At 41.3% G+C, this 103,597-nt stretch overlaps 7 protein-coding genes across 8 annotated transcripts; all 7 read left to right on the forward strand.

Moving 5' to 3' along the window:
• Positions 1–5,919: 5,919 nt before the first annotated feature.
• Positions 5,920–7,730, forward strand: LOC139659991 (small ribosomal subunit protein bS21m-like). Its single transcript, XM_071538029.1, has 2 exons — positions 5,920–6,026; positions 7,096–7,730. Exons 1-2 carry the CDS (start codon positions 5,944–5,946, stop codon positions 7,274–7,276), a joined length of 264 nt encoding a protein of 87 aa, XP_071394130.1. The 5' UTR covers positions 5,920–5,943; the 3' UTR covers positions 7,277–7,730.
• Positions 7,731–11,094: 3,364 nt separating this feature from the next.
• LOC139659990 (circadian-associated transcriptional repressor-like) lies at positions 11,095–16,899 on the forward strand. The gene is made up of 6 exons (XM_071538028.1): positions 11,095–11,268; positions 13,205–13,557; positions 13,713–13,788; positions 13,924–14,002; positions 14,134–14,287; positions 14,699–16,899. Exons 2-6 carry the CDS (start codon positions 13,207–13,209, stop codon positions 14,993–14,995), a joined length of 957 nt encoding a protein of 318 aa, XP_071394129.1. The 5' UTR covers positions 11,095–11,268; positions 13,205–13,206; the 3' UTR covers positions 14,996–16,899.
• Positions 16,900–18,450: 1,551 nt separating this feature from the next.
• On the forward strand, positions 18,451–32,455 carry LOC139659986 (regulation of nuclear pre-mRNA domain-containing protein 2-like). Of its 2 annotated transcripts, none has more exons than XM_071538023.1 (10): positions 18,451–18,574; positions 22,988–23,117; positions 23,373–23,524; positions 23,798–23,850; positions 24,391–24,517; positions 24,706–24,881; positions 25,754–26,102; positions 27,832–28,038; positions 29,203–29,388; positions 29,644–32,455. In XM_071538023.1, the coding sequence occupies exons 1-10, from the start codon at positions 18,481–18,483 to the stop codon at positions 31,416–31,418; spliced, it is 3,249 nt and encodes a 1,082-aa protein (XP_071394124.1). In that variant the 5' UTR covers positions 18,451–18,480; the 3' UTR covers positions 31,419–32,455. The 2 variants fall into 2 exon arrangements, with proteins under 2 accessions (XP_071394124.1, XP_071394125.1); XM_071538024.1 differs by having other exon boundaries at positions 18,506–18,574; positions 23,004–23,117.
• Positions 32,456–37,710: 5,255 nt separating this feature from the next.
• LOC139659987 (CUGBP Elav-like family member 3) lies at positions 37,711–59,077 on the forward strand. The gene is made up of 14 exons (XM_071538025.1): positions 37,711–38,135; positions 38,944–39,096; positions 40,631–40,713; positions 49,062–49,110; positions 50,157–50,285; positions 51,043–51,122; positions 51,859–52,002; positions 52,726–52,870; positions 53,295–53,444; positions 53,704–53,763; positions 54,789–54,893; positions 55,714–55,857; positions 56,209–56,341; positions 58,299–59,077. The coding sequence occupies exons 2-13, from the start codon at positions 38,952–38,954 to the stop codon at positions 56,334–56,336; spliced, it is 1,362 nt and encodes a 453-aa protein (XP_071394126.1). The 5' UTR covers positions 37,711–38,135; positions 38,944–38,951; the 3' UTR covers positions 56,337–56,341; positions 58,299–59,077.
• Positions 59,078–61,810: 2,733 nt separating this feature from the next.
• On the forward strand, positions 61,811–75,390 carry LOC139659985 (ceramide synthase 2-like). Its single transcript, XM_071538021.1, has 11 exons — positions 61,811–62,205; positions 67,696–67,869; positions 68,066–68,183; positions 68,452–68,570; positions 69,877–69,934; positions 70,394–70,444; positions 70,704–70,796; positions 71,679–71,807; positions 72,549–72,655; positions 72,925–73,078; positions 73,246–75,390. The coding sequence occupies exons 2-11, from the start codon at positions 67,697–67,699 to the stop codon at positions 73,390–73,392; spliced, it is 1,149 nt and encodes a 382-aa protein (XP_071394122.1). The 5' UTR covers positions 61,811–62,205; position 67,696; the 3' UTR covers positions 73,393–75,390.
• A 4,320-nt stretch (positions 75,391–79,710) lies between these two features.
• On the forward strand, positions 79,711–98,151 carry LOC139659989 (histone-lysine N-methyltransferase SETDB1-B-like). The gene is made up of 19 exons (XM_071538027.1): positions 79,711–79,992; positions 80,443–80,626; positions 81,719–81,876; positions 82,027–82,590; positions 82,942–83,109; positions 84,689–84,893; positions 85,053–85,126; positions 87,853–88,043; positions 88,192–88,315; positions 91,861–91,972; positions 92,365–92,554; positions 92,742–93,094; positions 93,270–93,386; positions 93,914–94,083; positions 94,833–94,961; positions 95,313–95,549; positions 95,912–96,087; positions 97,455–97,543; positions 98,025–98,151. Exons 2-19 carry the CDS (start codon positions 80,448–80,450, stop codon positions 98,143–98,145), a joined length of 3,357 nt encoding a protein of 1,118 aa, XP_071394128.1. The 5' UTR covers positions 79,711–79,992; positions 80,443–80,447; the 3' UTR covers positions 98,146–98,151.
• Positions 98,152–98,672: 521 nt separating this feature from the next.
• Positions 98,673–103,582, forward strand: LOC139659988 (dual specificity protein kinase CLK2-like; the record flags this gene model as incomplete). Its single annotated transcript, XM_071538026.1, has 6 exons — positions 98,673–98,824; positions 99,749–99,954; positions 100,097–100,382; positions 101,549–101,639; positions 102,534–102,600; positions 103,525–103,582. Coding segments are annotated over exons 2-6 (708 nt in total), but the record flags the coding sequence as incomplete, so codon positions are not given.
• Between the last annotated feature and the right edge of the window lie 15 nt (positions 103,583–103,597).

Raw genomic sequence — 103,597 nt, forward strand, 5'->3', positions numbered from 1 at the left:
TATATATGTATGTATGTATGTATGTATACATTTATTTATATTTTTTTTAACTGTGACCTGGATTGGGATCGGGCTGTATACAGCATTTAGACTTCTGGTTAAATGCATATTAATATCAAATTTTAAGGATTTTTCTTTTTAAAGTAAAGCATTTTCGCATTTGTTTGCTAAAGGCCGAAAATATGATGTAAATTGACATCATATTTTCGGTTAACCCTGTCTTGTTCTGGGAGACTTTGGACAGGAAAACAAAAAAAACATTTTCAAAAACAGTAAAGCAGTAGGCTAAAACATTTTCAGTAGACACCATCACTCGCTTTTCTTCCAGCAACTTAAATAGACATGCTTAGCAAATGAGAGTTAATGGGATACATAAAATGTCCCAAATGCTGCATGATAGTTACTCACCCAGTGCTTTCAAAAGTTCTTCGAAATTTTCCGAAGATTTCATTTTCCATTTGCCCGAGAAGTCTGTGATTTTATTCTCCATTTCAATACACGCAGATGCCCCAAAACGATGGTTGCAGAAAAATAGAAACTATAGTCTTAACTGCAGAGCGTGTGTCATTCGCTGGCCCGGGTCTGTCTCTCGTTTACCGTTAACCGGGTTGTAATGCGGTCCCTTCTGCCATTCATTGGCTCAAAGCTCTGCAGGATCTGCTGGTCCAGCCTGTGCTGAGTGGTGGCAGGGAGGGATCATGCATGGCGATTTCCCCCCATCCTGATCCACTGTGGGCTTAATCTCCACCTCTGTCTGCTCCACCTCTACATATCAGCATGGTGAAAGATTTGGATCAAATTGTTGCTATACTGGATTGATGGGGGTGTTGTTACTGGTAAATACGTTATGCCAAATTGGATTTATATTATGGAATTGCAGTTCTAATTAATCGTTTGATGTTGACGAACAGCCATTAGGAGATTAAGTAATGAAGTAAGCCTATTTAAGTGATCTTTCTTGGATGGTGCCAGAAGATGTGCTATAGGCCCATGTGGATCACTTAACAAGAAAAACAAATGATGGATTAACCTTTTCTTTGAAAACGTACAATTTGAAGCCATCCTGAGGGAGATTAAGATTTTGGAATGTGAAATCAGATAGTACAGGGTTAAACTACAGTTCAGCTCCTAGAGGGGGTGGGAAGTTGGTACTAATGAGATAAGGCAGCTAGTTGGAGGCATTCAGCAGCCATTAGCCTATAGGTTAAAAACATTTACACTCTACAATTAAAATCAGGAGACAAACATTATATCCATTAATCCACCAAATAAACAGCCATATGGTTTTACTTATCAGACTGCCCTCTGGTCCAGTCTCCGTCTGAAGGAGACAAGGAGACACTTTCCCCACTCTGACAGGTTTCATGTCTCTGCATGTTGTGTTTGTAAACAAACAGAGACACAAGACACTGTTTACCTTTTCAGGCAGGTGCTTTAAATAGCAGAAACTGGAGGCTATGCAGCAATTACTTTACATGTACATCCTATACACCCATCAGAGTAATCAACATAGGCTATATTACATATACATATATTCTAGTATTGTAATTACAATACTATTGAATTTCCAATTACTTCACCCACCATTAAGTTGCATACTGTGTTGTCTTGTTTCACTGTTTTGTTTTGTTTTGTGTTGTCCATGCTGCTATCGGTTTTACTCTTCTTTGAAGCTGAATTGAACTGCTGAATTGAATTACACTGATTTATTGATTGATACTGTCATATAATTAACTGATGACAAGAACAGGGGATGACGTTAAAAGATATAAAGCGGATTTGATTGGCCACATTTTCTATCACAGGAATTTAACTGCCTTTCTTGATTTGCCATCCTTTGTAGTGGGAATCCCCCGAGGTAACTGGGTTGGTTTGTATGATCTGCAGAAGAGATAAAATGCTAATGGTTATGGGACTCCTCTCTCTGTCACTGTCTCTTTTACTCACTCTCTCTTTTTGTCTCTCTCTCTCTCTCTCTCTCTCACACACACACACACACACACACACACACACACACACACACAAGGATATTTCATGGAGTCTGGATCAGAAGTGATACCTCTGGAAACATGATGAAGTGCATTCAACAAACAAAAGAGTCACGATGGTATCTGTGCAGGTTGTCTGAGCTTTTCCTCCCTTTCCTCCCACTTAAAGCGCCAGAGCAACTACAGTATAGGCCTAATTATAACACCAAGTGAATTAACCTTGGAATGGGCAAATAAAAGTACTTCTGAATGCAAATTAGTACCATCCAGGCCAGCATTCACCGTTGGCTGACCTCAGTCTGTGCTATTATCTGTCCAAGAATATGGGATTAAGAGACGCAGGGATGAGAGAAAGAAGGGGAGAATGACCCTGATGAAAGGAGAACACTGGACACCCAGTCCCTGTTGCTATGGCAACGGGTACAGTTTCATAAATCTGCCGGATTGTTGTGATTCTCCTGAATGCGGTCTCACTTTACATATAGCCTAGTCCGTGAGCCAGTAGGTTTGGTCGGTACCATCTGAGAGGAATAATGCTCATAGTGATTTTTGGCAATGTATACATCTCTAGAGTTAGAAAATATGTGATAGCATTGCACCAGTGGTAGTTTTATGTGTGCGGTCATGCATTTTATAGCGCTACCCTAAAATATACATTTCTGGAAAGTGGCCAATATAAAGTACAACATATACGTATATTCAACCTAGTGATATTTTGTCATCAGTGATCCCTCAACATTTAAATTTGTCACAATGATAGCTGAGTTCAAGCACTTTTCATCAAATACTGTTATACAATTCTACATTGAAAACTGTGTCATTGGTGGTACTCGCAGTACAGTGCCCAATTTCAGTAGTGAATCATTTAATTTTTAGAAAAATCTGTTTATTTTGGAAAAGTCAATAAAAACCCTAGGACACATATAATCACATGGATTTGTAGAGAATTTATTCAGGAATTAAAATAACTAATTACTTTTTGTATAAATTCCATATTAACATCAGTACAGCAGAAAATGTTACCCCACCCCCCAAAAGGTAAAAAACCTCATTTGGAGATATTTCTTGAGTTTTATCAATGTCATGATATTTTCCATATTGTTACTGAAGGATATACTGCTAGAATTACAAGAATACGTGTATAATAGCAGGTTTCTGAGCAAGATAATTACTTTATCCCTGCAATTTCTCAATTATACAGATTTTTATAAGGGTAGTCCACAACTTGGGCTACTTAGGCACTTGATGGTTAATTTATCTGTGCTTAGTATCAAATCAAAACAATCTTAAGATTTTGTCATTGCATATAGAATTACAGTACAATATTTCAAATGTGGGGTTCCACACGGCCATAACCTAGGCCCCATTTGGTTGTAAAATGAATATATTTAATCAAAGACTGCTTTCCATACTTTGTTTTACATCCTTTCATAACCTAATAATCCTAATAATTTTTCAAGTCTTCCACGTCTTCATCTGAACTTTCCACACTCTCTGAGGTGGATGCCTGGTTCTCACAGTCTGCCAGTCTACACGTCAGTACACCTGAGGCCATTTGCAACACATATACATCTTGGGAGTGAAAATTTCTTTGGAGGCCAGTAGATCCAGGACAGCATCGGGTGCTGGCTGGCCTTCCATCCAGTGCACCACCAACTGTTCAGCTTCCTCTTCTCTCTCCATCTTCCATCCTCTGCCAACAGGGCTTGGGGTCCTTCTCCAAACATCTTCTCCATATACCAGCCTGGTAGTTGGCTCGCTGTGCATGTTTTGTTAAGCAGTCCTTGAACGGTGGTGGGAGTTGATGACTTTCGATTTCACCTTTTTTTTTTTTTTTTTTTTTATTTTAGGCATTTTATGCTTTATTTGACAGAGATAGCATGAGAGAGAGACAGGAAGGTATGGGAGAGAGAGAGTGGAGGACATGCAGCAAATGACCACAGGCCAGATTCGAACCCGGGTCACTGCAGGAAGGACTGAGCCTTATATGGTACGCGCTCTACTCGGTGAGCGACCGGGGTGCCCCTCGATTTCACCTTTGGCACAGAAAAGGTGATACCTGAGGTCATTGACCTTGGTGGTCGATGCTTTCAGGGCATACAGGAGACATGTAAATGCCTCTAGTTTGTCCATCAGTTCTGGGGAGAGGTCCCATTCCTGACCCAACTCTAAGAATGTGTCCTGAGTTTCCCTGTTGCTGGTCAGAGGTTTTAGGGCACTTGTCTTCCCTTTGCCTGCAAAAGCACTTACAGTGTCACATCCTGTATATGCGTGCAACCCGATGAGAGCCCTACAAACCTCTATGCCAACAGTGGCAGCAACCATCCTGATGTCTACAAGCCTTGTACGGGTTCTAGTGCCACACTTCTGGAACAATGGGGCCTCAATCTTGTCACAGAATGCTAAAGACATGATAAAGACATCTGTGTCTTCTGAGCAGATAACTACAGATCGGTATCCCTCTCTTGTGGCATGGGCAGCATGGAGAAGTAGGCGGCCATTTGCTTCTTCTTGTTGACTTTGAAGAGCTGACACATCCTCACTGTCTTGAGATGTGATTCTGTAACATTTGTCATTCACAGTTGCATACAGAATCTTCTCCTGTAGCTTTGCTCTGTACTCCGCCTTCCTCCATTCATGGACTATGAAGCTAATGAGACTAGTTTTGTTACTGAATTTGGTCAGGAAGCTCCTCCACTGCCTCACCATCTGTGCGCCTGTGATACCTTGCAACTCATGACCAGTCTCTTCACCCCGTAGAGATCTTTCACTATTCTTGATAGAGTTCTCCTTGTATGTGTCGAACACAACATCTATTCTGCTACTCTGACTGCCTTCCCTCAGAGCCATACCCAGAACTGTTGTGGCTATCACTGAAAGTAACTTGATCACCTTTCACTCTTTGGACCAAGTTCATTCCATCAACCACTGTAGCAGAGTTTCCTGGGAGTTGCTCTTCTACTGCTACATTTTTCTGCTAGGTTGTGGCCTAAGTAGATGTATTTGTCTTTCTCAGCAATCCATCTGGTGTGGACAGGGCCCAGGGCAATGGTCCAAGGGGATGAGAAAGGATATCCTCCATACGTAGACTGCACCCTTGTGCCATCACTATGATGCGTCCAAACAAAGACCTGTCTGCTTTCAAGATGATTGCCCTCCCACTTGATTTCACTTCTCTCTTGTAGCTTGTTGGTTTTCATTGGGTCATGGAATTTCTTTGCTAGTGGGTCTTCCTCTATGTATATGTAAACATGGCATTCATTCTTTAGGTCATGTACAGAGGAAACTTTTGTGTTACATCTTTCACGAAAACAGAAGTACATCTCAAAAATCACTATGAGAATTATTCTCCCCAGATGGTACCGATGGCCCAAATTTGGGGTCCTGGCTCACAGGCTAATAGACCATAATAATAATTGCTGAGGAGCAGTTAGTCCAACATGTCCAACATGCCTTCCCTGCCCTTTGGTTCCCATGTAAGAGTGGATATTTATTTGTCTGTCTGTCTGTCTGTCCATTCATTCATTTTGGATTCAGTCATAACTTACTTTATTTCCATTATTTACCTAATTTGTGATGTCTGATGATCTTTCTCCATATGATTTATGGAGCCATGACTTCATCATTGAAATCCCCTGCCAACAGCAATAACTAGTTTGGATTTCTTTCCACCTGCAAGTCACACTGATAAATCAGATCACAAGGATCAAATGTAGGTGAATGCACCTCTTTGGGAATTTGGCTTTAAGCACATGTATGACAAAAAACAACCTTGAAAGCATGCAACACAATAAGTAAAATGTTCACTAAAGCATTTCTGCTGGGGACAGAGGTCAGCAAAATGGTTGAGTCAAGCGTCACCTAGCGTTGATTTTCTGCAGGGTTTCTAGTAGGTGGAACTATTTATAGTTGTTTCCACCCGGTCCACTTTTCGGCGAGCACCACCGGCCTCAACATGGCGAACCATCTTCGCTTCTTTGCGCGGACAATAATGGTTCATGAGGGCAACGTCGATGCAGCATACAAGACTTTGAACAGGTCAAACGCTTTGGTCAATACTATTATAATTTTTCGCACGTATTAGAATTAGCTAAAATGTGTTATTCTTAACCAGCGGCTAACTAGCTAGCGTTAGCTAACTCACCCTTCGGTTCAATGTCACAGTGCAGCAGCTGAGCAATAACCTTACTGTTCATTAGCGGTAACATTGATGTTATGTTTGTTTGAGGGTTTCGCTTTAGATACACACCTTTCTCTCTGTTTCTCTTTGTATGAGCGACAATACATGGAGAGAACGGCAGGTATCGGGGCTAGGTTGTAATGAAGCTAATAACAGCCAATTTAATACACAAACTACAACAGATTGCTATTATTCATGATTCTTATATATCAATTTAATGGCGATAGGGTAAAGACTCAGGGTATCCTCTATTTCAGGATGAAACCATAAACTCCCCTTTTTTTTATGTAAATAAATGTTCAGGGCAATTTATGATGAAACACACATGCATCCTTGATAATACATCGTGTTTTCTTCCTGGATTTTACGTGCAACTCTGTTTTTTGACACCAACTAGCGGTGGAAATGATGAAGTGGGTATTCCACATTGATCCGTCATCAAATTACCACCCATTCAACCTCCCCCCTCCAGCCCCGCCCCCTCTACTGTCCTGTCACGACGTTAATATAGAACCTCCTTGGTCACGACCCACAACTTTGTATTTTTCATAACTGGGGAGTGGGCGGAGTCTGTTTCATCACCCTAAACTTTAAACTTGTCAGTCCACTACAACAAGTTCTAAAACTGCTCTGCAGTAAGACCGCTGGTGTAATTGTTGATCTAGGTACACAAACAATTTCAATTAAACATTTTGTTTCCATTTATGCAGTTAGCCCATAGTCCCAGACTCAGGAAGAAGAATTTCTCCAAAATTTAAAACTGGAAATATTTTGCCCAAACACATTTCCACGTTCCAGTCTATTCAGAAAATTTAGAACGACTGCTCTTCCAGTGTTATTTGTATTGATGTGTTAATCTACATATTGAGTGACTTGGCCTCAACCCTAGTCACAGCTGTTCACACTGTATTCCTTTACATGTTCCAGGGTCCTGGCTCAGGATGGGATTATTGAAACAGTGAAGCGAAAACGCTACTACGAGAAGCCTTGCCGAGAGAGACAGCGGAGGAACTTTGAGAACTGCAAGCGCATCTACCATGCCGACATGACCAGGAAGCTCGCCTTCATCTCCAAGACACACAGACAGGATCCCTGGGTCGGCTGCTAGTGGAATGTAGTGTGATGAAATAGGACATTTTCAACAGACCAGTCAGGACAGGACCAGCAAACTGGAAGAAGGAAACAAAAAAGAAACCATCAAAATCATAATATCAAAATGAACTTCCATGTGGTCACATTGTTTCAAAATAAAAGGAAGACATCATCTGTGCATTGTGTCATTGTTCAAGTTGACTTTGGCATTTTTCCTTTGCACAAATTTGAAAGGAGAAGTGCTGTGCTTCTATTCAGAAAGGAATAAAATATGTTGTACTCATATTTTTGGTTGTAATGAGCATGTTACTGTACTCTTGGTTGATTACATTTTGTTGTGTTCTTCATCGGGTCTATCCACTATGGATGGGACGATATGTTTATCTCACAATACGATTCTATACGCGATATGGGGTTCACAATTCGATACAACCACAATACAATGTAATAAATAAAAGTTCAATGACAAAGTGTGCCTGCAGAATTATGTTTATTTCTGAGCTACAAATCTTTGTAGCAATGACATTGGCTTGCTAGAAAGTAAACAATTTAAAAATGGCATTACAAAGTGCAAAGAATATAATTTAGATGGAGAGCTTGTGAACTTGTGATGGTCAAGCCGTCTCATTTGTGATTACTACTACAGCAGAGTAAAATGTAGCAAATATCGCGATTCATTTTTCTACCCCACTACACATATTGTCACAATTATGTTTTGCGATATGTTGAATTTCGACATGTCTTCTGATCCTTACTACCCACACAATCTTACTAATGAAAAACAGTTAATACATGAGTGTCATTTTCTGACCATTGTTTTAGTTGGTGAGAAAATTCACCATTTCATTCTCGGTCACTATTTACCACAGAACACTCTATAAACACCAAGATGAAACAATCAGTATTTAAACAAAGATGTCAGTAGGATACAGATATAATTGAATGTGCATAAAATTATGTTTACCTACATTGAAGCTTCACAACTCGTTGTCAGGTACGGTTCAGAGAAAATGTAGGTGCCCTCATTGATTTCACGGGGTGGGGGAGATGCAAACATCGCCGGGGATGTTTTTGTGTGAATGGGGTCTCGGCTCAGCAGCAGCTCTCCGCATCTTATCGGGGTCACCTCTGCACAGTGTGGTGTTGATGCACATTCGCGATGTCAAAGCCGCCTCCCGCAAGCTACATTTGTAGCGTCCCTGCACAACAGAGACGCATCAACCATGCATGGGCTGTCAGACCCATCACTCCCACCACAGGGGGTTAAATGTGTGCACCCGCTCTCTCTCCCTGCACACAGGGAAAGTTAAACATTTACACTGAGCTGGATTCTCTGTAGAGGTTACCAGGTCAGGTGGATATCCTGTCCTGCGGCTTCTGTCAATGGGTGGCATGGTGGGATGGGGTGGGATGGGATGGGATGGGATGGGATGGGATGGGACGGGGATGGAGGGGGGTCAATACAGTGGTGGTTGACCTATATTTCACACTGAAAGAGAGTGAGTGCCACCTCTGACAGCTGTCAAGAATTGAATCAGAATCAGGAAATCACAGTTAAAACAACATGATAGTAGAATTTATGGGGAAAGGGAATATAGATGATAATAGTGTGTCCATCAGTTCAGTCACACTATCTCTATATGGAACATATTCTTTGACAACCAGTGGTGTAACATAATAGTGATGTTTTTGTTGTACCCTTCCCCACATGCACACACATACACTACCACCTTCTCCATCATATACACATTAGCAGACATATCTATCACAGAGCAGACAACTGCAAAGAAGTCACTCCTGAGCGGTCCACTGTGCCAACTCTCATTACACAAATAGTAACCTGGTCAGCGCCATGGACAGCAGTCCTCTGATCTCTACATCAAACACACTTCTCTCATGTAGCCTACAGCAGGGACAGACAACCATGTGCCATGGAGGACAGAGTCTGCAGGTTTTCATTCCAACCAAACACTACAGCAGCTGATTTCTCTGATGAGATCCTCCTCTCTGGCTGAAGGTGTGTTGATCAGTGAGATCAGCTGGTGTAGTGTTTGGCTGTAATGAAAATCTGCAGACTCAGTCCTCCATGGCACATGGTTGCCCACCAGCCTACAGCTTGAACACTGCAACCAAGTAATACAACACACCCAGCAGTAACACAAATCAACCTTGCTCCCACAAGTTGCCAAGGCTAAGGAGCCATGGCAGTAATCCAAACAACCATCCAGAGAACGTTACTCAAATGGCGGCCCACCACAGATTCCTTGGAAGGCTGATGGGCCATGGTGCAACTACTTTACTTTAGTTACACCACTGGTGTCAATAACACATCACTACTGGTCAGAACAGATTATTCTGGCCTGTGGAGTACAAGAGGCACATGGGGTTCTGTACATGCAGCATGATCCAGGCAGCGTGCTTTATCACTGATATAAAGCCTCTCTCCATGGACGTATTACTCTGAGACAGACTACTTATGTCCTCCTCGCCCACAGTTGTGCCCAGCACGTCATGTCACCTGTCTCATATTTCTCAGACTCTCCCGTTCCCTCTGTTACCCAGTCTGTGATTCCTCTTGAGCCGATGTAAACAAGCCAGATAGATAGTTGCATTTTCATATCAACTAGCTGAGACTAATTAGTGAATTGGCAAAAGTGGTTGGGTCCCAATCTTTTTATCTTCCGATCACAAGTCTCTCAATCTAGCAATGCCTATCTGACATTGATTAAAACACCTAATAATGTGTTTGATTACGGCTAATAGCTTGCAAATGCAATAGTTTGGGGATACACCATAATCAAAAGCACTCTCAATTGGTAGTAGCCTAATCAGTGGTCAAGTAGTCAACACAACAGGGTATTGTTTGTGCGTATGACAGATACAGATGAGGTAATTCGCTCATAGCCTATAGCAATCTTATTATCTAATTATGTAATGCTGTGTTCAAAGCTCTTTGTCTCTCTCTAATAGGCCTATGATGCCATGTGTCTTATTCTCTTAAGCCTACCCCATCTAAACCAAGAAACTAGTTTAATTCTAAAAACACAAAACCCACTTCAGAAGGAAGTGGCTCTAAAAACATGATTATAGGGTCCCTTTTGGCCAAGTTTGCTGCAAGGTAGATTATTCCTTAAAAGTGCATTCATTACACAGCTATTCAACCCCTTGATATTCTGAAATCTTCCAAAATCTCTCCATGGTCAGCTGGAGGGCTTCCTCCAACTCAATTATGAGAAATCTGTAATTTATGGCTTGCAGATCCCTGGTGGGAACCAGCGTCGTGAGAAATCACTCTCACTCACGCGCACACACACACACACACACACTCACAGAAAAAGAGACAGGAAAAAGAAGGAAAAAAACAAGAACAACATCAACATAGAGTAGAAACAGAATAGAAACAGAATAGAAATATGCCAACGCCTGGCTTCTACTTTGACTGTTTTACTTCCTCACGTGTTGCACTTCATCGCTGCAGGCAGATTAGCTCCATCTTACTTAATATGCCTGTTGCAAAATATCTACTACTGACTCCTCTGTACGTGCCAGCGCTTCAAAGTGAACGCCGCGTGCCTTGCTCGTTCGCCACACCATCAACACGTGCAGGGGGGTGCGGTGGGTGATATGCAATTACCAGCCAACCGGCGTTAAGAATGCCGCTGGTTGGTCACCCTCTAAGCCAATGAGAGCAGACCGAACTGCGTAGCAGCCAATGACAACGTTCGATGCCGCACGTGTAACTGCCGTGGAGTTCTGTGGTGCTTTTTTCACATGTTCGACCTCGCTGGAACAAGGGAGCTGACGAGTAAGGAAACAAGAAGAAGAAAAGGGAGGGAAAGAGAGGAAGCTGGACAACAGTAGACGCCAGCGCTGTGTGTGTAAACACATACGTCCCTTAGCTTTATTGGAAGAAGTTGTTTAGGCTTGAGACTGGTCAAATAACGTGCCTTCTTTTTACCGTTGCTGTTTGTTTTCCTGTCGTGAATCCACGTCTGCTCCAGACATAAGGTGAGTGCTCTCCTCTGCCATCTGTTTGTTTCTGTCTTTATAAAACGTCAGCTGTAAAGTTAAAACTTAAAAAAATACAGTTATGTTTTGCTTCAGTGATACATTGTTGTGATGTCTAAATATGTATCGTTATTCGCTTATTTGGCTTTGCTGCTCTTTTCCAGTCACCCGACTTTCATTTAGAGATAACCACGATCAAATCGTCCCAAATCCCTGCATGTACATGTGACGTTTCATATTTATTACAAAGATAACTAACTCAGTGGTGTCTTACCTCGATGTGGATAGCTATATAAATTATACAATTAGTGGCAAAATCATTGCAGATACAGCCACATTTGAGATCATTTACAAGACTGAAATATTTATAATGTCCCATCGTGGCAGGTTATCAGTTTATTATTGTTGTTGTTGTGGTTTCCAGAGTTCATCACAGTCCACAGTTGACGAAAATGTCATCTGTCCTTATATGACACACACACACACACACACACACACACACACACACACACACACACACACAGACACTCCTGATCATAATAACAGCGGTAGCTCAGTCATTGTGGCTTTGAGAGTGAATACTAATCATATGGATCATATCACTATGGGCATGGCACTGCATTAGAGTTGATCTGGGGACACATCCACCAAAACAACCCAGAGGTGGGAATATAAAGTAGGTGCAAGCCTTGTGTCTTGCAAAATAAATTCCCTCCCACATCCACGGTGGGATTTGTGTGATCTCTCCCTCTCCCTTTGTGATGAACTATGAAAACTGATAGTTTGCCTTGTACTTAGCTTGCTTCTATGTGCTGAGACCTGGTGCATTTTCAGAGATTGTGCTCAACTTCTGAGTAGGGTTGCAAAATTCCGGGAATTTTCAAAGTTGGAAACTTTCCATGGGAATTAACGGGAATTTATGGGAATTAACGGGAATTTATGGGAATAAACCGGAATAAACCAGGAATTTACTAAATTGAAGGTATGCTCTTAATAGGGAACTTAAATATAGTTGGGGAAAACATATTTTAGCATAATCCTGACTAAAACAACCAGATATCATGCAAGTACAGTTGAATATCTTTGCTATTCCTCAATCACATGCACATAGCACACTGCTTACTGCAGGGCTATTGAGACCACGCCCCCTACATGCAGCTCAACATTCATGTTTTTGTTCTTCAATGAAAGAATTGATTGTTCAATAAAATATTTAACACTTGATAAAGTTCTACTTACAAATAAATCTGTTTTAATTGTATTATTTTGGATGGATGTCTGCTTATAACAAAACAAATATTTATGCTTGGATATGATACCTTTCCATTAAATTACCCTCAATTCCCAGTTAATTCCCATAAATTCCCATTAATTCCCATAAATTCCCATAAATTCCCATAAATTCCCATAATTCCCATGGAAAGTTTCCAATTTGGAATATTTCCAAAATTCCCCAGCTTAACTTCCCATGGAAATTTACTGGAAACTTTCCGGAAATTTACCGGAAATTTTCCACCCCTTTGCAACCCTACTTCTGAGCAACAAGCACTCCTCTGATTAGGGCTGCTTGATATTGACAAACGGATCATGTTGGGATTCTTTTGCTGAATATTGAGATTGTGATATGAATTGCGCCAGATTTGGACACCTTTTTTCCATGGAATATTGTTTCTTTCAGCACTTGGGGAAAAATCAATTTGGACTGGAATTGATCTGGACATTGCAGAAGTTAATATTACTATTTTGATTGTTTTGCTAGTGGTCTTGTGGCAACTGAATGATACCTTACTTTTTTCTTGAATTCTGTTTTGAGGTTAGATGTCTACTATTCTCTCTACTATTATATTCAAATAGCTCTTTCTCTCCCACTCTTGTTCTCTCTCTCTCTCTCTCTCTCTCTCTCTCTCTCTCTCTCTCTCTCTCTCTCTCTCTCCAGAGATGAATTCATTGGTCAAATCTTCCAAATGGCCATCTTACGACTCGCTCCGCTCCACCCCCAGCTTTCTCCTCAGCGAGAGTGAGCAGACTGAGGATGAAGCAGACGTCTTCTCCTCCGAGGGAGAGGGGGAGAGCGGACTAAGCAAGCCATTCTCAGCTGGTGAAGGAACAACGCTTTCTGGGAAATACTTTCCCTTCCCAGGTCACGCAGATGAGTCGTACTGCAGGTCTCAGAACGACCAAGCAGAACGCTGCCCTGACAAAGTGAAGCATCCAGCCTCACCCATGACTGGAGCTGCCACATTAAGTCCCTCATCAGCCACAGCAGGGGACCTGGCCTTCGCTCAGAAAGTGAGCTTTTTTTTTAAAATGATTTGAAAATTCTGTGTCTTAGTTTTAGGACTGATCAATAGCTATAAATAACAATGGGCCAGACCTGTCCTGCACTGAAACTGATATTTTCTGAGTGGTATAATGTAAGCCTTTCTCTTCACTCCCTCCCCCAGTGTGCTGACTTGCGCAGATTTATCAGACCTTTGTTTGAGCTTCTAAATGGACTGAAAACTGGACGATTTGAGAAAGGTATGTAGTTGAGCAATACCAAACATTATTATTATTATTATTATCATCTGTTTTCAAATTTTACACCATCACATCCTGTAATAAAACCTCCAAGTGTGTATTTGCATTGAATCTTGTATCTTTGATCTTTGGCAGGTTTAAGTAGTTTCCAGCAGAGCGTTGCCATGGATAGATTGCAGAGAATTCTGGGAATTCTGCAGAAGCCTGACATGGGGTAAGCCAGTGAAAGTCACTAATAGCAAGTAACAGGCCAACATTTAGTGATAGTAATGGGGATTTTGTAATTGTCAGTAATAACCAGTGTTATGATTAATGCTTGTCCCTTCTCTCCCTTTTGTCCTGCAGAGAGAAGTACCTGCACACCCTGCTGCAGGTGGAGATGATGCTCAAGCTGTGGTTCCCTCAGGTGGGATTTCAGCCCTCAGTTACTCCGATCCAGAATACTACTCCCATTCTCCCATCACGCTGGCGCCAAAACCAACTCCATATCCCAGTTAAGGTGGGCCTCTTACTGGAAGTTCCCTTTGTTACCATCTGACAATGCCTTCTCAAGTATGCATCACTCGTCCCAGAGGCCTTTGTGATCTTACCTTGCTATAATGAATAATAAAATAAATGTCATTTTAATGTTTTTTCAAAACAAAGTTTACAAAATGCTTTAACAATCAAACATACTCATGAAATATATTAAAGCAAAATAAGAAGGCACCACAAGATAAAAAGACAAGAATAGAGAGTAAAACACGAAAAACATCACATAAAAGCAAGTTTATAAGAATACGTTTTGAAAAAGTGATTCTGCTAGCCTAAACTCCTCAGGCTGGTTGTTCCTGTGATAGTTATGATGATGGTGTGTAAAACCTTACATTCTCATTTTTATTATGTTTTTGGTTTTACCCTCCCATTCCAGAAGCGAAAGCTGAGCTGGTTAGATCCAGAACCTTCCAGCACACTCTCACCCCCGTGTAAACGGCATCAACAAGGGATGCTTGGGAGCTGCCAGGCCGCGACTTTTCCTGACACCGTCTCCACATGTCTACCTGGAGCACCTAAAAAACAGAGAGGTCCGGAGGAAGGAAAAGGCCGACCAGACGAGGGACATGAACTCACAGACAGTACTGTCACTTTAAGCAGGCCGTCATTTTTGTGTAGCAAGAAAGAAAATGAAAATTGGAAACGGCTTGTGATTTCTCCACCCTCCCCTTAAATAAATCTAGGGGTGGAGCCAGTCTCTGATGAGTCTGTTGCTGCTTTGCCGAGCCATGCAAAACAAGCAGGGGAGGAGGAATGCAGAGAGACATTCATTAACACCCAACTACCCAGTGTGACATTACATTACACCGGGGCCATTGCACTATATTACCATGAATTGTCTATCTTTTGTCTGTAAGGGAGTGTTATTTTTTTTATTCATAATGAATTTTACTAACTTAAAAGATGTTGGCATTGCTTTCCATGTGTGACGTGACAAAGCAGTCTGTGCTCTATTTTGTATTTTTTCATATGATGGAATAAAGACCTAACAGTATAAGATTTTATGCCACTGTTGGGAAAAACAGAAGTAATAGATTCTACTTTTTTTTTATGAAAGTAAAGAACTCAAAACTCAGTGGGTCATATGGTGCATTTACAAAATTATTTCAATCAGCAATGTGCAGAGATGACTGAAAAAAAGGGCAGTTGGAAAAATGAAAATTTATTTTGCCACCTGAATGATTGTATCCCCATGCCATGCCACAGGCACTTAGCCACTGCCAAGAAGTGCCAAACAAAACCGTAGGGTTTTATTACACACTATTTCCTCACAGTGACCGCTTCTTTATTATAGAGCAATTAACAAACATAACATATTTGATCCTGTGTGAACAGGAATAGTTGCACTTTAGATGACAACAAGGAGATATTACACAAATACCAACTTCCAAAGAGTCACGGTGTTATTTATGAAAGATCTGTTTAAAAGGATCAGTACTTGAAAACCTGGATTCTTATTGCAGCCTTTTTGAGCCAGTGATTATGTTACATCTGAGTAGATTGATTGCTTTGTGACTTCACTTATTTATTTGACTGCATTTTATTTGTAATCTTACCATATGACACTGTGAATATGAGGTGTTGAATGGTATACAACATGATTTTTAGGTTATTGCCAAATATATTGTCCACACAAGTATTTTTGCATAGCTTCAAAGTAGCAAAATGCCCTGAATAAGACTCCTGTCATTGGTAAGACAATGAACAGCCTCTGTGTCACCTTGCTATTAATTGACTTGCTATTATATCTGTCTCTCTCACTAATAGTGCTTTACTATTGATAATGAAGCATGGAATATCACAGAGACATGATGATTCAGAACAAAACCTTATTTTCATTCCTGTGCACATGGTTTCTATTCAATAGTATTTGGGTATTGAACCACCGATCAAATATCATTCATGTTGAATGGACTTTTATGCCTGGTGGCTTCTAGCCAGTCAGCTGACATAGACAGGGGTAATCATACATTTGCTATATAAAGAGTTACATTATCAAACATACAAGGAGAAGTGTATCATTTGAATAAGAATTTTAAAATTAATGTCCCAAAATGACCAGATGATCACTGATGTTTCAAGTGAGCTTATTATAGCCATTAACAGGCTGAGGTGACCTATGTCATGCCAAACTCTTTATGTCAACCAAATGTGCTGCTGTTTAGTTTTTCTTCAAGCTCCACTGTTGTTTGCTTTGTCATTTCCATTGGTATTGATTTATTTGTTTTGAAAAGAAACTCGTATTCAGGAATTCATGTGCTGGATAAAATAGTATTAGCAGTTCTTGTGCTGTTAGTTTACAAAAGGTAGTACCAGTACAGTACAGGGTTTGCTGTAAAACAAGAAATGTCCTGTAATTTGCAGCTTTCATTTTTAAGTAGGGGATAAATGGACAAGTACAGTAAAATCTACTTTGCAGTTTTATTTGACAGTCCTCTTCATATTTCTTTTTTAACTTTTTTCTTTTTCTTCTTTTCATTTCTTTTGTTCTAGACTAAGCTGCAAAAAAAATGTGTTTTATTGTACCTAAAATGGAATTGTAATATTGTTGATTGACTGACTTTGATAAAAAACAAAAATGCACACATTTTTATATATTAAATCAATGATTTGGTTCATCAAAATATGTTTGTTGATGTCTGGAATGAAAAACACTGACAGACCTATAGCCTGTTTGAAGTGGGTCAGATTATCTGCACTGCCTCCAATAACAAAACACTGTTAAGGAGCAGAAGGACATGGATAAAATGATAGAGATTAAACATTACAGTTTAAAGATTAAAACTACAGCATTTATAAAGAGGTGTTAAGAGGAAAACATATGTAGCAGCTATGTAACAGTATGTGTAGTGGGTAGGCACAGTAGGCCTACATTTGCTGAGTGAATTCAATTACTGCTGAATCACTACTATCATTTCCCAATTATAGATAGATAGATAGATAGATAGATAGATAGATAGATAGATAGATAGACAAACAGACAGACAAGAACACTCTGGAGGGTAGAAGAGGGACTGCACCGTGTGCTTAATCATCTTGCATTCATTGTTTTTCATGCCCATCCTATGCAGCCGGGTGTGGAGGGAAATGAGATAGCTGACAAAATGGCAAAAGGAGCCTCATAACTGAGTAATGATGATATTTTAGAGATCCCATTTGGAAGAGAAGAAGCTAAATCATTAATTAGACATGCAGTGATGGAATCATGGCAAAAGATGGGATGTGGATAGCAAAGGAAGGGACTATTACAAGATACAGAAATCTATTCATAAGAAGCCTTTTAAAGGAAGGTGCAGGAGAGAGGAGGTGGTTTTTAGATTTGGACATACGAGCCTAAAGTCCACTTTGTTTATTATGGACAAGAGTGCTTCAGATAAATGTGAGGAATGTAATAGTAAAGAAAACGTAATACATGTATTATTACAGTGTAGTAAATTTGCTATGGAAAGGGAGACACTTTGTGGTAAGGTAGGTGAGACTGGAAGGGAGTGGACCCTTGAAGGAATACTGGGTGATAAACAGTGAAACCTTCGTAGTGTATTAGTAAGTTTTCTTTAGGATACAGGTTTACTAAATGGAATCTAAATTATAACAGTTATGTAAGCTATGTGTTGTCATGCTACAACACACTCCGGCACAGTAGGTGGAGGTTTCCACCTAAATAAGTTGATTTGCGATCCGCCACAATTGTCAGAGAAGAAGAAGCGCTGCAGCAGAAAGCTTCCACGGCTGTGGGGGGCGCCATATTCACACCGTGTTTGCGGAAGCGTCCCTCGCTACTACACCAGCAACGAGTAAACAGACCCAGACTGTCGCAAGGAGCTAACTTTTAGCGTTGGTTATTAAATGATATGAATTATTATCGCATAAATATTCATTACGAATAAACCCTTATTCTTTCTAATTATAGACAGCATAGTCAACACATCATATGTTTTTCTACGCGGGCAGCTGAGCGACTCCTGAATGCGATAATGTGTGTGCTAGGTTAAAGCTAGCTAGCTAAACTCTCTGCTAGCCACAGTCACAGCTACAGTCAGCTTTAGGTGATGGTAGACAGCAGTGCAAGCTCCTCCAGACATGGCTACAGGAGCAGGCGCTTCTGGCGGCTCTCTAGAGTCTTCATTAGACAGGAAGTTTCATAATGTGTCCAACACTATGGATTCAATTCAAGGACTATCGACGTGGTGCATCGACAACAAGAAATACCACAGCCTGATTGTGCGAGGCTGGATGAAATGGTTGAGGAAATGTAAGTTGCTTGACTATCCGTTAACTGTCAGTTGCTACTTCAGGTAGCTAACGTTAGTGGGTGAGCTCGTTTTGTGTACAAAAATTTGACTGACTGGGCAGAGGAGACGTTTACAATCTGTTCATTATTAAAATCATTGTCGCATGGCACGGGTAATTTTCCTGATGGTTACCGTACTAACTGGTCCATTTGCCCCAGGTTCTTTACACACATATGTATGTCTATCCATGTATGTCTATCCAACGGTAAGAAATCGTGTGTACAGTCCACTCACACGGTTTGGAACGGGCAACTGTGGAGATACAAAACGTGCGCTCCCAATCATAGCAAGGCTAACTACGCTAACTACATGGTGTTCTAAACTTGTTAGCTGTTTAGCTAGCTAGCGCCCAATGCTATGTGATGGAGAAACTTAGTTAAATATAAAGATATGTCTGTTTCTTTCTAACCACCCACCCAACTGGAATCATTTCCCTAAGAGTCTTGTACCCTTTAAAATATTTCCATATGCTAACGCCAAATAATGATGCCGGATTTGGCTAGGTAAGAAAGTCCCAATGTAAACTGAAATGTTGAAATTGATTTGGCAATGTTTAAACTTGAATTAAGCAGTTGACAACTGCTCGATTCTTTGTCGATGTATTTTTCACTAAAGGCTCTGCTTCAGCTTTGACCCTTGGATGTGACTGTCATGATACACTCGGCTGGAAATACCCTTTCCATCCATTGAAACAGTATTGATGAACTGTTTTGTATTCTATTGATTGATTCTATTGATGTGTTTACTGCTCCCAGGCACAGACACCCAAATCATTATGTCAGTCAGTGTTTCCCATAGTTATTTATTGATGTTTTGTTATGTTTACAGCTCAATTTCTTTTAAACGGCAAGTGATTTTAACCTATAGTAAGCAATACATTTCTTTGTATTCCTGCTGATTCTTTGGATTATGTGACAGAGAGTGATGGATGTTGGTAGATGGGCTACATATTCATTCATATACTCACATGCAAAGACCGGGGCATGAATCTGAACTTTCTGTCCTCTTGCCGCAGTAGCTGGTGGAATTCAAAAAATCACACTTTAACTATTTTACCAGGCAAATTTGATTTTGAGAATATAAAGGAACCAGTGCCACATCACTGGTAGAGTAGCCAAAACTTTACCAGCATTTGGTTGGTGGCTGGTGTTAATTTTCCACCATGAATGAGACTCTTGTTTTACCTGCATGCACAGTGTCTCTTGAGGTGAGGTCTCTAAGCAGTGATTGTCAATGTTTCCAACCAGTTTATTTGTCTGTTTGTACATTTGGCTTTGTGTAGCTTTGGCTTTGCATGCATGTGCTTGACTGTGAGCACTGAGCAAGAGATGATCTTGACTTTGACTGTAGTGTGTGAAGCTCTTATGTGGATGTCAGTGGGCTTTTGCTGATTGAGGGAGCAAGGCCTGCTCAGTCACAGCAGTGAGTGTGTGAATTTTGTGCCACCCATTCCACAATTGCAGTATGGTGCCTTCTTTTGAAACACTGTTTTCACCCTACTGGCCTTGCTTACATGGTAATTAATTTGATTGAATGCATTTCTTTTTACTCTGAAATGTATTGCTTGAGCATTTGCTAAAAGGATTGACAATATGTTGTATGTTTGTAAACAGTGGTGTAAAAGAGACATGTGCTTGGAGTAATCATGGTCAAGGAATTCCCCCAAAGCTTATTTTCAATATATAAGTTAAGGTTTTCAGGAATATATGGATATATGGACCCAGAATTTTAATGGTTCAATAAAATCTGAATAGAATATGGTGATTAGCCTAACTCCATAGGGATGTTTGGATTATATGTTTATTGCACTGTGCTGATGATATCTGGGCCTAAAGGTGTGTAAATCAATATACAGCCATAAGGATAACCAAGTAGGGATCAGGGAACTTTTGGTGGTGGTTGAACATGGTCTAACAGACAGACCATAAAGACCTGCTTGTCTATCATCAAAAGTCCATTTTCTTTTGTCTCATATCCATCATTTGATGGGACATTTATATAGATGAGTCAGCGGAGAGAAAGACTAGCTTCAGCTCATGGTTCCAGCAGTTATCCTTTTTACTTTATCTCCAATTGCTAGCAATGGCAGATAAAATGCACAAAGAGACATTTGCATTCAGTTGTCTGGAGGAAAGTTTATTTTCATTTATTGCATAAACCGTTGTGATAATCTGAAGAGGTCTTTGTGCTGAAACAAATGGATTTCTGTCTATGTTAACTCATGACCACAGGTCTAGGTTTCCATGGTAAGAATAAGACAAACTGGGTAACTGATTAAATTACAGTAGTTGTGATTACCTTCTCTCCTAGCCAATAAGCATTGTGTGGTCCTGAACATTTGCCACATATTTAGGAATGCTGAATGGTTTTTTTTTGTCTGAGCTATAGTCTATGTTGGTCTATGTTGGTCTGTTTGGGTGATGAAAAATAGAAAAGGAAACAAAATCACCAGAATAAATTTGTCCCATGAGTGAGTTTGTTGAATTAATTGCTTTTGTTGTTTGTTACTGTTTTGATATTCCAATGCCAAGGTTTTTTATTCATATTCACTATGGCTGAAGATGATATGGGATTATTTATGAACTTCTAGATACCAAGGTTGCCTGTTAGACCTTTGGCAGCATTGTTTGACTGCCCTCCTCCTTGAAAGAGGAGTGTAGTCCCTGCAGTTGCACCAGACTCAGGGCTGTTGTCAACTCACCATCGTCTGTCTTTCTCTCAGCTTGCTGTTTGTTTGTTGTGTTGAGCTTTGAATGCGGTGAGCTCAAATGCAGTGTTTACTAAGAAGTGTTCAAGGTCTTGAGGATTTTGTACAAGAGTTTTGTACATTTATTTATGCTAGATGGATCAAACATTTAGATTCTCGCATGTCAATGTAATAAATTAATGTGTTCTACGTTCTAAATTGCTGTAATTTTGCCTTGTAAGTGTTATGATTACTTGGAAGGCATGGAAGTCGAGCAACCCACATAAGTTGTCCTAACATTAAATATGCAATGTGGACATTTTTATCCAAAGCGGCTTACAGTATGAGTGTATATATTTCTTTAATGCTTGGCCCCAGAGGGGATCAAACCCTCTTCCCTTTAAAGTGTTACAGCAGTGTTTTTGCTTTGCTGGTACAGTCACAGGAGTTTAAACCATAAAGGTTGCACTTTGGGTTTAAATTGTTGAGGCGGTTTTCTTAATGCATGGCAAATTTATGCAAGGTAATGTAGGCTTAGTTTTGAATTAGTTTGCATATCTATTTTGTACCCTTGAGTTTAAATGAGTTGGATGTGAGTTATATCCATTTGTAGTTGTTGTTGCCTCAGGTATGCTGTCTCACCTCTTGATCGCAGTTTATTTGTTTATGCACTCTGATGAAAAATAATTCATTTTAAATGAGGGAAGTCGTTTCAGATACATACTTTTTTTTTTGCTGATGTATTACGTTTCGATGCACAGGTTGCATGCATTGTGTTTATTATACTTATGCATTGATAATGCATGTACGTGTAAACTAAACACAAACTCTTTCTATTTGCCAGCTCTCTGTGAAGTTTTCAGCACAAAAACATTTAATCAGAAAATCAAAGTTACAATGAAATTGATGGCTAGATTGAAATTGACTTCAATACTGAAATCAATACCCATGTTTGATCAATTTCTTGTGTAGCACTCTGCACATAATTTACAACAACACAAATGAATTAGGGATTAAGTGTTAGTTTTAGTGTTGAAGTGATAAAGCATCATATAGTAGGGCTGGGCGATAATTCAATATTATCATTTATCGTCTTTCAGTGGAATCATATTGTGATGATATGAAGATATTTTGATATCGTGACACACATTTCTGCTGTCTAAATTGATGATTACAAGCAAATTTTACTTAAAAACTCTGATAAAATGAGGTATGGTAGGAATATTATTTGAATATTTCTGTTTTGTTTGACATCACACCTAACATCACCATTCGGTTCAATGAGATGAACATTAATTTGATTATTTAACGTGATTTTGCATACATGAACCATATCGTGATATATATTGATATCGAGAAAAATCCTTATGATTATCGTGATATTGATTTCAACCATATCGCCCAGCCCTATCATATAGCCATTGACTTATTTATTTCTCAGTTGCTTTTTCTTTGCTTTTGTGATGAACTTGACTCTCTGATGATGGTCTGTGTGACTGAAATCTCTTATCATTTTTTAATACTGTCTAAATAATGCAATAATAGAAAGACTGATGTGTCTTGTTCCATTCAGATTCACTGTTCTTTTAATATTGGGCCTCTACTCAGGCTGTTTGGGCACAAATCCTCTCTCAGCAGACACTCTGCCTCCCCAGTTCACCTGACGTTACTCTCTTTCTTCTAACAGCTGATGCCTCACACAGGCTCAACTTGTTTTACGTTGCCAACGATGTCATTCAGAACTGTAAGAGGAAAAACGCCATGGTGTACCGCACGGCATTCGCTGAGGTTCTCCCCGACGCTTTCTTGCTGGTCAAGTGAGTAGTTTGTAAAGATCTGTTTTTTTAATGGAGGGATAACCCCCACCCCAAAAATCGCTCTCTGATTAGTCATTGTCATTTATGTCAGACAGTCCCAAAATACTGAATATCTGATCTTTTGTTTGTTTAGTTTATTTCAAAGAAGTACCACACCCATAAATAAAACAGAAATGACTCATTACACCAGAAAAATGGAAGCATCATCTCTCCTGTCCTCTTATTCTCTACTCCCCTCTCCTCTCTGCCCTCCAGTACTGATGGGGACCCCAAGGTGATGAAGTCGGTGGAGAGGATACTGACCATCTGGGAGGAGAGGGGTGTGTATTCAGGGGCTCTCATCACCGAACTCAAGGGTTACTTGGTCAAAGAGGAGTCCCCTCCTGAGACACCTGTGGAGCAAAAAAGTAAGAATGTCAGCTCTTGTTCTTTTGTGTTTTTTCCCCCCGTTTCTAAAAGCACATTTCACATACAGGCTTATCGATTTTATTATCTTTGTGTTAGCCTGCTTTATTCTTATGTAGCCCTGTTTGTGGCTGACAGTTTTTATTTAATGCTATTTGCTTCTGTTTATTGGTTTACTGATGGTAAAGCACTTTTTAACACTGTTGTGAAAAATGTTATATAACTATATAAAGATGATTTATTATTTTGTCATATTTGATGTGACCCCTTTTCAGCTCCAGTTGATTCCAAGGCAGCTCTCAAGTCCAAGGTTGTTGCTGAGTTTGTGGTAAGCAAGAAACTAATTTTAAGTTGAATTTGACTCCCGTTTCCATTGTTATTTTACAGTGGCCTCATCTCATTAATAGGATGTTTTCTTTCCTTAATTTTCTTAAAATCTGCCTGCCGGACAAATTCTCCTGTATGGGATAGTAATGATTTTGAATTGATGTCCTCTTGTGGTCGATCAGTTTATTGGCTTGGCAAGTTAATCAAAGATTATTGGAGCTTTTATAAAGAATCAGCCGTGAATATGGACATCAGCTATGGATGATTAATTTGATATTATTTATTGGGCTTACTTGAGTGTGTTCAAAAATTCATTTGGTTACAAAATTCTATTTATTTTTATTCCAATTTGTTTAGATTCTTTAAAATTTCAACTTTTAAATGAGTTCAGTGCTGTTGATCTGAGCATTTGATCGTTAAAAAAGAATCACTTGGAATTGTCCCCTTTTCCTTTTCTCAAGTGTTGGTATTGGCTGTCTAAAATCCATAATTGGTTGACTTCCACTCTTGACTGTGTGACTGACTGTTCCCTGTGCTGTAGCCCCAGGCGCTGATAGACCAGCTGTCCAAGTACAAGACTTCAGTAGAAGAGGTGGACCTGAGAGAGAAACAGCTGGCAGCCATGAGGGTCGACGTCTGCAGTTCTGAAGCCCTCAAGAAACTCAAAGGTGCCTGACTTGAGTCTTACACTATTAACACATGGAACCCACTGACTCTCCCTGTAAGATATACGGTCTTAGCTTTAAGATCAGCTAAGTTTCCTTTTTTTTAATCTCTCTTTGACTTTTTCTCTCTCTCCCTCTCTGTCTTTCTCTGTCTCTCCCTCTAAAATCCATACATGCATTGATTCTTACAGACAAGGCAGGAGGAAAGAAGTTCTCCAAGGACTTTGAGGAAGGAAGTGCGAAGCTGCAGGACTTCGTTAAATTCCTCGACCGACAAAGCAAAGGGGGGCCTCCTCTCCTAGAAGCCCTCAGCAATGCAGATATCTTCTATGAGATGCAGTACCAGGAGGTCAAGATTGTCGCTAATGTGAGTGACAGATGGATTTGTGCTCGGCTTATTTTAAACAGCGGAGCACACACTAGCCACACTAGCCACCATCATAGAAATAATTGCAAATGCTTGAGGCGATCATAAGAACCTGTATTTATAAAGTGGTCTTACAGCTTCAATTTGAGTACAGGGAGGAAATGCTCTTGTTTTATCTTCATACTCATGCAACTAGAAGTTTGTTTACCAAGATAAAAACAAACTGATTGAAGGAAAATTATGGCAGCATTGTTTGTTAGGCCAGCAAATTTCTGGTTTTAATTTGTACAGACTATGATTTGTCGGTCTTGATTAAAATGGACGGAAGAGGCAGATTTCAATAAATAATGCATGTTGGCATATTTTGTCGTTCCGTTTATCCATAACATGCAGTGAACCACTTTGGATCAGAGTACACACACTCAGAACAAACATGAGAATGATCTCACCAGTACGATCAAGCTCAATTAATTACTGCCGTCTTTTGGGAGTGTGAGCGTAAATTCGAGTTAGGATCAGATTTGCATGCACACTCCTTTCATAAATCAATGTTACTGAGCAAGCCCTCATTTACAAAGCACTTAGTGTATAAAGGACATGCAAAAAAGAAAACATCAATATACAGATAGCAAATGCAAAGTTCTAAAAAAGTGGACATTATAGGACAGTACAGAGTGCAAGTACATTAGAGAAACAATAAATTTGATGCATAAAATTTGCCTGAACTGTTGATTATGAGAATGGAATGATTGAATCTAACTTGATACTTTCCCTTTTCAAGTTTGTGGACTGAACAGTAAACTGGGTAACTGTTGGTAAACCTTGTTTGTTGTCTGTCTGTTAATTGATCTTTCGTTACCTCTCTCTTCAAGGCCTACCAAACGTTTGCTAACCGGGTGTCCCACCTGAAGCGTAAGCTAGACAGCCTGAAGGCCACCTTACCAGACCTGGATGAGTCACCCATTCCCTCACCCTCTGCGGACGCACCGTCTCCAACGGGCTCCGAGTCACCCTTCCATGGTCTGGAGATGCCCAACCCTGATCCTGATCCAGATCTGGATGGCTCCGCTATGGATGACGAGGCTGAGCCACCAGCCCCGAGCCCCCTGTCCTCGCCCGGAGCATCCCCAAAACAAACCTTCACTGTCGGGGAGAATGACAACCGCGAAGTGGAGGACATGGAGCTTTCGGAGGATGAAATGGAGAGTGGTGGCATCATAGGTAAGCTGTCAGTTGATTACACAGAGCAAGGCTTTTAAGTGTTAGTTTCAAATAAAAAAAGTTCTTGTTTAATTACTTCCCTTGGTTTTCAATGGCAGAAATTTACTACATAAAATGGGGTGAATTACTGAAAATGGGCTGCAATAGAAAAATCATGCAGAAAGAATTCCTGTCATAGCCTTGAGATGTCAGTGAAGGACATCTAAGCATTTCACTCCTTGTCAGCCTTCCAACCAAGTTCTCTATAGAACGCTTTTCACTATCTTTAGAGCAGGTGTGTCAAACTCAAGGCCCGCGGGCCGAATCCGGCCCAGCACCTCATTTTATGTGGCCCGTGAGAGCTTGCAAAGAATATAATAAACTACATGTCCCAGAATGCATCCCGATTTTGTTATCCGCACACTGAAGGCGTTGATGCCACAGCTCCAACTTCAAGCTGCCCGTGTCCTGTCCATGTTTGGAAGCACCTACCTGTGCGAACAGATGTTTTCAATCATGAATCTAAATAAGACCAAGCACAGATCACGCATCAGCGATGACAACCTCCACGCTGTTTTACTACTTTGTATATTTCATTTTTTAAAATAAATTGTATAATAGTTGTACACTTGAATGTCTATTTGCCATTATTTTTCCTAGAATTCTGCTTTCAGAGCTAGTTATTAATTATTAAGTTATTACTAAAACCAATAATAATTGAATGCAGAGGCAATTATGTAATATGATAACAAGTAGATACATTTATTTAGTCTTATATTTACCACCGGCCCTTTGAGGGCAACCATAATGCTGATGTGGCCCGGGATGAAATTGAGTTTGACACCCCTGCTTTAGAGTCATCAAATCAAAATCAGGGAAATTTCTAGAACATGGAAAAGGCAGTAATATTGTTGAGATAGATCTTATTTCAGTGTTTTATGTCCAGTTTTCCTCTGTACTGGCTAAATTGCCCTTTGTGCATGCAGTTTCAAAATGTTTTCTTGTCTTTTTGGAGTTGCATTCAATCACATGACTGAAGGTTAGGTCACTGAGGTATGATGAATTCACCATGCTTGATCGATGTTAACTACCACAGTAATTCAGATTGGTTAAATTATTACCCTTTGATTGCTTGGCTATGATTTTTTAACCATAACCGGTTAAAGAAATATCACACTTCCATATTTGTAATTGTATTCCACACACTTTGTAATGTGGATGTGGAGAAGTTTCATTTACCTGAATTTGGTTTTGCACATTTGACTGCAAATGTGCAAAAACTTCACAGCCTACTCACGTTTGCTATGTGTAAAAATAGTTTATATTATTGCACATTTGTTTAAAATCTACACACCGTGGATCATTATACAGTGTGTGGATTCTCTCTGTTGTGAAACATTGGATGTATTGGATGGATTGGACTTAATGTGCCTAACCTTGTCTGCAATACTGTTCATTTCCATCTACGAGGCGGTTGTACACCCTCTCGGCAGAAATCAAAATCACTTTGCACTTCTTGGTTCGGAAAGTCTTCAAACAGTGACGTCATTCATTCATATGAGAACAGACTTGATAATAGACTTGATACCCAACTCCCATGTCCTACTCTGAGCTATGAGTATTTTCAGCTCGATTCCTATAAGTAATTCTGAGATGCTTGATAACTGCGGGCCCTGCTCTCACTGCCGCAAAACAATTCCACGGGATAACCTGTATTGACCTCCTTTTCCCATTTGTTCTTCTTCTGCAGTTGAGGAGAAGGTTGAAAGCCCCGCCCACATAGCAGCGTCCAGTCCAGTCCCTGCCAAAACTGAGCCATCGGCAGCAACGGAGCAGCCCGTCACTGTCACGCAAGCCACGCCCACCTCAGCTGCTCCGCCAGCCAGCCTGCCCAGTGTTGACCTGAGTAAAATTGGCTCCCTCCTCAACAGTTTAACCTCAGTCGTGAAGAGCACAGGTGAGTGCTGGTGGCCGTCCCGACATCATGAAAAAAACCTAACAGTGAAACTTAAATAAGTGATTTTAAGTGAGGGATATAATGTAGGTAAAAGATTCCTGTTTCTATCTTATAAAGTTGAGAACTCATTTCAACATATTTCAGATTATATTTACTTTTATTGCATGGAGAGTGCTTGGCTGGAATTGAAACTGCATGTTCTTTCATGGCACAGAACTGGACACCACTGACTTAGAGGGAACATTGATGGAGAGCATTATGGTGTTTTTAGCATTGACACAGTGCTAATTGAAATTTGCTTTTGTGACAGCATTGTAAAATTCAAATGCTTTTCAGATTATTTCCAGAAGTCCTTAAATCCTTTTCTAGCTCATTTATTTGGTATGCGATATACGTAGTTTGATTCCATATCCTTTTCTTGACAGACTTTATCATGTCTAGAGCCGTTGACGTCATTATTAAAGTTTTGTTTTTATTTTAGATCGATTTCAAACTATGACAACCACATTATGTCTCTTATAATAGTTCCAAATTCTCTTAAAGATCCAGTGATTTCAAGTCAGTCAAGAGAAGTTTGATGTTGATTTCTAGCACAATGAGCATCATTTTTTCCAGTTTTTGATGTTTAGATGGTACAAAGCTTATAGCACTGAGTGAGAGCCGAACCTTCCACTGCAAGTCAATATTTCTATCTTTGGGGAATAAATATCCAGTGTTGGAACTTGCAACCAGCAGCAATGGAGGCACAGAGATTTTGGCTAGTTTGGCAAGTAGCTGGCTGACTATTGTCTGACAGACTATGGGACACCTGATTAACTATGCATACTGTCGACCAATCAGAGCGTTCATTAAAACCTGGGTGTAGGTGACAACATTTACACCCGGAAGTAGATTGCAAAATGTGTTCGATTCTGTTGATAACCAGAGTAAGAGGTTTTTTTTAGTCAAATTTCCACTATGCTGACAGTTAGTTAGTTATAATGGTTTGGACAACTTTACATGTAAGAGGTACTTTGTTAAATTATACTATGAAATTGAAAAATGCAATTCTCATTGTGCTAGACCTTTAAGTTCCCATGTGCCATCACTGTTATAACACTTCAGATTCCAATGATAAGTTTTGGCGATTCATAATTAAACTGAGTCTCCCTCTCTGTCTCTCAGGACCTTCAGTGGAGAGCGTCTCTGCACCGGCCACCACCGGCCCCTCAGTGAAGACCACACCTCCTGCCCCAGCGGCCTCCCAAGACACCAGCTCTCTGGTCAACCTCCTGTCCCAGGTGGACATGACTCCTGCAGAGCTCCTCAATGCTCTGTCCAAAGCCCAGGGCCAAGGCAGCAGCCTTCAGGGTAAGAAGAAGTCATTTGCTTAGATTGAAGCTAAATAAGATAATGATGTAATCTGCTGTGTGGTGCTGAGCAGAATAGATGGACAATGTTTAAGTAGAGTCTGGATGCTCTTTTCTTTTATGCCATGTGTGAAAACCTTTCTTGAATGCAATTAGTGCCTTCAGTGATGCAGCAAGATTGGTTATAACGCATTTCTTATTCTCTATACTCTCCTCTCCATCTCTCTCTCTGTATCTCCCCTTCTCCCTCACTCAGGCCTCACATCTCTTCTGAGCAGCCCAGCTGGAAAAGTCTCCTCAGACTCCTCCAGTTCAGGCAAGGTTCCTCCCTCTCTCTCCTCCACACCTGCCTCAGCAGCTCCCTCCATGAGCCTGTCTCTCTCCTCTGTTACGCCTGTGCCTTCTCCACCCATCTCCACTGTAAGGCAGAGCCCCAGCTCCCAAGCAGAAACGCCCCTTCCAACTTCCAACTCAGCCTCTGCCCTGGTCCAGGCTCTCCATAGAGACATGGAGCTGACAACAGACCCAGAACCCTCTGGCAGTTTGGAGTCTAAAATCCACAGCTTCCTGCAGGGGAACCCCGGTTTCAGCGCTTTCAGCCTGGGATTCTCTGTCGACCCGGTTGTCGGGGGTGACAACCTCAGCCCGGTAACTGGGACAGATACCCAGGATGGGACCCCAGTGCGGGACGAGGGTGGGGGCACCCCCACTCAAGATGAGGTCATGGACAAACCAGTGGTGGAACCGTTCACTTCCAACACAGATCAGTTGTCCACTGTAGGAACAGCTGCAAAAATGGCTCCCACTGCCTACCAGAATAACACTTGGCAGGACACCAGCAATCCCCAACAACCCGGCCACTTGCAGCCGGGGGTGGCTCAGAATGGGCAAGGCTACCAGCCGTACCCATATGGTAATCAGGAGATGTCAAAGCATGGGATTGCGACAACTGTTGCACACTACCAACAGATTCCCACACAAAGACCAGGGCCAGTGCCCAGGGAGGGAGCCCCAGGCAACGCCATTAGTAATAAGACTGTTGAGAGCTTCCAGGGTGTGAATGAAGGGGGTTGGTATGGTGACGCTTACCCAGAGGGAAGCACCCAGCGCCCCAGAGGCTACAATGTGGCTACACCAGGAGGGGGTGGAGAAAACAAGACAGGACTGTATCCATACCAAGCAGACCAAACTCGGGAACCTCAGGGGTTGGCGTCCCAGCAGGGAGCCCTCGCTTCCTCTGGTTTCTTCAAAAGCAACCTCCCTCCTGTCCCCAGGTTACCGCCCCCTCCTGACGGCTTTGAGGCCCCTACTTCCATGACAGGTAGTAAGATGGTCCCCCCAGAGCAGCAGCCTCAGCCGAGCCCAGAGCGAAAGGAGGTGACGGGGGCCCAAGTGGACAGCGTCATTGGTGGGATGGTGATCCATGACCATCAGCACAAATCCATGTTCCATCAAGATGATCCCCTGTTTAACCCTGACGAACTTCACCGTCACCCTAACGAACTTCACCGTTACCCTGACGACTTGCGCCCTCACCTGGATGACTTGCGGTACCAGGAAGATCTCAATCGTTACCATGACGACCTCCGCCGTCGCGACGCCGTTTTCCATCAAGACGACCCTTACCGTCACCCAGAGGATCCGTACTACCGGCCAGGCAGCCCTCCACGGTACCCCAGAGGTCGAGGGCGCCTCACTCCCCCTCTCTCCCCCTCAGACGGTGGTGCTTACTACGCCCACGACTACCCGCCGAGCAGCCCCTCCTCTCCTCCCCACTACGCTCCTAGGAGACCGCTGCCACCTCATCCTGAAATGCGCCATCCTGGCCCGCGGCCTCCCTACCGGCCTCCCCACCGGCCTCCCCACCCAGCACATCACCCACACCCCAGAGGACCCCCACACGCACCGCCATTTCCTCCGTTCCACAGCCCGGATCCATGGTTACGAGGCAAACGTCCAGGTCCGAGAGGAGGGGGACCTGCCGGTCCGGTCTTCGCCCCAAAAAGACCATTCCTACCCCCACGGTACTGACTCGGCAAGTAGCTTTGAGCTCTTCAAATCACTGTGGATGTCATGGTGGCAGGGGTGTGACCTCAGACTGTTCAATATTATGTTAGTCACATAATATTGAGATCTACAGCCTGCCGTGGGAATGCACCGAAGGTCTGAAATGGAAAATGTGGGTAGAAAAGGGTGGAGGTACTGAGGTGGACTTGGTCATGGTGGGGATCAGACGACAAGGTTATATCGAAGAAGAAGAAAGAAGCAGTTGGAAGAATAGTGGAAATCGAGAAATCTTCATGAAAAACGGCAAAGAGTATAAAAGAAGGTGAGAAGACTGCTGAGCTGAAGTGTGAAGACCGAAGATGAAAGAAAATAAGAGGTGGATATATATAATTCACTTTTTTGTTATTGTTTGTTCCAGTATGAAGCATTGCATTAAATATGTAATTGAGCTTCCCTTTGACATAGCTCAGAGCGTGTGCATGGTATGCGTGTGTGCATGCTGTCAAGCGTAAATCAACTAGTCAAAGACCGTTGTTCATTTTTTCCAGTTGTATCTGAAGATAGTTATTTTTGCTAAGGAAGTAACACAGGAATGTAGTTGATGCAATGTTTTTGCTGTTTTTAGTTTTTCAGTGCGAAGCTGTGACCGCTTCTCTCCCATTTAAACAATATTCCAATAGCTTTTGGTAAAACTACACCTCTTTAAACTTCACTTTGTGTATGTAGACACAAAGAGTGTATCTTATAGAATTTCTGTTCCTTCTACAATACTCGTTTGTATAGCTGGGGAAATTATTTCTCATTGTTCCAACTCCGAATGTTATATTTGTGAAGCGATGCTTTCTCCACTAGTGCGTAAGATCCCTTCGGCGACACTTTCACGTCTCGTTCAGTTCCTTGAAGGAGGGTGGCACAAATCTAGTTGAAGGGAGAGATAGGTGTTTGGGAAGAGTTCTTTTTTTAAGCCTTCAACACTGACGAAGAAGAAAAGAAGTTCATTTTCGGAGGGGATGAAGATTCTCGTCTTCAGCTACGTTTTACTTGTACTGACTAATAAAAATTTGAGTTTGAAAACCGGTGTTGTTTATCTTCTTTCCTCTCAGGCTTGGAGTGTTGCACCACTGCCTGAAACCATCAGCCATCACAACCACACACAACATTTCAATATGCTTAACCTAAAACCTAATGTCTTTTCAATCACTAAAAGATAAATGAGCATCTAAAATAAATGAGCGTCTCTAAGAAGGCTATAAAAATGAATGAGATTTACATTAGAGGATGTGCAACTATACGCATATGCGTTTCTATTTGAGGATACTATGCTTTCCCCCAAATGTATGTTTTCTTAATCAGCAGAATAATTTAGTGAAAAGACATCTCATAGGTCAATGTTTGTTTAGTATCAGTTTCCTTTAAGCTTCAAAATAGTTAAGAAGTCAGCTTAACCATATTACATATTAATAACCATATTACATTATTACAAAATGGAAGAACTAACTTCTAAGTCAAAGAAAAAATGTTAGAAGTCACAAACTCGTCTAACTTAAGCGCAAATATTAAAATGAACTTGAAGTCTAGGCCGTACATTATGTGTTTTTGTACCAATTAAACAAGTTTCACAAAGATTCTGACAATCGTGCTAAAATCTTAAAGCTGTTCTCTTGGATTTTCTCTGAGTACAGTGATCTTGGAGACTTGACTGGGACAGCAGCTCTGGTAACTTAATTGCTAAAAGAAGTCATGTTCTGTGTCCAGCCTGAGGCTCTCTGTCAGGACAGAGCAAAGTGTTGCCTTGCTCTGCACTGTACAGTTTTCAGCTTTAAAGGAGACAGAGGTGGATGCCCATTATATTGCAATCATAAAATTCTCCAGAGTCTCAGTTTGATATCTACTAGTGCAATTTGACAGGCAGCCACAGTAGACTACTGAAGTTTTCAAACTTGACAAGAAGCTAAGGTGAATTCAAGCAAAAGCTAGTGAAATCTTGTGATGTGAGCTTGCCTCAGACTGAAATATTTCAGGTGTAGTCCATTATACTTAACTGATTCTTTATTGATTGAATGTTAAACACGTTGAAGTTATTTAAGTCTCACATGGCCCTTAGGGTTTTGAAATTATTGTCCAGTGTAGTTTAGCTTCTAAAAATTTGAAACTAACATTTCAGTCAGCTCTCTCACAACCTCAGCAGTCAGCAGGCTTACAGTGTTGTGATATTTATATGGAGCTTTGAGAATTAGAACATTTTGAGAATAACCTGATGAGCAACAATACATTGTCCATTTAGTCCAAGTTAAAAGGCTTGCTTCTTTCCACCTCCCCTTGTTTTCTATTTTGGTGGAGTAAACAACACATTGCTGCTAGAGGGTTCATTGTCTCCCACAGGGAAACAGATGTTGTCTTCCCTTGTGGCACTGTACCTGACAAGCAACAAACTTTGACACCCCCCCCCCATCTCCCTCTTCATGGGAAGGGAGTGTGAAGAGGCAAGCGTTTGATTTGTGACTAACCACCCAGGGCTTTGGCGAGATTAATTATCATTAAACTTATTTAATTAAAAATCAAATCAGAGTACTTGAAGGCTAGATTAATTCACCTGTAAACCATCAATTAATGCTAAAATGTATTTAATTAAGCTCTTTGACATTTGAAAACCATTGCAGTGAAACAAGTTGCATTGCAGGATTATCATTCTTAATGATAAACATGCTCCTTAAGGAAATACACGTGTTGAAAATATTTATTAAAATATAAAATACTGCGTTTCTTCCTATAGCACTGGTTAGCACAGTGAATTTAAAGTAGTAAAATCGACCTAACTTATACGATGTATAGCCTTCTTATACTACCAAATCTAAATTGATCAAAATTGTTTTTATATAAGTGAAGATCAGTCCTAAAGCCGAACTCATAGCTCGCAGCTAAAACCCCAAAACGCAAGTGGGAATATCTATTTTGAAAGATGATGTGGCAAATTAGGCTTTAAGTTTACATTTAAGTTTTAATTGCATTGGTAAAATGTTAATCTGAGTGGTGGTTTTAATAAATCCACATGGATGAAATAGTCCTGTTTATTGTAGCAGTTTTCAGAGATGAGAAACGAGCGTTCCTGTTTCAACCAGAGCAAAAAAAAACAAACGTTTTAATCTATTTGATCATGTAATACACTTAGTAAAGACAGAATCCACTGGCAACAGTCAGTGGAAATAAACAATCCGAAAGTTTAGACAACCCAATTCGGTTTATTCCTCATAATTATGCGTAATAGCCTAAATTAGACTGGAATTCATTATGCGGATCGACTGTGTGTGAACAGAATAAAGTGTCTGTAAATAGTAGAGTCGGTTCAGGTGAGCCCGCCGTCGCCAGATGTCAGTAGATCTTCCCGGAACATCTACTTGCATTAGACTGCTGTATTAGCAGCAGCCATAACACTCACGAAAGCCAAACATTATGTAAGATTTTTTTCTGGATTCTTGACGTTTTGCGTGGTTTCAAGGGCGAATTAAACGTCCTACTTATTACTACTTTATGTTTATTCATTTATCCTCACACTTGCATTTCTGTCTGAGAAATAATGACATTATAGCTTCTTGATTATTATGTTGTCACTGTTTTTTTTTCACCTGAATTTGCTAACTTCTTCCCTGTTTGATGCTCTTGTTCTTCCCCTCCTCTTTCCACCCCTCTACCTTTATCCTCAGGGAGTCGGGGCCTCACCTTGATGTGTCTGATGTGATGTGAACCTCTTCCCACTTGTTAACTGATGCAAGGAGCGATGCTGTGTCCTCTTTGAAACTCCCAGTGAAGTGAAGTGAAGGCCCTTTGTGGTTTGACATGAGAGCTGCGCAGTTGAGTATAAGCCCTACTGTTTATGTTTCTTCCTTCAGAAACTCTTACCAGCAGGAAATGAAAACATAATGTGATTTCAAAGTCAATACAATGTGGGGGAAAAATGTTGATATTGTCTTTGTGTGTGTGTGTGTGTGTGTGTGTGTGTGTGTGTGTGTGTGTGTGTGTGTGTGTGTGAGAGAGAGAGAGAGAGAGAGAGAGAGAGAGAGAGGAACCACAGGAGAGCAGGAAGGTTGAGAGGCAGACCAGTGGGAGTAAGTACAGCCAGGATGATTAAACAATTATCCAATATTAAGACAAATGTACAGTTGATTCTCTCTCTCTCTCTCTCTCTCTCTCTCTCTCTCTCTCTCTCTGCATACACACACTCAAACCCAAGTTATTTATATTAACCCTTCTCCCCCCAATAAGGATGAACTTTGCATTTTGCACCCAAATAATACGTAAATCTTTCGTGAAATGTGTGGTTTTGGTACAATAAAATATTACTTTGCACATTTCAAAATAAAGTTTTTGTTGTCTCTATTCATTTACAGTTTACCTATCCGACAACAGTTGCCATGACCAGCAGCTGTTTTCTAACAGAGTTTCTAACAGACCAAGCAAACACCCTTGATGACCTTCACTCCCTGCCTGACTTTAATTAGTTGTTGTTTTTTTAGGATATTTGTAGGATAATTGCCTTACAGCTTAATACGTAGGATAATTACCTAATAATTACGGGAAACTCAAATCGCCATTTTCTCCGATTATTTTACAGCAGAAATTGAAAGGACAGTCAAATCCCCAGTTGTGTCTGACAAAGTGATGCACTTAAAACATAAACAAAACCACCACTGCCATAATATGTGGTGGCTCGTCACCAGATGTCGTTGTTGGTTATGTTCAGAAGTGAAAATGTTACTAGTTATGGAAATGGCAGATGACGTTGTCGTGGCACAGATATGTCCATTTATACTTGTAAGATGATCAAAGCCAGATGAACTCTAAGTCCTTGAGCCGCGCGTGTAGATTGGGGTTGAAGGGTCGAAGGCGGATAGGATTTAGGGACTGATGGCAGATGGCAGCCTCCCCATCAAGATAACAAGTTATTCTGCTCCAGTGTTGGGAATGAAGGAGCGAAGGCTAAACATGAACTGCATATAAAGCCACAGACAGGCTCGTGCCTATAGGCTGGGTTGTTTTTAGAATAAATAAATACATGATGGTGATATTACAGTGATCGCATGAGCCCAACAGATCGTGACTCTTTGAAGTGTCGCGGTGTGCGCATGTCGGGTGTGTGCTGCTCGCTGTCATGTGGGCTCATTGTTTACATGCTCGCTCGCTGCCGAGATTTCAGTGAGGGCGTGTGTGTCCTGGAAAATTATGGCGTCTGCATTTACGAACAGACCGAAAAAATGTACATTTTCCACCCTGAAAAGAACATCGCCCCCCTGGAAGCGTGAGTCACGAATTGTGCAGAACCATTTCAGCACCGCGGCCAGCTCCGCCGGAGAACAAAAGACGGATTTGCATCCCTTGATGTCAGGGAGCGTCTGCCTTTGAACTGGCAGCATGAAAAACGAAAAACATGACTATTCCCTGAAAGAAAATGTCTCCTGCCCTGCTCCAGCACCATTATATCCTGTTTTTGATTTTGTGGAAGTGGGGCCCTTTATGTTTTCATTGCCTAATGTCTAACATAACATAACACATACCATTTGCTTAATCTAAAGTGGCTTTCAGCATTATGAATGGATGCATTTTATGGTTTTTGGCATGGGTGGCTCTAGTGGGAATCAAACCTCTTACCCTGGCAGTTGTGCCATGCTCCATTCACAGAGCTATACAGAATTAAGAAGGGATGTGGTGTAGAAACCAAATTAGCTGTTAATGTGACCACTTGAGAAAACAGATAACTGCACATTTAGATAAAATGAGATCAACTTTATTGTCCCAGCGGGGGAATTTGTCTTGGATGTTATGGCAGCAGCACTAAAGACATAGAAACAGTATATGAAAACAGCAGTAAACATCAGCATATGATTAAAAACGCATCATACACACATCATTCAACCAATCCATTTTACATCATACATACATTGTTGGATAAAAAACAGACAACCAATTTACATGAGTGAATAAACAAACAAACAAACAAATACATAGAGGAGAAAGCAAGGTACTGTGACAGTGCAGGAGACAGGGATAAGGCTAAATCCTGTATTTATGCAACAAAACTCTTTTACCTATTCAACCTGCAACAAAATATAATAATTTCTCAGCGTCACTCTTGGATGTTTTCAACCCTCGGTGTGTTTTATGTAATGGCTTTAAATCCCCCCCTCCTGTCAGCACTGTCTGTCACGTTGCTGGTAGTTTGGAGACGCTCCCTGGCGGCAGACATCACGGCTTGTACAACCCAAGGGAGGGATGGAGCTGAGATGGACAGGGAGGGAGACACCGGCTTACGACGTCAAAGGAGTAGAGACACACACAGAGAGAGAGAGGACAACCAGCCAGATTGCCAATTCCCTCCAGTCTACTGAAGGGAGCCTCAATTTCAGCACATCACACCCCTTTTATTTAACAGAGCTGTTGTGAGATTTATTTATTTTTGTAGAGGATTTAAAAAAAAGAAAAAGACATTTATAGGGGGGTCTGTCAACAAAGAGCAGAAAAAACCAACAAGCAGATCCAGAAAAACACGCTCATGCCGGATAAAGGACCGTCGCTGGATTTGTTACTTGTGTTGCCATAGGGGGGGTAGGCCTAACTTGTTATAGGATTCAAAGAGGCTCTCACAGACAAATGAATTGAATAATTTAATGTTAATAACTAAATAATAGCGGGGGAAGAAGAAAGGCATCCACTGATTACACCGATTCGTTGCCAGGAGCAGAACCACAGGTATGAATTTGACTTTTTGTCTTTTTTTATTTTGGTAAATATGTGAAATCATGTTCAGGTCATTGTTGTTGTCACCCTGTCTTGACAAAGAGACCGTAGGGGTCTGTGTTGACACTGTCACGTTACTGGATGGGCTTCAATATGGGCAGCCTCAACCCACGAAGCATAGTAGGCTACAACAAAGGATTATGTTTACTATTATTTATTGCAATGAATTGAATTTTGTTTTTAATCTAGATTTTGTTAGCCATGTCTTAGCTCTACAGCGATGAATTATGATTATTGATTGATAACATCCGTGGCACGCTAAGAATATTAAACTTCTGAGATCACAATTTTATATTACCTACTACTATTTAATCCCGTAGTGTATTTTACAATCGTATTATAAAATATAGGGTGCAAAAAAATCTGTATTTAATTGCATACTAAGCCCCCTAACAGAAAACCACAGTGTTCCTTTAGGGACTTATAGCCTAGTGTGTCTATGGTAATCAACAGTGAGTTTATAATGGCCTTATCATACTTAAAAAGCATTTTTTTTTTTTAAATCTCCTATTGCATTATTATAATATTCCTACAAGATGTTATTTATATGTATGATAGTTTTGCTGTGATATCTGTAGAGTATCTTCCTAAAATCTATCTATAGCTATATAAATATAGCTTTTCTTCGTAAGGGTCGAGAAACTAAATTATTTCAGTCTGTACCAATGCCACCCATTGTCATTGGACCATCCCATCTGAATCTCATCCGCTGCCTCCTGTCCGCTCCACCTGACCGCCTCCTCTGTCCCTCCTCCCCCAGACTTCCCAATGAAGGAGGCCGACGCAATCAAGCTGTTCATCGGGCAGATACCCCGAAACTTGGAGGAGAAGGACCTGAAGCCCATCTTTGAACAGTTCGGGAAGATCTACGAGTTGACGGTGATTAAGGACAAATACACAGGGATGCACAAAGGTAAGGGAGGCTCAAACGTTTTCTTGTACCCCCATTTGATAAGATTTCCCTGGAACCCCCATATAGGACGAGTTCTGTTGTTGATTTAGTATATATTGCATTGTACAACCTGTCTGGACTGCATATGGGGAGACAGTGGTGAAAAAGAGATCTAAAATTAGAATAGCTGCTCTTATACATTCTCTAACTGGGATATAATTTCCAGTTAAATGAAACTATATTCCTCATTTTGCTGGGGACCCTCTGGAGCCCCTTTAGGAAGCGTTTGTGGGGCCCCAGACCCCATTTTAAGCCCCACTCATCTAGAAAAGGAGAGATCTGTTATGTACAGGTGGTGGAAAGGTTGTATCCATACCTATCCAAATAATCTAATCATGGATTTTGTTTGTATAGCCTCAGTACGAAGAGGTCTGTATCAAAATGCTACATTGCACTATCCATTTTGGAAAATGATCATTATACCTGAAGGAAATTGTTTAATATCTATGAAATATAAAGGATGGTGGCTGTTCAATATATCTGAAATATAAAGGATTTGCTCTGTACAGATGTTAAGATGTTAAGTTAAGTTGCCTACTATCCTTTAAAAAGCTGCAGAATTTGTTTTCATGTTGTGATATCAATCATTTCATCTACTATTACTACTACTGCTGCTGCATTTCAAATGGTAAACAGGCCTTTCTTATTTTGGAATAAAATGTCACATATATCCTGTATTCCAGATGGAGTAAAGCCTCCCAATATGGTTGCTACAGTGATCTAAGCTAAATAATAGTCTGTCAGGCTAGAGAATGTCATTTCTAATACAAATCTGATGGTAGAAAACAAAGGATTTATAAATTCATGTAATCTATCAATCATTTGTGAGGCATATAGGCCAGGTGGTATCAGTCCTTTTAACACCTATAACACCTATTCTGCATACATTTACATATTCATGATTTGTGGGAGCCCTAAAGGTTAATGAAGGCCTTTTTCTATTATGTGGGACTGCATACATTTTGCTCGAACAGCGTGATATTAAACAGTCATTCAGACCGCTTATCTATGAATAGTCTCCAGGTATTAGGATTCAGGATCTAATAATCCCATAGATCTCCAACACTATATGGACAACTATTTAACTATATGCCATTTGTTGATTTTATTATTAGTATTATTTTTTTGTCATTTTCATTTTGTTTTCCTTTATTTCATCAGGCAGGGCAAGCAAGCATAAATTCTTATTAATAATAATGGCCCGGTAAGAGGCAAGAGGCTTTTTTTTTTAGAAAATTAAAAGCAACGTTGACCAAGGCAGCTGCTCTTAAACAAAGTCAAAGCTCCTATATCTAATTCATAATGGAACAATAAACTCCAGCAGCATGTTTCGGCCTGCTGGCCTTCAGGCTAGAGAGCCTATTGATTAAGTTACAGTAACCAGGCACCGCCAACACCGACATTACGCATTTATAAATAGTGTATGCATCTGACATTTAAAATACATACATATACTGATAGCACGCTGATCTCTGCTGCCCCTCTCTGTCTCCAGGATGCGCCTTCCTGACATATTGTGCGCGTGAGTCCGCCCTCAAAGCCCAGAATGCACTGCATGAGCAGAAGACGCTACCAGGGGTGAGTGATCATCGTCGTCTTTCCGAGTCGCCAGAGATCCTCAACTGCTCACATGCATAAAGGGAGCAGAATAACTGGCATGCTACCTGAATGCACCACACTCACACAACACACACAAATACACACACACACACACACACACACACACGCACTGTGACACAGGAAAATCAACTCACTTTGACATGTGGGCCTGACTTCCCCTTTAGCTGATATGCTCCAATAAAGGTCAGGGGCTGCTCTCCTCCTATGTTTCATATGTGATGCATCCAGACGTATCCATCCAGTTAAGGTCTGAGTCATCCCGCTACATGTCACGGGTCGAAAGAGACAGCTATGAGGCATGCTGCTGGAGTGACTTTGCCAGCTCTTATTCTCTCTGATGTTTCTCTTCCATTCGCTCTCCCTTTCTCTCTCTCTCTCTCTCTGTCCCCCTCTCTCTCTCTCTCTCTGAATTCTAATCAAAGTTAAACCCAGCTTTATTAGCATAGCCAGGCAGCAGGTGTGCTGCCAAATGACATTTACTGAGCTAAATATGACATGACAGCCGCGTCTCTATAATAACACACTATATGAGAGACAAGGCGACAAGGCAAGGAATTATTGAGACGAGCGTGCTCCCAGACTCAGTGGTGTTCAGTCCGCTTCCTCTTTTGCTAACAAGGGTTTCCTTTGGGTTATTTTTGTTGAAATCTACATCGTTTACTTCTTTTTTTTGGGCTTTTTTTCCCCTGCCAGCTCATGACCATAGCATCTGAGAGAGTGAAGGAGCAAGTGACTGGTATTTGACTGTAGCAGGCAGGGTGTTGTTGAGACAGAGACAGTTGGTGGAGGGGCAGCAGCAGTAGAAATCCCATTATTAGCATGACAGTAGTGTGACCTGGCTGACCCCGCGGAGGGGATCAGCAGGCCGGTGCCCCACAGCTAAAGCCCTCTCTCTCCTGCCCATTTCCCCAGTGACTCTCCTTCCCAGACCCTCTTACCTCTAAGCCTTGTACGAGCATCCAGGAACAAGCTAAACCCTCCTGTGTTCCCTCGATCCATCCCTACCCCCCTTGCCAAAAAACATGAAAACCATCTTATTAGCTCACCCCCTCACACACACACACACCTTCACACACACACACACCCACGCGGACGAGAACGGCTTCCCACCCCTGCTACCAGCTGCGGTGTAATTGTCATCTAATTGCACCTGCACTGCCAAAGAATAATTAACTTTGGCATCTCAGGGCCGGGGCAATACAAAAGAAATAACATGAAAGCAATTATAGGACTGAGAGGAGAGAGCACAAATGAGAGCACACCTGAATGTAGAGAAAGCTGAAGGATGTCATTAACACTCAGCACTGCTGTTTTGTTTTTTTAGCGTTTCTTCTCTCTGCAGAGGAAACTGCTTTTTGTATTTTTTTTTGTCTTTCCGCTAACAATAGATGGAAGGGTGAAATGCATTTGTAGAAGGAGTGAAAAGAATTGAGGAAGAGGTGAAGAAAGAAAGAAAGAAAAATAGAAAAGAAAGAAAGAAAGAAAGAAAGAAAGAAAGAAAGAAAGAAAAATAAATAAGAAAGAAAGAAAAATAGATAAGAAAGGAAGCGAGGGAGGGGTGAACAGATGGTCGCATCGGAGTGGCACCTGGTCTTGTGTTTAATTTCAGGTGAGAGAGTGAGTCCGTCTCTTAAGTGCGAGGGGGAGAAATGGCGTCAAAAACACATTCAGCTGAAGGGGAGGGAAGAAAGCGAGAGAATGGCGGAGTTTGGGAGGGGGGGGGAACAAGCAGGAGAAATTTGTCAGATTCACTCTGAGAGAACGTGAGGGCATGGAGATGGGAAGAGAAGAAGCCAAGAATTAAAAAAACAAAACAAAAAAAAAAACCTTGAAGTTCGCTCACGAGCTGTACTCTCATTCTGTCCTGTTTGGACATCTTGTACTCTTGTCCCCTCTGTTCTTATCGGTCTATCTCTGTACTATCTCAGGCGAACTGAGTACTGTTGCCAGGCCAATGTGTCTGGCTGGTCAGCTGTTATGGGGCCGATAGAGGCAGAAACTTCCACACTATACCAGATTGAAACACGCCATTTTTTTTACAAACCACCTCCGATACTAAACTTCTACCTTTTGAACTCTAAATAAATGATTTAGAGCTCATATCTGCTTTTGTAGAGATGCCATATGTTGGCCCTCATTAGGAAACATCAGTAGAAAACACTCACTTGAATCACATTTCCACATTTAGAGCAAAACCATAGTAATATTTTATGTTTTCCTTCTTGGGTTGACATTTGAAATGTTGTAACTGTGTAGTAGTGATATTGTGTTTAAGTGAGAATGTAGCTGTATGTGTTTGTCTGCTTGTGTGTGTGTGTGTGTGCATGTGCAGTGGGGAGTGGGGGAGGGGAGGGCAGGTGTTCACACTAACATGGTTTAATGAAGGGTGTGTGCTTGTGTGTGTGTGTGTGTGTGCACGCATGTGTATGTATGAGATATGTGTTTGCTTATGTGTTTGCGTGCCCACGTGTGTGTGTGTTTCTACGCATCCAAAGATCTGGGCTGAAGTTGATTTGGTTTATGAGATCTTTGTTTGGACAGCAAGTCCGTTCTCTCAAGTTTCTGCGTACGCTATCGACAGTGTGTGAGAGTAAAATCTGTGCTGCTAGGCCCTCTGTATAAGCTGTCCATATGAGAGGAAAGAGCCCTCTTTGAGTGGAACATCTGACTAAGCCTGACATTTACTCAGCCATAAGGACTCAGACAGAGCAGACAGAAGGGTTTTATCAATAGTCTGAAATAAATGCATAGGCTAATAATAGCACAGGCCCAGATGCTTTTTACACAGGATATAGGAGCTTGTATCTGGCGTGGTTCCTTGGTTAATGATGTTAATGATATTACAGTACTGGAATACCACATTTTGTTCTCTTAAAGTTTTAGCAAACATGCTGCTATAGATACACATGGCCCATCTGAGTTCTTCTAGGACACAATTAACTTATTAGCCGTAGCACTCTCTTTCAGCCTTAAAAATGTATTTGATCTTTGCATTTTAGTCTTTTTACACTGAAGAGAGACAAGTATGTGAAAGCTCTCATGGTTAACATCATGACAATCCTGCAAAACCACAAAATAGATGCTCAGATTCGGTTCGCTGGTGATCTAAAAATATGGCGTTAGGATGTGAACGGGAGCGTGTAACCCGCCAACGTGCGATTTCATGTATCTGAGTGGCGACAATAAGCAGATAAGCAGGGCCTCCATATGTAGCCTATATGTTCATGTCAGTGAGTTGGGGGGACGACGGCGATGATTAGTGCATCTCTGAGGGAGCCCGTTCACTTGATGGATCTATCTGGTGTTAAGTGTGCATTGGTGCGTTTATTCATTTACATATGTATGCATATGAATGTGCGACGGGGACGTTACAGGACGGGCAGCGCGGAGGGAAAGGGCCCGGCCTCCGTACGTCACTCTGGAGAAGACTGTGATGATGAATGCAGATTGGATTTATAGGAGTGGTAAATGGGTGTGAATTAGAGAGAAATTGGATGAATGAAAGGGGGGAGAGGGGTGGAGGGGGTGGAGGGGTGTGAGAAAACGAGGGTGTGGGGGGAGGGGAGGAAGAAATGAATGAAAGTTTGACATAATGAACAGTGGGGGCAGAGGGGGGGGGGGGTGGCACTGAGGCAGTGCGTTTATCAGCTTAAATACAGACATCTGTTACAGAGAAAGATTGTGTGTTTCGGCAGGGGGGGGTGGGGGCACGAGTGTGTGTGTTGAAAGGGGCTGTTGCCTTAAAACTCATTAGGCTCTTTGAACTCTGTGGCACAGGACTAGTGTGAAATCTAATGAGCATGCATGTGTCTATACATAGATTGCAGTGTGGTGGAGTTAAAGCGAGTAAACCATAGCCCAAATAAAAGAAAAAACGAAACTAGGACATGGACCCTATCTGTACACACACACACACACACACACACACACACACACACACACATACACACACACAAATCTGTCCATGATTCAGTTCTTTTCCCCCTCTGCTCCACTGAGTATAGTCAAACAACACTTGACATGAATATTTAACAGCTGGAAGAGAGGAAACAATTGAGAGTCAATGCTTGAGTGTTGTTATAAATTTACCATTTGATATTCAGTTTCTCCACTTTGAAAGATTCATTTTTTTTGTCTTCTGACAATAAAGCTGAGCATCAGGTTCAAACTCTTGGCTTAGTGTTTACAACCTCTCACTAGAGAGAGTATCGGATGCTGTGGCAGTGCATGACTAGGAGGCAGCAAGCACTGGAAGCAGAGGGGGGATTGACTAGGAAACAGCATTGACACTGAAGACTGGGTCATTGATTACAGATTATTGAACTGTACAGGCGTAACGCTGTCAGTCTCTTTGTGTTTGATTGATTTAGTGACTGGCTGAATACATGAGAAGGTGCAGTTTCTCCACACGGCTCGCTCTGTGTGTCTGCCTGTGTGTGTGTGTGTGCATCCATGTGTGCATCCGTGTGTAGAAGCATTAACAGAGCGTACTTGTGCATCTCTGCTTTTGTCCCTGCCTCTGTTGCTTTGTTCCAACTCTTTGTGCGAGCTCGCGCTCATCTGTGTCTATTAATCTCTTTCTGCTTTTTTTGTTTATGCCTGTGAATATAACAATTTCCACCTGTGATTCTTTCCCCCGGGTGAATTCACAAGTGTGTCCCAGCGTAAGAGCGTTTGTGATGAGGATGGAGAAGCGAGGGAGCAGAGCGGAGACAGGAGAGGAGCGGAGGGGGAGGGGGGGGATGGGATGGCAGGTTGATTATGGTCGCAGGTCTCGTTGCCTGGAGACGGCGGGGACGAGGGATGCCAGGTTGCTAGGCAACCGGCACGATGCAATGACCAGCGCTGTGTGGTGGAGCGGAGGGGAGGCGAAGAGGGAAAATTGTCTTTGTGCCCCCCGCCCCACCCCACCCCACTCCCCCACCCCCTCCCACCCTCTCCTACCTCCCTCCTGTAAATGTTCTTCAAAGAGCAGGAGAGATGGTCTCTGCTGATATATTTACCATTCAGAGTGGCTGCTTTTCAGGGCAGACAAGCAAAATGGAGTGAAATTGGAGAGAAAACAGGCGACAGAAATGTGTCTCCGTCACACAGCGGCCTGGTATAGACTTAACAACATGGCAGGGTTGAGTGGAGGGTATAGAGATTATCAGCTGCTCTGTGGTTCATAATAGAGAGGGGAGAAAAATGTGATTATCAAGGCTATAGACACTCCGACTGTGAACGACCCTCTATCTAAAACACATTTAGCCCGCCTTAGTAAATCAAAAGTGGGTTTTATATGCGTTTACATGGGAGCGAGTGCGACCTGTCTGTGTATATGGATTTTGATGGGATGGGGTCAGGCATTATAGGGAAGGGGTCGAACTGTGATTTGATTGGATAATCTATGGATTTAATATCTCATAATCCTAGCGAAATCCCCCGTGGCATCACAGAGCGAAAGATTAACTATGTGTGGATGTGTGCTCATGTCGCTGTGACCAAGAGAGTGTGTATACATGAAAGCCTGCCAGGAACAGACAATGTATGTGTGTGTGTCTACGTGAGAACAATTTGTGTTTATTTAGTCGGAGGATGATTGTATATAATATCACTGTGTGTATTTGCAGTGAAAAAAAAATGGCAAAAACACACTGGCAAAATGGTCTGTTGATAGGGCAGGTTTTGCCTGTGTGTTGTCTGTGCACAGTATGTGACTGTGTTTTTGTAAACAAGCCTAAGAGAGATAGAGAGAGGAAAGGGGAGGGGAGGAGCAGGAGGAGGAGGGGAGAGAGCAAATTACTGTAAAGTGTGTGTTAGTGGTTTAGGCTTAGAGGGAGATATTTTTCTCTCGGCTCCTACATCTGCTCTCGAGGCAGCGCCAACATTCAACAGGCACGAACCCTCATCCTTTTGTTTTTTTTTTGCGTTTTCAGCGTCTTTCCCTTTGTCCCCCCCCCCCCCCCCTTCACATGCACATCTAATCCCGCTATCTTTCGACCTAGAAGTACCCTTTATCCTCCTCATTTGTTTTTCACCCCTCTCCTCCGCACGTTGTTCAGGGCAACCTTGTTTACCTGCTGTGGGTTCTCATCACAGGGTTGTCATGACGATGGCAATGTGAGCGCAGACTTCGTCAGAGGAGCGGGGCTGGTTGCCGTGCCGATCTGAAGTGGCACAGCCTTGATGGCCTCCCCTTCTCACTGTTCCCCCTCTTGTATATTCTAATTCCAATCTCCTGAGCCATCTGCTCTGCTTCTCCTTATCACAACCGCCGCGGCCTCGCTGTTTGTCATTCAACAGTGCTTTACGGGAAATATGGGCCCCGGGATTTTTACAGTCATCATTCAAACATGTCATACTGAACGACCGGCTTCAGGTTGTTGCAATAATCGATTTCAGTTCCTAGGGAATGCAATACATTAAACATGGTATTACCTGATAAACTGTCTTGTTTCTTTATACTGGAGTAGGACCTTTCATAATAACATGACATGTGCCATTTGGTGAATGGTTACACCTTACAGTTCCTTGAGTGTGTAATTTATTTTATATTTTGGCATGTGGCCCCAGTGAAGATAATGACTGCAATCAAATAATTTAGCATATAATTTCATGATTGAGGAACTTTGCAGAATATTTGTGTGAGTACAAAACCCCCACCATCATTTAAGCATAAATTACTATTTACTGACTGCAGGGGCAGATGCCTGTGTTTGGCTGACTGATTGGAAGATGGTTTTGAGATGCTGCTCCTCCAGCCACTCTGTCATCCTATTAATTGGCGTAATCAATTGGACACTCTCCATGAGGGGACACAGGGGCCCTTTGCACCGGCCGCTGCTGGTGCCCCAGCCGGTGGTACGGGTGGCGGTGGTGCGGAGACGCCGGTGTTTGTGCATGCTGGTCCTGGCAACAGAGCGTGGCCGCGGCACCAATCAATACTGTCTCCTGGTGACTGATCACAGCGGATCAATCAGTGGCGGAGGATCAGTGACTGGCTGAAATGTCACCGGCTCCATAATTAAGACCTTCATTAAGCCACAGTTAACAGAGTGTCACTCTGTTGTTCTCCACCCCCCCTCCACCAACACCTCCACCCCCCCACACACACACCCACCCGCGACACACACATCCCCCCTGCCTCTCTCCTTCCCTCCATACACTCCCTCCCTCCCCTTAATCCCCCTCAATCCCACCCATCTCCTTTTTCCCTTCTCCTGTTCTTCCTTTTCTTTATTTCAGTACCCACTGTTTCTTTTCACTGCTGTGCGCTATACATTTGAAAGAGGAGGCACTGATGTGTGCACATTTTTATATAGGGATTTTGTCAAATAATGGGGGACAATTGTGGAGAAGTAAAAAAAAAAAAAAAGTCATTTCAGCAGCTTGGCTTTTGATGAATTATGGAAAGGTCGCCTAATTCCCTCTCTCTGTCAGATGTTCTCTCCTTCTCTTCCTTCGTCACTATTTCTTGTTTTTTCCTCAGATTTTATTCGTTCCTCTCCAAGCCTCTACCTCTCCTCTGCCTCTCCCTCTCTCTCTCTGTCAGGCTCAGAATCTCTCACTAGTCTAATGCCGCGTGCTCCTGTAATCCAGATTAGCCGGCGAGTGTTCTTAATCTTATCACTTCCCCAATCCCGCGTGGGTGTGTGCTTTTCCTGGTTTTGTGTGATAGGGGGAGAAGGAACGATAGAGGGCAGGATTAGAACAGAGTGATTCTGAGAGAGAGAGAGAGAGAGAGAGAGAGAGAGAGGAGGGGGGGAATAAAGAGAGAAATAGGCTGCACAAACTGTGAATGCAATATCACACATATCAGTGTCTCCCACAGACAGCAGTAGAGTTGGCAAAAAAAAAAAATAAGGAATGGAGAGCAATTAGTGGGTGAATGGAAGCGGCTGATTGGAAGACAGCACTTGAAAGAACAGGTCACCCCACATCACACCCTGTCACATGACTACAATGCACACGCCACATTCAGAAACATTCACACATGCATAACACATACGTCACTATTATGTCATGTTACTGCACTAATGCCATACACACCCACGTCTAACTGTGTACATAGGCTACATACATATGAATATAATCTTTTGTAATTTAAGTGTTAATGTAAATAAAGCAGCAGTGGCCACATTTTGATTATGTAAAATTTCACGTTTTTTTTCAAGGTTTCATAGGTTTTTCTTTTTGACGTATAAATCCCATTAATTTCTCATGTGTGAATACTGTTTTCCTGCTTTTGTTGTACTGACTGATCACTTCCTTGTTGTGTATGGAAACTGTAGAGTGACCGTGCCGTGTGGCCTCTCTTTTTCCAGATGAATCGCCCAATCCAAGTGAAGCCGGCAGACAGTGAGGGCAGAGGGGGTAAGAGACACCTGTCCCCACCCAGAACCACAGCACCTGTTCAAACAACACCTTCACAGTGTTCAAATGCCACCTTTACACACACACACTGCCAAAAATGTCCATCTTAACAAGTCATTTAGTCTAGTACTGAGGCTTAAAATTGTTGTTTTCCTCAAAACAACCGAATAAATAAAACAATTATAGTAATAATTTCTCATTTTCAAGTGACAATATCTTAGATTAAGGCAGATCGCTCCACCAGTATCAAAATAATGTTGATCTACATTCAAAACAATTTGAATTATCTCTTCCCACTGGTAGATTGTGTCACTTGTCTTAAGAAAAATACAATTCTAGGGCTCAGTATGAGATTTAACGACTTGTTTGGATCGATGTGTTGCTGCAGTCTATTTACACCTGTCCATCACACACTGTGTACGGCCTCAACACAAAACCTCTACATGCGTCATGTCTCAGCTTGAGTGCCACACCGCTTCCGCTGAATTTGAACAATGACTTTCACTTATCCTGAGGTTGAAAATCCACCTGCCCCAACGCCTACACAAATCAGTTTCTCTCTCTGCGGACGAAGCCTCCCCCTGCTACTCCAAATATTCACCGTTTGCGAGTGTTACTATGAAACAGCGACGTGGTTTATAGTTTGTACTGTTTTGTTAGGGACTTAAGGACGGGGACAGACGGAGCTGCTTCTCTGACAACACAGAGGGTGACAAACATTTGAGTCACCGCCAGATGCTGTTTGTGTATTGTAATATCCATGTTACTGCACTCTGGTGGTTCTCTGAGGCATAGCAGGATTGATGTTGAATCATCCCGGTTTGTAGCTTGTAGATAATTTGCTATCAAACCTACATTTCTGCTATTTGTGTATGTATGGTGACATAGCACTTTCCCCTTTTTTGCCCCTTTCTTCTTTCTGCTGGCATCACCTGTCCCCCAACACAACTGTTCCCACCCTTTCCCTCACCTGATCTCTCACATTATCCATACATTATCCTCTTTTCTCCCCCCCCCCCCCATCTTGGCGACCTCCTTCCCCTCAGAAGACAGGAAGCTGTTTGTGGGTATGCTTGGAAAGCAGCAGGCGGACGCTGATGTGAGGAAGATGTTCGAGCCGTTCGGCAGCATAGAAGAGTGCACGGTCCTCCGCGGGCCTGACGGCACCAGCAAAGGTAATGTCACACATGCATCAAGAACATACACACACCCACACACACTCTCCACTGAGAGAAAATTACCCTGGGTAATTGGATTACCCAAAACCTATGAAAATTGTTGGCATTAAATTCATATTTGGCCCATTGTAAGTGAATGGAATGATGATTATCTTGGCACGAAGATGATCTTGGGAAATCCAGGTTTGCACTTAAACCTCACACTCATCAATTTCCAGTACACAGACTCTGACAGAACTGTCCTGTAGCCTGTTTGAAATTACTGCAATTTGAATTTAGAACATTTCAGTAAAAGTGGAATTTACTTAATGTTTGTATTTTAGTCGACGCCTAAGAATGAAGCCTCCAGCAGCTTTACATTATCATCACGTGAATGTAAATTACCGTTGTCAGTAACAACAATGCTAATGATATTCGGCGTGTAAGTAGGTCCAGTGACAATTCAAACATAGATGCTAGATTTCTCTGTGTTTGTTGTATGAGGCATGACTAATGGTGCAATAGGTTTTATGGGTCATGGCTAATGATGCGTTTGGTGGTTTTACGGGCTGTGATTGATGAAGCAATGAACGTTTTGTGGACCATGCTTAATGATGCCACAGTAACTGATGGAGCATTGGATGTAAGATGGCTCTTAATGTATTTTTAAAGGGAAGCAGTTCCTACACGCTGTGTGTGTGTATGTGTTAAGGGCGCAGGTGCTTGTGTGTGTGTTCGTGTGAGGCCGCATTTAATGGTGTGTCATTCCATGTAGGTTGTGCATTTGTAAAGTACCAGAGCAATGCAGAAGCCCAGGCCGCCATCAACGCTCTGCATGGGAGCCGTACTTTACCAGTAAGCCCCCTCCACACACACACACACACACACAGAAACACACACAGTTACACCCACTGTTACACCCACGGTTGCACGTACACACACAGTCACACACATAGTCAAACACACTCATACATGTGCACACACACACACACACACACACACACAGACTCGCACACAATTGCTCCAAACCCAGTCATTTAGACACTTAACATGGTGACTCAGCTAATAGTCACCACTTCTCCTTTCTGTCCCCCTCCTCCACACAGGCATACACACACATTACACACACATTACACAAGCCGCACACACACACACACACACACTACATTTCAGCCACAAGAGAGGACAAAATGTTTGTGAAATGTCCTCATCTCCTCCTCCCTTTATTCTCCTGTAGGTCATTCTGCAGTGTGGGTTAGATTGTCTATATTAAAAGAAACACAGATAACAAAAAAAATAGACAATTTTAATCAGTTTTTTGTGATATTTTATGTATTTCTTTTATTTGAGCTTTATTTTTTTCTGGTCACTATCTCATATATCATGTTGGAAATAGCTGAAAACTAAAACGATGCAAACTGCTGACAAATTGTTGAGCTATTGTCTCTCCTAACTTCACCTTTAGACTGAACTGTGTCGTAATATTTCCATCCGTTTCCATCTCGCCTCGCCCTCCCGCGGCCCGCGGCAGCGTGAAAATCAACGGACGGATGGAGTAATGATTTTTTTCTCCCCCCGATTCCCTCTGCAGGGCGCCTCGTCCAGCCTGGTGGTGAAGTTCGCCGATTCGGAGAAGGAGCGAGGGATCCGGCGGATGCAGCAGGTGGCCTCTCAGCTGGGAGTCATCAGTCCCATGACCCTGCACCTCGGGGCCTACAACGCCTACACACAGGCCGTGAGCAACACACACCACACACCACATACACACACACATGTACACAGGGCCACCAAGCAGGGTTTGGGTCAATCATTAATTCCAGTTCAACTGAGGAATTGGAATTGAAATTGGAATTTTAAAAACCAACTGAAAACAGAAGTTGAAATTCTGTGAAATTCCATGTTTTTTTCTTGTTTTTTTTTCTTACCACATATCTGAGATTACATGTAGTGTTATATGTTATCAATACTGAATATCATAAAATATTAAAAGGTACCTTCCAGGTGGTATTTGATGCATAACATGTAATCATTATACATACATTATGATTAAATGGATTTGTTTAACTGTCTTTTATTTGATTTATAATGTTTGATTTATAATGTTTAGCAAGTCAAGACAAACTCTCTTTCCTGTCATTCCAATTCAATTCCAATTCTGTTTCCTTAGAGCTGGGTGCAATTCCAATTCAAATTCAAATTCCATCTCCTGGTATTCAATTGGAATTGCACTCAATCGGTCAATCAATCAATCAGTCGGACATATATACACATACACAGGTCCACCGTTTCAAATTCCTCATGCACGTAACTATCATGACATGATAAATAGAGGTGACTTTCTCTGTTTTCTGTCTCCCTTATTTCTACCCTCTCTGTCTCTCTTTCTTCTTCTCCTCTCCTTCATCTTCCACCCCCCTCCCTCCCTCCCTCCCTCCATCATGTCATCTCCCTCCTCTAGCTGGTGCAGCAGCAGGCCCTGGTGGCCCAGTCGGCCTACCTGTCTCCCGTTGCCACGGTGGCGGCCGTCCAGATGCAGCAGCTCGCCGCCCTCAACCCCAGCAGCATCATTGCCACGCCGATCGCATCCATCACCCCCTCCTCAGGTAATGAGAGGCGGAGATGTCTGCCGCGGCTCGCCTTGATTAGATTTCCAGCTTGAAATATGGGCGTAGATGTACACAGACAGGTGGACCTAAGAGGACAAAAACAAACATCTATTTTGTACTGTTTTTTTCAGCCTGTCATGATGTTAGCCATGTTAGCTTTTACAGATAAGGCAGAAAAGACAGTAAGATGGCAAGAATGAATAACTTGGTGATGCTAACAGGCATTAAGACAGACTGGTAGCGTCACTAGCGAGTTACCTATACCCTGCAAATACCTGGATATCCTATATTTATCTATGTCTTACCATGTGTGCTCCATATTCTGTATTTCTGCTTTTAATTATACTGTCGTTTCACATCAGTCTCAAGTAGAAAGAAAGTGACTTTATGATAAACAAACATGCCTTAAAAATGTGTGCAGGTACCAGCACCCCGCCCTCCATCGCAGCCACACCCGTTCCTGCTCTGCCTCCACCAATCGCGGTGAACAGCTATCCCTCTGTGCCGGCTCCACCCAATGGACAGTCAGCCACCGAGGCCCTGTACACCAACGGGGTTCATGCGTATCAAGGTACGATACTGCACAGGAGCTAGATTAGGAAGTAAACCATGTCTGTACTGTTGTCATGAAATAGTCCTCCTCAATTTCATGGGCTGCCTGCTTTGTTGTGCAGTAGCGAAGGTCTGATTAAAGAGGAAATGAAACAAATGAAAGCAGTAGGTTGAATCAAATGTTAATTGGAGCATGTTGATGTGCCCCAAATAGCATTTAGCATTTTGTTTGTTTTGGCGTATAGCAGTTGGTGACGATGTGTTTTACCGTGCCACAGCTCAGAGTCCAGTCCTGGACCCCCTGCAGCAGGCTTATACAGGCATGCAACACTACACAGGTGAGGCCACCGCACTGTGGTGGACGGGTCTTTCAATGCAATACGTGACGCAGCAAATTCTGTAATAAAATGCTATTTATTTATGGTTACACATTGCTATGTACATGTATTACTGCCACCACTACTACTACTACTACTTCTACTACTACTAATAATAATACTAATAGGAGAGGGAGATGAAGAAACTTTAGAACGATCAGGAATATATATATAATCATTATTAAATACTATATTATACTATGGTAAGCTTTCTAAATTGTATATTTGATTGTTTGTATTGTATGATCTATTTTTTCATGTTATTTTGTTATTATAGTGAGCGTATGTCAGCACTTTACTACACTGAACACTCGATATAACGCACATTTGTGAAGGGTTGGGTAGGTAAAAATGTTTTTAGTTACCTCATAAATACTGTAATAAACTGAGATTACCTAAACTCAGTAATGTGTTCTGGTTAATTTCAGATTACTTTGTCATATTTGAGGTACACATAAGAAAAAGTGAAAAATTACAATGTTCAGGGAATTGATTTCAAGTTGGCATACAAACACAAATTCTATTCTGTGCCACATTTATAAAGATGTACAACATGTGCCACCATATAAATGGCCTTCTGTGTTTCCTGCTTCCCAGAAGTAATCCTTAAATTTTTCACAAGTGTCTGTAATCGGAATACATTATTTTTCAGGTAACGTAGCAGAATACCGTTAAATTTCTTTCTGTATTTATACCCTTGCAAGCATTCCATTACTATCCAACCCTGCGTGTATAACGCAGGGAATTTACATCCATATTCATAATATGCACATTAGTGTTTGAATAAAACTCTATGTACATAACCTCCAGTGCTATAGAATGAGTCATACATCACAAAGTAAACATCATGTCCCAGTTTCCGTGTGTTAAAGCAAATGCGTAGGTGGGAATCCTATTGTGTCAGATGTTCTTTCAGCAAAGTAATAGTTTGCGGCTCGCTCTCCCTCACCTTTCCTCTCCGCTCACCTGTTCCTCCTCCCCATCAGCCACCTACCCAGCTGCCTATGGCCTGGTGGGACAGCCGTTCCCCCACCAGCCCACACTAGTGGCTCAGCAGCCGCAGCAGCCACAGCAGCTGCAGCAGAGAGAAGGTACGCTTATCGTAACATGTATGTGTGATCTGTGTCCTGCTTTTTCCTCTTTTTTGTTCTCCATCGAGGCCCATGTTGGAAACAAGTGTTTAAGTACGCTTTTATGTGTTATCCTCTGGGATGTACTATACCAATAAAGTCAATCAATCAATCAATCAATCAATCAATCAATCAATCAATCAATCAATCAAGAGCTGTGAACCGAAACACTGTGGATCAGTTTTAGAGAAGAATCATTACCTTATTATAACCTCACATGCTTCAAAAAGTATCTAATTGTTTTCAATTGTTGTTTTTCACCTTTTTCAAACTGTAGATGTCTCACTCTTGAATTCAACTTTATGATTTCTTTTTTGAATGATACTTTATACTCTTGCCCTCAAATTGTCCTCACCAAGTGAAGGATGTTATTTTGGATTTTTGATGACAATATACTCATTTTTTTTTTCAAGATTTTAGTTTTTTTTTAACATGCAGCTGTCATTCATTTCTAATAGGAAATGACTGTTTACTGACTTTTCCTACTTTTTTGCGCTCTTGATCACATCCTCACAAATCCATGTAGGCTAAACAGAATGAAGAGGTGTTACATTCGTGTTTGTAGATGATCGTTTTGAGTAGTATCTCATGCTGTAGCGTACGTCAGTAATTATAATTTCAACTGAATTTAAATTCTACGTGCAGTACGTCAGCATTACTATTCTACAAGTGCTTCCTCCACATTGCAGTTCCCACTTTCCCACTGTGCGGCTGAGTCAGCCCCCTAACCTCTTGTCTCGTCTTGTCTGATCGTATCCGTCTCTCCTCCGTGTCTCTGCAGGTCCGGAGGGCTGCAACATCTTCATCTACCACCTGCCGCAGGAGTTCACTGACTCAGAGATGCTGCAGATGTTCCTGCCCTTCGGGAACGTCATCTCCGCAAAGGTCTTCGTCGACCGGGCCACCAACCAGAGCAAATGCTTCGGTGAGTCACAGAGACGGTAATGGAAAATGGTAAAGTTAATGTCCAATTATTGCTGCCTTATGGCTTTTATGGACTTCATACTTTCATTCTGATGTGGGAAAAGCTCTATTTTAATTTTATATATGTCATTTTGATGAGCTTTTATCTAAAGCACCTTATTGTTCCATGAGTGCATACATTTTTGGCATTTGTTGTTCCCACTGAGCTATACAGGACCACATGCTTTAATAAAGTATTTTCAAAAAACTCACCAGGCTTTACTGTGTTTATTTTGTTCTGTTTTTCCAGAGGGAATGTCCCCATATCATGAAGAATTTGATTTGATTCTTTCCTCTGTTGTCTCCTCTTCAGGTTTTGTGAGCTTTGACAACCCCTCCAGCGCCCAGACTGCCATCCAGGCCATGAACGGCTTCCAGATCGGCATGAAGAGACTGAAGGTGCAGCTGAAGAGGCCCAAGGACGCCAACAGACCTTACTAAAGGAGGTGAGTGGAGAGACAGGAAGGGGGGTGGGGAGGGATTGATAGACAAGACAGACAGAGGGAAATGTGGGGGGAAGTTAGTGAAACAGAGTGGATGTAATTAGGAACTCAGTCTTTAAATGATTGTCTGTCTTTCAGCTGGAACTGAACATGTCAATAACCCTAGATTAACTTGAATGAGGTGACAGCTTTCTAAAAGTAGCACCAGTTTGAAATACATTACAAATTACAGTACAAGGATCAGAGGATACCTGTCTTGTTTACATGTGGCTCCTCGTTTATCTTGCTCAATACTGTGCTTGAGTGACAGGCGTGTTTATTATTCAAAAGTAGATTTTACACGATTCAATGTACTATGTAACCAGTGTTCTGTGATAGGGCTGAACGCAACTACTGTTCGTCATTAATTTTTATTTTACTTTTCATTTATTGTTTTTGTGCTGTGTCATATGCCATTTTTCCTGAAAAAAACATCACACCACTCTCAAGACTGTCCTGTCCATACATATATCGTGGAGACTGCGTCGCTATGGCTACGGTTGCCTAGCAACCACTAAAACCTCCCCCTTCCTCTCACTGCGTTGTAAGTTAATTGGCCTGTGTTGGTTGCTGTGGCGATATTGCCTGTGATGGTTGCCATTAGCAATTTTTATTTTGGGCCGTTGCCTTGATTCACCATGCTCAACTGCATGGCGAGTTACTGTGGCGACCATGAACTGTGTTTGGTGCGTTGTGAGTTTCCTCTTATTATTTTGTCCTGGTTTTAATCCTTGCAAACACTGATCAATAACTGTCACTTTACCTCAGAATTTGTAAGCAACTGATTATCATGACATGCTGTTTTTTGTAGTCCTATAAAAGTTGCATTGCTAAGAGCAAAATTAGCCTGTTGGTATTTTCTAGTCCATCAAATATGGATACAGTAGAATTTTTTGCTTTTGGACTTTTTGCTTTTGCTTAGTTTCCTTTTTGTTGTCTGTCATGATTATCATTCTTACATATCCCCTATGTTTAGTTGGTTGGTGTAGTAGTTTCGGTGAGTGCGGGGTTTTTGTTTGGTTGTAACTCAACTCCAAGTGATTTTGTGCCTGAACTTTGTTTGGTTTTTGTGAGACTGAAAATGTACCGAACGTATCCCTGTAAGTGGTTGACAAGATAGTATAATTGTGTGTGCGCGTGTCTGTCGGTCTGTGGGGGTGCAAGAAAAAGAGAGAAGTCGTGTGCATTTATTCTTGTGCGAGTGTTTTGTGTTGAGTAGATTTGAAAAAAAAAAAGAAAAAACACTTGTGTGTATGTAAATGTGTGTGTGGTGTACCAAGTGAGACACTAACCTTTTTCTAGAAGGTTTTGGGTAAAACTGTATGGTTAATGTGACACGTGCTGCTGGCTGAGGAACTGCATTCCTCTGTAGGAATTCTGGGTTACCAAGAAAGTGAAAAAAAAATAAAATACACAAAAGTACATCATGTCTCTTATGCAGCCACCTGCATTCCATAAGTATAATTCACTCCAAAAACAGTGAATCTCAAATCTTACTTTCCTCAGATACTACAGTTTGGTGAATGAAATGGTCTTGAATGCCATTAGAATAAATTAAACAAATTCTCATTCAAGGAATTGTGTTCCTTGAATGGCATTTAAATAAATGGTGAGTTATGTACAGACTCAAATACTTACCAGAATTCCTACTGTGCATGTTCTGAATTAATTTGCCTGCCAAAAGAGATGAGAAACTATTCCATAAGAACGTGCATACACTTGCAGCAGTATGGTTGTCACTGTTTGAGTTGCATGGACACTAGTTGATTATCAAGATTTTCCTGAGGGATCAGTGCAAGCAGTGTGTATTGCAGATACCACTCCACTTCCAAAGACTTAACTCAGTATGTGTGTTTTATCTGTGTTGTCCGGTTTAAAATATTCTGTTTTTTATTTTTCTCTTCTTCTTCTTCACCTCCAGGGAAACGTAAAGAGTTCAATCAAGAAACCACTTGGGATGTCCCAGCCTTTTGGTTGTTTGATCAACCGTATAGCACAGGAGCAACACTTCACAAAAACAATATCACGTGTATGTGCTTAAAAACAGCAACAGCAACAACAACGTCAACAACAGTAATATCAACGACAACAAATACAGAAACAACCGAAACGGCATCCGCAATATTGGAGGTGTCAAGTGCTCCAGAGTTCATACCATTCCACAGCTGGATTCATTTATATTATGTACATACTCTATTGTCAGCAACAAGATCTACATGTTAAGAAAAAGCATATCACTGATGTTATTCTACTGAACAGGGTTCTACTGTATAGTGTGATTTGTCGTCTATGGCGTAACAGAGAAGGCCAGTCTACGCGGAGGGAGGGGAGACAACATTGAGAAAAGAAAATACTATTCTGTATGATTACCATTGGTAATATTGTTATGTAGAGTTAGTTTTATTATTTAAAAGTAAATTAAAAAACATGGGGTAATTAAACTGGAAGAGAAATGGATTTCCTCTCACTGTATATACATTGGTTGAAAATGGAGTTAAAGGACTAAAAACTTCATAAGTTAAGATTCTCTGCTGCCACTACTTTTAGCATTGACATAGTGGGAGGAAGGGCTGGGAATTTTTCTATCTTGATTTTTTACGTTTAATTTATTTGGTAATCCAATTGATGAGGGGGAGACGTGACAATTTTTTTTTTTTTTAATTTCAGAAAATAGAGGGTTCCTGCGGTCTTCAAGACAATGAACACACTTATTGTAGAGTTTTTAATTACATAAATGTACTTATGGAAGTTAAAAAAAAAAACATTATAATGTTTCTTTATTTATTCTCTACAATCGCTGTTTTAAAACATATGTCTTTAAAGAAAATAAAGTACAATTTAGAAAAAAGATGTTTGTGTGTGCATGCACTGTCTGTTTAACATAATCATATCTAGTGATTCACCCCAAAATGGCCTCTTTCCTCAGAGTGATTTATCAAATGGAAATCTAAAATGACATTTCTTTAGTTCCATCTCTTTAGACAGAAAACACAAAGGCTGGTCAGTCAGGCTGTCTGACTCAAAACAAGTCATCCAGGGGGTTTGCTGCTCTCTGTAGGGCCTAAGGAGTACTGTGGAAAGTGGAAAATCTCTGTGCTTCAACAGAGCATGATCCGGTTGGATTTGACCCTATGGACCAAGGTTGATACTGATAACATGACTATTAAATCCTATCTGAGCTACACACATATCTTTCCCTCATAAAATATCATAACAAAACTATAAACCATATATTAATGACTTATAGGAATATCATTATCATAGTGATAGCAGAGGAGATTAAAAAAAATACTGCAATAGTGCAACAAGGTCACTATAAACTCACTATCTGAGTTTATAGTATATAGTATATAGTATGAGTATCTGAGTACCACAGATACACATACAAGTCCCTATGGGTATATTGTAGAATTATTATAGTTATTTTTCATCGGGGCTGCTTGAATAGACTGGTAAGCGGAGTATAATTACAAAAGACTGTAGATAATAATGTCCATTGTAGCCCGCTATAATGAGGTCTATTAGCCCATTACAGAGGCCTAAAATGGACATTATTATCCAGTCTTTTGTAATGCCACTGATAAACCACAGCTTCAGTGAAATAAGGTTCCACCACAAATTATCTGTGGCTTTACAGACATGCAAACACACCTCAGAGACTAAGAAGATGCAAAAGGCTTATAGGAGTGTGTGCTCAGCCACTGGCAGGGTGTGCTGTGCGTCTGCCTGCCACAGCCTCATGGGCTTGGTTCAGATGAGTCCAAACACGCCTCGGCCTTCTTTGGCATGCTTTGGTGTATGAGGGGTGATTAATGCCACAGAGACGTAGCCACAGGAGGAAAAGGAAATGATTGTGGAAACTATGCTACTTGCTTGCTAACACCATCGCCACTGTGAAAGGGGGGGAATATATTTTTTTAAAGACTAGCAAATACAGTCTACATTAGATGATTACAGCAATTGTCATTTTGGAAAATATTGGCCAATGCACATAGCCACGATTGGATTTGGAAAGCATACAATATGGAAAAATAAAATTACAATTATTGATGATTTATGATTGTAGTTAGGCCAGATTAATTTGTATATGAAACAGGTTAAACAAAATCTACGTCCTGGTGAGTAATGAGAAGACAAATCAAAGAGGGTAAATAGGCCACAATTGTATACGATGGTAGAAAATATTATTATAGTGACACTAGAGAGGGACTTTAAGGTCTTTGGATCACAGTGATAATAGGTAAACACACTGCATCACAGAAAACAAGATTACATTGCAACTCAGCTTTCACAGCATCATAAAGAGGTCAAAGCCATCAGATGCACAGGTAAGAAAAACAAAAGAACAAGAGGAGAAGTGAGCTAAGACAGGGGTATGTGTCTAAAATGATATATCAATACATCATGATTTTATTTTTTCCCATTCAGAATCGTTTCTGCAAATCCCGACACTGATAACTGCAACTGCTGTTGTTTTACAGAAGAGCAGGTTTTGTTTTTCAAACCTAGCAATTATTTCACTGCCAGTTGAACAGTAATTACGGAGGCCCCTCTTCAACAAATTACTTATTTTCAATAATTACGGTGGGTGCCATTAAGTCAGTGTCAGAAAATCACAAGACAGATGTTTGGGTACATTATGGATTAACCCCATCGTTAGGGTTAGCTGCCGCTAACATGAGACATGGTGCTACACTGCTGCAAATCAAAATAATGCTGCCTTTACATCATATGAAATTTACTGTTGGAATGAGTTGACAGCACAAGGCAACAACTTAACACACGTTTTAGTATATTTAATGGAATGGGCTTATTCTGCATTCATATCATATGCGAAAGATTGTACGCATACTGAAAATACTGTTCCCCTCTGCTTTCAGGAGTTTTCTGTAAATTTTGGTTGCTTTGTGTTCAACTTTTTTTCACACTGAACATAGCCTATATGCACTCAGTAAGTGATACATTCGAGTTTGTTTGACAGTAAAATAAACATTGTGATGTGAGCCACAAAATAAAAGTGAGTTAGAGTGAGAGTTGCGATTGAAAAATGACTTGCAATGTGATGAAAATCACTAATTTTGTTTGTTTTATTTGGAGTGAATTATGTCACTCCCTACAGTTGAATACAAGTATTTCTGCAGTGACGTTCGGGGAAATCGGGGTCGCCATCACCAAACCCTGACTAATCCCCACTAGTATTTACAGTTTATTTAGATAAGCGGTATTTTCACGCAGGAAGCTCGTATCTACCATCTTTCCCGTGACATGAATACAGAATAGACGATTCCCATGAAATTCATTCATATGATTGCTTCCCTGCTTCTCCTCCTCCTTCTATGGCATTAATTACCCCTCATACCTCGGTTGGGGCCCACGTCACTTTAAATAGCCTCCTCTCCGCCCCCTCTGCTCTACCCTACAACCATAATATCCACTATCCAACCAATTGAACAACCCGGCTAAACGGTAACAAGCCTAGGCCCATTTAGATTACTTTGATCAAACGGAAAAGTGAAAAACTTCACGTGATTCACCCTCTTCGGGCCAGACTTGAATTACGACCGGAGGGGAGAGATTTCGGAGAAAGTGACACAGAGTTTTACTGATAATGTCGCGAGCCTTCGGTTAGAGGAAAGAAAAAAAAAAGGCGGATTGCAGCTCATTTCAGCGATCAACAGGTTGGAGTCTCTTTGATGTCGACATCTGCATGAAATCCTGCCGATCACAACAGGAACAGACGCAGAGAAAGGAGAGGAAGAGCAGCAGCAGCCTCGCCGTGCAATATCTCAAAATCAGATAACCTAAACCTACCTGCATAAAGTGGAGAGGTAAGTTGACTGCACCGTTACATGACGGACCAACTGACGATCCATTTGCGACCGTTTGTGACTGCAAAAGCCACCTCTGTGCTAGCTGGCTCCTTCAAGCACAAACCGTAGACCTCTCCTCATGCACACACACCTTATGGCTGCTATTTTTAGACAGAAATGGGAGAGTCAACCTCTCCTGGGGGTTTATGTGAAGTTTTAACCGGGGACACCCACCAAACTTTTGCTGACACGAACTGAAGTGTACTCGGATTTAGCTCTTCAAAGACTAACGTGGCTCACATCAAAGTTTGCGTAGCCCATAGGCCGTGGTTTGTCCTGATGTGGGGGGATGTTTGTTCAGGAACACCGCGATAAGAGAAGGTCGTGAAAACAGTATTAAGCCTAACCGCCACAGCGGTCGACCCAGAGGAAAAGGAGAAGTTGTTAGCAAAAAGAAAAATGGCCCTCTGTCGCCTACGCTGTAAATGATGGATGCGTAAAAAAAAGTTTCTTAACCGGAAATGTGTGTAAAGTTGCCCCTGTTTTATCTTGTTCGGTTGAGTGATTCAGAGATCCTGTGTGGCCCCGTGCAGTACGTGTGCAACGTGAATTAGGTGTGTTGGGAAACTTGTTAGAGAGTGTCTCCATCCCGCTGAGCCCAGCCTGTCTGTTCCGCTATGTCCGGGAGACTCCCCACTTACGCCATGCCTGCGCACTCTACCACTCCCTGCACGGGTTTACGCAAACAGCGTAGGTAGCTGTGTCGGGGGGTGGGGGTGGGAGGTGGGGGTTCCCCAAACTTTTCATGACAGGAACCCCCCAAATGAACAGGCTTGACACCACTGAACCTAGTTTTATAATTAGGTTGAAAGGAACCCCATCTGAGAGGATTTTAGTTGTTAGATATGTTTTACAAAATAATTTCTCTCTATACTGTTGGTGGGGAGAGTGAAGCATGGAGTGAAGCCTATCAACAAAACAGTCTTCCTGATACAGTGTTCCACTCTGATAACTTCTGATGAGTGAAATAATTAGGGCTGTGCAAAAAAATCGATATAGCTGAGTATTGCAATATTTTTTTTCCATGATACTGTATCGATTTTCCAGCCCCTCATATCAATACATTAAAAAAAACGATTCATGTTTTAAATGGATTTAAAATGTCCTTAAATTTCCCTCAAATCCCTTTGAATTAAATAGTTTTGACTCAATTTTTCCACTGAGTTATCAATATAATGTGATGTACATATTAGACTACCCAGGTGGTACACAGCAAGTTGTATTTTCAGCTCTATTTTTACATTTTCAGTAAATTATGTAGAGTATTGCAATGTATCGCAATATGTATCGTATCGCAATGTATTGTGATACAATCGTATCGTGACCCATGTATTATGATACGTATCATATCGTGAGGTCATAGCCAATACCCAGCCTTAGAAATAATAGTGAAATTAGTCCCTTCCTTGGCTTTCCTGGGAACCCGCTCATGTATGAAGCCTCTAGTGTGACAGCAAGGCCTAAAGCAGGAGATAAATGAATTGTGAGATGGAAAATTAATAGGAAAACGCATTAGTAAATGGAATAACAAAAAGTAAAAATCATTTTACATATCCATTTATAAATTCAGTAATTTATTCATCATTTAAAGACAGAATAATGAAATGGAATTATTGACTCATTTAATGAACAATTACTTTTTTGTAGTAACAGTTTTTTTTTAATTGCATCATTTTAATGTGAATTTAATCACTTTCTAAAATGTTTTTAAATGTTTATATTAATTAATCAATAATGATTCATCACTGAACTAGTCTATAACGATTAGGTTGGCACACTACAGACTCCATACTCATGGGTACGGACCCCATTTTAGAAACCACTAGTGTATTTGATCAAAGCTACTTTGACTCACAAATTGCGACAAGTGGCTCAGCACCCATAGGAAAGTCTCTCCAATTACTATATCAACGATATCCTATCATTAAATACAAAATATACAGGCTACAGGAGTGGGCAGGTGATATTTCTGCATCAGATGTCAACAAATACGTAATAAATAATGATAGGGAAGCACACAATGTAAAGCCAGAGTACTGTTCAAATGAGTTAATTCAATTCAAAAGTTTTAGCCAGCACAAGAACATAGCCTATTAAGGATAATACAACAAAACATGAAATACATGTAGAGCATCTTCATTGATAGATTTACAGGTTAGCAGATGCTTGCAGTTTTCTGTTCCATATAGCAGTCGTATAGCATTAGAAAAGGAATAAGTTCAAGTTTGTTTATTTCTATAGCCCTTTATCACAAGCATGTCTCAAAGGACCGTACAGAGATTGAGCTAGCTGTTCAGCAAGCAACTGTAGAACAGAAAGATATAGGACAAACCTCAGGAAGAGCAAGACACACGAAAACAGATTATAGCAAGACATAACAGCCTACCTAATCTACATAGCCTAACCTACCCAGCACCACCAGCCTTAGACCAAGGAAAAACTCCCATGAAAAAATGTTGCTAGGGAAAAAAATTTAAGAAACCTTGAGCAGGCCAAGTCACAGAGGGATCCCCCACCGGGACAGTGTGCTATAGGTGCTGGGAAAACAGTGACAAAAACATGGGCAATAACAATGACAAGAGAAAAACAGAAAAATATATACAGTATATACAATACATCAGAACATAGTAAGTATCCAGAATTATTATTATTTTTTTGTGTGCCTAAAATGCGTTTAATTTGTCTTGAATGTGCTTGAGCTTGAAGCTGAAGCAGGCTTGCCCCCGGTAACGGTCCAAGTTCTTCATTGTTCCGGTCTCACTTGCTTATGTCACTTGCCGCTTGGTAATCTGTTAATACAGCTTGGCTACAAAACAAAATCCGAGTTTACTTTCACTTGCAGCAGTCGGACCTCCTAAGCTGCTGGTGCTGGGTCTGATCTTCTCCAGTCAGTCAACCTGAAGAAATCATACAACAGCACCAGCAGACAACAAGCAGTGTTACATTCTTTTCCACTCCAAAAACATCTTATCTATCATATGTGAACATCTAGGGACACAGGAATATTTATTACATTTGACCGTTGCACTCTGATTTTGGTTCCTTGTAATGTTGGCAAGCTGGGAATTTACCTTCAGCTACTGTCCCATTCATTGTAAGTCACTCAGTGTTAACTAAATGGGTTAAATTGGCATATAAATGCATGCTGTAAACTAGAGATAGCTGTGATTTCCTCTAAGCTGTGGGCAGAATGTCTACTTTCCAGTGTAGAAGTGGGATGCACACCTGAGAGCTGCTGCAGCCCCAGGGTGGTTTCCAGTTCCCCCTGTTAGACAGAAGAACCCCCTGTCTGCTCACCTAAAGCCCATAATTCACTCGCGGACTGTCTTTGACGCGTTTTGGACACAAACCTGCACTCATTAACACATTTTAACACAATTCCTCTGAGAGCCCATTCTCCTCTATTTGCTCACACATATATTAAACTAGGGCTGTTTAGCATTCAAAAGACTTGTTAACATGATACCTTCTAGCAGGCCGATTGTAGTCAGCTTAGTATTGCAATGAACATTTTGTGAGGAAGCTAGATTTCTCTCCCAAATATCTGACTGATACGGTCAGCGAATGATGATTTAAGTGACATTAGACAGTTTTATGGAATGAACACAAGGTTATGATACATTTCTGAAACAAAAGATGTAACAAGTAGGATGTGGCGGGGTCGGTGAAATCCCTGATTGATTAACTTCGGCTTAGTTGATATTTCACCTCCAGTGTTTCCAAATAATACGATTTCTCTGTAAAACTGCAACAGTCCTCTTGAGGTGAAACTCCTGTGCTAACGAAGGCAGACTGCGTGAGTTATTGCGCATTCATAGTAAGCTTATAAACGGTCAAAGTCCACACACACAGTCCTTGTTAACGGCTCTATCAGGAGGTGAGACGCTAGTCCCTGTCAGTATAGCGGCCCGTGTGTCAGCTTATAGACTACTTTGTTGTTTCATGGACATTCATTTACTCATCGAAATGACTTTTCCCTTTTTTAAAAACAAAGATTTTCCCTCCTAAATGATCCTCTCCAGTAAGACCTAGGTCCCTCCACACTGGCCTCTCTTGCCTTGCGACTGCAGAAACAAAGGTGCCATAGTAACATGAGAATCGCACTGTAGTCTATAACAAAATCCATGGGTCCGCCAGTGTAAATAAAGTCTACTGGTGACTTGAACTCCCATTGAGGAGTTGCCAGTAATGACAGCAGCACTGATGTCATCCCTGTGTGCTGAGTCTTTCACAGCAGATCCTGTTGCTGTTCTTGCACTCTCACAACAAAGCATCGGTAACAAAGTCACCTGCACTCTCACAACAAAGCATCGGTAACAAAGTCATCTGCATTCACATATCAGATGTTGGTCATTTTCTAAACAGATTTTCTAAGTTAACATAAAAATGTATGTATATGTAGTGTGCAGACACTTAATATCTATGAAGTACAACGTAATACTGCTGAGTTGTATGGTTTCTGTTTGTCAGAGAGGCTGTTTATATCCCTTTTTGTTTGAGATTATATCATTATTATTGTACAGGTTGTAGTGGAAAGTGACTGACATGCAACAAATTGTATATCATGAGTCACCTTGCTCACAAGGTTGCGAGTAGGTGCTGTGAACCTCATGCTCCGCCCCCTCTCAATTTCGATTATATGTAACAAAAGTTTAAGAAATCTTATAATAGACTAATTATGTTATTATATAATAACAGATCAGTACAGCTCAGAGGTGTTCTTGGGCCGACAACATGTCGGTCTTAAGTTCTATTAAAGTTAAGATGAGGCCAAACTATCAACTTTTTATACTGTGTGAAATGTCACTCTTTTTTTTTTTTAACCATGTGACTGAGTGATTATGTAAATATGGAGCCAACTGAAGAACTACACATGAAAAATCACCTGTCAGAAATGGAAATTAGTACCAAAGTGAAATTCAAGATGGTGTGCTCTATGAATGAACATCAGTTATCTGATCGCATGTTTGAATGAAAATGTTACGCATAGGAAAGTTTTCACCCTTACTGTATCATTCCCCTGAACTGGAACAATTAGTGTCCAGATACGGTGCCTGCTGCAGATGCCCAGTGAGATTAATCACTCTCAATCAATAGTCGTCCCACTCAACCTCTCCCTCCTCCTCAGAAATCACAATGTCGTCACAGCTGAGTGTGTTGCCATAATTGTCTAATGGAAGATCTGAATGAAGATCATTGAGAAGACAAACATTTCTTTCCTGTTTAATATTTTTGTAAATTTCCTACAGCAGGATCAATAAGAGCATGTCAGAGATTTCGATCTAGATTAATCCTTTGCGCTCTGTCTGTCTGTCTGTCTGTCTGTCTGTCTGTGTCTCTCTCTCTCTCTCTCTCTCTCTCTCTCTCTCTCTCTCTCTCTCTCTCTCTCTCTCTCTCTCTCTCTCTCTCTCTCTCTCTCTCTCTCTCTCACCCCACCCTCCCTCTCAGGATGTTGTCTCGGCTGAACGAGTTGATATGGACCGACTGGATTTGGTTTCCTGAGGGCCTGGGCTGGGCCGACCTGAAGGACCACGATGGCAAAGTCTTCCCTAAAATGGGGGACCTCTGGGCCACCATCCCCATTGCTTTCTGCTTCCTGGTCATCAGACAGATATTCGAGAGGTCAGTCATGGAAGTCATCGCCCTACTTGGTGTTGATTTTTGCAGTTTACTGTTTTGTCCTGTCATTTGCCTGTTAATCTCGCTCTCTGACCATCTGCTTTGCATGTTTTTTTTCTGACAAGTATAACCAAACATCCCATTGGATCAAAGGCCATCTGTAAACAGTAATCTCCACCCAGTATGTTCTTCCTTCCAGGACAGTGGCCATTCCTCTGGCCTCTCTACTTGGGGTGAGCGACAAACCGCGTGTCCGAGTCGCTCCAAATCCCATTCTGGAGTCCTATTTCTGTAGCACATCAAAGCATCCCACACAGGTAATCATGTGGCATACTTCACTGCCTCATGGCAAACTAACACTGCTTGATAGAGGTCCTTTGGCAGTAATAAAACTTGAGCCTCCTAACTTCAGAGTTAGTTGACGTATCAATCAAAGAGAATGACGTCATGGCAAAAATGTCCCATCTTTCCGCCCAAATCCTCATGCGACCTATCTTTCCTAAAAGTTGACTACCATAATTTCATGATTCCAAATATAACAGACAGCACTGACTTCTCCTTCCATTTCTCCTGCTCTTGTGTTAGAGCTCCGTGGAGAGTTTAAGTAAACAGACCGGCTGTTCAGTACGGCAGGTCCAGCGGTGGTTCCGGCGGCGGCGAAACCAGGACCGGCCCAGCAAGCTCAAGAAGTTCCGGGAAGCCAGGTAAACATCATCAGCAGCAGAAGGCCAATCCACCCCAAACTGTTGTCTGTCCTTCACAATAATCATAGACCCCCTTATCACACCTGACATTAACAAGCGTCTCATATCCAGATTGTGTCCAGATATCTTTTAGCTGGATTACAATCCTACATGTTAACTTCCATTACAAAAAGACGTTTACTTCCATTTTTCTGTAGTTCCTATGTGTGGATTGAAGATGCATTTACACTACTTTGTTAATGTGTTCAAATGCATTTCTGGATGATCTTCAATGTGTCTTGAGTGCATTTAAACCTGGATTTTATGCCTTTTTGGCACTATCCAATCACAGTCCGATCACCCAGGCCAGAACACATGTTAATGTCAGGTGTAAAGGGGGCGGCAGTTGTACTGCCTTTTTCAGGATTTCAGTGGGGGTTTTTTTAACATGCATTTCCCATTCATTTCTATGGCAAATAACTTTTCAGTGTGTTTCTAATTACTTTATTTGTTGAAAAAGGTCCTAGGCAAAGAGCTTGAGTAATTCCATCAGTATTAGGATACTACTAAAGTCACAAGGAAACAGCATTTCGATGGTATCTTGCTTCCATAATTTATTGCATTTCCAGTTGAAACAGGATGTTGCGGTGGGACTATTCAAAAATGGGCAGGTTGGACTGTAACAAACATGGAAAGTAGCTTGGTGCTTTGTGCATAATCTTGAGCTGGCACAAAGATTTTCCAAAATGAATAAATCCCAGCAACAAGGGGGAGATTATTCAAAAATCTGTTAAAAAAGGTGTTATTGGTTGGATTTTTATATAATGTGAATCTGGTATAAAAATGAGAGAATGGACACTTTGTACATTTTTGGCATTTACTGTTAAATACTGTCGTGTTTGTTACGATATTGGGAATTGGCTAACAAGGTGAAAGTCATTTTCCATTTCATTGTGACTTTTAAGTGGCTGGAGGTGAAGCAGAGCATGTAGAAACAATGTACACGGTTCAATGGCGCATTTCCTCTCCCACATGGGATTTGGTGATGCCTAAAAAAGACATTCATTTCAGATAGGGGCACACAGCAAAAACATGACGGCGTCTGTTTGAGCGGTGTGTTAATGGAAGCCTCATCTCGTTTTGTGCCTTCATTATTATTTGATCTGTGTCTCTTAAACCATGCTGTAGTGTTTATTTCCCAGGAGTATGGGTTTACTTTGTATCATTGTCTGCACATTTGTTTGTGTATAGGTTCGACATTGTTTGATGTGTGAAATCATGCTTTATTAATATGGGATTTCTGAGATTGCTGTGCATTCTCTTACAGTTGGAGATTTACCTTTTACCTTCTTGCTTTCTTTGCTGGCCTGGCAGTCCTCGTTGATGTGAGTACAGAATGCAGTATATGTGTCATTTTGTGAAATGTAACCATTAAATAGAGAGACTTGTCACATCTGGAAACATCTTCATCGTTCCACCGGCAACTTTGTAACTGTCACTTGTAGAAAAATAATGTCTGTCATCATCACAAAAAAAGAAATGATGTTTTCTCTGCTACCGCTGCCTTTTAAAAATACGGAAATGTAGGAAATTAGATTTTAATGATTCAACCATACTGGACGCACCCATCTCCAATAATGGCGGGTGTCTCCAAAATGTGTTTAGAAATATGTGGATGACATGCTGACCTCCATATTGCTTTTTGGTGCCACCCACAAACATTATTTCTCTCCATGATCTTGTTAGATGTTTGTCTTCCGATTGGCTTGTAAGTGCCAAAGAGGGCTGGTGTGTGTATAAGAGACTCAGACCATTACTAATATTGAATATCCATTTCCCCTCAGAAACCATGGTTCTATGATATGAAGCAGATGTGGGATGGCTTCCCCACAATGGTACGCCAATGCTCTGTAACATGAATTAACCATCATCAAATTTCATATTTCATTTCATGTTTTTGTCGTTTGTTTAAATCGATACAAATTTCTGGAGGCTTTCGGTATGCTGATGTGAAAGGATGCGAAGTAACCTGCACAAACTGGTTTCTCTTCTTGTAATTTGTTTACCAAATGAATGAACTGGTATAAAGTGGAAAATTACTGCCAACTTGTTTTTCTAAGAGCTCTTTCTTTCTCTTTTTCTCTTTCCTCCCAGTCACTGTTGCCTTCTCAGTACTGGTACTACATGATCGAACTAGGCTTCTACGTCTCGCTGCTTTTTAGTGTGGCATCGGATGTCAAACGCAAGGTAAGTGCTGCACAACTGTCTCCCAAACATTGTTATCCCACTGTTACAGACTATTAAAAAACCCAACAACCTTCCATCAAGAGCGATCTGAGCAGATGCCAGTCAGTGAGTAAACCAAACAATGAGGATCCTTGGTGTTTGCAGTGTATTTGAGGTTTGGATAAATGATTTCCCGTCAAGCCTGCATGAGTTAATGCACAGTAGAGCTGTCAGCCATAAAATTCCATTAAAAATAATGCCCATGCTCAATTCCACTTCTCCCTCCACTTTGTCAATTGAAACTACGATAAAATCATAGTAAATCTACTACAATGGCCACCTTTTCTGTTGCAACAGACAAAACTGCCTCTCCAGTCAGGTACATCTGTCAGGTGCCCTGTGAGTTAATGTGTGACAGGAGCTCAGTGGGAGACCTCACTGTGGAGGGACAGATTGACCATTTCCCCCACTAGTCTGAGCACTATTGTGAAAGGTGGCAGACCTTCGACTCTGTCAACAAATTGCTTGGCCTCAATGCCAGTTCTTGTTTTATAACTCGATTTGATAAATGCAAGGACTTAATTCTTTGGGCCAAAAACAATGGTTTTGTAGACTGTTCAGGAGACCCACTGTGTTGTAATCGGTTGCTGATTTAAGGATTGGTTTTGTAACCTTTTGTTACATTGGTTTTTTTCCTTAATACTTGGATTTAGTCTCTTTTTATAAGCTGTTCAATCTGGAGAGTTAATCATTTATAAAACCTGCATCAATGCCATGGAGACACGCTGTCGATTAGTGACCGATTCTTACAGCTGGATCAATAAGTGACAAAACACTTTCTGTTAGAGTGTCTTAGATTTGTGTTTTTACACTGTCATTCTCTGTGTCCCTATGTTTTATCAGGATTTCAGAGAGCAGATAGTTCACCATGTAGCCACCATTCTCCTGATCAGTTTCTCCTGGCTGGTCAACTACATCCGGGCAGGGACTTTGATCATGCTGGTGCATGATACCTCAGACTACCTAATGGAGGTATGAGTCCACAGTATCATGGCATCAATAGCGGTCACATGGTGGCACAGCAAGAGAGTTATGTAGCTCCTCAGGGGAGCTCTCACTGGATTAATGTTAAAGAGGCATTTCACTGAAAAAAAAAGATTCAGTATATATCTCATCTGACACATATCCCATATCATTTGGGTTTGGACTTGTTAAGAGTCAATGAGTTTGAATTTGTTCCCTCATATCATTGGATGACACTGAATCTTTGTGTTATTAACTCTCAGTGTAATTATGTTGATTAAAGAATACCCTACCTACCTTTCCTCATGGAAAAATATATACTTTCCAAGCTAATAGTTGGTTTCATATATCTAACAGTAAATGTGACTTTTTAGGAATTCAAAGCAAAGCATTACAACAAAATCTGTAATAAAGTAAAGACAATAATGAAAATCGATGTGGAACAATCAATTACACACAAGAAGAAGAGTTCAGCTGTATTATGGGTGAATGTCACCACTGTACATAGTACCACACAGCAGTATACATCATTAAAAGGCATCAAGAGTGGCCTCCATTCCAGTTAGCTGTTGAAACCAGGAAGAGTTGAGCCCAGTGTTCTGTGACGATGTTTTACCACTCCAAGTCTTTCAGACTGATAAAGGCCTGGCACTACAAAGCCTTCTGCACTCCTCTTACGGTTCATTGTCTGCCCTCTAGAGGGGAAGAAATGAAAAGGTTACACTCTGTTTTCTCTGCTGTTGCTTCCAGTCAGCCAAGATGTTCAACTACGCAGGCTGGAGGAGAACCTGCAACCTCATCTTCACTGTATTTGCTGCAGTTTTCATCATCACCCGCCTTGTAATTCTCCCCTTCTGGTAGGAATAATTTAATATCAGAGTTGCTTGTGCAATATTGCTGTAATTACTATATGAAGATTAGTGGAATCAGTTCAGCTGTGACACATTTTTGGTCTACTTTGCACATCCTTGGTAAAAACACAGTAACATTTTCTGGTAGCTGTTCACAACCCTGTGCACTGTCACAGAGACATTGTCTACAACCCTGGCCTCTCTCAATAGGCTTTTGATTGTGAACGTAGGTGGCTCTGACTGGAGTCTCTGTTCTGCCTTTGTCCCCTGTCCAGGATCATACACACGACGTGGGTGTACCCCCTGACCCTCTACCCCCCCTTCTTCGGCTTCTACTTCTTCAACGGCCTGCTGTTAGTGCTGCAGTGTCTGCACATCTTCTGGGCCGCTCTAATCGTGCGCATGGTCATCAAGTTCCTGCCAGGAAATGTATGAAAAACTGCTTTCGGCCTGTCTGAATTTATCCAGCAAAGCCTCTGCTCTGGATCATCGCTTACCGCTATCACATCAAATCACCAGACTGTGTAAATTCTGTCATATGTACAGAATATACTGTATATACATGATGAGGTAAATGTCTTTGTTGTGCTCGACAGGACATCGTTGAGGACGAGAGGAGCGACAAAGAGGAGACCGAGTCGGAAGATGAAGACGACGAGCACGAGCGGAGGGAAAAGTCTAAAAATGGCCACGTGCAGAACGGCCACACTCTTCTCAACAACAACCACAGTAAGACGGACTGATCCGACCGGGAGAGGTGGAGGAGGAGGAGGAGGAGGAGGAGGAGGATGGGTCAGGAGTGAAGAAAGGCCCTCGCATGCGGCTTTTACCTGAAGGCCAAAGATTGGGAGTGTGGCGTGTTGAAAGGGGCGGCAGCACACGCACAAAACACACACACATACACACACACACATACATACACAGCTGCGTTTATTGCTAAATAGTAACAAAACTAAACACTTTTTTTCAAAGCCCTGTAGTCCAATGCGGATGATTTCTGTGGATTACACTAAATTAAATGAGAGGAGGAGGAGAGGAAGAGCATGAAAGACTGTGATGGAGCCAAGCACAGACTTTAACTTGGCATAATGTATTACGGCCTGTCTAGTGCCTTAGCAGCAGAGTGGTGTTCTCCTCATACACACCCTCTCCTCCCTCCTCTCCAGTTTTTCTCACCATGCTCTAAGATGATGTGCTGTTGACCAAGTTGCCAAGTGACAAGTGTGCCTGCTCGTAGGTTTCTTTTCTGTTATTGAGACTGTCTAAAGAGCTGCTGTGGTTAGGACGGTTCACTCTCCTCCTGCACAGCTGGTTAACACTCTTCTAAATCTTGCGGTCCTTAAACCTGACTGTTGACGTACTGCCTTTCTCAGTCCACCAGCTCCCGTCTGGAGTAATGACAAAGCTAAGTGCTAATAGTTTTCGCTCAACTGAACCACACGGAGCTCGGTGACATTGCGAGGAGCTCTAACACTGCCGTGAATGATGAGGCACTGTCTTTTTCTATGGACCATAACCTGGTGTAGGTCAGTGTAGGTGATCCTATTTATCGAAGTCCAGAGTAGCTATAATATCTGCGCAAATCTTCACATGCAGTTAGTTCTTGCAGCTGCCGTTTTGTTGTGAGTTTGTCACTTTTGCTTGTTGCCAATGGTTTTCTGCCCCGAATGAGCCAGCGTTGCTAAAATAGATCTGTTCCAGTAATGTTTAAAACAAAATATTTGATGATGAATTGATTATTATGATGATGATGATGATGATGATGATGATGATGATGATGATGATGATGATGATGATGATATTGTTTTAACTGTTTGAAAAAGTGAGAGAAAGAGAGAGTGCTACATTTGCAGCGTGTGTTGAAATTTGCCTTTGTGGATGTTTGTCTTAAAGACTATGCCTTTTGGGAAGCAGAAAGCACACAGTTTGAGATAATTTTAAATGTTTGTTTTGTTTTTGCTTAATGTCTTTTAGTTGTATGATTTTATTTTCCTTTATGTTTTACTTGCTTTCAATTCAGTCGACCATTTAGACAGATTTGGGAGAAAATTGTTCAGCTTAACCCAAACCAATCAGTTCTGTATTCAAATGGACTGGAAAAGTCTGTCATTCAGTGTTGTTTTGCCCATCCATCCAAAGATGCACTTTATGGTTTCTTTTATGGATCAGCATTGACTAAATATCCAGTAGCCAAGCTTAATAATAGTGTGTGATTCAAGTCCAAACCCCATTTCTCTTTGTTTAGAGTGGTTTGGATTATGATTTGAGTTTACAATTTTGTTCTATATTTATTCTCTTCTCTACAGAAAAACCCAAATTCTTCCTCTTTGTCATTCGTTTGGTTAATTTTGTTTAAAAAGATTAATTACATCTTAAGTAAAGAGTAAAATGGGACACCAAAGCATGTTTTACATTTCATATTAGCTTGTTGTTTTCAAGTGCCTTCAGCATCATTTCAAGTGTTATGTGTAAAAAAAAAAATTAATTTCTCCCTCCCTTCAAGTTGATTTTTTTTGGTTTTGCTGTCTTGTGCCCCAACATGTCAGACACTCCATGCACTGTAAATGCTATGGCCCTCTAGTTACCTCTAACGTTCCTATGGCTCGGCACACAAAGACCAATCACCTGCAGTGACGCGAAGCGTGTTACCTGCAGCTCCCTCTAAAGAGCTTTGCTTCTACAACAGTGTTTTTATTTTGTATTTTGTCGTGTTGCAGAGATATAAGATAAAGAACATTGTGGATAACAATTCTGAGTCCTTGTCGATTTCCTCTTAATTTGAATCTGAAAAGAGAATTTGACTAACCTTGGGGGAAAAAAGGTTCAGTTGTTTCAACTGTTGTTCCAACGTTTCAAAGTGTTTCAACGTTCACGATTTTTCAAATTAGATGCAAAATGATAAAGGTGAGAAAAAATTACAATGAACTGTTAGATACTTAATTGGCTTTGTGAGGTTTGCCCTTTGTAACTGTACTGTATTAATGTAGGTTGTGGAGTTTATTTCCCTAGTTATAGAATTTGAACCATCTTATTGTTAACAATGTTTGCATGCTGCCTATAATCCTTTTTAACCAGACAAGACTTACTTGTCCCAACCTGGTTGAAACTCAAATGTAAACGGGATTTTCTTGTGTATAAGAGCATTTGCAGCACTTCTGGACTGCTTCAGTGGCGATGATGGGTAAAGATAATGTGCCTGCAGCCTGCATGTTAAAATAGTCTGTCCCCAGCTACAGTATCATACAACTGCAACAAGAGATCTATGCAACTATCATCATCATTCAACACTGTCACCAACTGATCATCTCTGAAGTGTGAAAATTATAAGCACCTTGTCTAATTCTTGTCCCTGTTTTTCCACTTCCCCATATTGTATTAGAAAGACCTTGTGTATGGCACTTGACTGTACTGGTGCCCATTGATATTTTGAACACTTTAGTGAGTCAGAGATTCTACTTCTGGTGTGAATTGTCCTACCTTTGGACTTACAACAAAATAACCAAATGATATGACCCATATTTCAAGCAGTGAGCCTCCAATATAAAAGCATTGGGAGGTGTAGAGTAAGCCTAGTGGCAGCATAAAGCTATTAAAATATCAGATGGCACGGTCTGGTAGTGACACACTGAGCAGCACTTGGCTGGCACACCTTGGGATGCAGAGCTGTCTGTGCCAATAGTGTCAAATGATCTCAAACATTTTCATAATTATATGTTATAAACAATTTGAGTTTCTGTAAAGAGAGAATATAAAGTCGATCTCCACAGAATCTAAAGCCATAATTGAGAACGGTGATCAGGATCGACTTTTTGGACTCTCTTCATATCCATACTAAAATGACACCTGTTCTTCTTTCTTGTCTCCCTCCTCTGTCCCTTTCCCCTATTTTGGCTGCAGCCTAAAAGGCCTCCTTGGCTAATTGCACATGGAGCAGGATCACTTTACCCCCGTGCCCAGCGCCTCAGCCTCCACACTGTTCTTCTCACTGGCAGCCTCACTGTAACAATCTCCATTTTAAATTGGTAGGGTCAATTTCCTCCCGGCTCTTGCGTCTGGCTCCACAATTTAATTGCTAATGCGTCTCCTGTTTCTCCTGTCCCACGTCTGGGCTTTCCTTTCCACGCCCCCCTTCTATGTTCGGTCTTACTCCTCCTCCTAAATCTTTGCCCCCATTCACATTAAAGTTTCCCTCCCTCTTTAGCTGCCCTTTCAGCCTTGCGTGAAGAATAAGCCCTATGTCGCCTAAGGTGCCTGAGATATGATGGTGTGGAGTCTAATAGGTGACAAGGCCGAAGCTCCTTTTGACAGGAGAACAAAGGCTATGGGGTGTTTGATTCACTTGTGAACTGTGTAGACCGTTATTCAATTCCTGCTTAAGTATTAATAAAGGCTTTACACGCCAGGGGGAGGTCGCAAGGTGCAAGTATATGCTTGTGTATCTTGCATGTGTATGTGTGTGTGTGTGCAGGGGGGATTTTGTGGGCTGCTCATTTTTCCTCTGATGATGATGAGAAGAGGGGGAGAGTGAAGAGTTCGGTAACAGATGACTGTCTGTCTTATGTAACCCGAGTAATAAGGAACTCGGTGGGAACCCAGGCAGAGATGCTATGAAAGCTTTTCATGGCCTGGACAGGCAGTGGAAAGGTTCTGCAGCGGTGAACACTTGTGCCATTTACCACCATGCAAGAAGAGTGGTGAGTTTGAGCCGATATCTTTGAAATTAATTGTGTAGTGTTGTATTATTCAAGGATTTATTATAATATAGGGTTAATTCATTTATTTATATTGCTAAGTTGGTTCTCCTTGAAGTTATATGATATAGTAGTAATGCTAAATAGGACTTTAAAGATGTAAAAGTTTCACACCTTTAAGAATAAAAATACTAAGGAATAACTCTGTAACTTCCATAAGTTTTGGTCACAGTTTTGGTGACAGCTAATCAACATTGATCTGTTTTGTTAAGATATTCAAGGCTTTGCTCTGCTGTGTTCCTCAAAATAACAACCAGGCAGAGAAATGATGGAGACAGACCTGTAAATAATCCTAGAGCAATATATTAAGGATGTATGTGGCATAATGTTTTCTTGTCCTATGTGAAAATAGTAATATTGAATCTGAAACAGCGTGACCAAAGCTCATGAACAACAATGTTTCCACTGTCACAGGAGACTGTCTGAGCTGGACCCGTGTGGCATTCATGCAATAAGACCTTCTATGTGTTTACCATCGATGAACACCAAGACCCTGCTACAATAAGAAGTGTTATGTCTGTCTGTTCAGCGGCCCGGTGTAAGCTCCTTCATCTTTGTTTGTGATATGCTGGTCGTGCCTCAGCCATCACCATCAACTGAATAGTGTTATGTACTATTCTAACAAGACTGCTGCTGCTGAACTGACAAAAAAAACCCCAAACAAACCTGTGAATTAAAAAAGGCTCAGTGATCATCATCACCCACATGGACCAGGCTGCTCGGCCCGTCCTGCCCCAGCTGGAGGTGGATGTGGACCTGGGCTTCGCTCTCTTCTTCCTCTTCCTGCTGTGTTTCTTCCTGCTGGTGACGGTGGTGCGCTGCGCCCAGACGGTGGTGGACCCTTACGGCTCCATCTCCACCTCCACCTACCAGGAGGAGCAGATCACCTGAGAGGCAGGAGAGACCACACACACACTGCTATGTATATGTATATTTCTGGTTCATGCCAACTGCCAAATGGGATATGGCTCAGGAGTCTGTACATCACACATAGGGACACTGTTCAACTGTGGTAATGCACACATCCTGTGAAACCAACCAAAACTGTTAAGCTCTCATGGAAGTCACAAGAGATGTAGTAGGTTGATTTTGGGTGTATTTGACTTAAATGTCTCTTTAGGATAGCCTGTTAGTGGAGTGAGTTACCAACAGGCTATATCCATCCAGGGCTTTTAGCATTATTTAGTGCTGACTGAGAATATTTGTGATGGGGTCACAGTGTAACCACCCCATCACTGGATGAGAGCTCACAGATCCTGTTCCTGAAAGGAAACACTGGGACTGCAATCCTCAGACAGAAGGACAACATTCGGTAGCTTTGACTGAACTCTAGCTATTGCGTGTCACAGAGAAGACACAGCTTTAGTAGCTTATTGGAAAAACTCTGAATCAAAAAGTACTACTTTATAAAAGACAGAGAATGGAATGACTAACTAATGAATGGAGTTGATTGATATTTTGTACAATAAACGATTTGCATGCATTATGTGTGATGTAGCCTCCTCTATATTTGTGTGATGTGCTTTTTTGTGAATCTGTGTGAGTCCGCACCAGCTGAATGGACTAAAAATCAAAAAGTGATTGTATTGAGGCTCACTACTGACATTTGGGCTTCGAGCAATATATAAATACCGATGATATAGGCTACAACGGTTGGGTTCCACACAGGTGGAAATTTTTTTTTAGTAGTATATTCTTTTTCCATGCCAGAATGGCCTACCAGGGTAAGAGTGCATAATTTGTGCTCTGTCTACCTAAGAATAAATAGTTAGTTAAAGGTTGGTTTCTTCTTTCTGTTTAGAGTTGCAATCAACCGCAACACGCCCCCAATAACGGCTTTTATTTTGAACATTTCGAGCGAAAACTCCTTTGTCAAGCTGCCCAGAGACAGCGAGAAAAAGACAGGAAGTTAGGATTTTGCCTTCAAAATAAAAGTGTAAAATCTGTCACGTTTGGAAAAAAGTAAGTTTTGGCGCGTAAAAAGCAACAAAATTCCTACCAGAACCCTAGTGGAATCAATAGATTAATTATGGAGCGAAAATGTAGCTGTAAAATATTTATTGTGCGTGGTATTTCCTGATGAAAAAGGATAATGGTTAAATGTAAGCCTGTTTGTTTGTTTTTGTTTTTTTACTTAAACATCGAAAGTCTGCCTCCTAATAATATCACATACGTATTTTCACTTTCATTTCGTTAACTTTATAATACTCAAAAACGCTTTTTTTTGCGGATATTTTTTTTTAAACAGGAAATGCCTACTTTTATTTTCGTGGTGGCTTCATACTGGTAGTCGCACACCAATTTGACTACAGTACAACTGCTCAGGTCCCATCAAATACCCGTTTTAGATTATCAGAATAACTTGATTTAAACACAAACGGTTGTCCTTCTACTGTTGATAAGCAGTCATATGTGTTAACTGAAAGCAAGGAACTGAGCATCGACGGGTGCTAGCTAACATTACTCACCACAAATGTAACATTAACGTTAGCTAACTTCGGCTAATGTCTGAGATAACGTTAACTAACGTTAACTGATATCGGTGGGAAGTGAATCTGTCTTTTTGAAGCGGGAAGCCACACAAAACAATCGGTAAGCTATGTGCGATGATGCAAATGTAAAAATGTGTTGATGTTAGTATTAAATTAGACCTCTGGTGAAATTCACACATCCGTGTCTAGATGGGCAAGTAACAGCTAACGCTAACATGGCGACTGACTGCTGTAAACTAGTAAAAGCAGTTGATTTGTTAACATACATAATAGTCAAAGACACACTGCCTTGCCAAAGGTCAAACAGCTGTTAAGATACCTTCAGTGAGTCAAAAATATCACGTGAATTTCTTATATCTCATGTCAAAACATCCCCTGAATGCTTGTCTTAGTAGCCAAAACAGTCCAAACTTGACATCTTCCTTTCCATGCCAGTTAACACATCCTGTTTTTGTATTGCTGTGTCCTACTAACTACTATAACCATAGCTCATCCACTGTCACAGAGTGGAGCCTCAAAGCTCAAGCTATCCATTTAAAATGTGTTGCAGTGGTTATGGAGGGTGATGAAGGGGAGGAGATTGAGATGACTGAGAAGGAGCTAAAGAAGTGGATCAGGGAGAAGGTGGAGAACAGCGAGCTGGTGGACCTAGATGTGATGAAGAGGTGCCATCTGCTGCAGTCTCTGGTTGAACGGAGGGAGAAACAGGCTGCCACTTTCCTCAGGCTCTGCGAGTGAGTGTTCTGTTCTTTCAGCCTCTCATAAAAGCCAGATGGAGGTTAACAGCATCTTAATGCAGAGGAGTCTAATGAAGAAGCATAGCAAGCACGGTGTATTCAGGGACCCTTGGATTCTTCCTTAATTTTCGCCCCATTTCAGCTCCGTCACAGTGAAAGAGTTAACCTGCTTGAGCTGAAAGTTCAGAGCTTCACCTGTGTCACTCCTTGTGTGGAGCCCCATGTTTTCCACCATGTTGCACACAGAATGTAGTACTACCTGTGTTAATTTAAAGTGTGTGGACTAATGATGATGAGTGCTGGAACACATTTGTCTGTTGCTACTGCTTTGTTTTATATTCATTATCCATTGGACCTTGCACTCAGTCTAGGATATATTCTTGGACATTTGACCTTTTTTCTGAGTTGTGTGTTATTTCCTGAGCTCCGTGTGAATTGCCTTCTTCATGGGATGGACCCAGATCTAGGGCTGGGCGATAATTCAATATTATCATTTATCGTCTTTCAGTGGAATCATATCGTGATGATATGAAGATATTTTGATATCGTGACACACATTTCTGCTGTCTAAATTGATGATGACAAGCAAATTTTACTTAAAAACTCAGATAAAATGAGGTATGGTAGGAATATTATTTGAATATTTCTGTTTTGTTTGACATCACACCTAACATCACCATTCGGTTCAATGAGATGAACATTAATTTGATTATAAAACGTGATTTTGCATACATGAACCATATCGTGGTATATATTGACATCGAGAAAAATCCTTATAATTATCGTGAAATTGATTTCAACCATACACCAGCCCTACCCAGATTATCGTAATATTCCCAGGTCATGTGTGTAAAAGGGGCATTAGTTTCCATAGAAAGAAGGAAAGAAAAGAGTTCTACTGGGATACATGTGATAAAAAATCAAAGCAGAGACTGGTGTCTTTTCATAAAATAAAAGTTTTTGTTTTTATTTTTTAAGAGTAACCAGGTGCCTCTAGCTTGTTGGAGTATAATCTAGTCTTCCCTCAGAGTTTTCTGAAGTTTTTGCTTGATTCATATTCTCGCTGGTAACATTGATTTTGTCCTGCAGGTCAGTGGCAGAATGTGAAGCTGTAATTAAGCGACTGTACAGTCTGCTGGGGTGGGAGTACAGAGACACAGATTCTGATGACGAAAAAGTGGGCAGCTCGAACTCCGCCTTTAATATTGACGACGACGACGATGATGATGATGATGCCATAGAATGTGGTAAGGAGCAGATCATTATGCTGTGTTAAGGAAAACACATGTACACATAGTAGGTCTGTGTATTGTTTATTGATCACAACTTTAACCGGGCGAGTTGGCGCTTTGGATTTTTGCAAGCTACAATTTCACCTGTTTTTTTTGTCTTTGTAGATAATATGCCTCAATCCCCATATGAGGCTGTTCCCCCTGAGACTCAGGCCTCCAGCTCTCTGACTACTAACAGACCTACTGCTGCATCACGACGACGACGACTGGACAGCAAGACTCGGGATACAGATAAAGGCAAAATGCCACAAAGGGAGGAGGCTTCTAGTTCTCTAAATCGAGTGAAAAAGGCAGTGGTGGTCCTGAGCAGACTATCTGAGCATACCATACGTAGTGCTCTTCGTCCACCAGTCCCTCAGCTGGACAGCAGTGAAGAGGAGGACCTGAGCATTTGTGACTCTGACACACAGTGGGAACCTAAAGATGACTCTAGTGATTCTGATTGCTCGAACTCAAGCTCAGAGACCAAGTCAAACAAGAAGAAAGGAACGCATCAGAAAACTAGAAAGCTCAGCACGGATGATGCAACAAAAACATCAAAACCACAAGCAAACACTGACGCCAAAAGGAACGCCACAAACAACACAACCACACCACAAGGAAACACGAATGTAGCGAAGAAAACAGCAGCAAAGCAAACAACCGCCACAGTGCAAAAGCCAAACAAAGGTAACCTTCCAGCTTTTTCAGTTTTTGAGTGATAGATTCCACTACTGCTGTACCTGAAAACTATTCCTTATGTTTATGTATCACTCCCATCATGGAAAAAAGACACAAGTGGAAGTATGAAATTTTCTCTCTGAAAGTGGTCATTTACATGTAAAGCAGCCTAGTTAAGCCTCCATAGAGCAATTTTCATGACCTTTGAACCCTTGACGTGTTAAAACCTTGGAGACCTTTGGAGATAGATGGTCTTCATTTGACAACAGTGATGTATGCCCATGAAAATTCACATTTTGCAATCCGTCTTGCTTGTCAGTTTTAATGTAACCGTGTTTTGTGGTCCTTCCTTGCCGACAGCACAGCCGTGTGCACTTGTAGTGTCGAGTCTTTCCCAAGCCCCCAACCAACCTACAGTTCCCCCCTCTGGCCTGCCACAGGATGATGTCATCGTAAACATGGCTGTCCTGGCCAGGAGGGGGCCCTTGAACTGGCAACGGGGAAAAATACGGGAGATAGTAACAAAGGGTAAGAATACGCATGAATTCTTTTTGACAGGTAGCCTACTTGTCTCATTTGGGGAACCATGTTCTACAGTTGTCCCTCAACTAGCCGAAAAATAGTGTTGTTAGGGTTGTTTTTGTGTTCCTCACTGAAACCAAATGGCTACCACAAGCTGCAAGCTTGATACCTGTTTGCTTGAATGAGGAATGCTACGATTTGATTTTCCATTCTAATACAGAAAAGTTGTGTCCACATTGTGAAAGGAAAAGAAACAAAATTCGGAATGTCAAGTAACCCTGTCAAGTACGCTTGTATCATCAAATTATTCGTTTACTCACAAGACATTCCATTATTAATTCAATTTTCAATAATACACTTTGCAAAAGAGTTACTAAGTGCTTTACAGACAAAAATAAACAAAAGAAAAAATGATCAAAGTGACATGAATGAGTAATGGGGTTACGAAAGAATAAAACAGGAAAACATGACAGAAAAATAAAACACTCTGTAAGCCCCTGTCTGTAAAATATGATTTGAAAGGTGACATTGACTATGTTTACATGCACAGACAATTTCACTCTTAACCTGGTTACTCAATCTGGTTTTTGGGTCGATGCATGTAAATGTCATAACTTTGTTAGAATAACCTGGGTAAGCTCATACTCGTCATTACGAGAAATCCTGGTTAAGATGCCTGGCTCACTCCATACTGAATGCATGAATATGGCATGTAAATATCTTATCGCTTTCATTTTTGGTTTTCAGACTTGGCCCATTTTGATCTCAACAAAAAACACAAGTTACTATCTAAATTACTAGGATTATCATTTCTTTCCCGTGTAAATGAAGTAGCCTACTATACCAGAGTCAAAGAAGGTGGGGGTCTTTTCATACTTTTTTTGCTGGCAGACCATTCCTTCTGTGTTAATTGGTTTATTCATGGAAACATGGATACTCAGTCGCAGTCAGTATCAAAGTTGCATGTAAACAGCTTAACCTGAATAAGACCTTAACTGGAGTATGGCCATTAGCCAATAGTCGGGTTACTCTGTGCATGTAAATGTAGCCACTGTTTTTGCCGGTCTAAGCTCCACAGTTAGGGTGCTCCAAAGCGTGGCTGCTCTGGGGAGTCAGTGGTAGTAGGTTCATGCTGTTCTAGTCCTTCCCCAGGGTTACAAACGATCTGGTCTCAGTAGAACACAGTGACACCGTACCATTTCCCTCAGAGGCTCATCATGACACATTTAATGGCCTGTAACGCCCTCAGAGAGAAGGACAGACCTGGTGGGAAATGACAAAGTTTAAGTTTTGTACATTGTGACTCTGGCAAAAGATTTCAAAGTACAAGTACCCCCACAAAGATGAGGAGTTTGTTAATGAAGAGCTAAGTGTTGGGTCAGGATGTGAGTGTAAATATTTGAATTGATGGATGAATTATATACTTGTACATGTATTATACACAAAAGTAGACTCCCACAAATGTCTAATATGCAGATGTGACATTGTTTAGAGACAGCCATGTTTTTCGCTTATATAATTAGATTGAACCACAAACAAGTAAAAATTAGACCAGCTTTATTCATTGGTGTTGTATCCTTCGCAGACGATGGTAGGATGAAGTACAAGGTTGATTTTGAAGAGAAGGGGAGGAGCCTGGTCTCCGGATACCACATTGCCTTTGACAAGGTCCCAATGCTGGAGCGGCTGTACATCGGTGCTCGTGTGGTGACCAAGTACCAAGAGGACAACCAGTCCCGGTTCTGCTCTGGTGTCCTGGGAGAACTCCCCTGTAGAAAGAACCGCATGAGGTGTGTGTGTGTGTATTTATATGTTAGAGAGAGTGAGCGTGCTTATCTCTAGGTGTGGCATTTTTTAAAGAAATTAATGCCTCACAATTTCTCAGATAAAATCCAGTTAGATAGATTGTTTCAGTAAAGATATGGTTTGATGCAAAATTTATTTTCTAGGTTCCTGGTGTTTTTTGATGATCACACCCCCTCCTATGTCGGCTTGCCTCTTCTTCGCCTGGTATGCAGACCATGTAAGTTAGACAGCAGAATACACACTTTTGTCACATCTCCTAATCTTGCTCTCCCTCCTCTGCTTCATCCATTCATCTGCCCTGAAAATGACACTAATCTGCACCCTAACCCTACCGAAAAGACTCCATATGAACTTATTACACAACCACAATTATTACAGGGTGGACCAAGGCAGGATTAATGCAGAAGTTGAGTGACTATGGCAAAATATGAAGTCACTGAGGACAGATCTTTCTTGAACATTTTAGTAGAACATCTCAGCATCCACTGCCTCCACAGAGGTTTAGGAGGAGTCAGCTTTCAGTGTTAGCTACTGTACCTTGGGGATCCACCGTTGCCACCAACATTAACTTTTTTCCCTCCAGTAATCTGTATTAATAACTTCAGGACACAGAATGGAATAATATTACCTTTGTCTAAATTTCCTTGTTTGTAAGGCTGTGTTCACAGTATTCTGCACCTTTTTTTTTTTTACATTAAAGTCAGTGGGGAACAGCTGTGGATGAATGTAGTGGAATTTCTTCTAAAGTTGATGAGAGTGCTAAGTGTCTAAGAAATTACCACTATCACAGGGTTCAAGATGTGATGAGACAAAGTTCTTTATTTGAGAGCTCTCAGAGAAATAGGGTTAACAAGTTACAACAGTATGCACTGCTGCCCCAGTTCTGAAGGGTGGTTTCTCCTCTCTACCCTTTATATTGTAAAAAAAATTATTTCTCTTGGGAGTCGTCTCCTCCTATCAAGGCACCTGGAACATTTCAGTGCTTCATTGTTCAGGAAAACAGGAAACCTCTGTAAGCTTCAGTTAGTTTACTCCTACGTGTGACCTTCGGACTTTTGTATATCAGTGGTCACAGCCTGGTACACAGTATCTCTTTGTCAGCTGCATACATAAGCATAATATTCTTTCCGTAGAGGAATACATAGTTACCCACACATATGCATGATATACTTTACTATGAAATGAGTATGAGTATTTTTCTCTCACAATTAACAGCAGCTGCTTTTGAAAAAGTACAGTGGCTGGCTTCTTTTTTAGTCCGAGCTGACGGTTTTCTAAGGTTGAGAACAGTTGAACTTTTTAGTGGAGCGCACACATGACATGTATCACTTTTTTTGTGAGCCAACCAATCACAATAAAGAAGAGATGAGGTTTCACGTTACCTAGGCAGACAATTTACAAAAACCTGAATGAAAACGGAGAAAGCACCAGTAGAAAAGTTGTTATTTGGTGATTATAAACAGTCAGAATGAGAGCACAATGGCTGTGTTATGAGGGTTTCTGTTAAGTGTCTGAGACCTAAGCACTGTTTGTTGATAGTAGGTTCTACTTCAGTTTGTCGTGGTGGAACCGTGTGCATCATGCCACCTACGTTTTTATCAGCACCAAATAAGGATGAGACAGCAAAAACCCTAATAGTGTGAACACAGCCCAAATTACACGTACAAATTGTAGACCCACATTTTCCAATTAAAAGTAAGAAGGTAGTGCTAACTGCAGACCCCAGAATCACCTATTTTGGTGGTTGGCAATTCATGAACACTTTAGAGTAATGCATACTAAAAATATAAATGTTTACTAAATATCTCTTGAATATCACTTTAGTACAAAAACAACACAGCAAAAAATCATGCAACCAGGATCCAAGAAGTACACTTGACTTTCATTTCTCCCCTGATGAATGGCCTGCCTCTCCGTATCTATACATTATATACTACATTAATATCAACAGATACACACAACACATAAATTGTCACTTGTAAATTATGTCCAGTAAGTGAACTAAGACTAAGATTTTGAGCGTGGAACGGTATTTCAGGGCTTGTGCCCTTTATTATCCATAAGCCATTTGTGCCATTTGTGCCATATGAACCTTCTAGGACCCTTAGGACATCTGGGGCTGGCCTACTGGCTGTCCCAAGAGTTAGAACAAAACACGGTGAAGCAGCGTTTTGTTATCATGCAACACAGACCTGGAATAACCTCCCAACAAGCCCCAACTCTGACCACTTTTAAGTCAAAGCTAAAAACTTTCTTATTTTACGCTGCCTACTCTACCCTGTAATGGCTAAAAACTTATCTTTTCAGCTTAGCTTTTAAATAACCTTAATTTTAACTCTTTCTGTTCAGGATCCCAACAGAGCTGACACGGGCAAGTACGAATTTTCATTCGTCTTGTCCAGGTAATGGTTACTTGCGCATGAGTGAACACTATATGTGGGGGGGACAGAGCTTTACCCTGTATGATTCTCATCCATCTGTGGATGGTGAGGTTTTTGACCAAGAGGAGAATCTATGATTCTCGTCTGCCTTAGGCAGTGAGATCTGACGTAAATATCAGATCAAGAGTAGAATCAGGAAGGACAGGGGAAAAGAAAATTACAGAAAAACATATGGGTTCACTCACAATGTGCATTTAAAAGTGGGAGTATTGTATTTGTTGTGTTCTTTCATCTTTCTATCTCATTTGATTTGAACTGCACTAGTTTACTTTTTAAGTCTTTTATCTTTTGTATCTCTTGTCTGTACTTTTGCACTTTTTAATTGTAAATCTTTTACCTTTACTGTATTTTTATCACTTTGTAAAGCACTTTGAATTGCCCCAGTGTATGAAATGTGCTATACAAATAAAGCTGCCTTGCCTTGCCTTGCCTAGTGTACTAATAGGACGTTCCAGTGAGTAGAGGTGCCAAACCCCTTGTTTCTTTCTCTTGTCCGTGGCAGTGAAAAACGTATTGGAGGACATCCCAGACAACTGCCACAGGAATTTCATTGAGGAGTATCTGAAGGTGTGGCCGAACCCGCCTCTGACCCAGTACATGGTCGGACAGATCATTAACGTGGAATTGAATGGAGTCCAGAGGAGCTGTCAGGTGCAGCAGGTCGACTGCAGCTTGGTACATGTTACTTTTCAGGTCAGAACCTTCAAACAACACTGTTAACCTGTTTATAGTATTATTTATTTCCAGTTGGACACTTGTGATGTTCTTTTCCTGTTCTTTTTGTTTTTATTGCTGTGATGTAAAGGCAGTGTGTGCGTGTGTGTGTGTGTGTCATACTCAGGATGATCAACATAAGGAGTGGATCTACCGAGGTTCCATTTGCCTGGAGCACATAAGCAGTTTGAAGAAGCATATGGAGAAGGAGGAGCACAAGGACAAACCTGCCTCCAAGCCCACAGTCACGGGTAAATCATAATCTATTTCAGGAAAATAATCATCTATCTTGGATTAATGATAATTTGTCTTTGGCCATGACTTGGGTTTGGAAAAAGATTTAAAAGCATCATAATCAGCTGGAGGTGATGGATTTGTGGAGAAACATTACCTGAAACAAATGCAGCCCAATATATGGCAATTACGATTCACAGTTATGAGTTGAGCGCGCATGAATGACCCAAATCCGGTGACTGTTTTTTTTTTAACTGGCCATGGTTCATGGTATGAGGGACATCACGTCATCATGGTGGCGTCTGTCTGTCTGTCGGAATTTCTTGAAACTACTATAACTCACTCACTCTCTTAATACACATAAACTGGATACATGTTACATGATACACTCCTTAATACACATAAACACTATGAATTGCTAATTAATGCATTAATTAGCTTAATTAATAACCTAATTAGCATTACTGGTTATTTACTATATCATGGTGATTATGGTGGACATTAAGCAGCTCAAGTGCCTCTTTTTTTTAATTTAACAGTGTGATTGACCAATCACCGATCCGATCGCGGATAGAACGCATTTAACCCGGACTTTCTAGAAACAACAACGGCATCATGTAAAAGTGCACAGCAAACATAAAGAGTTAAATTTCAATATCACATCGGTGTGTAACAGGTGGTTCTTATGGCCGTATGATATTGCGGGCCTAACCATGGGTACATACATCAGTTTTCATCCAAACATACTGTATTTATCATGTCAGTGTGTGGTTGGTAACTGAGGTGCTAACTCAGCACGTCAGGTAGCAGGTGAAAATGTTTTCATTGTGGCAGCATAAGCTGTGGTTTCTGTCCAGTACATAAAACTGTTTTGATCACATAAGCTAAGATATTCATAACATCATGTCATAAATGAATATCTGTGAGCGCTAAGTGGAAATTGAACATTCCAAATTAATGCAATAAACACTTTCAAAAACGCTCTGTTCAGAAAGGAAAAAACAACACAAAAAATGACCAGGTCTGTCTGCACTGGCAGTAAATAAAACACTACATTCAGTTGCTTTCAAAACGCATGTGAGCATAAATTAGGAATGTACTCCTATAATGTGAACAAGCAGTTGGATTACCTATTTATAACATCTAGCGGCCGATTATGGTCAGTGGGCGATTGATCGGTGGGCGAATGATTGGTGCATCTTTAATAAAGATGACTGTGAAAGTTGCAATTTTATGTTACCTCAGTTGCTGAGATGTGACGTTTACGGGACGGAGAGCTGTTTTAAGGTGTTATGGTAAAAAACATGTTTTATGTTACTTTTACGCATTGTGTGCAAATACTTTGTACTGAACAAATATACGACTTTTGACTAATAAATTAATTAAACATCAATTACATGCCTGATATTCATTTTTTCCTCTTCATTCTGCTGCTGCAGCACAAAGCACCTCTGTGCTGTAATAAAACGAAAAACAAGAAAAACTACCTCTGCAGGGTCTGCTTTTTTATTACGTGTGACCAAAAGCACTTGAATGCGCGCCAAGTCGTATTTGACCTCTGAACTGAGAAGCAGGAGCTTACGAGAAGCACCTGAAGGCAGTATAACAAAGACAGCTGTTTATTTATCTGTGTCTATTAGGCTATCATTTTGTTTTTATATTTCTGAATCAACTTCTGACTCAGTGCATGTGCATATTGACCTGTTGATTTACAAATTACAAACTCATGCATTATGTAGTAACAGAGCCTTATTTCAGAGGTCTTTGTTGTCAGACAGGATTTTGATTACTGATATGAAGCAGCCAATTACTCAATTTTACAGGTGGCCCGTTGCCTACCTTGCTTCCCTATTGCTAGTTTCATTTAGTGTGGTTATGTGTGAAGTTGCAGGTCTGTCACGAGGAAGACCAACCCAGCTTTGGTTGTCTAGGATCGACCTTTTGGTTAAACACAAATCAAGGAATGCTTTGGTTCGAAACAAATGAGAATTCACTGTGGCAGCTTTAAACTCTTTAGCACTGACTAATGGCAAACCCAGATTTTGCTCTTGGCTCTTTGGCTCTTGAAGACCATGATGCCATTGTGCAGAGTTCTTGCGTTCTTTACTATTATTGACATTTTTTACTTTTTTCCTATTTAGTACTCAAAGCATGCTTAAATACACTATCTCTTTCTTTTAGGTTTCTATTCATTTTTAGTACGTTCACTTTCTTATACAATTCTTTTGTGATACCACTGGACTATACAGTATGTGATTGTCTTACATTCTGAAGAATCTCAGCTGCTGGCATGTCGGAGAGGGAAGAGAGCAGGGGTGGAGGTGAGACAGAGAGGAGCTTTAAACCCTACCTTTCATTTATCAACATGGGGAATGTGAGATCGCTTACAAACAAGATGGATGAGTTTGATCTCTGCTTCGGTCTGGACGCAGTAGGAATACCGGCAATGCATCTTAATGCGCTTCACAGAGACATGAACGGAATAAATGGTAAAAGGAAAGGAGGGGTCTTGCCATTTTTGTTAACAGTAGATGGTGTAACGGGGCACGTGCTCTTGGGAGTTGTCACATGCTGCTGTTGTTTACATTCTGCCCTCGGCTGACACGTGTGCAGTGTGTGACGTCACCCACTCAGTTGTTGCAGGATTAAAACAAAACCTCCTTGGGTTACAGATGCAACACAGCGCCTTCATGGTAATGTCTGGTGACTTGAACCATGTCTCCCACTTCTGTCTTAACACCCAATATCTGAAATGCAAGACTAGGGAGGACATTGAAGGACTCTCACATTGCATTACTGACTACATTAGATCCTTTTCAAATCCCATGAAAACAATCTTTCCAGATTAAAAACCCTGATTAAAAAGGGCATTAACAACAGAAAATGATGGCCTTTAGGGTGAGGACAGGGGGGAAGTGAAGTTTGTCCAAAAGGAACTGAAGAGGATAATGGACAGAAAGAACACCTACTGGGAGAGAATTGATAAAAAGAACTGCAGAGGAACAGTGTGAAGGAGGTGTGGAGTGAGATGAGTGAGTGAATGATCACTGGCTATAAGCAGTCGGACCAAAAGGGGGAGGGGAACCAGAGGGCTGTTCAGTTCTCACTTCAGTTCTCGCCTGTCTTCCCTTGCTGAGAACCAGAAGGGGTTACTTGTACGTCAGACATCTTGTCACTAGGGGGCCCAGTGAAGGGAAGACAACATGATAATGTGGATCCAAATGCAGCCCAGGACAGAGCGAATGAGTTCAAACTGACGGGACCTCGCATACCACACTGCCCACCTGTCCCCTTCTGTCACCGATGACACTGTGACAGACTACACCATGCTGCTACGTCACTGCATAGGGGTTGATTTCTTACTGATTCAAAACATTACAGCTTTTCATTTGTAACTACTTTGTGAAAAATATCTAAAGTCCACTTTGACATTATTCTAATTTTAAACTATTTTTTAATTCAGATGGTAACACCGCAAAATGCTAGAAACAGTCAAAGGGCTTGAAAACTTGTAACTCAGGACTTTGTATTTATAGTAACACTGTTTTTGCCTTTCTCTCAGGTTCAACTCAACAGACCATCCACACCAGTCAGTCTCAGGCAGACTCAACATCAACCTCCAAACCAACAACAAGCATTTCCGCAGACAAAACCAAACAGGCAGTGATCTCAAAGTCAGTGTAATTAACATTTGTGTGGCTGAAGTATTGAGCATGCACAAACATAGCATATGAGACTGAATGTAGTTATTTATTTTGATGAAGAATGATACTTCAGAAGTAGTTTTCTGTGTAATATGAGTATTCCATGGTCTCAATACAGGGATATTTGAAAATGTATGTGCTCTACAACGTATTTTAATATTCTGTTATTTGAGTATTTCTGTCTTAGTGTTGTACATACCATGTAGACCTTGAACTAGTTGGTAAATAATATATCATTATGTTATCTAATCCTTTTTTAGCACGCATTTCCATCCATGAGACTGAATGATAAATTAAATTCTGCACCGTTTCTTCTTGTTAAGCTTTATTTTGACCATACCTCTATACTCTTTTTTACTCAGGGACCATGAACAAGATGTCACCATCCAGACTCATGCGATGGTCCCCTATACTCCGCATCGCTGCTGCCCAGCCTGCCTGGACCCCATCAGGCCGGAAGGCGGCATGAAAGAGCACCGTGGACAGAACCCACTGCTTGTGCCTCTACTCTACAATTTTCAGCACAAAGCCCCCAAACGGGGCAGTGGCCAGGTAGTCAGGCTGTGTTTTAATGAGGCTCAGTTATTGATGTCCTTTATTTGGTTGATTAAGTCTTTTAGAACAAATTGCTGAGAATCTTTTCCTGTATTTGTAACAGATTCATGCAGAATAAGAAAAAAAGATGTGATATTCTCTCATTTTGCTCTTTATTTGATTTCCCGTTTCCTCTCCTTCAAAGGTATTGTCCCAAGTGTACTATCGCACTCCATGTGGTCTGCGCCTCCGTAGCATGGCAACAGTGGAGGACTACCTTTACCAGACTCACTGCGACTTCCTCTATCTGGAGATGTTCTGCCTGGACCCCAATGTGTCTATCAGCACCACCTACAAGCCCCTGCCCTCTAAGATCTACATCGTAGACCTGGCCATGGGTAAGGAGAACCAGCAGGTGTCCTGCATCAACGAGCACAACAACATCCGGCCCCCGGCAGTGACCTACACCAGCAACTACGTGGTTACCGATGGCATCTCCATCAACACCAGCCACGACTTCATGGTGGGATGTGACTGCACAGATGGCTGCAGGGACAGGTGTGTGTGTGCGTGCGTGAGAAGAATCCTTTGTATACTTATGTAGTTTAAAGAAGTAGAAGTAGATCTTTAGAATCTGAGTTAAAAAATCACATCGCAATGACGTGTAACCATAGCCATATTATAGTGGATGCTGAAGTCGTAACTGACGGATGTATGTGTGTTTGCTGCACAGTGTGGCCTGCTCCTGTCGTCAGATGACTGTCCAGACCACTGCTCTGAGCCCCGGGGGACCGGAGGACATCAGTGCCGGCTACACTCACAAGAGACTTTATGGTTGTGTAACTACTGGGTGAGAGTTTAATTTCCTTTATTACCTGTCTGCTTTTCCCTTGTCTGTTTGTTATACATTCATGGCATTCCTGTTTTATTGAAGGTGCGCACACAACAAATTGGTATTCAAAAATACAATATAACAGATACATAACAGTGATATTTAAAAGCAGCAACTAATACATTATGTGAAGTTGCCTATGAAGACTCTTTGAGATGAAGTCTCTGCTCTGTAGAGTCCCTCCTTTTGTTCTCTCTTCATTTGAGTCATTAGATCTGTTGAATTCAGTAGCTGTTGTACTCCAAAAAACAAATTTATTCCAAAATCCTGACAGCACTCGAGATATTTCAATCAGTCAGCTAAATTTATTTCATTTTCATGCACAACTACTGAGAAGGCTGCAATGTCCAGCTGTGCCACAACTATGTTAATGTAATGAATTCAATGAAGCCGAACGATTGAATTGTCCTGAGAGCAGTCAGAGTTTTTGAAATAAGTCATTTGGCATGCCTCTTACCTCCCCTCCCATCATCTCCTCTCTGCAGGGTGTATGAGTGCAATCCGCTTTGTCGTTGTGATCGTCGTATGTGCTCCAACCGGGTGGTGCAGCATGGCATTCAGCTGCGGCTGCAAGTGTTTAAGACTCGCGACAGAGGCTGGGGTGTCCGCTGTCTGGACGACGTGGCCAAAGGCACCTTTGTTTGTACCTACAGTGGTAAGACTGACACTAGGTTACTGCAATTATGCAGGAGTTTTATATTTTGAAATAGTAAAATTGGTGAAAAGTGGCTCCTTTTTTCCAGTAAGATATCAAAGCCTCACCTTTTTTTTTTAAAGTAGAGTGTCCAGAGTATGGGAAAGACAGGAGAGAAGGCTCTGGAGGGATTCAATCCTATCCTATGTGTGGGCACAGAGCTGGAGATCTTGGGGCACTTTCACACCACTTGGGTGCGCACCAAATAACCGCAACAAGACCACCTAAAAAATTAGGGTCTTCCAAGTGAACTGTGGTACGGTTCGTTAGGAATGAGAACGTAATCAAACCAACTAAAGTAAATGATCACAAAATATGCGGTTTTGTGGATATGAGGAGACTGATGTGAAATCTGATAGCCAACAATTACTCATACTTGGAAAGCCTAGTGTAACAGAATGAGCCGTGGGCAAACTGCAGTCTCAACTGATGTTCATATTTAGCTATTTCTTCATCAAATTATGACAAAGAGTGCAGAAGAGTGCAGAAAAATCATGCTTGGACTGGAATTGGATTTGTTTTGACTAACCCTTGCCACCAAAATTTCTAACCCAGTGCGATGACGGGTTACCAGCACTGTGTTGCGACTCCCACGCCATTGTTTATGTGGATAGTCACAAAGCAAAACATCATAAGTACGCTGGTAACATACCGCTATAATGTTTGTTAGGACAAGTCCTTATCTTTTCCCTCTAACTTTTTATCCTCAGGCAGAGTTGTACGTGGTGAGAAGAACACACATTCAAACTTGCACTGTGCCAAACTAAACCACATAGAGGGAGTCGAAATTCACAAGGAGGATTATGAGACTGAGGCCTATTGTTCAGAAAGTGAAACAGGTATAGTATACAAACAATTTGGTTTTCCTTCTCCTTCTAGAGGAAGTGTAATTTGTATATTTTTTGTCATAAGTAATAAATGCCCAGTTAGCTTCGCAGAGTATATGTAGTGCATAGAATGATAGACAGCACTATTTTAAGAATCCTCTATCCTAAATCAAAGCACTGCAGTGTTCAGACTGAAATATGAGAGTGAAGTGATGTATGTCAGAGATACCATCATCAGGGAGTAAGGGCTTTGATCAAGACTAGGGACACTGCCAAGGTGATGTGGCAATGGAGGTGTGTGAGATACAAGGTTTGTCCCTGTTCTTGTCTCTGTTTTCATCCTCATGTTCTACACTCTATCAGCAGAGGACCTGGTAGAGTCCAGACAGGACAACAATGCTGGCAAAGGAAGTGGTGATGATGAAGACAAGAATAAGGAAGAGCTGGGCGACTCTGAAAACAAGGAACTCACAGACGCCCGTGGCGGTGACTCTGGTTCTGGCATCCATGGGCACAAAGTATCGTCCATTGAGAAAAGCAACATCACATGCAAGAGTGCCAAAATACCACAAAAGGATAAGAAAGTGGAAACAGGACGAAGTAAGGGGGGGGGGGGGGTTGTTAATGTGTAGACCACACAGACCTTGACATTCATTTAAAAAAAGTTATTTGGCAAAAAAAAAAAAAAATTGATTGATCAACCGATCTTGCTGCTTAAGTCAGTGGGTCATATCAATTTTCACACATTTTTTGTTGATATATCAGAACATAGAAACAAGGTATCAAAGCCATATATATTTTTGGTTTATCGTTCTTCTTTGACTTGGTGATATGTTGATGAAACGAGGATAGAGTCAAAGATAATTTTTCTAGTGGTGTTCCATGGATGTGCTGGGTCTTTGTTGATGTTTGTTAAATCCTACATTTTCATATTCTTCTTAATTTTCTCTCTAAAAAAACAGCAGCCTCTAAAGGGAAAAAGCCTAGAGACCCTCCTGCATGTGAAAAGAAACAAAACAAGTCTTCCACTGCAATCACCATGACCACCCCAACCTCCACCAGAGGGTTATTTGATGGGGAGGAATACTACTACATTGTGGATTCTACAAAGGAAGGGAATGTGGCACGCTACCTCAACGTGAGTTCTCAGTTATTCATAATCGTACTGTGGTTATGCATTGCAGATAGTTATTTTAGTTAGTATAGGTTGGTCTGTCAAAAAAAATGTTTTACTGGTTTTTCATTATCTATATCTATTGATACTGAACCTGCATTGACATGAGTAATATTCTTGTCGGACTCGAGGGAGAGTTTGTAATTTATTAGTTATGTCATTTAAGCCCCTCCCCCTTTCCTGACTGGCTGTATTGATCCTGAAGTTGCACTGAGATATGTGATCGTCTGTATCTGTTGATCACAGTCACATTTAAATGAGTGACTGCGCGTTGGACTCAGGAGAGCAATCCCGACGCTGCATTGAGATGTGTGACGCTCGTTGGACTCGAGACCCATTGATTGGTGATGCCATTTAAGCCCCTCCCTCTTTCCCAATTGGCTGTTTTTTCATTGTTCGTTGGTCCTTCAATGTCCCAGAAATATGTACAAAATTTGCTGTGCTGTGTTCATCATCGGACTCGGGAGTGAGTAACCTATTGACCGGTGATGTCATTTAAGCCCCTCTGCCTTTCCTGATTGGCTGTGTTTCCGTTGTTTATTTTTATTCATCAATGCCTGGGGATCCGCCAGGAGCAGCTGGAGGAAATGTGGAGGAATTTTATGAAGAAACTCCGTTATTAAAGTATCAAGTTGTATTAAGCATATGCATATGGGTACAGCTTACAGAGATCGAGCAAGTCTAAGGTCTGAGGCTGCACTAACAGAAAAAGATAGATCAAGGCAATTTATGCGGCGGAATAAACAAGTCCATGGGAAAGTACTGATGTTAGGGCGCAGTTGCAGAGGGAAATACTGTATATTACTGTGAATCAAAATACAGAGTGGACAGTGGAATGTTAATTTACTGAGTAAATTATTAAATGAAATTACTGAGGTAGGAGGTGGGCTTACTAGAACAAGTGTTAACAATTATCATGACTATGAATTCAGACACACAGTGTATAAGTACAGAGTAGCTACAATGTATGTGCAAGTAAGGTCGTGCAACATTCCTCTACAGAAGTTGCAGGGGGGGGGGGGGGCGTCCCGGTGGTTCACCAAGTAGAGCATGTACCATAAGGCTCAGTCCTTCCCGCAGCGACCCGGGGTTCGAATCCGGCCCGCGGTCATTTGCTGCATGTCCCCTCTCTCTCCCATACCTTCCTGTCTTTCTCTCACTAACTCTGTCGAATAATAATAATGCTCAAAAAAAAGAAGTTGCAGGGGAAAAGGAGGTCTGTGTTGTCCTGCTTGCCCTGATGCCACAACGACCCTGACCCGGATAAGCTAGAAAATGGATCGATGGTAATCAAATATTGAGTTAAATGGCACTTCCTCTCTCCCTTACAGCACAGCTGCAGCCCCAACCTCTTTGGACAAAATGTCTTTGTGGACACACATGACCTTAGGTTTCCCTGGTTGGCATTTTTCACTAACAAGTAAGTGTCTCTCTTCTTCAGAGTGTCTGTCTTAGATTTGTGCAATATCTTTCTTCTTTCTTGATTAATGTATTGCATATGGAAGGAGGACATAGTTTGTTTGTTGTTTACTGTGCCAAATGTTGACAACTTGTTTGGGGGAGGGGGAAAGGAAAAGTGTTCATTATAATTAATGTGTCATATGTTTGTCAGTGGCTGCAGTGGTACTTCATGTGGGCAGTTACAGTGTTCTTATTTCTTTTATTAGCTTTCATTCTAGCATTTTGTTATGCTGTTTATTGTGTCCCAAGTTTGCTGCTACTGTGATAGTTGAATGTCCCTCTACCATCTGTCTATGCATGAAGAAGATAAAGTTATTTGAATGGTTCAATGTTTGGATGTGTAGGATAATGGATAAACAAAAATGATCACTCTCTTGCTGAGTTTTTACTCTCTCAGTCACTAACGTTGTCTGTTCTCTCCTCTGTCTTGTGTACCTCAGGCACATCACAGCTGGCACAGAGCTGACCTGGGACTACAGATCTGTGATAGGTGGTGCTGAAGGTGTTTCTAGAGGTCTATGCTGTCGCTGTGGCTCCAAAAATTGTTGTGGCAAATTGTGAAAGAATGTGGAATATTTGTTGTTCAAAAAGGTTAATATATTTGTATTACTGTTTAATGAGATATTTCCTTAAATAAAAAACATATTGATTCTGTTTTTATTTAACCTTCATTTAACCAGTTTAGTCACACTGAGATTAAGAATCTTTTTCCAAGGGAGACCTGGCCAAGAAAGCAGCATCAAGACAAACATGGAAGTTGCAGACCAGTAACATAGAAAAAAATGTATGTAATGTAATGTAATGTAGTGATTAGTCAAACATAAATGTCTGCAACACACAACACGCTATCACAATTGTCTATTAATTCCCGGACTTTATAAACTTAGATCCAATGAGGGGAAATATGACATTTAGACTTTAATATAGATTTTAGTGTTTTATTTTCAAGAACTAAAAGGTTGGCAGTGTACATAGTCCTCAGAAAGGTGCCGAACAAGTCAAGCCAGCTATCATGACTGTTGTTTACGTACTGAACGCACATTACATTTTCCGCCAGGGAGGCGTAGCACCACTAGTCTGAACCTGAACTAGCTGTGGTCGCTTGACGGACAGAAAAAGCTGGCTGCTTGCTAGCAAGAGAGCTTGCAGATATCGGCTAGCGAGAAGGATTGAGAGGGGGAATTGAAGCGCCACCACGGATTTCTTGTGGGACAAACGCACCGGCCTCGCTGCTAAAACGGTAAATGTAATTTGCGGTCAGTTTCTGTAATAAAATAAGCCACAATCGAATCAAATTCGGACCAAATAGCTAGCAAGATAGCTAGCGTAAATGTTAGCTGTTTAGCTGATAAACGTAGGCTAAGATGGCGGTCAAATTAGTTACGTTAGCTAACGTTGCTAGCAAGACAGGCTAGCCTTGCTGCCGAATCTTGGTTGGCTTGGTGATTTAACGTTAACGTTGTTGTTGTTTGAAAAGAGTGACAAAATTTGCTTATTGAGATTGACAAGCTCATTGAAACCAACTGCAATGTTGCTAGTAAGTTACTGCACCATCTTACGAATAAAGACACACAAACGTTAGCAAAATCAACATTAGCCGACGTTTGTTATGCAGCTGGTAAGCTAACGTTAACTTTAGTTAACGTTAAATCTCACTGGCATAATCGTAAATATAAAGTCAGTTTGTTGTTTAGCGTTACTTTTGTTTTGAGAGCGACATTAGCTAGCCAGTTTAGGATAGATAGGATCATGCTCTTCGTGGCTTTGAGGCAGAGATTAAAACATAATGCTAACTTTTAAAACCAGAGTTGCCCATCACTGGATTTCACTGGATTTTGTCTATTCAAACATTTGAAGGCTTCAACCCCGCTCCAACAGTTGTCAGTCTAGCTGCCAGGCCACTATTTGTGCACAGGTTGATGGGATGCTAAATCCTAATGCTCCAACTCAAAACTTGCAGTGTTGAACTATGTTTTCAGTGGTTGGTTGGATTTAAATTTAGACCTCCCAAACAACCACGTTTCTCACCAGAATGTCTTTATAACCCTCATTTGTTTACCAAGCTGTTTTAGTCCTGCTCCCACCCCAATAAACACTGCTACCTCAAATAAAAACCCATAACTGCAATGATAATGCCTTGTTTATGTTCCTCCATATTTCCTAGATGCCTCACACGAGACGGTACTCGTCCTCGGACAGAGACAGTCGAAGCAGCTACCAAGATCGTTACCGGGACAGGGACAGAGGGCGCAGACAACGGCACCGGAGATCACCTTCTTTCTCCTCTAGCAGTGACAGAGAAAGAGACAGAGACCGAGACAGAAGGGGACGGGGACACAGACAGGAAGGAAGTTATGCACGCTCAAGGAGGTATGTTTGTGTGGTTGGTGAGTGTTTCTGTGGGTCTCTATGCTGAAAATAGTGACAATCCTGTGGATGTAATTGTGCTTTTGGACAATCAGTTGGTTGTCAGTTTTCAGGTTTTACAGTATGCCTCTTTCCTCTGATTCAGTCGTAGCTATGACAATCGCTCAACAGAGCGCCGGCCTTTTGACCGAAGATACTGCGAGGGATACAGACGCTTGGATCAGAGCCGAGAACGAGACCGCGACAGGGAAAGGGAGCCACATGGAGCAGCTGAAAGTTACTATCCACGCGACTTCTCCCCAAGCATGTACGACTACCGACGCGGCCGTGAGAGGGAACGCGAACGGGACGAGTCGTATCGGCGGAAAGGCAGCAGGCGTAAGCACAAACGAAGGCGGCGTAGAACCAGGTCCTATAGCCCATCCTCCTCGGTGAGTACAGCCCGACCCGAGATTGTGTTTTAACCCTCCTGCTCCTGTCTCTTTCCATCTCTCTGTCTTCTTTCACTCAGATCTTTCTGTCTCTTTCTTTCTCTAACCCTTTCTTCTTCACAGCTCCTGGACTTGGTAAGTAGTACAATCTTTATGTTTTGTTTTTGTTCTGTCGGCAGGATTTTATTTTTATTTTTTGTCTGAATGGGCTTTGCTTAAATTGGCGTTTTCCCTTTCGTAGACCATTTTCAATTTTTGCACTCATACTTCTATCGCAGTTCATGAATGATCAACCACCAATATTTGCTGCTCTGGGGATGCACAGTCACCATCATTCTCTTACCCCTTCCTTTTGAAACCTTAGTTAAAAGGATCACATTTACAACATATAAACAAGGCAAAGTAGACCCAGGTAAGTGTGGTAACAGTAGGCTCCAAGAGCAACGAGCGTTGGAGGTTGACTGCTCCTGAACTTCAATGGAGATGAGCATGCTGAAAAGTGAAAATGTCCTATCAAAGTGCAATATTGCTTTAATTTCAGATTTTTATTTAAATGAATTGACATTTAAAATGTCCTAGATTTATTAACATGCAGTATTCTGTGTGGGTTATGTATGGCCACACTTTTGTATAAAGACATAAAAGTGAGAAACGGGGTGAATTTGATGTAGTATATCTTTTGGACTTACCTTTTAACTATTTTCTGCTTGATTGCCTATGGTCCTCATTTTATTTCCCATCTTGGATAATAGTCTTATTTAAACTGAGAAGGCAACCTGATAAGTTTTAAATTAGTTATACTACTGTCTTTATTGGTTTTTGCGTTGATGAATGGATATGCCGGTTGCTTCCTTGTTTGTAAGCAGCTGTGGTTTAAAGGTAGAGGGGGGAGAGGAGCAGAGGACAACATGTGATCTTTGACTTGTTCCCTTGCACTATATCCCTATCGTTATATATTTCCTTCACGTGGTGTCATGCGTGAATCGCCCCATGACCACCAAACCCACCTACAACCACTACTACATCAACTACAACCAACACCACCCTCCTCCTCCCTCCTCCTCTACCTGTGCCGCCTGATGCCGTGGCTACGGCTGCCCCTGAAAACCCCCTGTCCCCTCCGGTCGTGTCGTGACCTGCTGATGGCGGTTTGGGGCTGAAAACAGCGGAGCGACAGCCGGACGCGGGCACTGAGTGTGAGGGACGACGAGGAAGGGCACCTGATCTGTCGGAGTGGGGACGTCCTGCAAGAGAGATGTACTCACTGCCACTACTCTATCGTAACCCTTCTCCATATGAGTATTAAAGCATAGAGCATTTACATGACATGGGAGTGCCTGATGATGATGATGCCTTGCTAGAATGCTCTTCGCTCTAGCTGAAAAAGCAGGGTGGATTGCAAGAATGTTGGAGATTTTGAGAGGGACTTTAGATACTTTCTTCTTTTTGTTCTTAGGATTTTTAGATGTGGAACATGTTCTGTGTTTCACAGGCTACTTGACTTTCCTAAACTTAGCATCTCATGTGCAGTTGCTTATCGTCTCTGTCGCGTTTTAGTTTAAAACTCAGTTACAGGTTTAAATCTGTAACTAATCAAGCTAGTTATCTCTCAGTATGAGGGTTTCAGCGGTTTTCTTTTTTTTTTTTTTTTTTAAGTAAACATCTCACACCCACCTCACCTATTTTGTTTTTTCCTAGTACTACCAGAATACATACAGACACTGAATCTATATGATCACTTTTGCCATTCTTTGCATCATTCACTTTTTAGTAGGAATACGAAACATTTTTGATTCTGTCCAGTTTTACCCCTGTGTCCTTTTGGGCAAAGCACAGCCACATCTTGACAGGATGCGCCCTTATTTTCGATGGCTGCAATTGGTCATCATGAAGGGAGCACTCTATTTGCGTCCTTATTATTTTCTTCACATGTATTGTAGTGCTATGCATTCAATTATCATAGATTAACTCAAAGTGTTTCAAGCCTGCCAGGTTGAATAGGCAGCCTTTTGAAAAGGGGATGGGCGATAGCATTGATACGCCTGTCACACTTTTGCATTATGTATCCCTACTTTGGTCCACATGTCTAATTCTCCTGTTCCTTCTCTCCCGCTCTCTTTCTCTCCCTTTTCTCTCTGTCTTGTCTTGCAGATGAGATTGTCAGCACTCTGGGGGAAGGCACCTTCGGGAGGGTGATGCAGTGCATTGACCATCGCAGGTGTGTATCAGCTGAAACTGAAAAACAACAGCTGTCAGCCTCAGTCTGAGAGCCTCTCTGGGGTCCTATTTCTAAGACGCCATTAGGGAATACCTGTTCACTTTGCTTGATTTTGAGAAATTAGTATGTTTGCATAGTATTTGTCAGTGGTTAGACTTAAGCTGAATGAGTCTTTTGTTTACTGTTCACAATGAGTAGGTGTTTTTTTAAAACCCCTCCATCAGTTCTTCCCCAGCTTTAAGCAGATCCTGTTTTTGCTGCTGTTGTGGTTGTTGATCACATGTCACTGTTTTACTGCAGGCAGATTAGCTCTGCTGTATTTTAGCCTGCTATGACTGTGGGCCTCTGTGCAAACTGTGCCTCTCTTACTATCAGATTAATTATGGAAGAAGTGTTGTCCTATGGCAGCACTAGAAATGCACACCAAGGAAGTTCATTTTCATGGTCAGCGCCTTTAGCAAGTGATACTTCAATGTAAATTCAGTGTCTATCCAGCACCGTAGGAACTGGATTAACTAGATGGAACCTTTTGGATGATTGCGTAGAGTGGGGAGTGACTTCTCATCTTATAAGTGATGAACTAACTAAACTAAACTGATATTGAGGTCTCTCTTCCATAGAAACTGTACTACTACTAGGTAGTTTACATTGATCTTTTTCTCCTAGACCCAAATAGATGACTATTCCACATAGTGTTTTTTTTTGTGTGGTAAAATTCACAGAGACTTTGTTGCCAGAGGCAAATTATTTGACTGTGTTAAATAATTCTTTATTCAGTTTGAATAAGTTCAAACTGAAACATGTTGTCATGTTGTGTCTGGATTTCAGTATAGCAGTCAGATCCTTCTCTGGAGACTGCATTTATTCCCCCATGTGTGGTGTTTTGTTACCTCTGTTTGCTTCATACTATTTTGTGTTAAACAGGGGAGGAGCCCATGTCGCTCTGAAAATTATCAAGAATGTGGAGAAGTACAAGGAGGCGGCTCGCCTGGAGATC

The sequence above is a fragment of the Centroberyx affinis genome, unplaced genomic scaffold (assembly GCF_046629955.1).
Source record: "Centroberyx affinis isolate AG114_WGS23_722 - 3 ecotype Tasmania unplaced genomic scaffold, CSIRO-AGI_Caff_v1 ptg003185l_1, whole genome shotgun sequence".
In the NCBI taxonomy this organism is placed as follows: domain Eukaryota; kingdom Metazoa; phylum Chordata; class Actinopteri; order Beryciformes; family Berycidae; genus Centroberyx; species Centroberyx affinis.

Coding starts and splice junctions, on each gene's coding strand:
- LOC139659991 (XM_071538029.1), top strand. CDS start 5,944: ATGGCGAACCATCTTCGCTTCTTTGCGCGGACAATAATGGTTCATGAG. Junction 6,027..7,095: donor GCATACAAGACTTTGAACAG/GTCAAACGCTTT, acceptor TACATGTTCCAG/GGTCCTGGCTCAGGATGGGA.
- LOC139659990 (XM_071538028.1), top strand. CDS start 13,207: ATGAATTCATTGGTCAAATCTTCCAAATGGCCATCTTACGACTCGCTC. Junction 13,789..13,923: donor AACTGGACGATTTGAGAAAG/GTATGTAGTTGA, acceptor GATCTTTGGCAG/GTTTAAGTAGTTTCCAGCAG. Junction 14,288..14,698: donor AACTCCATATCCCAGTTAAG/GTGGGCCTCTTA, acceptor CTCCCATTCCAG/AAGCGAAAGCTGAGCTGGTT.
- LOC139659986 (XM_071538023.1), top strand. CDS start 18,481: ATGGATTCAATTCAAGGACTATCGACGTGGTGCATCGACAACAAGAAA. Junction 23,851..24,390: donor AGGTTGTTGCTGAGTTTGTG/GTAAGCAAGAAA, acceptor CCTGTGCTGTAG/CCCCAGGCGCTGATAGACCA. Junction 24,518..24,705: donor AGCCCTCAAGAAACTCAAAG/GTGCCTGACTTG, acceptor TGATTCTTACAG/ACAAGGCAGGAGGAAAGAAG.
- LOC139659987 (XM_071538025.1), top strand. CDS start 38,952: ATGAAGGAGGCCGACGCAATCAAGCTGTTCATCGGGCAGATACCCCGA. Junction 39,097..40,630: donor ATACACAGGGATGCACAAAG/GTAAGGGAGGCT, acceptor CTCTGTCTCCAG/GATGCGCCTTCCTGACATAT. Junction 55,858..56,208: donor CAACCAGAGCAAATGCTTCG/GTGAGTCACAGA, acceptor TCTCCTCTTCAG/GTTTTGTGAGCTTTGACAAC.
- LOC139659985 (XM_071538021.1), top strand. CDS start 67,697: ATGTTGTCTCGGCTGAACGAGTTGATATGGACCGACTGGATTTGGTTT. Junction 68,571..69,876: donor AAGAAGTTCCGGGAAGCCAG/GTAAACATCATC, acceptor ATTCTCTTACAG/TTGGAGATTTACCTTTTACC. Junction 73,079..73,245: donor TCAAGTTCCTGCCAGGAAAT/GTATGAAAAACT, acceptor TGTGCTCGACAG/GACATCGTTGAGGACGAGAG.
- LOC139659989 (XM_071538027.1), top strand. CDS start 80,448: ATGGAGGGTGATGAAGGGGAGGAGATTGAGATGACTGAGAAGGAGCTA. Junction 94,084..94,832: donor CTTTGTTTGTACCTACAGTG/GTAAGACTGACA, acceptor TTTTATCCTCAG/GCAGAGTTGTACGTGGTGAG. Junction 94,962..95,312: donor TTGTTCAGAAAGTGAAACAG/GTATAGTATACA, acceptor ACACTCTATCAG/CAGAGGACCTGGTAGAGTCC.